Source organism: Manis pentadactyla, chromosome 10 (assembly GCF_030020395.1).
Source record: "Manis pentadactyla isolate mManPen7 chromosome 10, mManPen7.hap1, whole genome shotgun sequence".
Lineage (NCBI taxonomy): Eukaryota > Metazoa > Chordata > Mammalia > Pholidota > Manidae > Manis > Manis pentadactyla.
In genome coordinates this window covers 9,292,575-9,396,616 of record NC_080028.1, presented here as the reverse complement: position 1 = coordinate 9,396,616, position 104,042 = coordinate 9,292,575, and the positions used below count along the sequence as shown (strand labels likewise).

The 104,042-nt window shown below is 50.9% G+C and overlaps 5 protein-coding genes and 1 long non-coding RNA gene across 9 annotated transcripts; 2 read left to right on the top strand and 4 right to left on the bottom strand.

Annotated features, from left to right (window-relative positions):
* The first annotated feature begins 435 nt into the window (after positions 1 to 435).
* On the top strand, positions 436 to 2,194 carry TOMM22 (translocase of outer mitochondrial membrane 22). Its single transcript, XM_036891542.2, has 4 exons — positions 436 to 595; positions 863 to 981; positions 1,379 to 1,496; positions 1,700 to 2,194. The coding sequence occupies exons 1-4, from the start codon at positions 485 to 487 to the stop codon at positions 1,772 to 1,774; spliced, it is 423 nt and encodes a 140-aa protein (XP_036747437.1). The 5' UTR covers positions 436 to 484; the 3' UTR covers positions 1,775 to 2,194.
* A 1,102-nt stretch (positions 2,195 to 3,296) lies between these two features.
* JOSD1 (Josephin domain containing 1) lies at positions 3,297 to 15,508 on the bottom strand. Of its 2 annotated transcripts, none has more exons than XM_036891541.2 (5): positions 15,143 to 15,508; positions 14,017 to 14,837; positions 6,320 to 6,448; positions 6,035 to 6,229; positions 3,297 to 5,394 (listed from the first exon to the last, which is right to left on the bottom strand). In XM_036891541.2, exons 2-5 carry the CDS (start codon positions 14,199 to 14,201, stop codon positions 5,295 to 5,297), a joined length of 609 nt encoding a protein of 202 aa, XP_036747436.1. In that variant the 5' UTR covers positions 14,202 to 14,837; positions 15,143 to 15,508; the 3' UTR covers positions 3,297 to 5,294. The 2 variants fall into 2 exon arrangements, with proteins under 2 accessions (XP_036747436.1, XP_057342343.1); XM_057486360.1 differs by having other exon boundaries at positions 15,224 to 15,508.
* A 2,470-nt stretch (positions 15,509 to 17,978) lies between these two features.
* GTPBP1 (GTP binding protein 1) lies at positions 17,979 to 40,654 on the top strand. 2 transcript variants are annotated; one of them, XR_008991894.1, is made up of 13 exons: positions 17,979 to 18,236; positions 21,186 to 21,297; positions 27,307 to 27,487; positions 28,036 to 28,384; positions 31,196 to 31,319; positions 32,167 to 32,281; positions 33,730 to 33,874; positions 33,995 to 34,177; positions 34,971 to 35,106; positions 35,721 to 35,899; positions 37,153 to 37,353; positions 38,060 to 40,332; positions 40,554 to 40,654. XR_008991894.1 is itself a non-coding variant. In XM_057486359.1 (12 exons), exons 1-12 carry the CDS (start codon positions 18,045 to 18,047, stop codon positions 38,150 to 38,152), a joined length of 2,010 nt encoding a protein of 669 aa, XP_057342342.1. In that variant the 5' UTR covers positions 17,979 to 18,044; the 3' UTR covers positions 38,153 to 40,654. The 2 variants fall into 2 exon arrangements, 1 of the variants encoding a protein (XP_057342342.1); XM_057486359.1 differs by having other exon boundaries at positions 38,060 to 40,654.
* Positions 40,655 to 41,783: 1,129 nt separating this feature from the next.
* On the bottom strand, positions 41,784 to 59,630 carry SUN2 (Sad1 and UNC84 domain containing 2). Of its 2 annotated transcripts, none has more exons than XM_036891434.2 (18): positions 59,273 to 59,630; positions 56,606 to 56,756; positions 55,606 to 55,796; positions 55,087 to 55,224; positions 54,395 to 54,490; positions 53,906 to 53,999; positions 52,891 to 52,961; positions 50,963 to 51,090; positions 49,006 to 49,260; positions 48,463 to 48,540; positions 47,956 to 47,999; positions 47,271 to 47,436; positions 46,681 to 46,902; positions 46,276 to 46,357; positions 45,765 to 45,880; positions 45,453 to 45,620; positions 45,009 to 45,101; positions 41,784 to 43,455 (listed from the first exon to the last, which is right to left on the bottom strand). In XM_036891434.2, the coding sequence occupies exons 2-18, from the start codon at positions 56,719 to 56,721 to the stop codon at positions 43,342 to 43,344; spliced, it is 2,172 nt and encodes a 723-aa protein (XP_036747329.1). In that variant the 5' UTR covers positions 56,722 to 56,756; positions 59,273 to 59,630; the 3' UTR covers positions 41,784 to 43,341. The 2 variants fall into 2 exon arrangements, with proteins under 2 accessions (XP_036747329.1, XP_036747328.1); XM_036891433.2 differs by having other exon boundaries at positions 46,276 to 46,360; positions 59,273 to 59,622.
* Positions 59,631 to 67,271: 7,641 nt separating this feature from the next.
* Positions 67,272 to 68,952, bottom strand: LOC130678936 (uncharacterized). Its single transcript, XR_008991893.1, has 2 exons — positions 68,453 to 68,952; positions 67,272 to 68,089 (listed from the first exon to the last, which is right to left on the bottom strand). It is a non-coding gene; the product is annotated as an uncharacterized LOC130678936 (long non-coding RNA).
* Positions 68,953 to 84,247: 15,295 nt separating this feature from the next.
* DNAL4 (dynein axonemal light chain 4) lies at positions 84,248 to 95,646 on the bottom strand. The gene is made up of 4 exons (XM_036891416.2): positions 95,530 to 95,646; positions 88,198 to 88,407; positions 86,544 to 86,627; positions 84,248 to 85,383 (listed from the first exon to the last, which is right to left on the bottom strand). The coding sequence occupies exons 2-4, from the start codon at positions 88,264 to 88,266 to the stop codon at positions 85,219 to 85,221; spliced, it is 318 nt and encodes a 105-aa protein (XP_036747311.2). The 5' UTR covers positions 88,267 to 88,407; positions 95,530 to 95,646; the 3' UTR covers positions 84,248 to 85,218.
* Positions 95,647 to 104,042: the final 8,396 nt, after the last annotated feature.

The following is a 104,042-nucleotide window of genomic DNA, read 5'->3' as shown; positions in this document are numbered from 1 at the left end:
GCCTCAGTATCCTCATGTCTGAAATGGGGATAATAGTGATTGCCTCGGTGGGTTGCGCCTGGCACTAGAGTACTTGTGTTGTTAACCTTGCCTTTGTTAGTACATTGGGACTGTTTACTCGATGTTTTCCCCAAAGACCAATGAACCTCCAAATTTCTGGCGTCTACCAAATAACACCCCTCACGGCAATGAAACTGGATTAGTGTTTATCTAAGTGTGATCCCTGGGAGCTTGTTAAAATGCAGGTTTCTGGGCCCACCCTAAACCCACCGAAAGGAATTAGGGAAGAACCCCCATTGGGAAGTTTCCCACGCTGTCCGCTAAAGCTGCCGCCGCCGCCGGACTCAGCCGGAGGCCCGTGAAGACCGCCGGCCAGACGGTGGCGCGCTGCCCCAGCCCGCCGGCCTCCAACTCCCAGAAAGGCAGCGCTGTCCGCTGGGGGCGCCGCATCCTCCTCTTCCGCTTCCGGCGTCTCCCTGCAGCCATGGCCGCCCCCGTCGCCGGCCCTGGTGCGCCGCTATCCCCGGACGAATTGCTTCCGAAAGGCGATGCCGAGAAGACGGAGGAGGAGCTGGAAGAGGAAGACGAGGAGGAGGTACTGGGGCCGCGCAGTGCGGGGCGCAGAGCGAGCGTACGGGCGGGGAGCGCCCGCGCGGGGGTGTGGGCTCCGCGTGCTGCGGGATCGGGGCTGAGGCGCGTCGCGGAGCCTGGAGAGGTCGGCGAGGAGACGTCTTCTCCCGGAGGCGGGGCTCGGGGCTCCGCCGGGCCCGGGGTGCCCTCGCTCCCGGGGTCTCGGCGTGTCCCGGCGGCAGGGGCTGGGTTGTCGCCGCTTCGGCCAAGACTCGCGCCTCCTCCACCACAGCTCGATGAGACCCTGTCGGAGAGACTATGGGGTCTGACGGAGATGTTCCCGGAGAAGGTCCGCTCCGCGGCTGGAGCCACGTTTGACCTCTCCCTCTTTGTGGCCCAGAAAATGTACAGGTAAGGAGCGAGGGGAAAGACATCGGGGTGTGCCTTGGACGACTTAGGTGCTGTGAGTGAACACGGGCTTTAGAAGCTGCAGACTTGGTTGGAGGCCAACCTGCCAGAGAGCTCACAGTGACCTTGGACTAGTGTAATCTTTTTCTGGTCTCATTTTCTCTTCTGTAAAGAAGGGCAGGATCTTTATGAGGATCATTTCGGATTAGATGTGTAAGTAGCTTTGTAAGAACTCCAGAGAATGTTAAGACTGCAGTCTCTAGATATACAGCCACCAGAACTGCTGCTGCTCTGGTAGGAGTGTGTTGCAAGGGTTGGATACACACACTTGTCAAAAACATTGGAGTGTATGTGAGAGATCTGTTTTTATCTTGCTGTCATGTTCACACTCCCTCTACAGGTTTTCCAGGGCAGCCTTATGGATTGGGACTACTTCCTTCATGATTCTGGTTCTTCCTGTTGTCTTTGAGACTGAGAAGTTGCAAATGGAGCAACAGCAGCAACTGCAGCAACGGCAGGTAAGCCCAAACCCTGCGCTTTTTGCCAGTGGTGGAGAGCACATGGGTAGACCTGCAGTTAATGTATGGGTAGAGACTGGGATTTGTTTTACGCTTTTATGTACTTGACTGTGCTATCAGCTGTTTTTGTCTGCCCTAACGGGTATGTTGAAAATAAGATACCTAGACTTGTACAATGCCTTATACCTCCTTTTCTTTTCCAGATACTTCTAGGTCCCAACACAGGGCTGTCAGCAGCAATACCAGGGGCTCTACCTTCACTTCCTGGAAAGATATAGTTACCTCTATAGTTGACTCATCTTGGTCGGAGAAGTTTGAAAATTTGATAGTGTTTGAACTGCTGATTATTTGGATTTTTTTTTCTTTTAACTTTGGCACGTTGATCTAAGATCAGTCTTGTCCCTTGGAAACTCCCAAGTTGCACATGTGCCCTCCACACTATCCTGATTTGTTTCTTCTCTCCTCACTAATAACCAGAGTATAGCGATGCGGTTATTCTAGCTCTGGCCATCCCACCCGTTTCACTAAATTACTCTTGACCGCAAGATCTCACTATCCCATTGTGGGGTAGGAACTGATGCCATTGGGAAAGATGTACCCCTGACCATTAATGACTGTTTTGTTTTTAAGAATGGAGATGTTGGGGAGGGACATGCACACAATATGAAATACAAAATGCATCACAGCTGTAGCATAAAGCAGCCACTATGAACTCTGTGTATGTTGGAAAGGTGGGCGGGCAGGCAGCAGCTTCAACCACAGGATGGAGACTGGAGGACAGAGCAGGAGCTCATTTCCTCTGCACATTTTGGCCATTAGATCTGTGTGTATGTCTAAAAAGTCGCTGCTTTTTATATTTAAATATTAACAATGATTCCAACTGAAAGTGTCATCCATATGCTTCTTTTACACACCTTGAAATGAGATTGCCCTCACATTTCCTCCTTCAGCCAATACTGTTGTTTACCACTGATTGACCCTGTAGGCACAAGTTAAATTTCCAAAAGTAAAAAAATTCATTTTTAGTCAAGAATCTCTTAATAGTAACCGTTGCCCTGAATTTAGTCAATTGATTTCAGATCTGCCAACAAAGGACTGGGTCTATGTTATTTATCCTAACTCAGTGACATTAATACAGTTAGAAAAGATTTGTAGGGAATGACTGATTTCTAGTTCTGGGAAGGCTAAGGTTGCAAACAGACCTTTGGTTTGTTCTTTTAAAAATAATTGTTGAGCTACCAATGATGAATCCAGCTGTAGCCCCATCTTTGAACTCTGCCATTTGTCCATTTAACACAATTTTATTAGTATTGTGCTAATAAGCCTTTTATGTGGGTTGTTTACTGGAACAATACTACACAGTTTAGGAGGGAGTACTATTTCTATTTTACAGAGGAAAGTCACAGAAAGCTTTGTAATCTGTACCAAGATGCATAGACTATGGCAGATCTGAATTCAAACCTAGCAGGCCCTCTTCTACACGATCTTCCACTTGTTGATCAGGGGAAAAACACTAGTCACTTGTTAGGGCTAGTAAAGAAAACTTGTGCTTAGATTAGGGGTAGGATTCTTCAAATTGTCAAGCCTAGTTTTTATAAATTACATTGAAAAATACTTAAGGCTGCTTTTGAACCAAATCCCAATCAGCTATCATTGTTTGGATTTTTGAGGTGAGAGGTTTGACCAAAGCAGAGTCTACATCTAAAAAAGATGACTCACGATGGTAGTGAATTCCTTCTAAAGCAGCATTATACTAAACTTTTTTCCTCTTATGTACGTAATTACAAAATTCAGACACAGTTGAGATTTATGTATGGAGTTCTCCATTTTTAATATTTGGTTAAACAAAATACATCTTTTGTAAACAAACCCAGCACAAGGCCAACCGAAAAAAGGAATTAAAAGCAAGAAAAACAAAGCTTAGGGTTGCCCCCTATTGGGCATCAGGGTTAGGCCTGCCCCCTTCTAAAAGAAATGGGGCTTTTTGCCCTTGGACATCAGCATGGGTCCCTGTTCCTAAGCACCAGAATTGGATATGAACAGAGAAACCAGCCCTGAAATGTTTTAAGTGTCTTTGCATATCCCATTGGCTCATGGACTCAAGTGCATGGGACTCCTCTGAAGTGCCATTTGCACAGGCCCAAACAGATTGGCAGAGAAGAGTTTCCTCTTCCCAGGAAATGGCTTACTATCACTGACCGTGCCAATGGACCCAAGGTCCTACTTGTGACAATCAGCAAGGCTGGCTGTAACTTCTGGCTGGTGATGGTTGGAATGTCATTGTGCAGGGGTAAAGAGCTCCCTGTGGTGCCAAGCAGGTCTGGTGTAGAAAAGGATGCAGAAGAGACCGCGGCTAGTTGCTGAGGGGATATAATGCAGTAGCCACTTGGTGGCCTTGGTTACTCAGCATAAAAAACGGCCTTGTTGGATTAAAGATAACATGTGCAGAAAAAGTGCTGGTGTAAACATGCACTCCAGTCACAGTGGGGAGAAAGCCTCAGCTTTGTCCTGCTAAGCTTACTCAGGCTTGACATGTAAGCCCCAGCCTGACTGCTGCTGGGAGAGAAGTCTGGCCAGTGGGGTAGCTCTCTGACCTGCCAAGACCACTGCTCTGTAAGGGTGGACAGGCCATCCCTTCCTGCCCACCTGCCCTGAGGCAACCACAGCCACTTGGGTGACACAGTGTGGTGTACTTCCCCTCTTGTTTTCCCGAGTTCCAGAGGGAAAGGGGCCTACAGCTATGTAGAGGTAGGGGGGTGGGCCAATTCTCAGCCGATCTGTGAAGGAAACTTTGAAAGAGGACAAACTCAGATCCTATAACATAATGCACATAACCACCCAACTTGAGGCTGTTTGTTACTGCAGTGACTCTGAGCCTAGGACTTCTACCGATTCTAGCTGCAATTACTCTCTGAGCAGCTTTTCCTCACAATGCTCCTCACCCAACTTTGTCTCAAACTAATGCAATTTGATGTCAAAGGCCAACTTATTTTTTCCTGATTTTCCCAGAGTGGGTCAACTGGGAAACTGCCCTTTTGCCCATCTTGTGCCCCAAAGCCTCCTAAATCAATGTAGTGAAATGGCAGGGACAACGCTGGAGTGAGGCAGATGGGCCATCCATGCCTGCCCCCATCTGACTTGGGCCACGTCCTTAGATAGTAGTATCTAGCTATTGAGCTCACCATGTCACACTAGAAATTTGCAGGACTCAACCACCCAGCATGGAATATTAGAGAACTTTTTCATTATAAAACTCCCAAGGGTGGCCATCAATCACCCTTAAACGTGAGGGTAATGGTGGCATTAAGGGTTTGAGAGAGCATGTTGCACTGCTGCTGGGGTTTTGGAGACGGTTTCCTGAGAGGCCCCTTATGCTCTGGGTCCTACAAGCCAGTCACACGGACTTTCTGCACTTTCTGTCTTCAGACCCACTGGTCACCAGGAAAGGGCTAGTGGAGGCAGCATGTCCAGCCGAGTACAGCAGCAGTGAACTCCAGCGCCTCTGTCAAGTCCTCACAGGAAGGGAAAATCAGCTGAGACCCACCTTTCTTTCTCCTTTCATATAAAACAAGGGTCTTCGGTTGCTTGCCTTAAGCGCATAGAGCTCCTACCTTCCATTCCCAGGAGCAGGTAACGCTTGCTGGTTCTTACAACCATCCACACATCTGTCCTATTGCACTGTCAAATCTGAGGGGAAAAACCCAATGAGATGTTTGGGGAAGTGGCAAGGACAGACCCACTGTATAGGCCATAGCACATCACGGAGGATTTAGGAAGGGAAGGTTAGGTAGAACTGCATTACACATCAACCCTCCAACTCTGATGGGCCTCCACCTCTTCTGGTACCACCAGCAGGAGTTCACAGTTCTTTCCTCGCAAATGATGTTTTAGAAATTTCCTATGGGAGAAATGAAATGCTGGTAAAATTACAAATTCCAGGCTTGGGGCCACACTTCACCATTATTATTAACTTCACCTCCTTTAAGCTGTTGGCAGTCCTAAGAGCAGGAGGATCTGTTCTTGGAGGGTTCTACATTTGGTTACCCCTCTATCTGTCCAGTTTGATTTCTAATCTGAATTTTTGTTTATCCTCATGTATTAATGCCAGCGGTAGCTAGTTCTGTGAGGAACGTAGCCAGCCCGCGGCACTCCAAAGGACTTTGAACTGTAAAAGTCTCTTCTTTGGTCCCCGGGAAATTAAGCCCTCTCTGGGTTGAGTGTTTTATTCCATTCTCTGAACTGGCAGCTATACTGTCACAACTGCCTAAGTGTAGAGAATGTTGCAATGCCAGTTCCCCCAGATCAGAAGGCCAGCAACCCAGGTGCTGGAATTTCTCTACCAGAGGGACTTAAAAGTCCTCAAGGGCCAACAAAAGCTTCAGGTCTTTCAAGCCTGAGACCCTATGATTCTAAGTGAAGCAAGAAGATCCATGGAGACAGGAATTTCATTTCCTTTGTCAAATAACACAAGACGGGCTCGATTTCCCCTACACACCAGGGGAAGGAGCCCAGCAATGACAGCCAGCTACAACAGGTACCTGAGCTCGCTCTCGCCTCCAATCCACTCGGGCACCTTCAGTTTGGAGTCGAGGTTGTAGTAGGCACCTCCCACCTCTCGAACACAGATCCAGTGCTGCCTTTTGAGAGGCAACTTCAATGGACCCCAGCACAGGCTAGAGGGCAGATTCATGATGAAGCCCATGACATTAGTGAGAGCAATGGCACTGACGTCCCTGTAGAGGAGAAGTGGCGTCAAGGCTCTGAAGCAGCCAACTTCCCAGACCCACCTGTAACACCACACCTGGCCGCCAGGTTCAGTTTACCTGCGCTTGTCCCACCAAACAGCTTCATAGCCTTTGGTTTGAAGTGCTGCCATAATGACGTTCACGTCGTAGTTCCCATTTCCCAGCATGCTCTTCTTGTGGGGGGTCACCATGGTGTTTGGAGACAACCTACAAATGTGAAAGGAGGACAGCTCGGACCCACGGCCTAACCTCTCCTAGCCCCGCACTTCCAGGGATGAAGAGCACTTGACACCACTGCCCCAGGGAGCGTGCCCTGCCCCCACCCCAAGTGGTGTGCACCCAGTTTTTACTGAAGTATTTTGTAGTGGGGATCCTGCTGCCTGAGGGATTACCTCTTTTGTTATGCAAAGCAACACTTCAGAAGTGGTGGGGCCTGTCTGTCCTTTAGAAAATCTAAATAGACACAAGGTTCCACGAAGACGGCTCCTTTATGAAATCCTCAACCTATCCATTTCTGCAATCTTCCTGTCTTAATAAAAGCCTTTTTAAACTTTGGAAAGTAGTATTTAATATGTTCATTTGCATGGGTAGCATTCGTTGTTACTTTTTTACAATTTAAATGCTTTCTATTTAAGGCTTGCGCACTTGGTAATCATTAATCATGAAATACTCAAAAGGCCAACAGAGGCCCAGGTAGGTAACAAATCTGTGAACTAGGGCCAAATATAGGCAAAATCTGATGGGACAACAAAAAGTAGTAACGCTTATATTAAACTGGAATGCATGATCCACCCAGAGCATTCCAAATACATGCATGTGTATTAAATACCTGATTTACAAAGTATTAAACACACATAAATCAACTGAAAAAAATGTGTCAAATAAAATGCAATGGCAGTCTGGTTTGCCCCCAGCTTTAAAGCACTTCTCACCCAGCCTCTTTAGCTACTCCTTCACCTCAAGGTGAGGTCAGTTCTGAAGGCATTTCCAGTCCTATTATTTTGCTTTCAAAGGCTCATCAGCCAGGACCCGAGGACAGGCGATCTTGAAGGAAGTGGCAGCAGCAGGTGAAGGGGCGGGAGGGAAATGTGGTGAGCTCTTCAGGAATTAAAGCGGAGAGCAGGTGTCCAGGAGGTTGCTAAATGCTGCCTCCTGAAGAGAATCAACTTTAGGTCAACTCTAAAAACTTAAGAAATCTCATAGAAAGTTTTTTTTAAAGCTTCTCAATACATAGCAACCATATTGATACTTTTCAAACATAAAACATACTCCTGCCAATGCTTAAAGCCTCCCTTACCTCCCACAGCACTTAAATACAATCTACTTTGGCCTGTAAGGCCCTTGGAATCTGGCTGACCTCATCTGTACCTCTGAGCACCCAGAGGTGTTTCTCTGCTACTTTGTGGGTAAAATTTTAATATTCCAGAATCTCTCGCCTAGCTTTTAGAGTATATCCATATGAATAGGCAGGTATTCCTAAGGGGTGGAAAGTAGGTAATCTCCATATCAATGGATAATTACCTGGGCTATCAAGAGCTTATCTGAACCTGAGAGCCTGGGGGAGGTCCCGCTTGCTTCTGCAGGAGCAGGAGAGAAGGCCCCAGACCGCAGTTTGTAAGCAATACATGGGTTTTAAACTTTTATTTCTCCCTTTGACTGACTTGTTTCAGCCTGGTATTTCGCCCCGGGATTTCCTGTCCCCGGAGTTACATACTTGAACACACACAGCTTTCTCACTTGAGCGCCTTTGTGCTGTTTCTGCTTTGTGGAATTGCTCTTCCCCTAGATTTTCACTTGGTTTGCTCATTATTTGGGTCTCCAAATGTTACTGCTTTAGAGACCTTTTCTGACCACCCAACCTTAGTTTTTCCATCGCCTCCTCTTACATCCACCTGCTTTAATTATAGCTCTTGTTACTACTGGACACATTTGCTCACTTGTCTGTTTTTCCACACTACAATGACAGCAGGGGCCTTCTCTATCCTGTTAATGCTACATTACCAAGATCTGAAGAGTCCCTGGCACATGACAGGTGCTCAAGGAATGTTTGCTGAAATGTTCTCAGCGTTTTTTTGTTACCCTATCTCTTTCCCTGTAATATTAGTAGTGGATCCTGAAAAAGAGCTTGCATTCTTGTCTCCAGGGCTAGCAAAGAAGGGGATCCAAGGACACTAGACTCCACTCTGCAACCAAACTGTATTTTACCTGTAGCAATAACCATTTATTGAAAACTGTGTCACGCCTGATAACAGATGCTTTCTTATGTATCTCATTTAATCCTCACAATAAACCTCAGAGGCTCTGAATCAGTTCCATTTTATAGGCTTAAAAAAAAACAAAGTTTGGTGATTTAAAATGACTTGCCCAGGATCACTTATCTGACAAGTGACAGAACAAGGATTCAAACTTGGGTTCATGCTTGCTCCTTATGGCAAGGACACAAGAATCAGAGCAGGTGGTGGGAGTGTACTGATTAAGAGAAAAGGGTAGCTGAGTCCCTGGGGCCTGGGCCTAAAATGTAGCTTAACAGGACAAAGCTTTTCAGTGGGTTCTAGTACTGAATGAGAAAGCACAGGGAAGAAAGCTTGCTCAACATAAATGGATCTCCTTTCCCTTCAGCAATTTTTCAATAGCTTCTCATTACTTTCAGTAAAGTTTCTAGCCAGTAGATGCATGAGTCTTCCTACCTCTTGCACCACCTCACTCCTTACCAGGCAAAAACCTTAGGGGATCACAGAAGGCATTTAATGCATGGCTGAATGAATCAAGTAAACAGGTTTCTTGCAGAAATTCTTGGAATCCCTAATATGCTGACATTCACCTTGAGTCTGAGGAGACGGTACAATGAGCTTCGATTCCCAAACATACTCAACCACACATTTTTTTCTTGAGATGTACCCTACGGGACTTGTGTTCCAAGGGTCTCTCCTCCCTGTCCCACATCTTCTGATTCAAATCCTCCCCTGCCTATTCCCACTCTCTCCTAACCCCACACCTGGGCTTCTGAGACAGATTCCTAAACTGATCTCCTTGCTTCCGAACTCTCCTTCCACACTCACCAAGGTATCATTTCACTCTCTTGCAAAGAAACTACCAGTGCAGTGCAGCCAACTGCCTGGTTGGCCAACTCTCACCCTCTGAGCCCTGCTTGGCCTGCTGCTTCCTTCTCATTCGGCTTAGTGCACTTCCAGCACCACGACCTATTTCCTGTTCCAGGCCAAATCCTAATGCTTCTTCAAACTCAAGCTCACATCCTACCTTTTCCATGAGCTCCCTCCTGGCTCCTGTGCAGCAGAAAAAGGCAGGCAATCAGGAGGACTGCACGCTGTATGAGTTTACATCCAAGCAACATCAATACTAAATCATGACACTTAATCTCCGTGCCCGTTAGCTTATCAGTAAAAATGGGAATGATTCCTATCTTATAGGACCACTGAAGAATTCAGTTATTTTATACAAACAAACAGTAAATTCCAAAGCAAAGGGAATGGTTCTTCTACTCTGTATTCCTCACAGCTGGGCATTGGGCAACTGAATAAACTGAATAAATGTGTTGGCCAAACTGATCAATATAGGAAATGCTGAAAACAGCTTCCATCTCATCCTTAGAGGAGTGACTATTTGAACAAGTGGGGTCCAACCAGTGTGCCCATATTACTAGTACTTGTTAATACTTTAACAATACTCAAGTGCTTGCTATATTAGCTACTTTTATAAGCTTTATCACTTACACCTTCTAACAATCTTGAGATTAAGCCGATAATGTAAATAAAGCTGAGGTGCAGAGGTTAGTTACAGTGACTTGCACAGTCATATCTAGCTGGTGAGTGGTGGAGCTAGGACTCAGCCTCTACATTAAGGCTGCACTGAACAGTCTCCGGGATATTTCAACACACCAGTCCCAGTGATTTCCAGGAAGTCCTGTTCTGTTCCAATGGATTTTCTTCAGACTCTTTGGCAAACTCCTGTTCAGGACTACCTTAATGATTTTGATAGAAATTCTGGACTATAAAGCAAGCCTTTCGCTTTCAGTTGTCACAATCAGAGATTAGAGCCCTGAGATTTGAAGCGATCTGCAAGTGAGGAGATGAGCTCTAGTCCAGGTTTCATGTAGGTCTGTACCCTCAGCTGAGCCCCTGGTCCTCTCTCGTGGTTACCACGTGTCTGGCTACAGTGACGATTTCAGATTTTAATGACAAGGAGATGTACAGGCATTCGTCAAGATTCCTTTTCTCCCCTAATTATTATTTCCCTTTTTATCAGGTATGAAGAGATGTGACATTAGCAAACATGGCTCAGAACTTATGTGTCTTTATATTATTAAATTCATAAAGCACAGATCACAGGGCCAGGCACATAGACGTATTCTATAGGGGTTGGCTGCGACAAGGACAATCATTTGGTGATGACTGCCTGGCCATTGGACAAGATAATTAAATCTCCAGGAAGTTAACACTCTCAACACCTTTCTCAACTTACAACCCCATACCTTTAAATATGGCTCCTTCTATAGGCTCAGGGACCTTTTAGTGGGGAGGGGGAAGGGCTTCCCCTCAGTCCTAGAGTGGTGATTGTTCACCAGCACCTATAATCTCTTTGCCCTTCCATCTTGCATTAGGTTTTTCCCTGGTACCAAGCTAGTTTTTGTCTTAGATTTTAATAGCCATTTTATTTGGGAGAGTAACTCATACCTAGCTTTAAGAACATTTGATCACTGAAAAACCGAGATGAGCCTAGTGAAAATGTTTGAGGCCTGAGGATGTTCACAACTACATAGCCAAGCTGCTACTATGTATTTTACCTGTAAGTCCTTTTTTAAAGCATACATATATAAAATGTATGAGATCAAATATCCACATCTATATACTTGCACACTGTTGATACCTGCCCAGTTTCTGATCTTTCCTCCAATTCCACATGTTGAAAACATTTTCTTTTCAAGTCAGTGACCTCTTTTTGCTATCACCGTGGATGTTACCACTGTCCTCAAATCTTGGACCAAGCCTTTCACACCAGACTCCTCTTTTCCCATCCAGTGTTGCTACCAAGTCACTTGCTTAGTTGTAAGTTCCTATTCATTTCTATTCCAAACATGAGTCATCTTATATCCACAGCTGTACTGAAACTCCACCCTGCCTTTGTATTTCTTTTTTTTTTTAAAGGCTAAAATTCAACTACTAGGATGAATCTCCTCTCAACAAATGGCATTAAATCAAAATTTTCCCCCCATTTCTACCACTGATTAGCCACATCTTCAGAACAGCAGAAAACTTTGAGAACTTTAAATTATCTCGTTAATTCTGCCAACATTACTGTTCTTTCTATTACAATTCAAAGAGATCATTTTTCTCATTTAGATTGCTCTGAATTCCATGGTTCTAACGTCACTTAAATCTGTTCTCAAGGCCTGGTCAATGTATAGCTCTGAGATACACTTCTCAGTGGCTGAGTCCTGTCCAACCTGTTTTCTTTACAGTGCCTGGCACACTGCAGGCACATAGTAAATGTTTGTTTAAAAAAATTCCATCTCTCCCTTGCCTTTTTTTCTCTCCCTTTGCCTTTTCCCAATTCCTTTCACAGTTCTTTTTTCTATTTATCCACACAGAACCTTTCCATACAAATACTCTATAAAGAATTCAACCTCTGGAGTGGGGACAAGTATATTTTATATACTGGTTTGCTATTACTTCAAAGTGTGTCTTTACATTGTGCTGATAGGGAACTGAGGAGTGCAGTACAACTTGCTGAAGCTTTAAAATAGAACTCTGGTTTCATGTGAGTGTTTAGCAAATATTTAGCATTCTTTCATTCAGAGAAAACACAGCTGAATGAATCCTGCTATTATCCACAAACAGCTTATAATCATAGTCCACATCTTCAGACCCAAGTCGAAGTTACTAGCAGGGTGAATGGCTACTGATGATATAATTGCTCTGATGTGCCTTTCTACAGGAAGCAGCAGAGCAGTTTAGGGGGGCAGGTCCTGGAGTCACAGAGCTAGTGTCCAAATCCTGCCATTAATACATTAATAGCTTGGTGGACTCTATACCATTATTTCCTCATCTGGAAAAATGGGATGTAACAGAATCTACCTTATTAAGATTGGTGTGAGAAGTGAGTTAATACAAGGAAAGCACTAAGAACAGTGCTTTGCACAGAGTGAGTGTTTATGTGTCAGTGACTGTCATCAGGTCAGAGCAGAGGCCAAATTTACAGAAGTGAAAAAAAACTGAGTAGACACACAGAATCTTCACTCTTCCATTTACTAGTGAGTGGAATTGGGCAAACTACTTAAATGGAATCCTTGTTTCTTAAGACTACTACTGCTAAGATTGTCACAAGATCGTTACATATTACAAAGTACTAAGCACATTGATGTACTCACTGTGAATCCATTCTTTTCCCTATTCTTAGATTAGGAATTACTGCTCAAATATCCAATTAGGCATAGAAGAAATTACAAATGGCTGGCCAAAAGGAAACAGTCTAATGGACTGGTCTCCTTCCTACTCCTTTCAGTTACAGGACTTGGTGATCTGAGACAAATTACCTCATCTCCCAAAGTCCCATTTCCTGAAGAGAATTACTTCTACTTGCCAGAAAATGACCATGATGCATATGACACATTTGCCCTGGTAAGACATTACTATGGTTATTACCAGCATTGGAAAATAATTGCCCTCATTATAATTTTGTCAGCACACTAGGATTAACATTCTTTTAAGAGAGGGTCTATGGTTCTTTCAGGGTAAACAGTCCATTCCTATGTTTCACATATCACCCCAAACAGGTAATTTCCAGCTGTAATTTAGGGGCATTAACTTCACCTCCCAGTAAAGGGAGTCAGAAAATGGTCTTTTTCCAACTAACAATATGCACTGTTTGAAGAGCTGGTGAATTTTTCTCTGCACTGAGAACCAAGCAGGACTAACCCTTTCTAGCTGGGAAAATGAGACAGATCCTTGCCAAAGTTCCTATGGACTGCATACTGCTGTGTCCATCCAGACACTACAGAACTAAATCTCAAACCCTCTGAAAAACAATTTTGGAAGATCAAAGCAGAAAGATAAATGCTGAACTTTTATCAACCTGCAGCATCTGACAAAGTGGTTAAGAAAGGCCATCTGGAATGAAGTAGAGTCAGCTTCAAAATGTAGCTTTGCTACTTAGAAGCTATTTGGACAAATTACCTGACCTTTCTGCCTATTTTCTCTATCAGTAATATGGAGACAGTAGAACTGACTGTTGTGAAGGTTACACAAAACAATGTAGAAGTACCAAGGCCAGCACAGGGCCTCATAGAAAAGCTGCAATACCTTTCTTGGGGAACATAATAGGTGCCATTATATGAGTGTGTACTTGTCCCCCTTCAATACTAAACTTCTTGTGGGCAGGTCCTGACAGGCACAGCACAGTGGTCAACAAACAGCACAGACACAAACCTGAATTCATGGCTCCATCTTTTATGTTACTCAACTTCTCTGAACCCTATCTTTATCCATAAAATGGAAATGACATATGTATTTACGGCACTGTTGTAGGGACCACTTGAGATGATACAATTAAGGCTCTTCTTAGCACTGTGCCTGGCCCATAAAGTGATCGATAAATGGTAGTGGTTATCTTTCCCAATCTTGTGTCCTTTGTGCCTGCTAACAGCATCCAGCCAAGAGTACCTGTTGGTTTGAAGGTTTATGTAGCTGAGACAATGCCCCGCCCACAGAAATTCAGAAATAGCAAAAGTAGAAAGATGCCAAGGAGAGAGGGTATCCTACCTCTGGAAAATCTCTTGCAATGTTTCTCGAGTGAAGGCATTGCTGTCTTGGAAGACGTTATTGAGGGCATGAAGAGCACAAAGCTCCCTGCGCTGTTTCTCATGGTAGATTTGTGCGGGTGCTGCCTGGGGCAGCTCCAATGATTCAGATTTGGCCTTGTCTCCTTTCCATGGCACGCAACTCATGTTTTTCGTTTTAGGTTCCAGAGAGGGCTAAAAACACCCCACCCTTCCTCCTGAGGAAGAATGTGAGCTTCTCAGTCTTTTCAGGATTCCTGAGATCCACCTTATTTTTTCGTGTCCATGAATTTATGCTTTGTCACAGGGAGAAAAGGTTGGAATCAAAAGGAAAAAAGAATCCACCTCTTCTTTCTTCTCAAAAGAAAGATAACTTTTGGATTAGTGTACTTCGCCTCCAGTATCAAAGTGCAGAATTTTTAAAAATTATATATAATCTAAGACCTTGTTGCCTTCTCCCACGCCTTCCTCCAAAAATCCCACGATTGTCTTCCTCTATTTTCCTCTCTGCAAATGCCCACCAGGCCTCAAGGCAGGGTGACCGAACGGAATCGGTCACATCGCTCCTTTTCTTCCATTTCCTTTGAACCACAACGCCACTGATTCAAGAGACAAGGCCTAGGCGGTGGATAAAACGCAGAATTCGAGCAGCTAGCGAGGGCCGGCCAGCGTGGGGTCGCGGGCCGCGCTGGGGCCTGGGGGGCGGCTCTCCATCCCCTCCAATGAGGTGGGGCTCCGCAGGGCGCGGGCCGAGGCGGCGTGGCTCCCTTGGAAAGCGCGAACTCTCACCCTGTGGCCGCGCCCCTGCGGAGAAGACAACTCCGGTCAGGTCCGGCGGTCGGGCGGGCCGCCGCGGAGGGCCACACTGGCCGGGGAGGGGCGCAGCGGCTCCGGCAGGAACCCGGGAAGGGTCCTGGGCCGCGACGGGAAGGCCTGCCCGGAGTGGGGTCGGATAACTGTCTCGCCCTCGGGGTCCGCGGCCCACCCGGCTCACCGCCCCCACCCCAACCTCCCCGCCCGTCACGTGAGGGCAAGCCGAAGCGCCCTCCCGCCGCTCCTCCAGCCCCGGCCCCGCCCGGCCCTGACGCCGAGCGCCGGCAGCCCCTCACCGCAGCAGGCCCCCAACTGCAGCTGCGGGCCGACACCTGGGCCTCGCGCGGGCGGGCGGGCTCGCAGGTAAGCGCGCGCACCTGAGCCCAACGTCAGCGGCCCTCGCCGGCGCGTGCTCCGGAAACGCCCTCCAGCGGCCCCGCTCCCGCCCTGCGCCGGCGTCACGTCTGACGTCAGCGGCTCTGGCTTTGACGACGCTGGCCCTGCCGCGCGTCGGTTGGAGCGGTTGGTGCAGTGTTGAGCGGCTTAGGGCGTGCGAGGTCCAACGGGCCGCCTGGTGTAGGGTGGCGGAGCCCGGCGGCAGCGGCTGCTGCGGCTGGCAGAGCTGGTGCCCGCCTCTTCTGCTTTGCTCCTCCCCTGGCGGAGTCGGGCGGGGCGACCGGCGGGAGTCCCGCCTCGACGACCTCCTTTTCCCGGGTGTCGGCCGGTTCTGGGGCGGCGACCCGCCTGCGGCTGCACTTCGCGAATTTCCCTACCCCTCCCTTCTCTCTGCGCTGGGCTTCTCCAGCTGAGTGCTTTCGAGAACCTGAATTAAATATACTCCTGTGTTGACCGTTTTATGTTTGTCTAGCGCACTGTTCACCGGGTGATTTCAAAGCACCTTACTGATGCGGTTGGGCGCAAATTCTCTTGGTTAGTAGGCCCGACCGCCCCTCACTTTCCTGAGCACGCTGAGGATAGGCGCCTCTCCTGGGGTACTTTGGAGAGACCTATTTTAGTTTCTGGGTGTCGGATTTCGGTCCGCTACACACAAACAAACCGCTGTCCTCTCTCCCTCGGACTCCACCCTGGTCTCACGGTGCCTGCCACAGAACTTTGCTCTCTGGGTTTTCTGTAAGCTCTTTGTGTTTGTCAGGAAAGTAAACTCAGTCCTGCGTGGGTTTTTTTCCCTTATTTACCCGTAGGGCATGTGGAAGGCACCAGCAAATACTCATTATCCACCTTAGCTGCCTTTGGGTTTTTGTTAATTGGAAAAACAATAGAAGAGATCACCTAATCCAGTCATTTCTTTTAACTCTGCTTCAAGCCTCAACACCATTACACTCAACGTAGTTACCATTAAACACATGCTTGAGTGCCTACCACATGGTTGTGAGTCCTTGCCCTAATCCAGACAGCTTTTGAAATATCTTAAATTTTTGTAATTTATTAGCCACCTAAGGATTACAATTACGTTTGCAAAAGACTAGTTAGTGGAGGCCTGCAAGCACTGTTCAAAGTGCTTTAGGTATATTAACTAATTTGCTAACTATCCTGTGAGGTAGGTACTGAAGCTCAACTAACTTGTTCGAGGTCACATAACTAGTAAGACCCAGGATTTGAACCTAGGATCTAACCTGTCTTCAGAAAGAGTGTAAAGATGAGTAGGGAATTCTCTCTCTAAAACAGGATTTTAGACTTCTCTATTAAATTCAGGAAGTCCCTACTCTTAAGGATATTTTCTCTGAGCAAAGCCCTATGGTGAGAAGAGCATGTTTTCCACTCTACCGTCAGGGGCATACTCTGAACTTGAACTCTTTCTTGGAAGAGCCAGTTGCTAAGATGCTAAATATAAATTATTCTAGAATACAATGTCTTGATACTTGGCTTTTCAGCCAACGAAGATCTGAAAATTTTAACCACCTCATAGGATAGTGGTGAACAATTTAGCTAGGATAAAAGAACAAAATGCATTTGAAGAACTATTATAAAGACTTTTGGAGTTGGATGAGCTCTTGTCCCAGTGTTCCACGTGTGTTTATACACAAAAGACTTGATGGTAGTTTACAGGAACAGGACGTTGCCTCTTTCAGATAGATCTCTGAAAGTAAAGGCCAGTCCGAACCCTGCCTCTTGTTCACTAAATCCTGGGCTCCAAACCCTACATCTTGGGTGTGTTACCTTCTCAAATGGCTGCTCGATCTTGCTTGCTGCTTGGGACGAATGGCCAAGACCAGCAATATTACTACTCTCAGTTTCATCAAACTTTTCAGACTTTTGAAACAGGAAAAGACACTAAAATTTGTGCTGATGTTGTTTTGGATTGGAGTTTTCCAAAGCTGATGACACTGTGGAAGACTCTCCATAGGAAACTACCTTAACAGACTCTAGATCTTGGCTTCACAGCTCACAAGCACTGTGGTGCTTTTGGCTTCTGTTTAGATGGTTGACCTTTTTGGGTCCTGTATTTGCTCTCTCTTCAGAGCCAGTGAATGGAGAATTCACCTTAAGGTCAGCGTTTAATTAATTACTTCACTGACTGCTATAATATTCCAGGCATCGATCCTACTATTAAAATTGCCTGGAGGTTGCCAGGTCTGACCACGATCCTCAGGGACCGCTCGGAGTTAAAGAGGGAGCCGGCTTGTGCAGTTTACTATCTGGGTGGGCGGTGCCAGGAGGCGCGGGACCTATCCGGTGACTAGATTGGGCCTTGCCCCTGTCCATCATCAGAAGGCTACGCGCCTACTGTTTTGCTGTGTGATTTGCAAACTGAGTACAGCCCCTGGAAACCGAGGGAGTGAGAGGCGGTGAGGGAATGTGCGTGTATTTCCCTGCTATTGGACAGCTGCTGTGTCAGTCATAGTGTGCGCTGCTCCCGTTGGCAGAAAGGCTCCAGGCAGCTAGCGTAGACATAGTGCTTCCCCCTCCCGAGCTGTGATCAAGACTCGTGACGTCTGAGACATTTATTGTTGGGGTTTGGGTCTTATTATTCATTAGGTACTTGAAAGGGCTGCAGCCTCTGGTGGCTGAGAGGCTGGCCGATTGTTTCTTAGCTAGAGAGACATTTCACCCTCTACGCGGCTGGAGGAGATTCGCATAAATTCACTGATAAGGGGCGGGGCGGTGCCCGGCATAGATTAGGCAAATGAACCAAGGAGGGTGGGGAGGTCGGCTACGAATTAGCTTAAGTTATTAAAGATGGCGGCGGAGCGGAGTCGCTCCCCGATGGACCCCCCGGTCCCGGCCTCTATGTTCGCCCCCGAGCCCAGCTCTCCGGGGGCGGCCAGGGCTGCGGCGGCTGCCGCCCGGCTCCACGGCGGCTTCGACTCGGACTGCAGCGAGGACGGCGAGGCGCTCAACGGCGAGCCAGAGCTGGACCTGACCAGCAAGGTAGGCCCTGGCGCCAGCACTGGCGGGACCCCGCACTGAGGGGGACCGGGCGGCGGGCCGAGTCGTCTCCGGGGCGACAGCGACGGCTGGGGCGGGAAGGGCCCACCCGCCTGCCGATGCGAGACGCGCGGGGGGTTCCTGGACAAGGGGCAGCCCCGCGGCCCCCCGCACCGCCGTCCTTCCCCGTCGCGCGGACCCGGCCTGCCGCCGTCGGGCTCCCACCGAGATCGCAACCCCCCGCCTCCGCCACGTGGAACGGGAGCGCCCGACGCCAGCAGCGCCCCGCGCGGTGCCACCTCCCCGAGACCGAGGGTGGTCCTCTCCCTGGCCTGTCCACTGCCGCCGAGGGTCATAGGTGGTTTGGGCAGCCGGAATGGAGGTGCAGGAGGATCAGGTGGTTCCAGGGGGAGCGGGAAGGCGCTGCGTCTCTTTCTGGTGTCGGGAAAGGAAACAAAGTAGTCGCTCAGTTGAGAAAAGGATGTGTGAGGAATGTCTACTTTATGAATCCAACCAAAACAAAATTGAAAGATGGGCATGACCCATAATCACGCCATGCTGTTTGTAGAACCTCATCTTGTATGAATGGAATAATAAAGGACGTTTTAAATCGTGTCTTCTGAGCTTTTGAGAAGGTAAGCAGGAATTAAGGGCTCACCTGCTTGGCATTCATTGTGAGTGATAAAAAGATGGGACTGGTGTTTTGAAGATACTTAACATTGCAAAAGGCAAGAATGCCAACCTAGCAGTCAGACAGGCCTGGTTTCCTTTCCCGCCCTGCCACTTAAAAAGGCTCTGTGACCTTGGGAAAGTTTCTTAACCTCTCAGTTCTCCAGCTACTTACGTTTAAGTACAGATGCGTTGTGAAAATGAAAAACGTATATGACATGTTTAAAAAAAAAAAAGAACGAAATAACAGGTCCAAGGTGGAATCAACTACTTGCCCCCAGGATAGCAAACCAAGACTTCCGGCAGTTTCAGCCATTCCAGAGTGAAATTTTAAACCACTCTAGAATATCCTGGTCAGCCCTAGTGAGGTAATCTAAGACCCTCAGCCTTTCTGTAAGGAAAATAAAGGTATCCTTGTCTAAATAATTCTTTCTTTTGCTAATAACCTCCTTGTTTCGCCCCATTTCTGCCTATAAAGTCCTTCATTTATACAGCTCCTCCGAGCTCTTTTCCACTTGCCAGATGGGATACTACTCAATTCATAAATTGTAGAATAAAGCCAATTAGATCCTTAAATTTACTTGGTGAATTTTTTTAACAGACACCTAGTATAAAGCCTGATACGTGCGACTCAATAAATCAAGTGAACTGAATAAATGATAATTCCCTGTCCAGATGAAATAACAGCAGATGGGAGATAGAACACCAGTACTACTCCAACCTGTTGTTGGGTAGTTACGACAGGGATGTTTATGACTTTTGTGACTTTTCAAAGACTTTGGTGGCAAAATTGCCTGAAACTTGACCTAACCTGGAGAGAACTTTCCCCTGCAACCTGAGCAACCAGTTTCCAGCTGTGCTCTCTCCCTTTGGTCTCATCTGTGTGCTTAGCACTCTAGCTTATTACAGTGGTCCTCTCTCGTGCCTTTAATGCCATAAATGAGAATGGCCAAGCTTGGAAGGAGAAATGTTTGAGGCAGTGTGACATGATGCAAAAGACCCAGGCTGTAGTACCCAGGTTACAAGTACAAGGTCTGATGAGTCAACTTGGGAAGTTGTAAAAAAAAAAAATGCCCTCCTCTCAAAGGCATATAAGCTGGGTATTAGTACATGGTCAAGGTGCTGAGGAAATCTGAAAACACAATGGGAAATTGCAAGGCAGAGTTGCAGAGGGAGTAGTACCTTCATTTCCTGACCAACTTATAATGTTCCGGAATAGAGAAGTGTTAATCACATAGCTGGAGAAGTCCTCCTATTTTAAAGTGGACAAGCTATATATCTGTAAATATTGGTGATATTGAAAAACTGACATTGCAGGAGAAGAAGGGATGGGTTGAATAGATTGATTCTTGAAGAAAAGATTATAAGTTATATATGAGTTTATACACTTGCTACAATTAAATGTGGGGACCTGCGGCTCTGAGAGCTTCCAAAAGGAGAAACAATTAGTGAACCGTAGTGGCTAGTTTCATGCAAGAAGGTTTTTCTGGGAATGACTGGGTGAAGAAAACTGTAATTTCCATTTACTGAGCAATGAACTAGATGTTTTACATTTCATCGCATTTGGTCCTTATGGTGGCCTTAAGATGCAGGTAGTAATATTTCCATTTTGTAGATTAAAAAACTAAGACTCAGGTTAAGCTCTTTGTCCAAGGTCACACATGAGTGGTGAGAGAATGGGATTTGGCATGCCTGTTGGTATATGGCCTCCCCAAATAAGTGGTTGGTATTTTAATGTTTTGGCAGAAATTTGCAATGTGATGGTATCAATACCCATTCTAGTGGTGATGGTGTTTGTTTGCAGCAGTTTTTACTGCGGATTCCTAAATGATCAAGAATTCTCTTGTTATTATGGAAAAAATTGGCCTTGGTGAAGGGCATGACAGGGTATGAGATCTCTGTGAGTTGCAAGCTGCAGGTAGAAAACTTTGACATGTAGGTGTGAAGCACTGCTCATCAGTTTCTGTCCACAAAGCCAGCTTCTCAGTCATTGTGGGGCCTGCCCCTCCTGTTAAGGGAGGGAAGCAGGCTGCTCACACCCTCTTTTCTGTGGGATGTGGTCCCCACATACTTGTTTTAGTACATCATGTAATTCAACTCATGTAAGACTTTAGGCTCAAAGGCTATTTAAGGAGAGGCAGAGAGCGCATGAGAGGGCTGTGTAACTATTTTACATTAGGGTGCTGTGGGATTCAGTCAGGGTCTTCGGTCAGGCTGTTGATCTGCTTGGGCAGTGGTGCTCTTCTAGTAAGTGTGGTCCTAAGGTGTTGGTTTCTCTTCTAGCTGGTTCTAGTGAGCCCTACATCAGAGCAGTATGACAGCCTACTTCGGCAGATGTGGGAGAGGATGGACGAGGGATGCGGAGAGACCATATATGTCATTGGGCAGGGATCAGGTGAGCATAGTTTTCCTTTCACTTTATTTTTTAAAAATCATTAGAGCACATTTTCCCTCTTCTGTTGAATTTTCCTATTCATGTGTCCCAGGTGCAGTGATTCTTTAGTGTCTGCAGAACGGTTTCAGAGGACATGAAAGTATAAAGCAATGATGTTAATTCCCACCTTGACTTTTAAGGATTCACTTTCCAAGTGATTTTACAGATGTATCTTTTCTCCCTCCAGTATCTCCACATGCATAAAGGGAAATGAAGCACAAAGCAAGAGGCTGCTTGGGTGAAGTAATAAAGCAAATCACAGTTAGGTCCACAATTAAGCTTTCCCTGGGCAGTCTAGGTTCTCCCCTTCAAGCCCGGTTTATAGATGCCATCAGGACTTACTGCCTGCTTAGCGGAGAACCTCTGTGATTCTTCTTGATGTCAGCAAGAAAAAGACATCCAGATTTCCTCTCTTCAGCAGGGCTGCCTTGCCCCAGACACTGACCGTTCAGTGTGCGTAGCTGTGTTAGCAGAGGTCTTCTCTTCTCCCTGTGAGATCTTGTCAGAGATGTAGGCTTGTTACCATCTGGCAGGGATTTGTTGTCCTCTAGCCTGCTAACTCCACTGGAATGGGGCCCACTGTTTTAGAGGAACACAGCCCCCATGATAGAATCTCAGATTATTTCTTGGGCTCTTTCCCCCTGGTTGTTCCCAGTTTATGCTCTCAATACAAGGCCTGCATTCCTTCATCTTCTTTATGACATTATCTTTGCCAAAATGGCAGCTGGGATTGTTAATGATTATGGATTTAGCCCACATCAGAACTTCTCTCTGTCATCCTAGCAGGAAGTCCTAAATGCCTTGATGCATCATTAAAGGAACAGTTTTCTTTGCTGAATGTAGTCTTTGTTAAGGCAGGTAATAATTCTTTTGTAGTCTGAGTTTAAAGTGGAGGATATCTCAAAATCATTTTTTATTTGATAGATGTCTACTAAGTATCCTCTAAGGGCTTGATACTGTTGCAAAGTACTTGTGGATACTTAAAGCCTAGTCTCTGTCCCAAGGAAGATGGCATAGACACAAATAACCTCAACAGAAAACTATATTGGAAATGCTGCAAGAGTGACACAAGGAAGAGGGATTTGATCTCCAAACACTTCTGTGCCTTTCCTCGAAACTTCTCACACATCTATCCTTTCCTTTTCATCTTTGCTGCCTCACCCCCACCCCCTCCGGCTTTGGGTCTTATCGCCTTGAAGAGAGCATGGTCTGAGAGATAGGCAAGCCAAGAGGTTGCCTGTCAGGAAAGGGAGGAAATTGGTTGGCATTGTCAGGTTATACAGAGACAGCAAGGAGGGTTAGGTTCAGAAAAAGCCATTTCATTTGGTGACTAGGGGGTCGTTGGTAGCTGTCTGAAAGCTTGTGTGTCAGGCTGGTCTGCTGTGGTGGGATGAACCATTCAAAGAGCACTTCATGCTTGTAGAATTAAAGAAACCACATCTAGATCAATTGTGACAAATTTGGGGACTGTTCTTTGAAGAACCAGCTTCTTAAGACTCCCCTGCCCCCTTTATTCTTTAATGTGGACTCTTAGTGAATTTCACTACACCTTGGCAACTGGCAACTAACAAACCCTCCTATGGCAAAGCATGAGATGATGTCAAACATTCATTAACACATCTACACACCCAAGCATTATTTTTGCATCGGATGCTATTAGGTTCTTAGTGACTCCTTCCTGCTGGAATTCTTGAGGAGTAGAACAAGGTCATTGCTAGGTAAACAAGTAGAACATCAAACAGGGTACTAAACCAGATGCGAGGCCCCCAGGGGTCAGCTTCATCACTGACTTCCTGTGTCTGCCTGGTGCTCCATCTCTGTTTACCACTATCTTCTTCTGTAAAATAAGGAAGATGCTATCTTTCTCCACCCTACCTCAGAGAAATTATGTATGGATAAATTAGACATTAAAAAATTCTAAGCAGAGCAGAGGAATGTGCTCTTTAAGTGTACATTCTTAATTTAAGCTTGATCTTGAAGGGAGACAGTTTGGCCTGGAACTTGGCAGGTCTGAGTTTGCCTACTGGCTCTTCTCCTTGTCTTAAAATGGGAATAATGATAGACTCTATCCCAAGGTGTCATGGTGAAGATACACGCTTGACATACAGTAAGCATCATATGCATGTTAACTAGTAATAGTAGTTGCAGTAGTAATTCTTTAAGGGTTCCAGGTTATAGATGTTTTTCCATGAAATTTCTTTCAAAATGAGCCTTATTCGTTCCACAAATATTAAGTCATTACTTTGTAAGAGCCAGGTACTATTTTAAAAGTTCAGGTAACATAAGAGGAGTGTTAAGGGAGGTCAGGAAAGTCTTCTAAAGAGGAGGGATGCCCCTCGACTTGAATCTAAAGGATAAATAGGAGTTTTCCAGGTAAATGAACGCAGTGGTGAGTGAACGGAGAAAACCATATGCCAAAGGCACAGAGATATTGGCAGTTGTAGAGTACAGTTGACCCTTGAACACCGTGGGGGTTAGGGGTGCCAATGCTGTGCAGTTGAAAATATGTGTGTAACTTTTGACTCCCCAAAAACATAACTACTAATCTCCTACTATTGACTGGAAGCTTTAATGATAGCATAAATAGTCAATTAATACATATTTTGTATGTTACATGTATTGTATACTATTTTCTTACAATAAACTGGAGAAAAGAATATGCTTTTTTAAAAAAATTTTCAAAATTTGCCAATATATTTATTGGAAACAAATCCATGGATAAGCAGACTCACACAGTTCAAACCCGTGTTGTTCAAGAGTCAAGTGTATTTGGTGGACCAAAAGTGATTCGGTAAAATGGGAGTGTGGAATTATGAGGTTGGGAGTGTCAGGAGGTTAGGTGGGACAGGTAGGCAGGAACCAGATCTTGGGGGTCTTTGAAGGCCATACCAAAGCATTTATACTTTTATTCTAAATGTTGGGGAGCCTTTGCAGTGCGTTGAGCAGGAGAGTGCATATAAAATAGGTAAGTTGGGGCAGGATGGAAATCTGATGGGCTCAGGCATGGCTGAATATGTGGCCTTTAGTAGTTGGACCTCTGTGGCTTTTTTTCTTGGCCTTTGTCTCTTCAGAATAAGAAATGCAGTGCATGCTGAAGGAGGATAATGTGATTTCTGGGTTCCCTGGGTGAACAAAGTGACATTGGTGATTGCCCCCTGGTGTGGAAAAGAACTGAAAGCATTGCTTTTCATTGTATCAGAAGCAGGGAAGGTTGGATAGGATTTTGGGTTCTAGCAAGCGTGGCAGGCCTTCTCTTAGGAGCACTTCCAGCAAGCCCTCCTCTAACCCAATTTTCTGAGCCCAGTTGGCCGTGCCTTTAGAAATTCCTCACCCCAACTGCTCCCTCTTTTTTTCACTGGTTTTGCATTTTACAAACATCTGGGGACTTGATACAGGAAAGCCACCCCTCCTGGGGCATTCATGGAATGTTTGAGGTCCCTGCCCTAAAGATGGTGATACATATAGTGGGGGGAAGACATGCATCCAAACCAAACACTATTCCATGTGGTACTGTGCCTGGTAAATGCTGGAAGGGAGCAAAATGGCCATGATTTTGACAAGTAGAGATGCACTGATGGGCTTTCTAGGATAGGAAGTGCATAAGCAAAGGTGTTGGAGCTGGAAAAGTGCAGGGAACATGGCAGGGATGGTGATGAGGCCACTTGCGCTGGGACAGAAGTGGGGGAGGCCTTTAAAAGTTGGAACTGAGTGCTGCGGGGCCCGGGGAGCCACTCCAAGGCTTTGACTCGGAAGTAACAACATCAGACTGTACTTCGATGAGGCATGTGTGTACAGGATTCATGTGCTAAGACCAGTTAGGGGTCTGTTACAGTGATTGAGTTAGACTAAGGGCCTGAATCTGCCTGGTGGCGTTGGATTGTCAAAAAGAGAGTAAGGGGACAAGGAAGGAGGGTAAGGTGTATACAGCTGGAATCAGCAGGACTGTGATGACTGTTAAGCATTGGTGACAGAAATAGGGAAATCAAGAGGAGGAGCTAGTCCAGCATTAAGAAGAATGCTTGCTAGAGGAAAAACTCCAGGTTTGGAATCAGAAGGCCCACGCTCACATGGCCCCTCTGCTCCCTACTTGCTCTGAGACTTATCTGGGTTTTGTTTACCCCACTGTTCAATGGACTGGTAACGCTCACCGCCTAGGATTGCAGTGAGGACTGAAATGCTTATTGTGTTGGTTTTTGTGCTGTTGTTTAAGTGGGTGGGTGGTTGAGATCAGACATTGGGCTTCTAGGAGTTGTCATCCAGGCAATTAGAAATTAATTCTGGAGCTCTAGGAAGAGCACAGCACTGGAAATGAATGTTTTTGATATTCAAGTTGACAGTTGAGGCCATAGCATGGGACGGCCAAGGGGACTGTTCAGAGGATAGAGAAGAGGGCCACTGCCTGACTTTGGGAAAAGATTAGCGGTTAGGGAACAGCAGCAGGAAGAGGCTGCAGAGGAGAGGAGGAACTAGAGGGCGGTCGGCAGGTGGGGAGAGGACAGGCAGTAGGCAAGCGGCCTGGGAGGGGAGTGCCGCAGGAAGCAAAGGGAGCAGCCCGTCACGTGTGGGGGCCATGGGAAGGGTGCTGGGTGAGTGGTCAGACAGCTGTCGATGACCTGAGAGCTAGTCTCTTCTGGAGCCATCAGATTCGGAGAGCAGGTGGTGAGGCAGTACAGCCAACAAGTCCATTGCTCTTTTGAAATGGTTTGGTGGTAAGAGGAGGAACAGAGGTGGTGGTGGTAGGAAAGGGGGGGTGGATTTCCTTTTCGCAGTTTAGGAATGACTTGAACTTGTTTGTAAGGGAAGTGGGTGGGAGAAGAGAAGGTGCCCTTTGGGAGGCCTAAGAGAGAAGGCGTTGGGCACGTACTCTGCTGAGGATTAGCCAAGGGAAAGGAGCAGGTGCTCCCAGACCAAGAGGCTGTAGGGAAAAAGAAAGGAGCTACTGTGGGAATTAAGTAGACACCTGTGGAAAGCCCCTGAGGGACTGTGCACAGTAGGGTCTCAGTAAGTAATTGGTTAACTGGTCTGTCCTTCTATTTGACTCCCTTGCTCATCCTGAGCTCAGATTCGTTTTTCTAGGTACTTGCTGGATATTTCACCTGAGCCACCTTGGTTAAAAATCTATCGCTAAAATCATTCTTCAGTTCCCTCCCCATTTTCCTTTGCCTCCTGCCTCATTATATCTTGCCTGGATTATTAGAATTATTTCCTCACTGGGCTCTCTTTCTGGTCTCTGGCTTGCCAGTGCACACTTTCTACTGCTGCCCAAGAGGTCTTTCTAACCCATAGCGATCTGACCATGTTGCTCCCCTGCCTAAACCCCTAAGGCTTCCCACTGCCTGGTATATAATGTTGTCTTGCTGCTGTCTGTCATCTGTCTGCTTAACTGCTTCCACCTCACGTGGTCTCCCACTACTTGACAGCCTGTTCCCTGCACCAAGCTGCTTCCTGGTCCCTGAAAGTGCCGTGATCTGCCATCTCCATGCTTTGCTGCTCTGCCTAGGGTGTCTTTCCTCCTTTCTCTGCAGGCCCACTTTTCACACTTGAAGACCCAGCTTGGAGTCAGCACCCTGCAACACTAACCTTAGGGTCCTCAGGCAGTGCTAGTTGTTCACCCTTTACATTCTCTTTGTACAGCTCTCTAGTAAAGCACTCAAGCTGTATTGCAATTAATTAATTTCCTGTCTCTCCCGCTGGGCTGTGAGCTCACTGAGGGCACCTGTATTCCCAGTACCCAGCATGAGGCTTGGCATAAAACCTGGGCGAGTCTCAGTGATTACTGTTCAGTGAATTAACGTACGTCCTGCTTAATAGGAAATGTGGCACTATTATTTATTAGCTCTGTGTGTGTCCCAAGTTTTCAAGTATCAGGTAGAGAGAGCCTTGCTCTACAATGCCTGGAGTGGAGACTTTGTTAGAGGTGGTTGACTGGCTGGCCTGTTGGTAGGCTGATGTCTGGGCTCTTGTCACCAGATGGGACTGAGTACGGGCTCAGTGAAGCTGACATGGAGGCCTCCTACGCCACAGTGAAGAGCATGGCAGAACAAATAGAGGCCGATGTCATCCTCCTGCGGGAACGTCAAGAAGCTGGGGGCCGAGTGCGTGATTACCTGGTCCGGAAACGAGTGGGAGACAATGACTTCCTGGAGGTCAGGTGAGGAGGCCTCAGAATAGTGCAGGGGTCCCCTGTGGCATGCTCTTGGGGTCTAGGGCTTCACAGAGAATGATGATTGAGCCTTTGACACGTGGCGTATCAGCTTCACCCCTTCTCTTTCCGAGGCATGGAGTGACCAGAGACATGAGAGCTCCATTCTCTATTTATGCATTCCCCCATCCGTAAGTTTGGACGACTGGCCTTTGCGTGGGCTGTTTTCTTTCCTATTTGCCTGTGAGGCTAGAAACCAGGGTAATGGAGGAGAGCATTTTGTGCCTCTCTTGGCTTTGGGGCTCCTGTCTGGCAGCTCTGAGGAAGCCAGTAGAAGTTAAGGGAGAAAGCCATTATGGTGGGACTCCACTGGCTTTTGAATAACTCTTTCTGCTCCACAAATACCCTCTAGGAACGTTCCCAAGGTGCTCTCCATGATAGGAGGAGCTGTGAGCAGGAGACACTCAGGGGGGAGCCTGCCTTACAGATCCAGTTATTGAGGTTCACTTCGCTCACTCCCTAACTCTCACCTGGATGTATGGTTCATGTACACACAGGGTAGCAGTAGTGGGAAACGTGGATGCTGGCAAAAGCACGCTTCTGGGGGTCCTGACACACGGGGAGCTGGACAATGGCCGAGGCTTTGCCCGCCAGAAACTCTTCCGCCACAAACATGAGATTGAATCTGGTCGCACCAGCAGTGTGGGCAACGACATTCTGGGCTTTGACAGTGAAGGCAATGTGGTGAACAAACCAGACAGCCACGGTGGCAGCCTGGAGTGGACAAAGATTTGTGAGAAATCCACTAAGGTGATTACCTTCATCGACTTGGCTGGCCATGAAAAATACCTGAAAACCACTGTCTTTGGCATGACAGGCCATTTGCCTGACTTCTGCATGCTCATGGTAAGTGTGAGGGGCTCCTGAGGAGGGGGAGCTTCAGCGGTGTTGTTTGGGGGTGGGGCTATGTGCAAGTGTTGGCACACAGTTGTTCTGAAACACAGGCCTCTTGGTTTGGGGCTTTGACATTGATAAGGATGGCAGGTTTTGCAGGAGTGCCCAGTCCTCTGAGCTCTTGGTCCCTCTCCTAAGTCAGGCCAGGAAGGGATCCCCTAAGGAAACACCAGGGTGCTACTTCAGACCTCTCTTGTTTTTTGGGGAGGCATACAGGAGGGTTTCTCCTGGGGCTTACTTAGTACCTTCAGAAATGTTTTCTTCGGGGTGGCTACTTTGAGGAGGTGACACCAGGCAGGTAACTCCCCTCAGAGAAGGGGAGGCCTGGGGAAGAAATAGAAGAGAGGACAGACAGCAATCAAGAGGGACCTTCCAAAGCCTGGGAGGACCAGCCAGTCCACAGGTGTTTGTTGAGAGGCTTCTGCATGCCTGAAGCTACAGCAGTGAACAGGGCCGTCCGAGAGCTTAGAGTTTAAAGGGTGAACTTGTAAGCAGCTCATTGTGTAGATGAACTGAAAAGGCAAGGGAGCAGAGGCTTGTGGTAGGATCCTGTTGCTAAGCTTACATTTGGGTCCCGTTGATCTTCCTCCTAGGACAGAGTGGGAGTTCGTGAGCCCCATAGCCTTGCAGATGATGTGACAGCTTTCTCGGAGAGCGCGCAAGCAAGCTAGTTTTCCTTTGGCAGATCCTTCTCCAAGCCCTTCCCCATTCTCCAATTCCTCAGCTGTCTGTATTAATAAGTATAGTAAACACAGGCATCTGTTCAGAGCAAACTTGATCAAGTTGCCCCACAAACACAAGTTCTCAGACAAATTCTCCCCAAACTGGAGAGCAGAGAGAGGCAGCATATGTACGAACACTCTTGTCGGCTCTCTGCCTGAGGTCCTCAGGATCCCCATTTCTTTGAGCATTTCAGGCAGCAGTACCGACCACGACCAGGCTAAGGAAGGCTGCTCTACAAGAAGAGGTCCCAGTGGAAGAGCCTTCGGGCATACTGGGGGACTGTGGTTGCCATTAAGAAAGACATTGTATTGTATACTTGAAACTAATATAAGATTGTATATCAGCTATATGTCAATAAGAAAAGAAAGGTATAGAGACCAGTTTAAAATGAGTGTTTTTCTGCACTGCAGTGAGCAAGGCCTGTTAATGGGAATACCTTCACCCCTGGTGAAATGTATATATTATCTAACTCTTATGCCATGCTTCAAATATAAAAAAACTTCTCTAGAAAACAAATATTTCATTATTTTCATGGGGGTGGGGGGAAATCTTTAAAGTTATATATAGACAACAGAGCAATAGAGCATTTTCTTATTCCAATTGGGAAGAACAAAAACAAAGCACATCTGGGTTGGATAGGAAAGGTGGCTGCAGGGAGTGGGGGGATCGGGCAGATGGCAGTGGAGTTGTCTTGGTGTAGACAGATGGGAACATGCGTGCGACATCTGTGCCCGTTGGGTTGGGGGCTCACCTGTGAACGGTGGTGTGCCAATGAGAGCATCGCTTGAAAACACTCTGGAATGTATGAAGCACTATATAAATACGTCATGGCAATTTTTATTTTAATTTTGTTTTAGTAAGTAATGCTTTCATATGGTGCAAAAAAATAAAATAAAATGGGCTTATAGTAAAGTCTGCCTTCCTCCTCGGTCCAGTTTCCTCCCAGAAGCAACAGTATGTCCAGTTTCTTATGTAAGTTCCAGAGATATTTTGTAATCATAACCAGTGTATATATTCTCTTCCTCCAATATCAGGCATGCACAAAAGTTGAAAGAATAATATGAATAAAAAAAAATTACACGCAGATTCAGTCATCATTAACATTTTGCCATTTGTATCTGTATATGCGATGCACACATAATGTGTATAGTTTTTTGGGGTTTTTGGCTGAATCATTTGCAGGTAGCTCTTGGACATTGTGACTCTTCATCCGCAAATGCTTTAGCACACAACTCCTAAAAGAACTGTCTCCTGCTGTTGTTGCAATCGAAGTGAGCAAGAGTTCCCTAGTATCACCCAGTATCTGGCCTATAAGTATTTATATGATCTCATATGTTCCCCAAATGTCTTAAAGCTGCTGTCAAACAATGATCCAATCAGTACTCTTTCTGTGGTACTCTTTTGTCCCCTTAAAAACATACAGAGATGATCCCACAGTAGTAGATAAGAGTTTTCTCTTTTGTATAGTCATTTGTTACATTTTCTTGGCATACTTGTGCCCTAATTCATTTAACCAGCTTTATGGTGATGTTCAAAACATTTATGTTAGGAGAAGGAATATTAATAGTCACAACAGCTGCCATCGCTTGAACACCTAATTCATGCTAGTTGTGTGCTGAGCCTTTGACACGTTGTGACATTTAAACCTCAAGTGATCCTCTAAAGTAGATACAATTTCCACCACCACCACCCATCCCCACCCATTTTATAGGTGGCGAAACTGGGAGCCTGGGGTGTTAAACTGAATCCACTTTGATGACTGGACAGTTTTCCCAGACTTACCTGGTTTTGTCTTTTTTTACTGTTTCCAAGTCTCCTCAGATTTAGATAGCCCACATTGTAGAATCAGAGGTTAAAGTGATCTGTACCCAGGCCTACCTTTTATCTATAGCCATTTTTGTTCTCAAACCAAGCCTTCTTCCCCTGTATTCTGTTCTGATGGAAGCCTCAGAGATGGGAGCTCTCTCTTACCCCAGCCTTCTCTGAGCCCCTGTGCCCCCTAACTCTCTTGCCTTGACAGTTTTTTCTGTGTTGGGGCAGGTGGGCAGCAATGCTGGCATCGTGGGGATGACCAAGGAGCACCTGGGATTGGCATTGGCGCTCAATGTGCCTGTCTTTGTGGTGGTCACCAAGATTGACATGTGTCCTGCCAACATCCTGCAAGGTGAGTGAAGCCTGCGGTTGATGTCAGTCTGTGGGGCTGACCCACCCAGTGGCTTCTTGGTCTGTGGCCAGGGCTTCAGCCCAGAGTCTTGGGCTTCCTTGTCTTATGCACAGAACTTGGCCTGAATTTCCATCAACCTATAATCTTCTGCTTCCTCCCCTATTTAGCTCTTAGTCTGAGCACAGCCTAGAATTATCCCCTGCTCTTTGTTCCTTCTGGTTCCAAATGCAGGATCCTTAATCTGGCACCTCTTGCTCATGGGCCCAGGCAGAAGAGGTTGGGTTTTACCATCTAAACTATATATAGAGAACATTTGGGTGTTCAGGTTCTGATTATCTTTCACCACTGAAGGCTTCAAAACAGGTTTGCGGGACTAGGCCTTCATTCATTTCTCCCTCATTGCTCCAGATAGTAGAAAAGAAGTGGAGAGGAGGCGTCCTTTTGGAAGGCTTCATAATGACTTCTACAGTGGTCTGAATGTCCTAGAGATACTTCTGTCATAAATTTTTATCCAGGAAGCAGAGCATTTGGGGAAGAACATCATCCTTCTCATGGATCCCAAAGTTATTTGCTTATAGGATGTAGGTCTTCTGGAGAAATCTGATGGGTCTCTGACTTGTAACCTTAGCAGACAGGCCCCATCTGTGTGCTCTTTCTACTCTAGCAAGCACGTGCTCACCCAAAATTTGAATTCTCCGTTTGCTTCTCTAGGCATTGTGGCATTTAACACTAGTCCATCTGTCTCCTGCTTGCATCGGTAATGCAAGAGGGACACAGAGTGACCCTGTCTCGCCCTGGCCATAGAGAAAGCTGCACCCTCTCATTCTGTTCTGTTTCATCCTTTAAGAAACCCTGAAGCTGTTACAGCGCCTGTTGAAGTCACCAGGCTGCCGGAAGATCCCTGTGTTGGTGCAGAGCAAGGATGATGTGATTGTTACAGCCTCTAACTTCAGTTCTGAGAGGTAATGGGGAAGGGGGTGCTCACTGCTGTGCAGGCACAGATGTTGGATGAAATAGAAGCATCTGGTCTCAGCACAAAGTCTCCCAGGCTGGCACAGGGGCTGTATCAGGTGACTGAGATTCTGAAGTGCTGGCGTCGCTCAGGTTGGAACCCCGAGCTGAGACTTCGGTGTCTTTATCTGTGAGATGGGAATATTATCCTCCCTGTGGGGCTCTCTTAAGCGTTGGAAATGATGTATATGGAACACTTAAGCACTGTGCTTTGCTGCTGTGTGATACACAGCCATTTTTATAACTTATTAATTTGTTTATACTGTTGTTTCTCAAAAGCTCTCTAATCACACATCAGTGTTGGCATTTACTTATTCATGTACCCTTCGATTCCGTAAATATTGGATGTTCTGTGCCGGGCTCTTCCTTTAGGCATTGAGGATTTGGAGTTGACTCAGGCACAGCGCTTGTCCTCAAGGTGGCCAGTTTCTTGATCAGAGATACTCTCTTGATAATAGTGAATTTCGTTAGCTTTACTACTTCTCCCAGAGTCTTGGGGCTATTGTGGGGCCTTCTGCCCCCTGGCTTGGTCTGTAGTACAGACCCAGAGCAGCCTGGCACTGTGGCCTATGGCTGATGCCGTCTTCAGTACCATCAGTCGGCCAGCAGAGGGGGTATGTTTCACCCAGCCCCATTTCAGTTGACTTTGTTGAGCGCCTGTTCGGTGAAGGTGCTGTTCTAGGAGCTATGGAGAATATATAATTCCTGATCTTAAGGACTTTGATTAGCCCTGAATAGGAGATGTGGAAGCCGTTGACATATCTCTGATGGAAAATCACACGTGTAACAGAGACACCAGAAGTTCTCTGTGAATTCAGAGGAGTGAGTGCCCATCGGGAAGGGTTTCCTAGAAGAAGCAGCATTCTAGGAAAGTTAAGAGGGAAGGTTAACCATCATTCTAGTTGGTTAAGAGGGAATTAATTCAGGTAGGAGGATCAGAGTGAACAAATATGTGGGAGCAAAAAGTACTAAGCTTTTAGCAGAAGGGAAAGTTCACTGGTCTGGCTGGAATACAGGAATTTGAGAGAAATAAACCTGCAGAGATGTTGGGAGAAAGGATTCTGGCTGTCTTCTCTGTGGTGGAAGGGTGATTAGGGATTTTAAGCAAGCAGACGTGTGCTCTAGGAAGAGGAAGCAGTCATGAGAGCCTGCTGGAGGTAGGGCGGTCAAGGGACAGAGGACGGGACAGATTTCAGAGACAAAACTAAGAAAGAGAAGGCCTTGGAGCAGGTCTAGCCATGAGTTGGTAGGCTGGGTGGGGGCTAGAGCCCTGGGAGTGGGTGACGGGGCAGTGGGGCCCTTAGCAGCCGGTGTTGCAGGACTCCTGCTGTCCCCACCCTGTCAGGGGGGAGCTGGCCACCTGAGCTCTTCTCTGGCTTTCTCTTCACCCTCCACTTAGGATGTGCCCGATATTCCAGATCTCCAACGTTACAGGTGAGAACCTAGACCTGCTGAAGATGTTCCTCAACCTCCTCTCCCCCCGCACCAGCTACCGGGAGGAAGAGCCTGCTGAGTTTCAGATCGACGACACCTACTCAGTCCCTGTGAGTGGTTTCTGGGGAAGCGAGGAGGGTGGGAGGCTGGGTGGGCACTTTGCACAGGGTTGCTGTGGTGGGGAAGGCCTGAGTGGAGATGGACTTACTGGGCCAGAGTCTTCTCTGCAGGGTGTGGGGACAGTGGTGTCCGGGACAACACTGAGGGGCCTAATCAAGCTGAATGACATGCTGCTGCTGGGCCCAGATCCCTTGGGTAACTTCCTGTCCATTGCTGTCAAATCAATTCATCGGAAGCGCATGCCTGTCAAGGAGGTGCGGGGGGGCCAGACGGCCTCCTTTGCTCTGAAGAAAGTAAGTGTCAGTAATCCCCACACCTTCCCTCAGGCTCTGTTAGGCTCGGCTCTGCGCCATCTCCAGTCTTCCTCGCTGCTCTGCAGGGCAGGGATTGCTGGTCTCACTTTTACAGATGAGGAATTGAGGCTTAGAACCTGAGTGACCCACCTAGGAGCCCACAGCTAGTAAGTGCTAGAGCCAGGACTTGAACCCAGGCCTGCCTGCCTCCTGCGCTCTGCTTCTCCCTCCAGTGCCTAAGCAGGGTGCCCCAAGCTCATTGGTGAGGTCAGAAAGGCACCTTTCTGCTGTACAGAGGGTCCTCCTAGATAGGATTTTTGGGACCAGGCCAAATCCTTTTCCCAGTCAGCCTTCCATCCCCTCGGGATTGGGATGAATGCTAGCTCTGGGGTCACCTACTTTCCCCGCCAGCCAAATGAACCAGCAAAGCGAGACTTACTTTATTCCCTCCAGTAGTCATGTTGTGCTTACCCTGCTCTGTCCACCTGAGCGCTTGTGTATCCTTTGCACACTCACCACCACTTCTTACCTGCCCTCCAAGGCCCAGCTGAAATGCCATGTCCTGCATGAAGCCTTCCCTGACCCCCCACTAGCAGTGCTTAGGCATCCACATAGCACTAAAGTTGGCCTTGTATTGTCCACTCTAAAAGGCCTGTGGTCTAGTGCAGTGAGAGGACAATGCCGAGTTGGGATGGTCCCCATTCCCAGAAGGACTCCTGGCCCTCCAGGACCAGGGGTTGGAACCAAAAGGCATTATTGCCCACTGAGGTCTTGAATTCCCTCTTTCTTTCAGATCAAGCGCTCGTCCATCCGGAAGGGCATGGTGATGGTTTCCCCACGCTTGAATCCCCAAGCATCCTGGGAGTTTGAGGCTGAGATCCTCGTCCTCCACCACCCCACCACGATTAGCCCACGCTACCAGGCCATGGGTAGGTGCTGGCAGCCCAGGAGACACCCTCCCCCCCAACTCTAACTGCCTTACCAAAGTGCTCCAGCTACCCAAACCCTGACGTTTCAGTTGCAGCCAGGAGTCAGGTTTCTGTCTTGTTCAGTGATGCCATCCCTCCATTCCACCCATGAGTTGCAGTGTTTTCAGTCCTGCAAACATTAGCCCAGTGCTGGCTCTGTGCTGGGTTCTGGAAACACAGACCTGCCTCCAAGGCCCTCATTCATTCCTTCAGCAAATGTCTGCTGTATGTTGCTGTGTGTCAGGGGTGTCACCAAGGCTTTGAGGACAAAGGCAAGATGGGCAAGGGCCCTGCCATCAAGAAGCCATTAGTCCAAAGGAGGCTCACATGCAAATAGGACGCCCTGCACTGGGGACCTAGGGCAGTGGGTCCAGGGACAGGTCAGGTCTAACTGAAGGAAAAGGTGGGAGAGCGCGAGCCAGGGTCAGATCCGAGAGCGGGCCTCCCTCCCTCTGCGGCCCTGAGGTCTAGCCTGCCGCAGTGCAGGCCTGCTCCGTGCTTCCCCTCACTGACTTCCTCTCTCTGAGGCCACCGGGCAGCTCCAGCCTGTCCTGACCTCTCGGCTCCCATGGCAGTTCACTGTGGGAGCATCAGGCAGACGGCCACCATTCTGAGCATGGACAAGGACTGTCTGCGCACTGGGGACAAGGCCACTGTGCACTTCCGCTTCATCAAGACCCCCGAGTACCTGCACATAGACCAGCGGCTGGTGTTCCGGGAAGGCCGCACCAAGGCTGTGGGCACCATCACCAAGGTATGGCCAGGTGGACCTCCTCGCCTGGCCCCAAAAGCACCAGGGGCCGTACCCATTCTAAACAACGAGCACACAGGAGAAGTCCTGCAGACTCTCCCTAACTGCCATAGGCCTTGGCAGAGTTGGGACAGTGCTGAGGTGCGGCCTCACTGCCATTTTCTCAGCTCCCCCCGAGAAGTGTCCTTGGCCCCCCAGCTCCCCGGGCTTTGGTGGTGACTGCAAGAGAGACAGTGGGTTTGAGGCGTGGCCGTCCTTAGGAAACTGGGGAGGGTGGAGTCCGGGCCTAGCCAGGGGGCCTCCAGTGCTGGGCACAGGCTCCAGTGGCCTGACTGGAGCAGCATCTCGCAGCAGTGGGCCCAACTGGAGCGACCATTCAACAAATGGGGGGCGTGTCTCGAGCTATTTGTCCTGGAGCTCATCTTGTGCCCTCTGCAAACTCTGCCCATGGCCTTGATAGAGTGGTCTGGCCCGTTCCATCATTCTGTCTGAGATCTTGGAGTCAGCCACCAGCTCGCCTTTCCTCTGGAGCAGCCTTCCGCAAGGCCATCCGTGCAGCCCCTAGGACTGCAGTGCAGGCGGGTGGGGGTCATCTCCTCAAAGATACCGTCACCTCTGGGACCGGCTGGGAGTTTGGAGGAGGCTGCCAGTGCGCTGCAGTGCCCCGGAGATGCAGCCCAGCCTCCAGAATGAACTTAGGCCCCAAGGGGAGGCTCCACGTCTGACCTTCCTGGGTTAGAGAGCCATACTCCAAACGTTGCCAGTTGCTGAGACATCAACTTGGTCTCTTTGGGAGGCCTGAAGTTAAAAATTGCCCCAGACTCTTTGTTACAGGGCAGCAGGAGATACAGTTGATGCCCTGAGGAGTTTCAGCCAGCTTAGCAGAGAAGAGAGCCTCAAGTTCAGTTCACCAGGCTCCAAGCAGGCTGGACCCTGGCCTGGGAGCTGGGCTGAGTGAGACAGGGCCGAAGTTCGCAGTTTGTCTGAGGAAGACCAGGGCAGGGAATAGGACGGAGCCCAGCTGGGCTGGGCTGAGGCAGGTGAGACGTCAGACCAGGCCATGGCAGCCTTGGGCCACTGAGTGGGGATCAGGACACCTCTTCACCCCACTGCCCCTGTCATGGCCCTACCGCCATCTGCCTCTGCCAGGACCAGCCAGGCCAGGAAGAGGAAAGTTCTTGGTGGGGGTGCCGGTGGCTGAGCAGATGCCACTGCCCACAGCTCTAGCCTCACCTTTACTCCCTTGGCTCCTGCAGCTCCTCCAGACCACCAACAACTCCCCAATGAACTCCAAGCCCCAGCAGATTAAAATGCAGTCAACGAAAAAGGGCCCCCTGACGAAGCGAGAAGAGGGGGGCTCCTCTGGCGGGCCGGCAGTAGGAGCACCCCCCCCGGGAGATGAAGCTTGCTCTCTAGGGGCTGCGCAGCCGGCGGCATCGAGCAGTCTCCAGGCGCAGGTGAGTGTGCTGCTGGGCTGGTCCTGGGCGTCTGGCCGCCTCCAGGGAGCGGGGCTGGATGGGATTACTCCGGGCGGTGGAGGCGACGGGAGAGCCTTAGTCAGCCAGTACTGGCTGCCAGGTCATAGAAGGTGTTTCCCACAACTCTTGGCGCTTACGTATGACGTAAATGTGAGCTGTTTGTTTCATAGGGCAGTGTTCTCAGACTTCTGAGGTCTGGCGGACACAATATAATCAGTCCTGATCACCATTTGAGGGATAGGTGGCCTTGGGTCTGGTGTCAGCGCGGCTCCTGCTCAGCGTGTTCTGCTGGCTCCGTGTCCCTGTGCTCTTGGTGACCCCTCACATGGCTCCTTCCAGGCTCCATCCAGAGAAGGATGCTTCCTCCTGGACTTGTCCTGCTCTCTTTCCCGAGTTGAGCCTTTGCTCTGGCCCTGCCCCTGCCTTTCTCCTTCCACCATTAGTGGTGGCAGATGCTGGTTCCTGCTCCCCATGCTGCTCTGAACTGCTCCCTCCAGCGTGAGCCACCCCCCTGTGACGGAGGCTCTGTCTGACAGAGGGAGGTGTCACGCTCAGGTCACACAGACTATTGCTCGGCTAGGCTAGGACCACACAGCCTGCCCGCCCATCTCCCGCTGCCTCCCTCTCTGCTGTCCTCTGCTCCTGATGGGCCACTGCTTCTCAAGAGCCTCCTTTCTCCTTTCAGCCCAAGCCCAGCAGCGGGGGCCGGCGGAGGGGGGGCCAGCGTCACAAGGTGAAGTCCCAGGGGGCCTGCGTGACTCCTGCCAGCGGCTGCTGAATCTCTCGGCCCACCCCCACCACCCTGCCACAGCTCCACAAGATGGGCCAGACAGCTCTGACCACCAGCCGCCCTTCCCAGGCCGCCTCCGGAGCCTCATCACTTCCCCACCCCCATTTTCCAGGGGGGTTGTAATTTATAAGCTGAGAAGGTGGCCAGACTTCTGGAGGACTGACCATCTCCCACCCTCCTCCTCCCTGCCTTCTTCCTCACTCAACATTTTTTGTACATCGGGGCCCTTAGTTTTTATTCTTTTTATTACATGTCTCTCTCTCTCGTGTGTGTGGGTGTGGTGGTGCATGGGGGCGGCCGGTCAGGGCCCTGGCTGTCTCTCTTCTCCTCTGTGACTGGCCACCCGCCCCCAGGAGCAGGCTGCTGGGCCACCCGCCCGTGCGTCTCTGGGGGCCATCAGGAGCTGGAGAGCACCCTCCTTGCCTGTGCACGGAGCCGGACTGGGGCTGAGGGCTTCTTGGTGTAGGTGTCTGCTGCTGCCCGAGCAGTGAGCCCTCCTTTTGGGGGTTGGGGGTTTAGCAGGGTGGAAAGTGGTAGCTTCCCCTTTTTTCTCTCCCATTTTTTCCCACAGACCCCAAAATAGGCAATGCCGAAGGCTCCTAAATCATGACCTGTATGTACATGTGTGGAGGGGAGAGGCATTTGGATTGTAGAATTTCCCCCCAACCCTAACTCTGACCCTTGCCACTGACCCAGAGACAACTGGTGGGTTTTCTCCCCCCTTTGAGACAATCCTGTGTTTGCCTGGCTGGCCGGGGACGACCCCCACTCTGCTGGTTCTGAGCTGGAGGCTGTCTGGCTGCCTCTTGCTTGGACTTTGGCTCTGAATCTTGTTGGGCCTCGGGGCACTGACGACCTAGACTGGGGTCGGCCTGCTCAGGGTCATGCTCACTAGCACCTCCTGTTGGTGAGGATAGGGGGTGTTCCTCTGAGCCATGCCAGGACTGGACCCCCTCTTTCCCCACTGCATTTTGCCACGTCACCTCACCATGGCTGCTACAGGAGCATAAGCATGAAGGATCTGATCCCCAGGTTTGGAAGTCCTGACGGTGTGGGTGGGGGTCAGGGGCAATGAAAACACTCTTCCAGGCACAGCACAGCATCCAGTCCCCTGGAGAATCTGCCCGGGGTAAGGGTGGGTTGTCCAGGCCAGAGATGGCAGTGTTGGCCCCAACCCAGCCTGGTCTGAGCTGTGGGCTGAAGCCCTCAGTTTAGGGCAGAGATGCATTCTTTCCCTAGCTGGGCAGACACCCAGCTGGCTGGGTCCTTCCTCAGCCTTGCCTCCTTCCCCACCCTTAATCCTTCTCCCTTTCTCCTGCTCTGAACTGTTGATCCTCTCCCTCTCTCCCAACTTTTTCTAGTTACCAGTGACCTGTGGCCATGGACCGACCAGACCAGGACACAAAATAAAACTTGTTCTAAGTTGACAGTGTCATGTTCCCTGCCCAGCCCGTGCAGGTGGAGGGGCTGCCTTGGGGGCCCCTTGCTCTGCCCACCCTAGAGCCCCTGGCTGTGGAGCAGGGCAGGCCCAGGAGGTGCCCAGCTTCTCTCAGGCCAGCATGGCTTCAAAACACAGGTTCCTCCACCAGCTGGGACACAGGACAAGTTGCCAGCCTCCTGTGAACCTCAGTTTCCTCTTCTACAGCAAGAGGCAGATAAATGCCTGCAGCCAGGGTTGTAATGCTTCAGTGAAAAGATATGTGAGGCCCTAGTGCGCCCAGCACATGGGAGGTGCCCTGTAAATGGGTACCGTGCTGCCTCCCACCCACACAGGCTTCCAAGTCCATAGCAGAGGCCAAGAGCTGGGGACAGGCTTAGAGGCAGAATGTGGCATTGCCGCGTCTCTGCTGTGTGGCTGGGGCTCTGCCAGCTGTCTCCCTGGCTGTACTTTGTTGCAGCTACTATCTTGGAGGGAGGTGGTGTTGGTTCTTCCTTTTCTGGTAAGGAAACTGACGGTCAGAAGAGCAGTGCCCCACCGCCCCCATCAGGTGTGTGTGTGTCCTTGCCCCAGGCCTCACCCCCAGGCACTGCTCCACGTGACCTTTGCTGGCTGTTTCCTGCTTGCTTTGTGACTGGTTCTGCTTACAGGGGCTGCTGCCACTGGTGCCTTCGTAATAGGAGGGCTCCGACGCTGAGCGCCCACACCCCCTGCTCTGTCCCCATGGCAGGTACTGTGGAATGTGTGTGCCCACAGGACTCGGACAAGGCAGGACCTTTCTGTGCGAACTCTTGCCCCTATGAGCATAACCACTTTATTTACATTTGGAATTTGTGGCCACCACCATGGCCTCTGCCCTCAGACACTCAAGTCATTGTGGCTCTCTGGTCACTAGGCTAGCACCTCCTAGCATAGGGCTGACTGAATACAGCGTTTTACACTTGTTAACAGGAACTGCAAAGATCCCCTTTAGGTCTCAGCCCTACCAACCATTCATTTGGAACAAAACACCAGCCCTTTTGTAGATGATAAAGAATAAAGTTGTTAACCCGGTCATCTTGAATGGCAAATCCTGACCCTTCTATGCGTTCTGCTAGCACGAGTGGTGTGTTTCATTCAGTCGGGATCGCTGTTGTGGCTTATTGGCTTCTCTGGCACAGAATAAGGCAACGACTATGCCGGGGAAGTATACGTTTGATTGGGGCTATGGGACTTACCCTGGAGATGGTGTGGGTAGTGCCGGGAGGGGCTGGTAGGACTTGAAGTAGTGCACGTGGGCAGAGGGTACGTGCCCCTGGCCCAGAGGTCGGGAGCAGCGCCGAGCCCAGATTGTGTGTGGCAAGTTGCAGGGACTGTGTACTGGAGCCACCTGGGGATGTCTCCCTTGTTGAGAAGTGCTGGATGCAGAGCAGGTGTTGAATGAAATACGGGCCAGTAGAGCAGCAGTCCTGGGCGGTGAGCTGTGAGGTCCAGCTCTTTCCCAGTACATAGAGTAGGGAGAGTTGAGTTACGGGCCCAAAGCCTCAGGGCTCAATTTTGCTCCACCCAGCACCCTCCTGTGGTGGTTTGCCCCAGACCCATCCCCACTGACCTGTTCCTGCCTCTGTTTTCTCAGCTGTGATAGGGATCAGCCATCCATCAGGACAAGAGACTGTGCTTGAAAGTCTGGTGGAGGAACTATCCCTGGCCCTTTGAGCAACTCATTGGAGGCACTGAATCTGGAGACATACTTGCAGGGAAGGGCCAGGGCCTGCTCCACTGAGCTGGCAGATCCTGGCTCTTTTGGGACTCACCTTGTCCTGTCCCAGTACAGGTAGAAGGGGCAAATGTCTAATGCCCACAGAGAAGGACTGTCACACAGAATGGGGACGTGGTCAGTAGGGAAGTGGGTAACCTTTTCTACCTTCTCAAATGACAGAGATGCAGGAAGAACCTGCTTCGTATTGGGGTACCAATGACAGCTAATCAACCCACCTCACTTCTTTCTCCTGCCAGCCAAACCTTGGCCCAGAATCACTAGAACAGGGTCTGCCTCAGGCCCCATCTCTCGTGATCGCTGGGTTTTAGCTGAAAGGCCTGAGGTTTCTAATTAGAAGTAAGTGTTTGGAGCATTGTTTTGGACAAGAATTCATTAGGAAGATTCCTCGTGCAGTGGCCAGATAAAAGCCATAACTCCATTAATCCTGGGCATAATTTATTTTTTGCATAGGCATAAATTAGAATTGAGATTAAAAAATTAAGAACCAATAGTGCAGCATTTGTGACAGGAGAACTGAAAACAAAACCTGGTGGCCTGGAAGCAGGGGCTGTGCAGCGGCCAGTGCTAGAGGACCAGGCAGCCCGGGGCCTCACCTTCACTCCAGCTCCTGCCCCTGGGGGCCCATCTGGGGCCCAGCCCTGTTCCTAAAGGCACCTGCCCGTACTGCAACCCCTCCCAACCCATCCCTGTAGGTCAGAACTGACCATAAGGCTAGAACCAGTGACAGCCAGGTTACAAGGAACCAAAATCACACAGTGCCCCACAGAACGGGGCTAGGAATCAAGCCCGTAGCTTTTCAGTTAAAAAACAGACCTTGAGAAATATATACATAATACAACAGCACCTGCTGGATCTAAAAGCCCCTGCCTCAGATCCCTTCCCTACCCAGCATACACCCGACTGCTCCTCCCGCCACAGAGAATGAGCCAGAAAGGAAATAGAATCTGAGCAAGAGCTGAAGAGTCCAAAGGGGTGGCTGAGGATTAGGGCCCCTTACATTGGGATGGGGGGTAGGGCGGGGCCCACAGTGCAGACAAAGCTCCTCCCACCATAACACCCTGAATGGCACCGTTGTCAACCAGAGCACCTCAAGGGCCTAGGGGTCCCCTGCTCCCCATATTTTTAAGCTGACCAAAGATGGCTTATGGCCTCCAAGGATGGGTCTGGGCTCCCTGCTCCATGGGGGAATGTGGCCCAGGCAGGCCCTAGCAGGAATGGGGAGCAGAGTGGACCTCCCAGCATCAGGAGAGAGAAAATACTATCCCCAGCAGAGGGGACTCAGGGCTGGCCGCTAGGCACCTCAGAGCAACACAGACGGGGGCCAGACCCTCAAGGGCGTAAGCCTCATGGCCCGCTTCAACCCAGGACAAATACAGTGCATGAAGGCCAGATTCCCCTAGATTGGTGGCACTAGCCTTCTGGGAAAACCCAGCTGCCCTCTACCAGGAGCTTCCTGCCTAGCCCCAGTCCCAACCTGCATCCAGAACACCCTCTTCCCAGAGGACTGCACTTCCTTGTCTGAGGAGGGGGCAACTCACCTGCCCCAGGCCCTAGTTTGTCCCACCCGCAGCTTTGGCCCAGCTCCTTGGGTGCCAGCCCCTCCACCATGGTCAGGGGCCATCAGGTCTCAACCACCTTTGCTGGAAGATGTTCACTTGTCACCTCCCTCCCTGCTTCTCAATCCCCCATGATATGCTACATATATACACCCTCCCAGGAGGGGGCAGTAGACGCCCAGTGCCTGGCACAAGAAGACAAAAATGAAAGGAGATGCTGGTGCCAGCTGCCCAGTCAAGCCGTCCACAAAAAAACCCTGCATGTTCTTTCTCATCTCCATTGGCCAGGGTTCTTGCTCCTGGAAGCCAGTGTGTTGATCAAGCATGTGGGGGAAGTGGCAGAGGTGCTGTGCTCCAACTCCCAGAGAAGGGGGCATGTGCTGAAAGGAGTTGGCCTCCTGGCTGGCAGCAGTGCAGAGAAGGCCTAGTGGGCAGACTCCCCATGCACCCGGAAGCGGTAGATGCAGGTGTACTCGGGGTGGCCCCAGTTAGTCAGGATCCTTAGCTCCACCACCTGGTATGTAGCCATTTTAAGGTCCTGGGTAGAGAAGGAAAAGGGGTGAAGAGTGCCAGAGCTCTCAGATCTCAGGGGAGGAATGTGTCCACGGGCCAGGTGCCCCCCTCCCCTAGGCCTCTGCAGAGAACTGGGCTTCAAAGCTCCTGTCTTCAGACCCTGAAGCAGAGTTTATAGCTGATGGGCCAAGGAGCCCTGGGACTTCAGAGGGTCCTACAGGGGCCACTGACCCACTATCACATAAATAAGGCCTCAGAGCCAAGCACCAGCACGATTCTTCCCAACCTGACGTCATAAGAGCTCTTTTATCATTATAGCCAATGGTCAGAACTACCTTCATGGAGGGTTTGATAAATGCTGTGGACGAGAATTCCTTTACTATGAATTAAGAATTTCTTCTGTTATTTCTCAAGTTCCCATCAGGCCTCTTTTCCATGCTCACAAAGCCACAATTGTTGAGCCAGCTTTTGGAGCAAAGCTCCCTGGTTCGATGCCACCAACACAACGCTCCCCAGCTCTCCCTCTGCCCTTCTCCACAGCCTCACCCTGTGCCCTACCCTCTCCTAAGGGCTCAGTCTGCACACATCCCCGAGGAGTCCCAACCACTGCCTGGCTCATTACTGCCCCAGAGCTGACAGTTCCACCTGTCTCCTCACAGGCACCCACAGCTCCACTGGACTGTCCCACAGGTGCCTCAGACTCGGTGACCAAATGCACGCCCACCTCTGTACTAGCCCTCCTGGGCACCTGGGAGTCGTCCTCACCTCCACCTTACCTGCTCGTGTCCACCCCGATGCTCAGGGGCACCCCCAGCTGGGTAGCCCTCGGCCTCTCCATCCTCACTCCCAGGCTGCTCTCTGGCCTGCTTCCCTGCAAGCACTTCCCGCCTAGCCCTGCCTCCAGGCTTGACCGCTTAGATTCACAGCTTACATGCAGTCCCAGATTTGACTGCAACCCACGTTATATTGTCACTTGCCAGCCTGAAACACCGCAATGGCCACCCCTCCCACGCCAGTCCTGAGGGCTGAAACTTCTTTGGCTTGGTAGGCAGGCCTGCCTCTCTCCGGCCTTTCTTCCCGCCACCGTCCTCCACCTCACACCCCCCCATCTCTCAGTTTCTCACAGCGGTTGTATTCTGATCCCTCACCCCTGGTGTGGCTCAGGAGTTCATCTGGGCTGTTTGTTAGAACACAGGCTCCTGGGTCCGGTCAACCCTAAGGAATCAGTCACCCGGAGTGGAGGCTGAGATTACATTTCTAAGAGGCGGAAGGCCTCCCTCTGGCCCAGCCAGGCTGTACTGCCTGAGGCCCACCTGGGCCACACTCAGACACCTGACTTTTCCAGGCAGCCTTCCCAAGCCTTCATACCCAGGGGGCCTCACTCTGATGTCTGCTTGGTGCCTCTCCCACACCACCTAGACAGCTGTCTGCCCCATACCTTGAGCTGTAGGAAGGCAGGGGCTGCAGTTTCTAGCTTTGAACCCCCAGTGCCGGGTACAGGGTAAGTGCTCAGAAAATGTCAGCTGAATGGATGGGAAGGGAGTATGTCACCTCTGCTAGCGTAAGTGAATCCTGTACCTGAAAATAAAAGGTCTGAATAGGCTCCCCATCCTGGTCATAGGTGAACTGGCCGAGAAGCATCCCCTCCTGCTGCAGGTCTTCATCGAGCCCCTGCAAAGAGGAGGAGGGTGGAAGGAAGACCTGCTCCAGGGTTCATGCCTGGCCCGGGGGGAACTAGCCTTCCTCCCCATTCCCACACTGGCCCCTTCCACCTGGCGGCCGGGCCCCAGCCTGCGGCACTGCAGGGGACCTGCGCACGGGACACGGGTGCTGTGGCGTTTGGGATGAGTCACCTTCCTCCACAGCCTAGGATAACGGACTGAAGTGCCGTTTCCCACTTGCACACCATCTCTCCCAAATCTTCCCCCCTGCCCCCAGCCAAAAAATGATCTCCACTTCATCCTCAGTAGTGATTCACGGAGTTCTACAGCCCCTCCAAACCCACCCAGGTATGATACTCACAAAGACAGCAAAGTCCTTGGGGGCACTGGAGATGGTGCTGTTGGGCGACAAGGACTTGGGCACATGCTCTAAGGTGACAGCTGTGGGGCGGATGCGGGCAGAAAGGCGGACAACAGCAAAGCCCTGGGGCCCCTGGAAGGCCCAGCAGTTGCCTGGGTGAACGTCTGGCTGGAGAAGAAAAGTCAGCGCAGGGTTGATTAAGACAGCTCACCCTGAGTGCAGCTCTCCCCAGCTGACACTGGACAGTCACCCGGCCAGTAGGTGACTCCGCAGGCTCAGGGCCCATGCTCAGGGCCTTTATTGGGTGCCTACCTGGAGAATGACTCGGGGTGACTGGGAGTGGTACCAAAGGGGGATGCCAAAGAGGCTGAGGAGGGCCGTCTTGGTCTCATAGGTCTCGGAACATCGAGTACTGATAACACTGGCCCCTGGGATGGGAAAGAAAAACAGTGTGGGCACCAGAGGCCGCCAGCAGGAGACGGAGACCCAGACAACCAGCACACCTGCCAGCCAAGGGAGCCCAAGCAGGGACAGCTACGGCCCATGTCCTGAGGCTGGAGGGCAGGCGCCCCAGGCCCAATCTGGACAGCTAGGCCAGCACGGAGCTGCTGTAAACACCAGCCTCTCCCCGCAGGGCTGGTGCTCTCATCATCCTGACCTCTGGCTGCTGCTGCTTCCCTGGCCTTCGTTGTGAGTTCTAGGCTGGGAGACTGCTGCTGCTTTCAAGCCCTGCTTGCCTAGCCCCACCGCTTCCCTGGCACATGCCGGGGGGGCCACCGGGGTGGGAGACGAGTAGGCAGCCCAGGGAGGACGGCACACACACCTCCGGACTCCAGAGCATAGTCCACCATCCCGACGCGGTCCTCACTGTAGCGCTTCAGGGCCTGCTTTACAATGCGGTGCACCTGCTAAAGGGCAGGCACCCAGAGCAGCTGTGACAGGAAGCAGGGCGGTCCACCCCCATCCCCAATGCCAGGGCCCAGGGACCCGGGACCCATGAACTGATCTGTCTTTTGTGTGCACCATGCTGGTGTCCAGACAGAGACACATCCCACTTCCCAGGTGTACCCCACCCTCCCACACAAGCCCCAAAGCAAACAGCACCTCCCCCACGTCATTTAGGTCCTGGAACATTGAGTATTACAGGGAGCTGGCAGTGTGGGACTGTGCAGGTCTGTGGCTCCCCAGGAGGAGAGCAGTTGGGGGGTGTCGGAAGCACAGTCCTTACCTCCTCTGTCACCCCAATCACGCCTTCCTTCTGCAGTGTCAGCTCCAGGCTGGCTGCAGCCTCCCTCGCTGACTTGCCCTGCATCTCTGCCACGTGGGCGAGGATCTTGCCCTCCAGCTCCTGCAGCTGAGCTTGCATCTCCTCTCTCTGAAGGAGTCCGCTGCGGGTTCCCCCACCTCGGAGAAGGAACTGACTGGCCCAGGTGGGGAACTGAGACTCCACCTAGGGAAAGAAAAAAGGCCTCACGCAGGGCTCACAGGGTCTGCCAGAGCTGTGATGGCGGGGCCCGGCCAGGGTGGGGTGGCGCCTGGCTTCGGTAGAGGGGATAGGGAAGGAAGGCAGGCCTGCAAGCGGAGGGCCAGCACGTGCCTGCTCAGGCTGCCCAGAGGGAAGGGCTATGAACAACCTTCCACGTCATTTTAATAAAACACAGGTAGAACCCCCCTCAAAGAAAGCTAACATCTGTGCCAAGTCCAGAGCAGGGACCTGTGGGATTAACAGGCCGCAGGGGCAACAGGCTCTTTGCCATGCAGACTCCTAGAACAGATGGTGTCAGTATTCAGCAGGGGACCTGGACGGTTCCAACTCACGTCGTCCCTCACGGCCTGAAGCCGCTGCGGCAGCAGGCCCACTTGGTCTGCCACGGAGCTCTGCTTCAGGCTCAGGGCTGCCAGCTCCTGCCGCAGGCCTGCCAGCTGCCCCTCCAGCCGCCCCAGCTCCTTCATGGAGTTCTCCCGGAAGGACTCCTGGGTCATCCTACGCCCAGAGAGAGAAGAGTAAGCCTTGGAGCTCTGCTGAGGGGTAAGGCCATGCTGAGGAAAACAAGACGATCCCCTGCTGGCTCCTGATATAGGCATGTGCCCATTACCCATAGGGGAACGCAGGGCCTGTGAATTGGCTCGCCTGTCCCGAGGAGCCAGTGCTTATCCTGTTCCCTTGCTAAGCCTACATTCATATTCGCTCGCCTCAGCCTTTCTTATCCACCACAGGCGCCTGGGGCGAGGGGAGGCAGCCTGCAGGAGGCTGTAGAGAAAAGATGGTGTGTCTGTAAATAAACCCACAAATCCCAGTTCTCTGGCAGTGCCCGCCCCCCACCTCCAGCTTCCACTGTATTTCAAGGACAGACTCTAAGCAGGTGGTCCTGGGCTAGGTTTCAGCCCAACTCTACTCAGAACACAGTCAGAACTCTGCTCCTAGACTCTGCTTCCTAGTCGTGCCTGGGGCTGGGGAGATCAGCGGAGGAACAGGCCTAGTCCAAACGGCAGCGCCCCTTACCTTTGCCACTCGGACTTCAGCTGGTGGAGTTGAGCCTCAGACTCCTGTAAGCAGGGGGAAGAGACAAACACGAGAAATGTCCGGCTCAGAGCAGTCAGTCTCCCGGGCAGGATCTGTTCCTCTCGGCTTGTTGGGTTACATCAGGGTCTCCCAATTACTCCAGCAAACATCAAATTGGCCTCCTGGTTACGGTCCTTCGAGAGTCCCACCCTGTACCTGGCACACTTAGGCATTCATACATTCACTCATTCATTCAGCCTGTTCCACCCAGCACGACAGGCCCCTTCAAACTAGCACACCCTGTCCTCGGGGACGCTCCCAGTGGAGCCCTGCAAAGCACTCCTGCCCAGGTGGGTGCAGTCCCAGCAGAAGTCCATGGACCGTACCCCAGCCCTATTCTGTGCCTAAGCAGGCCCGTCAGCAGGGAAGGTGGCTCTCGGCCCAAGAACAGATGATGAACTGGATGAGGACCCACTGCAGTCCCCAAGTGCCCCCGAGCCCACGGACCTGGGAAGCCCGGACAATCTTCTTGAACAGGTCTTCTGCGTCTTGTTGATGTTCTGCCCTCAGGGTGGCCAGTTCTTCCTGTCCAGCAGAGGAGAGAGATGAGGATTTTACTGCTCAGAGGGCCCCTTACAATCAGTAAGTCAGATATAATTGGAATTCGAACCAGGCTTGTTTGATGGCCAAGTTCAGCTCCCTGCTTTTCTGCTACAGTGCTCCTCAGAAACAGGCAAGACTCCCCTTGATCTTTACTGCACACCCACGTGGTGTCAGGCATTGTGCCAGGCCCTTTACAATCTCATGTTCTCGCTGCCAGGACTGGGGCACGAGGGTAAACAGGAGAATTTCCATTTTAAAGAGGAGGAAACTAAGGCCCAGAGAAGGTGAGTGACTGCCAAGCGGCAGAGCTGTGTGACGCCAAGTGACACACTGCCGTCCCCCTCATGTCAGGGTGGTCAGGGCCTCGGCCCCTCTACCCCACATGCCTGCTGTGTCGCCCACACAACACTCAGCTCCCACCCGGAGACCCCAGCTCTGCTCCCCCACCTGGATCCGAGCAGCGGTGTCCCTGCGGAAGTCCTCCCTCAGAGCGGCCTCGCGCCGGCTCACCAGTCCCTCCAGGAGTGCCAGGGTGTCCTCGTGGCTCAGGCTGCCGCCACCTCTCTCACCAGCAGCCCCTTGCCGTAGCTCCAAGCGTTCCAGCCGCATGGCCTCCTTCTGCCAGTTGGAGGAAAATTCAGCAGCAAGAGCCTCCAGGCGCCGCTCCACAGCGTGGACTCGGGACAGAATGCGCTGCTCAGCCTGGCAGGGCGGGGAGGGGAAAGCCACAGAGATGAGGGACCCGTGACCACAGTGCTTTGTGAAAAGAAAAGGGCAGACACGCCCAGTGTGATACACTGGCTCTGAGGCTCTCAGCACCGTCTCCGCAGAGCAGGCAGGTAGGACAGCAGCATGGAGCAGGATGCGGTGGCTGTGGTGACCGTGAAGCCCGGGGTGCCAGGATAAAGGGGATGATGGGCGGGGCTGTCCCGGAGGACATGTGCCAGTGGATGGTGTGAGCGGGGCAGAGCACCCCCACAAAGAGGGTCCGAATGGAGGGACAGTCAGAGAAGAGCCTGGAAGGAGCCACAGGACACTGCACAGGGCCAGGTGACTGCTGGGCCGAGTGTGTCCCTCCTTCCCTCTCCTGCAGGCGCCTGCGGGGGGGGGGGGGGGCTCAGCTGCTAACTCAACAGCTCCCGCTTCCTCCAGAGATAACCTCGGCTAAAAGGCTAGTAATTTGAAAAGGCTTTCTTTTTCTTCTTTCATTGGATGCCCCACAGAGAAGACAGAACAAAGTCATTTGGGCTGGAGGGTGGCACGGGGGTTGCATGCCATGAATTTTGAGAACGCTGTTGGCTTAACAACCAAAATCTTTGCCAAGAGAAATTATGAAACAGTCTGTCAACTGTCAAAGGGCAGGGCCTACTGAGTGCAGAGGTTGCTCCTGATTTTTAAAAATTCCATTTTAAAAATAGGCAGTATACTTGCTTGACTCAAAAAGCAAAAAGTCATGCTCCTAACCTGTGCCCCCCATTCACCCAGTGCCCTCACCCCCGCCCCAAAACCAGGCAACTATTTTATTAGTGTCTTTATGGAAAAATAAAGATACATTCATTCTTTACTTCCCCCTTTACAGAAAAGATGGTCCTAGAAACTGTATTTAGCATCTTCAGTGATTAAAAAAGGGCAAAAGTAGTAATATCAGAATATGTCATTATTTTAGAAAACAATAAGGTCATGGTCAGTAAAGTAATATCCCCCAAAATAATTGGTTAAAAATGATACCAAATTAAGTTCAACAAGATGCAAAGTTCAAATAACCTAGTTAGGGGATAAAGAGCTCTAAGTTCGCATCGCTGACCCCAGCACTTGCAGTACACACATTCCGGTTATTTGTGCAAGCCCAGGCTAGCCTGCTGATCGATGCAAGCAGACCTAGACCAGCCAACTACAGACTGGCAAGGGGCCCACATGGTGAGGGGGCCCCACTGAGATCAGCATGTCCTTGCTTAAACCAGAAAAACCACCCCGGGGACCCACACTCATGAGCTAATCAAATGCTTACAGTTTTAAAGCACCGATTTTAGGGGTGGTTTATTTGTGTTAAGAGGTAACTGACCAGGGTGTTACTGTACATGTAGGAGGTGGTTAGTAAGTATTTGTGAAATTATATTGAAAAGGAACAAAGTAGACAAGATGATTTATCCAATTCCTTTTCCTTCTGTTTTCTATGCTTAAGGTGGCGATTATCTTTGGGACACTTTTGAGTCATATTGAAGCACAAGTAACCTGGCTCCCAACAATACCTGCACCCCAAACAGTAGAGAAAGGGGTGTCCCAGGAGACAAGGCAGAGTACCAGCAAGAACAGCACCTCTTCTCAGCTTCATATGTAAAGTGCAAGGACAGGGCAATCCACCCCAACACAGGCTGAGAGAGGGCCTGGAGCCCAGGGTACTCACCTGGAAATGTGGGGATGAGTCTCTGGATTCCCATACTTCATGCTGTCTGCTGCCCCCTGTCGCTGCCCACCAGGAAACCATAGCAGGGTGGAAGGTCTGCAGCCCATAAGGGTAGAAAAACCAAGCGCCTGTACAGAGGGGAGAGGGTGGTTACCTGGGCCAGTAGCCCTGAGCAAGAACACAGTGGTGAAGATGGCACCCTAACCAACACCAGTTACCAGCCGGGCTCAGTTGCTGCCAAAGGCTATACGATGGATGGAAGGTCCCGTGATTCTGAGGCAGCAACCTCCACCTGACAGTATGTATACTCCCACTTCCCCAAGGAATCTTCATCTTTCTGTAGAAGTTGGAGAAAATGGCTCTAATAAGCTAGGGATGACCCAGGGGTAGAACCCAGAGGCCCTGATGGTGATTCACAGCCCAGACCGTAAATCAGAATCACAAAGGGAGCTTTTAAAACACCCAGCGTCTGGCCCTGCTCTCCAGAGAGTGAATTCACTGGGCTGGGAAAGCTCTACATAAGTGAATTTTAAAAGCCCCCCAGGTGACTATAATGGGCTGCCATGACTGAGAGTCCTGAAACGGAATATACCCACTGAGAGAAGCTGCTTGCAGCCCCAGGGCACAGCACAAGGCTGCAGCCACGCAGACATGCTTGCGCCTTGCTTTAGGGGCCATCTGCTTGCGACATGTTTACTCCTGAGCGGTGTGCGTCGGAGTGAGGGCGTCTGGAAAAGCCGTGCTGGCTGAGGGGTCTCCATCCGGGTAAGACACTGACTTGCCACTTAGCTGTCAGCAGTGGGAAGCACGTGACCTCTGGGCTTTAGGTCAGACCCTCTGGGCACACTGTCACTTCCTACACCTGCAGCAGGTCACTCCACTCCTCGGCCCTTCAGACTCTCCACAGGCATCTCTTACTAGGCCTTCCTCACAGCTCCACCCAGCCAAGGTGACGGTGAAACTCAAACTGAGCATGTGGAACTTTTTTCCTCAACAAAATGCTAGGATTATAAGGATCATTATTATTTTAAGGGCAACGCCCAGTTTCCACTGGATATGAACAAGCTGTTCTTATAACAGGAAATAAGAAGGAAATCAACTCTTGGGAAAATGTTTTACATTAGTAGTAACAAAATATGAGTAAATGATAAACCTATAAAACAAAACCCTCCCAAAAAATAAAGGATGGTCTTTAATTATAAATTAGCACAATCATTAAAATTGAACCTGGGGACCATGGAGGCAACTCACATGGAACTGTCAAAAGTTGAACACAACAACTATATCAACAATGATTGCTGTTGTGTGAAAGGTGTGAAAGTCCAATGATGGAGATCGGAACCATGGTAAAGGACCTTTTTTTACTTACTTCTCTTTACGACTTTATCTTTTTTGTTTTGATCTTGAAGATAGCTGAAGATTGAACCTGACGTAACAGTAATTCACTCACCCAGACTACATCCTGACTTGGAAATGGAAGGCAAATGACTGCTAGGAGCCGCTGTGTCAGCATCCCACTCCACCCCAGTACTCCTGCAGCGGAGCACGTTCTGGCCCAGGTGGCTCCAAGGATGCTCTAGACAAACCAGGAGGTCCAGAGCAGCTACCCAACAAGGACACGCCAGTGGATGGGGCATCTCCCCTCCCACCCACTGGACACCCCAAGAACATCACAGCACCAGTCAGTAGAGGACCCAGGAGAGCCAGAGAGCAGTGGCCTAGGGCTCAGGGCTCGCGAGTAGCCCAGGCTCCGCGGGCCCCACCCGTTCTGGGTCCCTCCCTTTCTCACAGGCCACCACCATCCCTGTTTTTCACGCTTCTGCTCAGCGCAGCTTCCGCCCACACTCGGCCCCGCCCTCTGGCTCACCAGCCCCCTAGTGGCGAGGCACGCTCACCCCACGCCCCCCCCTGCAAGCGAGCGAGCTCACCGTAGGTCAGGCCCGTCAGGAGCAGCAGCAGCAGGAGGAACCACAGGAACGTCCTCAGGGACGAGAAGCGCCTGGCCCAGGGGAGGGAGATGGAGAGGTGGTGTCAAGAGGGGCTAGGGTCCCCCCACCCCCCCAGGGGCTTTCCTGAGTGCTGAACCCGGGTTGAGGGGGGGATGCCCTTAAGTGTCTCATCTTGCCAGGGCCAGACTGGACACTCAAAGCTCTTTACCTGCAAATTTTGGAATAATGGGGAGAATTCTAACTCTGTGAATTTTGTTTATATTATTAAAAAGAAAGAGTGGGGTCCTTGAAAAACCTAAAATTTTCACATATAGAGGTCCTCCAAACAAGCAAATACAGAAAAAATACAGAACTCCTAAAATAAACAGTATTTTGAAAAGGAACCTTTCCTTGGTGACACAAATCTGTCCTTTGCCTTCTTCTCAGCACAGCTGGCCACCCACCCCAGCCAGGATTACAGTCAGGGGGTCCCTTACTTCCTGGCTCAGTCTCCTCTCCTCTGCCACACGGCCAGTTCCCAACTCTGCTGGGCCAGAGAATTGGGGGACAAACCCACAGCAGCCTCAGGCTGCGCCCCTTCCTAGCTTCTGAACGTGCAGCAGAAATCACCAGGAGTCTAGATCACCACAGGGCTGAGAGGGACGCTGAACTTTCTGGAAATGCCACTTGTTGGCTAGAGCCAAAGGCCCGGCCAGCAGAAGTAAGCAGGCCTGTCTGAGACTCAGAAGTGGCTGGATGGGCTGGCATTGGGCAGGAAGTGTCCAAGAGACAAGAACCTATGTTGCAGAATACTCCTCGATTCAGGGAGTAACACCTGACTCGGTCCCACCCTGTCAGCAGAGAGGGGCTGGGGGAGCCCACTCCATGCTCACTAGTAAAAGCTGCAGGTAAACTGGGAAAAACCTTCAGAGAAATGACCAGGCTGGAGGCTTTATGGGTCCCTTCTGTCCCTGGGTTTTCTGAGGCACTCTCACCGGGTGGGAGTCTCACTCACCTGGTTAAAACGAAGACATCAAGGAGGGAGGCGGCTGTTGTCAGGCGGTACCAGGTGGTGCCAACCCACCAGTACAGGAGTCCAAAGAGCCGGCCTAGGAGAGGGACCATTAGGCCTAAGTGTCACCTGGCACTGGTGACCTGTGGGTCATGGTTTCACAGCACCACTCCCCCTGCGGTCCTCTGCACACGCCCCCCCCCCCCCACTGACTTGCCAGGGCACCTCTGTCCTGGCCTCCAGCTACTCATTCCTCTAATCCCACCTGCCCACCCTACCACAGCCCTCTGTTCTGCCCTATACCTGCTCCTGCCCTTCCAAGCAAGGGTGTTGTTCCCATGGCTCTTGGCTCCTAGTGATTATTCTAGAACAAGCTTTCCTTGCTGGTCATGCAGTGTCTCTGTATGGGCTGGATGCTTAACTGCATAGAGGGCTGAGAAGTGACTCCCATGGCAAATGAGAATAACCATGCACAGAATAGCCAGTACCCACCTGGAGAAGTGACCACCATCCACAAGAAAGAGCCTGCCCGAGAAAAAGCGTTGCTTAACCGTGAACCTGAACTCCTCTGGTCCGTCTCTGAGTATCCTGCATGGACGGGCAAGAAACCAGCTCAGTCTATCCGCACTTCTAAGAGCCCTGGGGTATGGAGACTGTCTGTGACCTATTATCTTCTCAGCCCTTCAGATTGTGAGCTGAGACCGTGCACCACTCCCTCACACTCCCAGAGCATCACACGGGCATAGCACCTAGGAGGCCAGGAAATGTCTGCTGAAGGAAGAACACGGTAGATTCTGTCATTTTATTTCCCTTAAGCTTCTCGTCTGCCTCCCGCTCCTCCCCAACAACCTCTCAAACCACCATCCAGAACTAGACTAAGAGATCGAGCACCTCCCATGTGTGTAGCCCCACGTTAAAATGTTTGCTGGAAATGAGTCGAACAAGGTGGAGTTGACCACAGGCTACCTACAGACTGGTGGCAGTGGGGTCACAGCCAGTGTGTTGAGGGCCACCACAGGTCTGGATTCAGGATATCATGGTGGCATGAGGGGACACTCAGCCACTGTGCAGAGGCACCCACTGGACACTGCACTCCGTCAAGCTGTTGGGGCAACTTCCCCTCACCTCCCCAGCAGCCCAAACCTGGGCAGCTCCCGAGACTGGCAAGGGAGGGCATTGCCTACCCACATAGTCATCCTCGGAAGAGTAGCCGGAGGAAGACCCGAGGAAGTCCTCAGAGATCTTGCTCTCCGGGAGCCCGTTGATCTTGCCACTCTCTCTGCCACCTGTGCCTCTCGACCTCCTCACCCGAAAGTCCTCACCTGGGGAGGGAAGAGGCAGGGTCTCCTGGGGCAGAGATGCTCCCAGGAGGGGATTCCCAAGGGTCTCCTGGGGACACCCTGAGGAGCATCTTCGTGCACAGGGGGTATCTGCCCTTTCTCGCCAAGCTCTCTAGGTCCACGGGAGGGTGAGCGGGTCGGCCACTCTGTCTCCTGGGCTTGGAGCTGCTGTGTGGCTACTGTAGCGTCTAAAGGGGCCTGGGAGTTCAGACACTCGGCTGCTCTTCCAAGGGTTTCAGAGCCCCTCCTCTGGCCCAGCAGTAGTTAGGACCCCAGGGGCATGGATAGAGGGTGCGGGGCAGATTTTCAACCTTAAGTTTCCTAAGGAAGCAAAGCCCCAGGAGAAAGGTTTGGGACACTCACTCCAGTAGGGGTCACTTTGCAGCTGGTCGTCGAGGATGGAGCTCCTGGCGAGGGAGGCGGCCCGGGGGCTGCCAAAGTAGGACTCCCTGACCACTGACTCGCTGTAGTAGGAGGTGTGCGTGTCGGCGGAGGGGCCCAGCTGAGGCACTGGGGAGAGGCGCTTCGTGTTGCTGGATTTCCTCTTCAAGGTCCTGTGGAGGGTTGGCCAGGAGGGGAGAAGCCGGCACAGGCAGGTGAGCCTGGCCAGGAAGCCGAAAGCCAGCTGCTCTGCCACCTAGCTGAGGAGGGCAGCCCTGTTGCCAGGCAACTAACAGTTCCCACCTACAGGCTGCGGGCGCAGGCTCACTCTGCGCGCATTAGCTCTAAACCTCACAGGCAGCTAGGGGAGAAGAGCAGGCTAGTGATGGAGCCGGGATTCAAATCCAGCCAACTTTGAAGCCAAATATTTTTCTCATGCTTCTTAACCAATTAGTAATTTTCACAACCCACTGGAAACGCAGACAAACCCGAACTGGCCTCCTAGAGCGAGCCAAGGCCTCGGGGGCTGTTATCTGGGCCTGGTGTGTGCAAGGGAGGGGGCAGGATGAGGGGGGCCCCCCCCCCGCTTGAGCTTGTTCCTCTTCTCAGCTTCTTCGCTGGCCCTGCGGAGGCCCTACAGAGGGTGCAACGCCCTAGGTATGGGTCTGCGGAGGATGGCTGGTCGGGCATGCCCGTCCATAGCAAAAGGGGCTCCTGTGAGCCCAGCTGGCAGTTTCGGGGCATCTGGCCTGGCTTATTCTTGAAATTGCCTCTCCCCACTTCCTGTTCTCAGAACATGAAGGCAGCAGCCTGGCTTATGACAGGGGAAGAAGAAACAGGAAACAGGGTAGGGTCCCGGATCCTCATAGGTGTGAATGTCCCCCTGACCGGATATGGGCATCTGATCTCTGCCCACAGATATGGCAACAGGAAGGGGCTGCACCATGAAGTGTTCGAGCCCTCTGCTCTGAGATTCCCCTACCTGAGAGGGCTGTCTTTGAACAGGGTGCCCTGGCTGCCCGTCACTGAGCTCCCACCACTGCTGCTGTCGTCATCAGCCTGGGAGTAGCGGGTGAGGCGCTGGCTTCGGCGAGACATGATGAGGCGGGATGGGGGCCCTTCCCTTCAAGAGCCTTGGGAGAGAAGCGCCACGTGAGGCGTGGGGTGCTCTCAGCCCCCGCCTGAGGGAAGGAGCAGCTCCACTGCCCAGCGACCTGATACCCCGTGGGCAAGGCTGGGCACTCAGAGGCACCTCCCACCCACCCTGAATCCATGCCCTGCTCAGCCTTGCTTAGTACCTCTTGCATGGTGCCTCCGACAGGTTTTGCTGATTTTCAGTTTACCTCACACTGAGCTCCACCAGAACCAGAACGAGGCCTTCTGCAGCCTTTGACTGGGAGCTGAGCACGTGGCTCACGATAGGCAACAGACACTGAACGGATGCCTTTGATCTCTGCTGCCCTGCACCCTGCAGTGCAGCCATCCCTAGAGCTGTGTCTGCTCTCATTCTAGCTCTTTCCCTTAGATGGAACCTGCTGTCCTTTCCCCATAGCTCTACTCATTGATTCAGGGCTCCAATCTCTGACTCCAGAAAACCTTCCCCTGGTGAACCCCACCTACATCCTGATGGTGTTTGTATGCTGTGTCCCCTCAATTATTGGGCTACAACATCAGCGCATCCTGATATGATTTCAATGGTGACGATAAAATGCTTCATTCAGTGCCTCCTAAGTACCTGGTTCCTTAACATACTCACTTCTGATACTTAAGAACATCATTACTCCCATCATACAAGGGAGGAACCTGGAACACTGAGATGATCAGTGACTTGCTCATGGCCACACAGCCTGTAAGTGACAGAGGCACGGTTTGACCTCAGAACTGACAGGTGGCAGGGCCTGGGTCTTTCCACTCTACCATAAAGTTCTCAAGTAGTTTCAGGAATGAGTTGTGTGTCCCCAGCTAAAGTCTTTTATAGCCTCAGATATGCTCAGAACAGTCTGTAGACAGTTGTTACCGACTAGTATCTGTTAACAAACGAACAGAACAGGGAGGTGGGACAGCAGTACTGGATTAGTCAGTCCCTGCTGGACCCAAGTGAGGCCGGAAATCAAGGCTCTGGAATCGATAAAAAGGACTCAAAGGGGGCCAATGTAGAAAGACCTAGAAAAAGATGGTGTAGACTCTAACACACCCCAACTCAGACTGTGAAAACCAGTAGGTCTGGTTAGTCCAGCTGGATAATTCTAGAAAGTCCTCTTCTGAAAAGCAGCCTCATGTCTTGGTCTTATTGGCACCCTCCCAGGTAGGATGCCCACCTGGCATGCCTCCCTGGTTTGAGCTAGTGATGGTAAAGACACCAACTGGTAGTAGCCAAGCAGGAAGCTGGCCTGGGTCCTTGTCTGTATTCCAGTCCTTATAAGGTAATGCCACCCCCACGACTGTCCTCCCACCTGAAAGCACCAGAGGCCCGCACAGGCGCCTCTTGGGAACCCCGGGCCCTGCTGAAGTGGATGAAGCCGTGCCCTGGGGCAGAAAGCAGCACTGTATTCATACAGTACTCAAGCAGCTGCTGGCAAGAATATAAATACTCAGACGGAGGTGGAGGTGTGTGTGTGGTGTGTGGAGTGGGGGGCCTGAAAACTGTCAACAGTCAGCGCTGGCTTCTGTCCTCTCAGAGGTGCCACACAGTCTTTTCTGGAGCATTCACCGCATGAAAAAGGTCAAGGCCCCATCCTCCAAAGCAAGACGTAAGCCGCCAGGAGCTCAAATCTTTTACACATCAGCATACCTCCCGCCCACACACATACACTATCAGTTAAGAAACCCCCAAATAAAACCTCCCTCCCTACTTTTGAGCTGAACTCAGTCCTTTCCCAACTCTACTTTTCCCAGCCCCTTCATCACAAATTTACAGGGCAGTTCCACCCGGCCTTACACCCAACCGCAGGCTACATTCCCTCGTGGGACCTGTAAACGCTCCAGGTGCGAACTCCCTTCCGCCTTAACTTTACCTACAGGCTGAACCTGCAGGTTTGTTTTTGTTTTTTTTTTACCAACCACGCACACTCCCTGCCTCTCTGCTCAGTCACACTCCACCCCCTATTTGTTTCGTTTCGTTTCGTTTCTTTTTCTTTTTTAGAACTGAACAAAATGGGTCTTCCTCCTGTTCCCAGAGTTCTGACAGGCGGTGGCAGAGGCAGAGAACTGCCTGTCCCTGGAAACTGCCTGGCTGGCACGAACACACAGGCACTGCCCTGGGCCGCTTTGGGGTAGCCCGGGATCGCTCCCCCCTCCGGGGGAGGTTCTGCCGGGGAAGTCCCGCCCGGAGACCTTCGCCCTCCGGGCTGACCAGTGAGGTGGCCACCCGAGCGCGGGGGCCTGGCGGCGGCGATGAGTCAGGGCGGCCGGCCTGGCACCGCGCTGGCCCTTCCCGACCGGCCCAGGGGCGTGCGCCGGGCGGGGCTGGAGCCTGGCCCGGCTTGGCCCGGAGAGGAAGCACCAGGCCTGGGCAGCTCAGCCCTGGTCCGAGCGGCCCATGACCCCAGGAGCAGGCCGGGCCAGGAGCCCGCGGGGAGGGGCACGAGGCAGGCGCGCTACCTTCGCGCCCCGCGCGTCCACCCGCCGGAGGCCCACGTTTGTCTGTTACCTGCTGCCGCAGCTGTTCGGGGCGGCGCTGGGAGCTTCGGAGGACCGCCGCGCCCCCCTCCCGCGTCTGACTCCCGCGAGCGACACTCTGCGCGAGGCCAGGGAGCGGCGGCGCAGGACAAGAGCCGGCGCAGCGGACAATGAGGCCCGAGCAGAACGCTGCTGCGCGAGTGGGGCCGGGCGGCGCGCGCGTGGCCGAGTGTGTTGTGTGCGCCTGCCAGTCAACGCTGACAGGCCGCAGCCCATTGGCCAGACCCCGCTCGCGTCACCGCCCACTGCCACCACCTATTGGGCGGTTTGAACACAAAGGCCCCGGCTCTCCCCGCCCGCTGCGTGGGCCCGGGGACCGGCGCACCCAGCCAGGAGTCCGCTCGTGGGAGGCGCGGACGCAGGGCGACGCCTGGCAGCGGGGACGCAGTTGAAGCGGGCAAACGGGGACTTGGCCGGCATGGCTACACACTTGACTTCCGGTCCGGTGGCTCCAAACATCTGAGCCTGCTCTGAGCACTGCTTCGGGGCGTCACTCCACCCACGGCCTCCGAGAAGGTCCTAGAAGGTGGGGAGCAGAAGAAGTATTAGACCCCCGCCTAAAGCCCAGCTGGACGGGTAGCACCGTAGTTCTAGCCCTTAGTGGAGTTTCCACGAGCCATTGTTGAAGGCTTGCTAAATGCCCAGCACATGCCTAATTGTCCTCTTAGCCAGGCATTTCAACACCCATTGTACAAAAGAAAACAGGTTCGTAGGGGTTTTAAGTGATTTGCTTAAAGTTACACAGCTAGAAAGAGGTAAAATTGAGTTTAGAAGAGTCTCTCCACATCCAAGCTCATGATCGTTCCGTTTTAGAGTTGATGTTGGGATGCCAGCTTGTGGCAGGGAGGCTCTGCTGCTCCTCAATCTGCCCCTGTAACCCCCGAGTTTCACGGCAGAAGCTTTTCCTAGTTTTACGGAGGGAGCTAGCCAGAGTTGATGCTGAGAAGGCAGGGCTGGCTATCTATTCCTCTGCCTTAACACTGAGCATGGAATGAGCGCTTGACAGGGAATGAATAAAATGCCACCTGACTGCAGGGGTCCTGTGCCCTGGCTTACCACTGGCCAGCTTACAGATGCCACAAGTGCACAGCCTGGGAGGAGTCACTTCCTGTGCAAGCGTTTCCAAGAGAAGATGAAACTATGTGGTTATTTCATTTTTAAAGGGCTAATAGGAAGAGACAGGAAATGACAAAATCACAGACAGCACAGGAAGGTGCTGGAGGGAGGGGACTGAGCCTGTGCACAGCCCTTGTGTTAAATTGACTCCTGCCAAAAATGAACCTCCCCCCTGGGCCTGCACTGCCCCACCTGGAAAAGAGGGACCTCACCTGCGCTCTTGAAGACAAGGGTGCTGGCCAGCATTGCTTCTGGGGTTAGACTGTGAGCAATCCAAGGACAAGGGCTGGCTCTCCAGGACCCAGCACAGGGCGTGGCCAATGTCTGACTGCTGAATGTGGAACAAGTAAAATAAGAACTCAAATGAGACTTAGGGTTAGTGTCCAGGTAAGGGAGGGTCCCCCTCTCGATACCTTCTCACCAGGTGCTTAACTCCCCTGGCCAATTCCAGTGGCCTCTCCATACCCTATCACCTCTGTTGCAGAGCCTGCCAGGTCCCTGAGGAGGTGCTGGTTTGTGCAGGCCGAGATGGTGTGCCTTCCACTGGTCTGCAGGCTGGCTGGAGGCAGGCCCCTCTTAAACTGAATTGCCTCTGTAGGCTGGTAGTAGGCAGTTAATGGGCCCCAAAGATATTAGGTCCTCTGAAAATTACCGCAGGAGGGAAGTCTTGGCAGATGCGATTAAATGAAGGATTTTGAGATGGGGAAATCATCCTGGATTATCTTGGTGGGCCCTAAATGTAATCACAAGTGTGCTTTTAAGAGAGGCAGAGGAGAAGAGGAGAGGGCAATGTGACCATGCAGGCAGAGACTGGAGTGATGTGGCATGAGACACAGAAGGCTGGCAGCCACTGGAAGCTGGAAGATGCAAGGAACGATTTCTCCCTGGGAGCCTCCAGAGGGTGCTCTGCTCTGCAGACACCTTGCTTTCAGTTCAGTGATTTTGATTTTGGACTTCTGGCCTTTTGAACTGTGAGAGAATAAATTTCTGCTGCTTTAAGTCACCAAATGTGTGGTACTTTGTTACAGCAGACACAGGAAAGTAATAAGGGCCCCTAGGAAATTCTTGTCCTTATTCAAGGCTTGTGATTGTGCCAAGCCCCTCCCTCCATCCTACTGTCCTCACTGACACCATCCGTGAGACTGGTGAGTTCACACATGGATCTGTCTCCCCGTCTCTCTTGCTGCTCGCCACGTTGCCATCTGGTCACCCAGCCACTCTCTGTCCTTCTAGACTTCTCTTTCCATACAGCCACCATTCATTCAGCTAGTCTTCCCCCAGCTCCTCTCTTCTCTCTTTCTTTCTCTCCTGCATCGGCAGTGGTAGGGTAGGAGGTGGACGGCTTTGCCCCAATGGGAACAGCGTCTCGGTGGTGGCCGTGCAGCCGCTGGAGTGGGGCTGCCTGGAAGCTTGCTTTGCTGCCAGGCACTTTTGCCTTGGTGACCCTCTCCTTCAAAAAATTTTTAAAATTATATTTTATATCCACACTGGTAGAAAGAGGACCATAATCTAGGCTTGATTCTTTAGTAAATGTTCATTATTGTTATACTTAATTTTTATCTCGATTTTAAAAGAAACTAAAATGAAAACTTTTCTGTGGGCCCCGGGTGCCACGCCTGCTCTGCTCAGTGGAGAAGTTGGCCCTGTGCTGGAGATGCAGCTCCGCGAGGGAAACCAAAATCAGGACCACAGCCAGCCTTCCGCTGGCATCTGGAGCGGCCGTAGGAAGTCCCGAGCCTGGGCAGGCCGTGGTCAGTCTGCAGCCCTGGTTCTCGGCCAGCTGCACCTCTTGCTTGTTCTGTGATCCTAGACAAGCTACTTCACCTCTCTGAGCCACTTCCCTCATTTGTAAAATGTGAATAATCACTGTCCTGTCTATCACACTTTGTGACCTTGGACAAACAAATGAGGCTCTCTGCCCTGTTTCTTGGTGTATGGAGGTCAAACTGCTCCAATACTGAGGGTTTCTGCAGCCTGTGGTCTTTGGGAGGAGAGGGGAGATGGTTGGGCTGCTTGTCTATCCTAGACTCATAGTCGAGTCAGGTAGCTTCTCTGTGCTTCCAGACCAAAGCTCCCCCATCACACCCTGCATGGTGGCGGAATGAGCTATATACCCGTCTGCCTCCCCCATGACTCTGGCACTCGTGCCAGGGACGGCTCTGCAGTATGTGCTCAGCTGAACGCATGAATGAGGGCAAAGCCTCCAGCTGCCTCCCTTCAGCCAAGGCGGCCTCCACCTCCTCCTCTTTGCAGTCAGCATCGGTAGGCATCGGTCAGCAGCCAGGGTGTCTGGCGTCAGTCATTTAACCATCGCAGGAGGTTGTGGGTGGGGAGCTATGACTTTACTGTTGGGCTTCCTGGCTGCAGGAACACGTTTGGCAGCTTTCAGGGGTGATAACCTCAGAGGATCTTTGTGTCTCCCCACCCCCAGGGGTTGTTTCTTTGCCTCCTTGTGGATCTGTGGCTCCCTATTCCACCCCACCCAGTCTGGCAGCAGGGTTCTGTACTTACAGGATCTTTTATCCAGAGTGCTCAGAGCCCCATCACCAGGGACAAGCGCTGTTAAGCCTGTTTTACGGAAGGGGAACTCTAGTCTAAGATGGGGAAGGCTGCTAAGATCCAGGTTACTAAACGGGCCAGCGGGAACCAGGGACGGAAAATGGGTCCCTGGCTGAGGTGGACATTCCCAGCCAGGCTCTTATAAGCCTTAGTCATCTCTGTCCCCTCATGCCTATTACAGTGTCTGGCTCCTAATAAATGCTCAATAAATATACATCAACTAACTGCCTGATTGAGGCTCCCAGTCTTCAAACACCTTGCTCCCTAGCATGACCTCAGAAGCCAGCCACTCCAAAGGCTCTGTGGGCCCTACTTACCCTGCCCAGAGCTCAGCCCTCCTCACCCTCGCCCCAGGACCCCTTCCACCCCTGCACCTTTGCTCAGGCTGGGCCCTGGCCTGGGATGTCTTTTCCCTGTTTTTCCACCTGATGAAATTCTACTAATTTTTCAAGGATAACACTCAAACATCACTTCTCCCACAAAGGTTTGCTTCCACAGCTCCCGCACCACGTCCCCATGCTCTGTGCATCTGCCTGTCTGTGCACTTCTCACACTGTGTTCCGGAACAGGAGTAGCAGTCACCCACAGTATGCAGGGCTATCATGAGGATTAGACGGGCTTTTCCCTGTCCCGCCCGCGCAGCATCTGGCTGCATGGAGGAATGGCCTGCCTGGGCTGTCTGGTCAGCAGGAAGGTCAGGGACAGTGCTGGGGCTCTGGGGCCACTCCAGTCAGAACCCATGGGCTGGCAGGGAGGGACTTGCTCAATATGCATGGGAGGTTGTCCCTGCTGGAAATGCAGCCTCTTCACACACCCACCAGCTGCACCCCTCTCATGGGGACATGGCTGGGCCAGTGGTCCGAAGTGCAGGCCTGACTCAGACACTCCTGGTGGACAATTTGGGTAAGGCATTTAGCCCTTCTCAGCCTTGGTTTTGGGGGTAAAACCCTATTTCAGTATTCACTTTAATTCCCCACAGACAGCTAGAAACTCTTCCTTAATAAAAAAATCCCAGACACTTTGAAGTCCTAGAGTAAACCAGCAACAGATGGAAATGAGCCTCCTGAGGGGGCGCTGCAGAGCCAGCATCCTTGGGAAAGCTGCACGCCCGGCAGGGTCAGGAGGAGCCTGCCTAAAAATAAATGACAAAAAACGGGTTATTAGTGTGTCTACTTCCCAGGGGCTTAGTGCAGTGCCTGGCACAGGGTTAAGTGCTCAGTGTTACCTACTTCTTATTTACAAGCATTTCTTTCTTTCCCAATACCTACTGCATGCCTGCTCTGACGGTAAGACATGCCCTGCTGGAAAAGGCCTTTTGAGTGAGCAGATGACCACACAGTGGGGTCCCAGGAGGGACACAGGGTCCCCCAGGACCAGGGCCTCAGTATGACTCTCATGGGTTCTTTCCTCCATAAAATTATTAATTCTATTTTACAACTGTTACTATGAAGACAAACATCATCCAGGCTGGATTATATCCACTTTTTTCCCTTCTGATTGAAAAAATTATTTAAAAACGTCTGTGGGTCCTAACAGTGTTGTGGGCCCTGGCTGTGCCTGTTGAGTGTACAGGTCTGGCTGCAACTCTCCTCACTAAGATTTGGGGAGTCAGGAAAGCTGCTGGAGACAGTGACCTGAAGGACACGAAGAATAGCCAAGAGACAAAGGGGACGGGAAAGTGCTGAGCAGAGAGGACAGTAAGGGCGCCCTCAGATGGCGGGACATTGCCAGAACCACCAGGCACACTGCGTGGGGACAGCCTATCAGCTCGGTCCCACCAGCTGGCACCTCGAAGGGCTCCCAGTCCGTGCATCTGGGCATCATATCCAGTGTGGCCTGCAGACACCAGCCCAGGGCCTCCAGTGCTCAGATACCCACGTGCCATGGCTTGAGCTGTAGGGCATGGTGGTCAGGAGTAGGGGGGTCAAAAACATTGACTTCTTGATGCTGAAGTCGTCATGAAGGCAGGACCATCGAGGGATGGCCTGGGGCTGCCGCTTCACCACACTGGTCCAAGAGAGGACGCACCTCAAGCAGCTGGGGCATGTGCGTGCATGTGTGTACGACAGACAGCGGACTTGGGCTACCGCTTGCAGGGCTGCGACCTCGGGCGAGCCTCAGCATGCTCATCTGCCACAGCGTGGGTTGAACGAACCACCTCTAGGGCCTCGCCTCAGCCCTGCCCTCTGGCAATGGCTAGAACCTGTCCAGCTCCCAGGATGTGTCGGGAGGGTCACCTGACCTCACACCCAGTCCAGTGCCGGCACACAGGGCAGCTCGGTCAGGTGTGTGGGCTGAGCTGATGGATGTCTGTTCTCACCATCCCTCCTTCCTTCCCCAGGCTGGCTGCTCGGGCAGAGGGTCCTGCAGGTCATCTCTTTCTCCTTTTTGTCTGCCATGCTCCAGACGCTCCTGTTTCCTCCCTCACCTCCCGTCCTCCCCCTACTTGTCTTCGGTCCCTCCATCCCCCTCTGTACTTGCTGTAAGCTTTGCCCTTGGGGCCGAGGTGGCTGTGCTTATTTGTAATTCAGGCAATTCTCAGTCTTCCTCTTTCCAGCCTCTCCCTGGGTGCCCACCCCACCCCCACCCCACCCCTCCCTCCCTCCCTAGACACAAACAATTCCCCTTGGGACCCCTCAGTGCGGTGCCACACCCTCCTCCCTGCCACAGTCCCTCTACTCCCTTGAAGCCTCTCATGCTGCCCCCCAACGAGCCCAGTTCCAGAACTGGATTCTGGATTTTTGTAGCTTCCTAGCTGCCCCCTCCTGTCCTCTTCCTACAAGCCTCCACAGAACTCCCAAAGAATCTTTGTCAAGCACAGGGTACACATTGTCACCTGCCTCCAGCTCACGTCCTATGCGTGGCTCCATGGTCACTCCTGTGATCACCCCTAGAAGTGCTCCCATGACATGCCCTCTACCTGACCCCCTGCCTCATGGCCTCCCCTCCCCACCTTACATGCCCCTTGTAGAAAAGAACATAGCAGGCCTGAGACAAGGCCTGCTTGCAAGGTTGGACCTTGACTGGAAACTTTGATTTGGGTAAGGTTCCCACCATTTCCTAGTAAGAGTGGCTCCCTGGGCCTGAACCGGTTGTTTGGACAATGCAGTTCATGCTGAACACCTGCTTTCCCCCTGGGAGTCCGGATTTCAGTGCACATTAATCAGAGGGTGCTTAGGTGACCAGCCCCAGGAAAAACCTTGGGCCCTGAGTCTCAGAACGGCATCCCTGGTAGACGACACCTCTGGCGTGGTGTTACAACTTGTTGCTGAAGACTTTAAGCACACCCTGTGCCTCCCCGGGAGGGGCTTCCTGGGAGATCACACCTGGTTTCCTCCAGACTTCGCCCAGGGCGCCTCTCCCCTTTGCTGGCTGTGCTCTGTAAGCTTCTGCCATAACGAACACAGCCATGAGTATAACTCTATGCCAGGCTGAGTCTTCCTAGTGAATCACAGACCTTGGGAGTGATCTGGGGGACCCCCAGCACTAACACTTCCTCACATATTCCATGGACGTTCTTGCCTGTGCTGCTGCTCCTGCTGCGGGAACTGCCTCCCCTCTGCTTGGTGGCACAGTCTTCACCTGCAAGCAGGACACAGGCCACCTCCTCTGTGTCTCCCTCCTGAGGTCCATTTGTGACCCTCGCATTGTGGGCAGTGCTTGACAGGACCGACTCCACAAGCCTGTGCTTCCCAAGGGCAAGGGGGCCCTCCTGTTTGTGAAGCACGGTGAGACTGAGGGTCAGGCTGACGACAGCTGGCAGGGCATATATTTAGTTCATGTCCTAGTAACAACATTTGGCTGGGCAGGGACTGGAGCCGCCCCTCCTATCATGCTCTGGAGCAGATGACAAAGACTCAGAGCTAGGCCACAGCAGGCAAGAACTCAAGAGGGCTTTGCCTGTTAGAAATGACTCACACTTCAGTCCTTGGGACTCTGGGGCCCACCCCAGGACAGTCACTGCTGTCCCAACCATCAGAAGGGAGGCCGGGTCACCAAGGGCCATGAGCTCTGGATAGGGCCACCCTGGCCTCAGCCCCGATAGCCCCTGCGCAGGAGGGAACTAGAAGGGGACTGTTGCTTTCAGCCCACCCAGCCATGGCCTCAAACGGGGTCAGAGTGCGGGTTGGGATGTCCCCGATGTAACTCAGTAACCCAGGAAGGAATGGTGAGTGCTTGTGTGGTTAGGCACCAGCGAGTTCCGGAGCCCTAGAAGCTGCCACTTACTGGCCATCGGAACTTGTCAAGCCACTTCCTTTCTCTAGGACAAAAATTATTTATAGGATTACCATGAGGTTAAATGAAACAAGCTTTATTACAAATGAAGTTTTCAAATAATCATGTGAGATATTATAACTGAGTTAGTGACTCTGTGCTACACATTGTAGGATAAAGAAGGGGTGGGACCAAGTATCCCCTGGGTGTTCCCCAGGTCTAAAACATAGTGTCTGGGTCTGTTCACTTGCTCTAGTGTATTTTTGATTTCAGTGTATTCTGCGCCCCTAACTGGTTCATTTTTATAATTTCTATTCCTTTTCTGACATCCTCATCAAGTTTATCCACTTCTCTCTTCAAGCTGATGAGTAACTTTATGACTATTACTTTGAACTCTGTATCGGTTAGATTGCTTATCTTCGTTTTGTTTAGCTCTCTTTTTGGCTTGTCGCCCCGTCCCTTTGCTTGGAGCACATTCCTCTGTCCCATTTTGTGTGACACTGTGTTTGTTTCTATGTATTAGGTACCTGAACTACCTCGCCAGTGACCTAATTATGCAGTAGGCGTCAGGTAGTGGTGCTCAGTACTGCGGCACCCCAGAGCCAGGACTCCCAGGGGATCCCGCGGGGCCCCCGTGTGGGCTCCTAGTGCGGCCGCGCCGGCCTGCTGCGAGGGCGCAGGCAGGGTGGGGGCGGCTGAGGGCTGCTTGCGGGCCGGGCTCTGTCAACTGCAGCGGCCTGGATGCGGAGCTCGGTCCCCCAAGGCCAGGGGTCGCTCTGGCGGACTGCCGGTCCTGGCTGGGGTTGGTCGCCGGGTGTGGCGGCGGGACTCGCTCTGAAGGAGTCCCTGCGGGGCAGCGGGCAGGGGACCACTGGGCGCAGGAGCGCAGGCGCGGTAGCTGGAGAGTGAAAGCCAGCTGGGCCGAGGGAAGGAAGGAAAACGGCTCCCCATCCCCCTGCGCCCCAGCTGCTGCGGACCCAGCCCCCGCGTCCCTCCGGCACACAACCCAAAGTGATCAATCAATCTCCTTCCTGCGAGTCTCTGGCGCTTTTCAAGCTGCTGCTTCTGCGCGGTCTCCCGGCCCGGGCACAGCACGCCAGGGCGCTCCCACGGCCGGGACTCGGCCTCCCGCCCCGCTGATGTCCAAGCCAGCGTTACGGGGGCTGGTTTGCGGGGCAGTGCCCCAGGGCCGGGCGCGGGGCTTTTCCCCTCTCCCATCCACGCGCTGGGGCGCCTACTGCCCGCAGCTCTGCCCCATTACCCTCTCCAGGAGGCTCTCTCGGCGTCCTTGGCTGTGGTCCTCTTCAGAACGACTGGTATTCCAGGTAGTTCCCGCCTGGGACCGCAAGGGGAGCAGGTCCTCGGGGCAGCAGGACCCCACTTCGCCATCTTCCCAGAATCCCCAGCTGGGCTGGGTCTGCAGCTCCTGGACCCTCGCTGTGGTGGTTCCCGGATGTCCGCGGAGCACGGAGCGCCGCAGCGGACAAAACAGGACAAAAACAGCCCGGGTGGCTCTGTTTAGGGACAGAGGTGACTTTCTGTTGTAGAAAAGAACATCCTAAAGTAAAACTCCAGAGAAGAGTTATTAGAATGGAGGAGGAAGAAGGAGAAAAACAGTACCTTTAGATTGTGTTTGAAATAATCAGCAATTCAAGATAGACTATTATACAGTAAAAAAGCTGTCTTTGAACCTTCGGTAACCACAAAACTAAAGCCTTCAATAAATACACACACACACACACATATATCAGACAAAACTGATTTCATCCCAAAACAAAGAAAGTAACAAGAGACAAACACATTACATAGTGATAAAAGGGTCAGTCCAACAAGAGGATATAACCTTTATAAATATCTATGCACCCAACATAGAAGCACCTAAATATGTAAAACAAATACTAGCAGAATTAAAGGAGGAAACAGATTGTAAAATATTAATGTTAGATTTGAACACACTACTCACATCAATAGATCGACCAGCAGAAAATAAATAAAGAAAAAGAGGCACTGAACAATACTTTAGATCAAATGGACTTAACAGATAGCTACAGAACACTCCATCTAAAAGCAGCAGGATACACATTTTTCTCACGTACATGGAACATTCTCCAGAATAGATCACATCCTAGGCGACAAGAAAAGCCTCAATAAATTCAAAAAGATTGTAATTGTATCAAGCAGCTTCTCAGACCACAATGGCATGGAACTAGAAATAAATTATACAAAGAAAACAAAAAGACTTATAAACACATGGAGGGTAAACAACATGCTTTTAAATAATCAACGGATCAATGAACAAATTAAAACAGAAATCAGGCAATATGAGACAAATGAAAACAAAAAACAACAGCCCAAAATCTGCAGGACATGGCAAAGGCAGTTACAAGAGGAAAGTACATAGCAATACAGGCTACCTCAAGAAACAAGAACAATCCCAAATACACTGTCTAAAATCACAAAATTAAAGAAACTAGAAAAAGAAGAACGAATGAAACCCGAAGTTAGTAGAAGGAGGGATGTAATAAGGATCAGAGCAGAAATAAATAAAGTACAGAAGAATAAAACATAGAAAAAAATCAATGAAACCAGGAGCTGGTTCTTTAGGGAAATAAACAAAATAGATAAATCCCTAGGCAGACTTATCAAGAAAAAAAAATAGAGTGCACACACATAAACAGAATCAGAAACAAAGAAGGAATAATCACAATGGATACTGCAGAAATACAAAGAATTATTAGAGAATATTATGAAAAATATATGCTAATAAATTAGATAACTTAGAAGAAATGGACAATTTCCTAGAAAAATACAACCTTCCATGACTGAACCAGGAAGAAACAGAAAATCTGAAAAACAGACCAATTATGAGCAATGAAATCAAATTTGTAATAAAAAAACTCCCCAAAAACAAAATTCCTGGTTCAGATAGCTTGACAGACAAATTCTACCAAACATTTAAAGAAGAGCTAATTCCCATCCTTCTTAAAGCATTCCAAAAAACAGAAGAAGAGGGAGTACTTCCAAACTCATCCTATGAGGCCAGCATCACTCTAATACCAAAACCAAAGACATCAAAAAAAAAAAAGAAAAGAAAATTAAAGACCAACATCCCTGATGAACATAGATGTGAAAATTCTCAACAAAATATTAGCAAACCAAATCCAAAAAAAAAGCAAAAAGATTATCCATCATGGCTAAGTGAGATTTATCCCAAGGATGCAAGGATGGTACATTCGTAAATCCATCAATATCATACACACAATAACAAAAAGAAGGATAAAAACCACACGATCATCTCAATAGATGCTAAAAAGCATTTGACAAAATTCAACCTCCATTCATGATAAAACTCTCAACAAATGGGTATAGAGGGTACACACCTCGACATAATAAAGGCCATGTACGACAAACCCACAGCCAACATCATACTCAATGGTGAAAAGCTGAAAGCTTTTCCTCTAAGATCAGGAACAAGACAAGGAGGCTCACCCTCACAACTTTTATTCAACATAGTACTGGAAGTCTGAGCCACAGCAATCAGAAACACAAAGAGATAAAAGGCATCCAAATTGGTAAGGAAGAAGTTAAACTCTCACTATTTGCAGAGGACATGATATTATACATAGAAAACCCTGAAGAATCCACCAAAAAACTATTAGAACTAATAGCTGAATTGATCAAAGTTACAGGATGCAAAATTACTATACAGAAATCTGTTGCATTCTTATATACTAACAACAAACTAGCAGAAAGAGAAATCAGGAAAACAATTCCATTTACAATTCCATCAAAAAGAATAAAAAACTAGGAATAAATCTAACCATGGAGGTGAAAGACCTATACTCTGAAAACTACAAGACACTCATGAGAGAAATTAAAGAAGATACCAATAAATGGAAATCTATCCTGTGCTCATGGATAGGAAGAATTAATATTGTCAAAATGGCCATCCTGCCCAAAGCAATTTACAGATTCAATGCAATCCCTATCAAAATACCAACAGCATCCTTCAATTAACTAGAACAAATAGTTCTAAAATTCATATGGAACTACAAAAGACCCCAAATAGCAAAAGCAATCCTGAGAAAGAAGAACAAAGCTGGGGGGATTACACTCCCTGACTTCAAGCTCTACTACAAAGCTACAGTAATCAATTTGGTACTGGCACAAGAACAGACCCATAGATCAATGGAACAGAATAGAAAGCCTAGATATAAGCCCACACATCTGTGAGCAATTAATATATGATAAAGGAGCCATGAATATACAATGGGGAAAAGACAGCCTCTTCAACAACTGGTGTTGGCAAAACTGGACAGCTACGTGCAAGAGAATGAAACTGGATTATTGTCTAACTCCACACACAAATGCAAACTCTAAATAGATCAAAGACCTGAATATAAGTCATGAAACCATAAAACTCATAGAAGAAAACATAGGCAAAAATCTCTTGAATATAAACATGAGCAACTTTTTCCTGAACACATCTCCTTGGGCAAGGGAAACAAAAACTGAACAAGTGGGACTATATCAAACTAAAAAAAGTTTCTGTACAGCAAAGGACACCATCAGTAGAACAAAAAGGTATCCTACAGTATGGGAGAATATATTTGTAAATGACTCATCTGATAAGGGGTTAAAATCCAAAATATATAAAGAACTCCTTTGCCTCAACACCCAAAAAACAAATAACCCAGTCAAAAAATGAGCAGAGGATCTGAACAGATACTTCTCAAGAGAAGAAATACAGATGGCCAACAGGCACACAAAAAGATGCTCCACATTGTTAATCATCGGGGAAATGCAAATTAAAACCACAATGAGATATCACCTCGCACCAGTTAGAATGGCTACTATCCAAAAGACAAGAAATAAATGCTGGTGACGTGTGGAGAAACAGGAACACTCCTTCACTGCTGGGGGAACTGCAAATTGGTGCAACCAATGTGGAAAGCATTATGGAGGTTCCTCAAAAAAGTAAAATAGCAATACCATTTGACCCAGTAATTCCACTCATAGGAATTTACCTGAAGAAAACAAGATCCCTGATTCAAAAAGACATATGCACCCCTATGTTTATTGCCATACTGTTTGCAATAGTCAGGATATGGAAGCAATCTAAGTGACCATCAATAGATGAATGGATAAAGATGTGGTACATATACACAATGGAATATTATTCAGCCATAAAAAGAAAAGAAATTCTGCCATTTGCAACAACATGGATGTATCTAGAGAGTATTATGCTCAGTGAAATTAGCCAGGTAGAGAAAGACAAAGGCCATAGATTTCACTTATTTGTGAAGTATAAATACAAAGCAAAACAGAAGGAACAAAACAGCAGTAGACTCATAGACACTGAGAAGTGACTAGTGGTTACCAAGGGGGAGGGGAGTGGGCAGGGGTGGAGGAAGAGGGGAAGGGGGACTGTTGAACTACTGTGATGCACATTTGATAAAATAAAAAGTTATTTAAAAAAAAAAAAGAATCAAGAACTTTCAAAATAAAATAAATGAAAGAGTTATTAGAGTTTTATTTGAGCCCAGGTTTTGGACAGTGCGGGGGAAACAGTCCTTCTGTAGAAAAGCGCTGTACCAGGAGAACCTTACCACAAGGTGATAGATGCTTTCTAACCAAGGATATAGGTCATGATGTTCATAGTTACACTTTACAGATTGTACATACATAATAGAAATGGATGGTACAGGGTATTTTTTTGATAATTACCTAGGCACAAGGTAAATTGCATGAAAATGTTCAGATATAAAACGGATGTACAGTGCTTGCCCTACAGACCGTAGTCAGGTCTGCGTTGCAGATGACCCAAGCGTGAAGGCCAGGCAGTTCGCAGAAGCGCATATTCTCAGCCTTTCTTCTTGACACTGTTCACCTCCAGACACACTCACTGAGAAACACACAGACGCCCCAACACAGACACGCACAAGAGACACACACACCTTAGAGACCCAGACACACTCAGATGCACAGAGACACATCAAGACACACACACACAAAACACACACATGTGCTCCCCCGAGGGCCCTGCTGGCCTGGCCTCACTCCTGGCTGTGGTCTGGGTATAGCAGGGTGGTGTCATTGCCAAGCTTTTGGAACCTCTCCTAATGGGGCTGGTCCAAGTTCCAGGGGTGGGAGACAAGGCGGGGGAGGAGGGGAAGGCACCAGTGAGGCCTCTGCCCTGGGGAAGTTCAGGTGGCCCGAGGGGAGAAGGGACTCCCTAGGACATGGAGGCAAGAGAGAGGGACGCTCGCAGCCAGTCATCCTGGAAATGCTCAGGCCTTGGAAGGCCCTGTGATGGGGAGGCTGAGCCCACAGGCCCACCCGCTGAGCAGCGGAGGATGGCTTGTTGGCAGCAGGCCTTGTTGCCAGCTAGGCTGACAGCTGCTTGGAGCTCGGAGCTCTTTGAGCCCCACTGGCCTGGATTGGATGAGGAGGTTTGCCTGGACAAGCAGTTTGCTAAATGTTCCTTGAGATCTGCGGAGGGACTCAGGCCCTGCTTCCCCAGTCGTCCCTTTAACTAGAGCTGTTCCATACTAACTGTTCCACACACTGGGGTTCCCTGGGCAAAGTTGTTTGAACAAAGGATTCTGCTTCCGCTCCTCCCCCCACCCCACCCCACCCCAGAAAAGGACAGCTGGCTCGGCCAGCTACCCAGCGTGCACATCTCACCCTCGAGGAAGTCCAGGGCAGTCACAGTAATGAAGTTGAGCAGGCAGGAATCCTTTGGACCCGGGCGCAGCCGTCCACATTCGCTTCCCCGAGAGGACAGCCAGGAGAGGGGGCACAGCTTGGCTCAGCAGTGCCAGGCAGCCCACGCCCACCCGAGTGATGTGGAAATGGCCATCCGGGGAGGGACAGCAGTGGCTGACAGGCTCAGGGTGAAAAGGGGCGGGGGACTGTTGGCAGACCTGGCCCCGGTCCCGCCTGTGCCCCGACTTGAGGCTTGGGGAAGGAGCTTGGTGCCCTCACGATTCCTTTCTGGGCCTCTACATTCTCCCAGTAAAGGACGTGGACATTGGTTAATTCGGCTAAACAGGCTCTGGGCTTCCCAGGGAGCAGGACCCACGTGGCCTGTCTGTAAGGGGCTCATCTTCTGATGCGGGGAGAGGCCGTGCCTGGCCGGCCCTGCCTTGCTTGCCGCCTGCGTGACCTTCCGTCCAACCTGAACCTCTGCTCCTGCTGCTGCCTCTGCCTGGAGCTCTCCCCTGAGATGGCAGTGGGGCGGCTTCTCCCTTCTTCCCAGTGTGGCCTTCGGCTCTTCTCACTCCGCCCTCCCTCCAATCCCCTCCCCTGCTTGTTTCCGCCATAGGTCACCCACACCCCACGTTTCACTTACCTGTGGTTGTTTACTGTTGGTCCGTCTCCCCCTGAAAGTAAGCTCTCTGACCGTGGGCATTTTAACCTGTTTCGGTCATGTCATACCCCAGTGCCTAGCATAGAGCCAGGACCTAGTGGGTGCCCGATAAATCCTGGTTGAATGAATGAGTAACAATCATCCTTGGTAGACGTTGTCTCCATTTTACAAATGGGAAAACTGAGGCTCAGAGATGTGATTTGTCCCAATTTCTAACAAAACCAGGGCTTTCTGATGCCAAAGCACATCTCTCTTTCCCTTTGACCAGTGACTGTCCTAGAGGTCTGAGGAGAGGCCCAGGGACCATGGCGGGCAATGAAGGGGATGCCCAGTGGACACCCCTTTCCTGTGGCCTTTACCAGAGCTGTTCTGGATGAGAGGCTTGCTCTAACTCACCTGGCCTTCTTGCCTTGCTGCTGGACCATCTCCAGGGGCTGTGTAGGGCCAGTGCATGAGGCTGCATCTCATAGACTGAGTGGATAGAATCCAGAGGGCCACAACTGGGGTCCACTCTGGACACAGGATGCCCAGGGAAGAGGACTGGAAGGCAGTGGCTGTGGGGGGACAATGTGGGGGCAGGGAAGGCCTTGGAGGTGGTTCAGGCTGAGGAAGGCTCTCAATTCACCTGCCTCCCCAGGCTGGGAGCCCCGGTGAGGTGGACCCACTCACCTATGGACGTGAAAAAGGTTTGGCAGTTTTCTATAAGTAGTGACACCCCAAGTCTCCTTGACATCATCACCCTTCAGCCTGTGGCTGGGGGCCCCCTCCACAAATTGAAGATTCTGCTCCAGAAGAGAGTGAAGGGAAAGAAACCCGTATTTATTTAGTGCCTGCTAGCCAGGCTCTAGGCACTTTGTTAACACCTATTAGCTTAACTTAAATCCCTGAAACGTGAGATGTCGGCTGATCATCACCTAATAGGAAGCTAGGCTTGGAGAAACTAAGTGGCTTGTCCGAGGTGAGCATCTAGTGAATGGTAAGGCCAGAGGGTCTGACTCAAAGCCATGCCCTTTCTGCCCCCAGTGGCCCCAGGCACTGAGCCAAGCTCCCGGGGGAGAATTTGTCCCTGGCAAGTTGGGGTGGGGAAACAGAAATCCAGGGTCAGGCTGAGCTTGAGGAAACCTGCCCACCCATAGGGCCCCGGGCATAAAAAAGGACCCTTATTGTTTTATTTTTATTAAGGTATCATTGATATATGATCTTATGCTCAGGTTTCACATGAATAACACTGTGGTCACTACATTCCCCACTATTATCAAGTCCCCCCCCACATACCCCATTACAGTCACTGTCCATCAGCGTAGTAAGATGTTATAGAGTCACTACTTGTCTTCTCTGTGCTATACTGTCTTCCCCGTGCCCCCCGACATTATGTGTGCTAATCATAATACCCCTTAGTCCCCTTATCCCTCCCTTCCCACCCACCCTCCCCAACTCCTTTCCCTTAGGTAACCTCTAGTCCATTCTAGGGTTGAGTCTGCTATTGTTTTGTTCCTTCAGTTTTTGCTTTATTGTTATACTCCGCAGATGAATGAAATCATTTGGAAAGGGCCCTTATTTTATAAAAAGCTTCCCAATCAGATTCCATGAATTCAAACCCTTCCCTGGAGGGTAAAGTGAGAGCACTGAAATGACCTCCCAGAGGAGGCGCCCCAGCTTGGAGGGAGGTGCTGAGGTGCTGGGGCTTGGGGGGCCATGTGGGGCCCCTTGCAATAACCCCTGGAAGAAGTGGCAGCAGAGTGTGGGGGGGGTGGAGGGCCACGATCTGCCAGGTCCAGCTGTTCCCCCAGGCCGGGTCCTGAGCCCTGGCACCTCCGCCCTTACGGCAGCCCTCAAGGTAGAGACTGCTGAGCAGCAGGCCTACAAGAGGGAACGTGGGGCTACAGGAGAGCAGGAAGTGGGGGCTCTTGGGCCTGGCTGGGCCGTAATTCAGTGAGGGTGCGAACCTGCCCTCCCTGTTAGCTTGTTGCCTCACTACCCACAGAAGCAGGGCACACAGGAGGTACTCAGTAAATGTTTGTGAATGAAGAGCAGCAAGAAGTTAGGACCGTCTGACTCAGAGTCGCTGCACCTTTCTCACTTGGGCCTAATGAACCTGAAGAGGTGGCCTGTGGCCCACTGGGTGTCAAAGGTCAGAGCCCAGCCCGCCCTCCCAGCGCCCTAGTGTGGACCCTGGCCGGCCATCACTGGTCAGCCTTGTTATGCCCACATGTGGCCACAAGAGGTCGCCCCGAACCGCCAGCCACAGTGGAACCAGCCTCCCAGAGAGCTCCTTGCCTAAGAGAAGGAGCTCACCTTGGAGACGGGACATAGGATGGGGAGCGAGCCGGGTTGGAGGACTACCATCTGGAGAGTTGGCTGAAAGGTGCACCATGAAAGGGTCCCTTGGGTAAAGAGGAGGTGGGCCCAGAGATGGGAGGACCGGCCTGGGGACACACAGCTGGCTGGTGGCAGAGCTGAGAGGGCCCCACCCAGGTCCCCACCTCTTGGGTTTGAAGAAGGCCGGCTGTTGTTAGGGTGCATTATGGTTAGCTAAGGCTGGGTTCCCCCAGACATCTGGGCTGCCAGGTGGAGATGGGATCCAGGAGGGGAGGGTTGGATGGGAGTATGGGACGGGGCATGCCAGCCACACCCAAGGCCATGATGGAGGAGGTCCCAGGGGGTCATGCTGGGATCCTCATCCTGGTAGATGTGGAAGTGCTGCCAGGTGGGGTAGGTGCCCCAGAGGTCTGGCTTGGCAGCTCTGCCCACTTGGCTTGGTCTCGCTGGCCCTGGATGCCCAGGTAGGTGGGCCCTGCTGGGAGGCAGGTGAGGCTGGGGGGGGCGGGCGGGAACCAGCTGGGGGGCAGCATCGCCCCTCTGGTACTGCTGGGTGAGGGGGTTGGGAGCGGGGAGCTGGGGCAGGAGGCCCTGTTCTCCTGTGCCTGCAGGGCAGCTCACAGCCCAGCTCCATCCTTGACTAGCAGAGCAGGTTACCGGCCCTGGGCTGTCTCCTCTTAGCCCTCTGGGCTGAGAAAAGGCCTTGGTTCCTGGCTCTATGGCATGGCCATCCTGCCAGCAGCCCCCCATGGCGCCCTGCTGCTGGTCGGATGACTTGTGTGAGCCCCACCCAGCCCCGGCTCCAGCTCTGCCCCTTCCCACCTACTGCTCTTCTGGCTGCTGAGGCTCTGACCCCTCCTCCCCTCCCTGGGCCTCTGGAAATCCCTTCCAGTCCCGGTTCAAGGGTCACTGCCTCTAAGGAGCCCTCCTGAGCAGTCTGGGCGTCAAGGCCTCTCCCTGGCACCCCAGCCCCAGATCAGCATTCACACTCACTGGGCTGGAGCCGAGAGCATGATAGGTAGGGAACACTGCTTCATGGCAGGGACTGGCCGCTCCAGTCCGGGGCCCATGGGCACATGCAGCATTCCATGAGGGGGACAGAAGAGGGAGGTGAGGAGGGAGTCTGGGAGAGAGAGGAGCCAGCCGCATCCTGGAGTTCCTGAGCCCCTGAGCTGTGCAGGCCCGACCAGGAGGCGGAGGAGGCTCGGTCTCCAGCCAGGGCGCACCGCATCATGCAGGAGTCCAGGCTGCTGGACTCTTACCGTCAGGCACTGGTTGGCAAGAAGTTGTCTTTGGGGTGACACACGAAAGCTTGTCGCTTTCCCCGGGTGTTATATGGGGGTGGGCAGAGAGCTGGCCCGTTTGGCCTTGCCCACCTGGAGTGCTGCAGCCCCGGCCTTAGGAGGGGAGCCCCCTCCACAGACTCCTTGCCACTGTTGAAGTCCTGCAGCTCCTGAAGCCCCCAGGCTTCTGGCCAGGTGCCTCGAGGGGCTCCTGAGCTGCAGGTCACGCATGGGCTGCCCTGTGACACGTCTGTGTAAGGAGGCCCACGAAGAGGGAGAAACCAAGGGCCGCCTCTCCAGAGCCATCTCCCCTTGTCTCCGACCCTGCACTCTGCACACACCTGCCGTGCGGACGGCCTTGCGCGCTCTCCAAGCTCTGCTTCAGTCACTTCCCCTCGTGTTGAAGTCCAGGTCTAGTCCAGTTCACTTAGAGGTCCAGTTCAATGTCCTTCCTCCAGTCTCTGTGTCCTGCCGGGCACTCCCCCGCCCTGACGGCACTTTGCACAGAGAGCTGTCCCCACTGGCTCCCGTGTGTACCTAACTGCAAGCTTGTCAAGGGTGGCAAACATGTCACCCTGTTCTGCGTCCCCAGTCCCAGCAGAACCCACACAGAATGTGCCAAATGATTTGACAAATGAACCAATGGATGACAAGGACATTTACTCAATAAACATTTATTGAGCACTAAGTATGTACGCAGCCCTGTGCTAAGTCCCATGGGTGGATACATAATGCAAGGCCCCTCAGCTCCTGTCAGTGTTCCAGACTCTAAGTGTTCAAGGGGGAGGCTCTGCCCAGCAGGGCGATCAGGGGAGGCTTCAGAGGCGGCTTTGCAGGGGCTTCCTGCTCAGAACACGCATCCCCTGAGCATCCACTGGCTGACTGGTGGCTCTGCGTGCACAGTGGTCTACAGGAAGCCCATTCAGACTGGGTCCCTGAGGGTAGGGACCACAGTGGGACATCTCACCAGAGTTCATTTAATAGTTGCTGAGTGATGTCCTGGAAAGGTCACCAAGACAGCAGGTTAGGCTGAAAGCAGCCTTCACAGGTGCAGGGCCTGAGTTGATGTCACTTGCCAACTCAGTGACTGTCCTCTGGCAGAGGCTTTAACAACAGTAGCTCACCCATGACCCCTTCCAACTGCTGCTCCATACTCAATCCTCCCAATGACCTCTGGGTAAGGGAGCAACGACTTTGTCCCATTTTATATGTGAGGAGAATGGGGCTCAGGAGATAAGGGACTCACTCAAGGTCAGACGGCCGACAAGTGGCGGAGTCGGGGTCAGAACTCAGGTCTGGCTGCAAAGCCGACATGCCCCTCCTGCTTTGCTGCTCTTTAGCAGCGCTCTCCCACCCTCAGGAGTGCCTCCAGCTGCTCCTGGGTTTTCACCTGAGGAGCCAGGTCAAAGGGGAATAACAAACAGACCGGAGGGGCCTGGAAATTTAGCAGAGGGCATCACAAGTCAAGGGACAAGGCTCAGCTCCGGACCCACTTGTTGCTGATGTGCCTCCCTTATGGGCCCTGTTGCTCTAAGCTTCCTGGAGGCTTTTCCACTCATCCTTCACCCACTCCCCATCCATCCAGTCATCCATCACCTATCCATCACCCATCCATCCATCCATCATCCATCCATCCATCCATCATCCATCCATCCATCGCCCATCCATCCAGTCATCCCCCATCCGTCATCCATCCATCCATCCATCACCCATCCACCCATCCATCACCCATCTGTCATCCATCTATCACCCATCCAATTATCACCCATCCATCCATCCATCCACCCATCCATCCATCCATCCATCCACCCATCTGTCATTCACTCATTCACTTGTCATGACGAATCTTCAATACATAATCAGGCCCTGAACTACAGGGATAAGACACAGTGCCTGCCATTAAGTCAGTAAGATGTAGCAGGTGTAGATACCATGACAGAAGATATGGCACGATGGGGACACCAAGCAACTGTCTAGAAGGGGCCCAGGGGGTGCACTGGGAAGGCATCCAGGGGGAGCTGCTGTCACTCTCTTCACATCTCTGAAGCTATTGGTGTGCAGGGGAGAAACCTAGCCCAAGGCCAGCCCTCATTGCTGGCACATCACAAGTTCTCTATGAAGCCATTTCGCCGCCGTTGGGGTGTAGGATCCCCATAGAACCTGCCTGGCCTACTTCACTGGGCCATTTTGAGGCTGCAAGTACAGACACAGCTTGGAGAGTTGCCTGGACTCCACAAAGTCCTCACGAGCACTTGCACTGAGATTCTTTCCTGGCTCCAGATGGAAGGATGGGTCTAGTCCCAGCAGTTTGGGGCCCTTGTGAACTGAATGTGTGAGTGCATGTGTGTGGGTGCACGGACCTGTGTGGGTGTGGTCACGCTGCCATTCATGCTCTGGCCCTGCAGGGCCGATGCCCATAGAAGCCTGGAGGCCGGAGGATGAGGGACGGCTCTCCAGACTGGCCCTGACCCACACCCTTGATGAGCCCTTCCAAATCTAAAGAACTTTCATGTTCACGGCCACCATCTCCCTAGTGCCCTATAGAAACCTGGGGAAGGAGGCAGGGCAGAAGCTGTGAACCTTATTTTTTAGCCAAGAGACGGATCTGAGGAGCAAACTGGCTTGTCCCAGCTGGCAGGCAGACCACTGGAGAGGGTTAAGAGCCAGAACTCTGGTGTCACAGGCCTGTGGTGGATCCTGGTCCTGCCACTTAATTGCTGTGTGACCTAGCTTAACCTCTCTGTGCCTCATGCCTCATCTGAGAAAAGGGGGCTACTGATAGCCTCTCCTCACGGCGTGGCTGTGATAATTATATGAGGTAGAGATCAGAACATGTCCAGTGCGGTGCCTGGCACACTGGGGACACCACGGTTTGGGACTATTAATACCAATTCAGATCTTGCGCCTCTCAGGCTTGCCCTCATTCCAGCCCCTCCCCCTGCCTTTCAGGGATTGAAGACGGCAACGGGCAGAGGGAGGTGGTTGCTTTAAATATGAGAGCAGGAGAACAAAAGGAAAATAGAACAGGGTGGTGGCTTGGGGCTAAACTTTTAACAGCCGCCTCCCCAGCGTGGGGGCGGGCTCTGCAGGCCAGAACCGGATGCTGCCCGCCCCCTCGTCGGAAGGAGCGAGAAGCCCCCCTCTCAGCTGAGGCCCTCTGGCGGGGGAGGAACCCACAGCCCAAGGGGGCGGCGCTCCCGTTCTCCGGAGGGCCGGGAAGCAGGTGAGGCGGGACGGGCGCTTCTCGGCAGCGCTTCCCGGACAGCACTAAATACTCACCGAAGACTTCTCCGCAGGCCCCCCGAGGGCTTCAGAGGCAGCCCGCCGGCAGCGTGCCCACCGCCCCCGCGCCGCGGCCCGCCGAGTCCTCGCGCTTTGCCTTCTCCCGCCGGCCGCCCCCGTGCCCGAGGACGTCCTGCCTCTCCCGTCGGGCCCACACTCGCTGCTCTCCCCGGCAGAGGGCCCGGGACGGGGCGGAGCACCCAGGAGCTGCGCCCTGAGGCGCCGAGGGCCCTGCGGACCCCAGCTCTGGGCGGGGTGGAAGGCAGCAGCAGACCTGTGAGCACAGCCCGTGCCCCGATGAGCAAGGACCGCGAGGGCCGGCGGGTCCGGGGTCAGTGGGCCAGAGAGGCTTCCCAGCTGGGCCCCGGGCAAGAGCTCTCCTCCTCCCAGCCTCAGTTTCTTCATTCGTAAATGGGGACAATGACTACCACGCAGCAGGTCTGCTGAGGACACGGGACATCGGTGTCATAAGGGAGGGAGCCCAGTATCTGCCCCAGAAGGGACACCAACGGACGGAAACTGCTTCCTTCTCAGCCCCAGCTAAGCCTGCACCTTCAGCCACTCTTCTTCCGTGAACCCCATGCCCAAGTACCCCACTTCCCTGAACTCACCAGCTTCCTGGTACCACCGTTTTCTGCACATACTGCTGCTCCCTCAGCCATGTAGTCTTCTGCCTGCAACCACCCCAGCTCACCGCTCCCCTGGAAAACGCCAAGGCCTAGTTCAAGGCCGCCTCCCTGTGAGACCTCCAGGGCAGGGAGAGGTGCTCCCTTCTCTGAACCCCATCTTCCCCTGAACCCCACCCTCCCTCTCCTAGCAGACTTCTGCAAGGTGCCTGCTTTTCCATCCCTGGGTCTCTCTGCCTCTGCAGACTGCCAAGGATGATGAGTCCCTCACCACCACGTCCCTCTCCTTTGCAGCCCGTGTCAGCAAATGCTTGGTGAGTCACTGGGCATGAGCAGCGAGGGCCCTGAGGAGGGTCAGGGGGACAATGGCTGGCACCAGCCTCCGGGAGTGGAGGGAAATAAAGCCACTGAGGACAAGAGGAGAAGTCCCTGGGAAACACAGCTGCTAAGGTCCCCGGTCACGTCACCTGGCCCAACAGGGACCACACCACCCTCTGGGAGCAGGAGCGGGGAGGCGGGTGGCGAGGGAGTCTGCTGCGCTGGGCAGAAGCGGCCCAACTGTACTGCCTGCCCCCCAGGGCCGTACCTTACAAGCCCAGTCTCTCCATTTCCACCCTGTCCTGAGCGAACTGGGTGTCAGCATCCCATCTGCAGGGGGGAAGAGGAGGAGCATGCCCGAGGGGCACAGTAAGGACGGTTTATTTAACACAGCCGGCCCGAGACTCAACAACCTCAGAAGGCTGGTGCTTTTTATCCCCATTCTAGACAAAGCTTCTGAGGCACAGCGAAATTAGAAGGGCAGGGCTGGGTCTGGGCCAGACTGGTGGACCTCAGAGCCCGCACTCTCAGCTCCCTCCCACACTGCCTCGGTTGTGGGCTGCACAGCCTCGCGTTTTGGCACCTGTGTGCAGCACAGCACAGGAGGGAGCAGACACAACACGGGCAGTTCATGAGCCGTCGCTATTCCAGGTCTCAATGCCCCCTCCTTTCACTCCCATCTGGGAGCTCACCGCTCTCTCCTGCAGCCCCAGGGTGGCACAGGGCTTGGGCCAGTACAGGCTCCAGATCCGGGAGCTGCCCTTCTCCACCTGTCCCCACACATCCCAGAAGGCCAGGACCACTGCCCCGTTAGAGCCAGATGGACAGCCTTGCGGAACCTTGACTTTCCCACCTGCCCTGCTGCACTCAGCTCGGGCCCCGGCACTTCCGCCACTCAGCAAGCGCCTGCCTAGCCACGGGTGAACTGGCCGCACGCGGCTCTCTGCCCAGCGGCGCTGCTCTTCAGGCCGCAGTTGCCTGATGCAATTCTGTCCAGCAGATCTGTTGACAGATGTCATTACAAGAGGACGCTCAGCCTCAGAAGGTGTGACTGGGCTGGGGGCCAGGCGCCCAAGGCCCCCACGGGGGTGGGGAAGGCAGGCCGGGGGAAAGCACAGGCTGCCCAGCTCTGTTCTGGCCCAGCACTTTCAGGTTGGAGACTCAGAGCCAGGGATGAGGCCCCTGAGCTGAAAGGGCTTCACGGTGCCACAATTCGGTCCCCTTGCCCTCAAGCCGCCTCTGCCCCTGTGCATTTAGTCCCACCGTCCCTTGGCCTGGAGGATCACCCCGCACTGCCCCAACCCCAGGTGAAACCCCATTCTCCCTTGAAGAGTTGGCTTTCAGGCCTCACCCACCAGAGGCCCCCCCTACTCCCTACGCTGGGCGTGAGGTCCCTCCTCCCAGAATGCCCTGTTGCATCTTTTATCACGTCACTTTTCACATCCGGTTGAAAGAATTGGGTTCAAGTATTCCTCTGCAATAGACTATGAGCTCACTGAAGGGAGGGTCTGTGTCTTTTCCATCTTCGTATCCCCATTCCTGGGACCTGGCACTCAAGAGATGTTGAATAAATATCTTTGAACTGAACTACATTATTTGAGACTGAAAACATCTTTATAGTAGCTCAGTCTTGCCACTAAGGCTGCCTCCACCAGTGTCCATGTGGCCCAGCCCGCCTGCACTCAGCCCTACCCAGGACAGAATGGCGAGGGGCAGGGCCAGGCCAGGAGGGCTTGGGCCTGGGCACAGGGTTCCCGGCGGCCTCGATGGTTCACCTCTCTAGGCTCCTGGGCCCCACCAGGGCCTGAGGATACTGAGCACATCTTCCCCTAACCTCAAGAAGCTGTAGATCAAGGTCAATTTTGGGTCATTTTAATTGTAAAAACCAAGACATTTATATAAATAAGACCGCTGTGTAAAATAGGATTCACCCTTCTACTAAAACTCTTCTCCCCACACTCAAAAAGAATATAGAAAACCCAGCAGAGATAAGAAGTACAAATTAGCATGCGGTCCCTGATGATAAGTAACTGGCAGGCCAGGTTTCCCTGCTGAAACAGGCCTTATGGTGAGTGCACTCCTGGCCCAGGCGTCTCACCAGAGGCTCAGTGACGCTTCAACAAACTGCTCAGCAGTAGCAGTTCCCACACCCTCCCACTGGGTGCCAACTGCAGGGGTGGAGGCAGTGTGAAAGGTTCAGGGGGCCTAGCGGCTAGGGAGAGAGGATGGGGCGAGGGGAGGGAGGCTGCTTGGTTCTCATGCCAAAGCAGGGGCTGCGGAGCTGTGGGTCCAGCAAGGCGCAGTGGTTTTTTGGGCTGGGGAAGGGGGCTTCTGGAGGGGGTTCACCACTTCTCCAGAAGGCAGGGGGAGAAGCTGCGAGTGTCCCTTGAGAGGTGAGGCTCCTTCTTGGGACCATCCTCAATGGCTGGCAAAGATGAGGACAGTGGACACCTGTCAGCAGTGCTGGGGGTGGGAGGGCCAGGGCTCCGGGAATGCAAGGGGACAGCAGCCCGGGAGGGGTGGGGCTGGGGGTTCTCCATCTCCCACCCTACTCCCACCCTGTCACGTCTCCCCACCCCTCTCCCGCATGAGACTGCTGCCTGCTGCCCCCTGAGAACTCTGGGACTCAGAGGGCACTGGCTGGGAGCTGGGAGAGAGATGTCAACAGATGCACACGCTTGGCATGGCTCAGGAAGGGTTCACAAGGACTCAAGAAAAGACCCCGGGCTCTCCTTTCACAAACCAGGACCTGCCAGGGCTGCTCCCATCCCAGATGAATGGCAGGAAGAGGCCCTGCAGGGCACAGGAGCACAGGCCGGGGACGGTGTCAGGAGCACTTCCAGACACACACAGCCAGGGTGCCCCCGAAGTACAGGTAGAGGAGGTTCTTCACCTCATGAGTGATCTCAAACCCAAAGCCTTCGCCGATCACCACATGCCAGGAGGAGCCGAACTTCTTGTCCATCATCTCTTTGATCATCTTGGCGGCACTCTGGAACAAAGAGATGCTCATCAGAGGGGAAGTCTGTGGGGAGGGGGCGCACGAGGCAACTCCCTCTCTGGGAAGCAGGGTCTTGGCAAGAGAAAAGCCTGTTGTCCTATTACTGTTTTCTCCGGCTCATGGAACCTTCAGAAAGGGTTTCTACACAGGCCACCTCCTGCCAGGGGCTATTACAAGGGACAGAAAGGCAGACATTACCTCACCAGTTAGGACACTGGGGAAGGCAGACGAGCAGGCACTGGGTCTGGACACAGCCCCGGGTTGCGTTCCGGCTCTGCCTCTTAGCGTTTGTGTCTGGGGGCCGCTCTCAGGACCAAACGAGGTAATTTATCTGAGAGCGCTCTGCAGGCTGTACAGGGTTACGCAGTCACTATGCGGCATCAGGTTTATCTTCAGGGAACAGAAAAGCTTCTCCCTAACGGGTTTGGGGGTTTCTTGAAGAGAAGCTGGACTGCTTCCCTCAGCTGTGGCAACAGCCCCCACTCTTTCCTATACTCGCTCTTTCAAGACGGAGTCTAGGGAAGGGCCGAGGACCCAGCCTTTGAGGGGTTAGCCCACCACGCTCAGGAACCTGCTGTGCCCCACCACACACTGGGCTCTCGCCCGCCTCAGCTCAGCCATACACCCTCACAATGCCCAGTGGAGGAGGGAGCACCCTCACCCCTTAAGACTAGGAAGCTGGGCCTCAGAGATGAGACATGGCTTGTCCAAGGTTAAAGAGCTAGACGCGCTGGAGATAGGGTCTGAACTTGGGCCAGACTGGTAAATGACATCCCTGCATCAGTGCCTGCTGGCCATATTCCCTGCATCTAGAACAGTGCCTGGCACAGAGATGGAGTTTCACATCTTTCGGAATGGATGAATGGACACATGAATGAATGCCTGGGTGGGCCTGTTCTCCACTGGGATGGAGCCAAGGGGAAAGGTACTCCATTCAGCAGCCCACCTGGGCAGGGGCGTCCCAGAGACCCCTTGGGCTTTTCTTCCTCTAGGGCTGGGGTGACCATCAGGTCCGTGCCCAGAGACAGCACCGGCCCTCTTCCCTCGCTGGCCTTCCCCAGCCTGTGACTAGTTCCAAGGAAAGGCCTCCCTGGAGCTGGCTGTGGGAACCAGGCCCTCAGCTCCCCCACAGGGGTCACCAGAGGCAGTACCTCGTTGTTGTTGGAGAACTTCTCACAGGCCGTGACACACAGCTCCATGGTTTCCACCCGCATCTCCTCAGGCATGTCCGAGTGCTAGAGACAGGGCGGGGGGCAAACAGAGAGAGGCTCAGCCCGCAACCTGGCCTTCGGAGCTCGCCTCTCTGCCCCGAGCTTAAGGCACAGACTCCGGGGGCTGTCCCAGCCCAGCCCTAGGTGGTCCTCAGAATGGTGACTTAGAATGTGCCGTTGGGGCAAAGGGGCTGGATCCGAGCCACGTGGGCACTAACACCCAGGTGCCTCCGCAAGTGCAGGGAGCTTCATCAGTGCCCCATTCCAGCTGATGGGCATTGGGAAGAGGGCAGCCCAGGCAGGAGGGAACGCTGGCAAAGGAAGTGGTTTACGAGGAGCCACAAAGCACAGCTGGGTCTCACTCCAGGAGCCTGAAGAGTGGCTCTTGGTATTTTTTCCGGCCTCTCTGGCTGCTCTTTCTCAAGTCACTTTGCGGGACTCCCCCGCTCCTTCCAGTCGCTGGAGGTCCTGGGCTTTGTCTCTACCCCCTCCTCCTCTCCACCTGTCTACTTGCTAGGGGATCCCCTACTGTTCTGTGGATTTAAACATCTACTATATGAGGCCAGTGCCACACTGTCACCCCAGCTAGAACCTCTTTTTTGGGCTCCAGACACCTGCCTCCAATTGTCTGCTGAACAGCCTCACTCAGATGTCTGGAAGATAAGTAACTCTTGATTTCCCCACAAGCTTATTCTTCCTTCATCTTCCCTCTCTTGGTAACTGACACCATTTTCGCTCCCATATTTAGGATCACCTTTGACTCTCTTTCCCTCACACCCAGCAGCCAATGCACCAGTGACTTCTAGGGCCTCGACCTTCAAGATGGGTCCCGACCCTGACCATGTCTACATCCACTCTGTGTCCCGGACTCAGCCACCCCCCTCTCGGGACCTCTGCAACAGCATCCTCACTGGCCTCCTCACTTTCCTGCTGGGAAATCCATTCTCCTCACAATACCTGCTTGGTGATCTTTGAAAACCCTAAAACAGATCACCTTACTCCTCTGCTTAAAACCTTCCACTGTCATCTGACTCAGGATAGAACCTGATTCCCCACCATGGCTGGCCGGGCCCAGGAGGTCTGGCCCTGCCCTCCCTGCGGCCTTCAGGCCTTGACAGCCCTCTCAGCCCTCTGTTCCAACTTCTTTCTTTTCCTCCAACATGCTGGTCTTATTCCCGCCTTAGGCTTTCAGGGCTTGCCACTTCCCCTGCTCGGAATGTTCTTCCCCAGACCTTTGCAAGGCTTGCTCCCTAACTTTGCTCGGGTCTCTGACCAGAGGAACCTTTCCAGGAGCTAACCTCTACACTCTAGCCCCTTACACCGCACTTAGGACCTAAACCTGTCTTTCATGTGGGCCAGGCCTTCATTCGTCTTGTTCACTAGTGTATCCACAGTGCCCAGAACAGTGCCGGATACACAGTAGGTGGCCTACATAGATACTTGTTGAATGAGTGAATGAATGAATGAATGACTGCAGACTCCCAGATCTCTAAATCTGAGCCAGCAGAGTCCTTCTTAACTTCTTCCCACTGTTGTCCTGCAGGGAGCAGCCGCCCCACCTCTCCCCACAGCTGTGTGGGCCCTGCCAGCTTACCCTGACCAGAGGGAAGGTCTGCAGTCGTTTATAATCAGCCTCATCCTTCTTCCCTTCTGTTTCTCCCATGATCCTTCCACTGTGGCCACTGCAGGAGAGAGTGGGGCTTCCTGGAGCTGCTGGGACCAGCAATTAAGACACACCCAGGAGACTTAGGAAGCAGGCCCTGCCAACTTGGTGGGAACAGAAGATGTCTTTCCCCAAGGGGTGCTGTGGAAAACAGGAAAATCAGGAGAAAAGAGTTGGCTTTAAAATCATATATCACAAATTAGAAATGTCTCACTAACAATTTGACACCTCCCCGTCTTCACTCCTCCGCATCCTTTTCCAAATGGCCAGCAAGTCTGCAGATGGGAGGATGAGTCACCACGAGATGCTGGGACCCGGCGGTTAAGAACATGCTGGTAGGATGCCGCATGCCCACACTGTCATTATCAAGACAAATACTGACTGCGGGCCAGGCCGAAGATGGGCCTTGTGCTGGCAATGGACGAATACATGCAGCTTCTCTGCGTGCCTGCTATGTAAACGGTCTGTACTTAGAGAAGATGTGGTTAGGAAGTTAAATGCCAGGTCACGTTCAGTAATGCCAGGCTTATGGGCAAGCAAGTGCTTTCTTCTGAAGCCCCCAATCTGTGGAAGGAATGGGAACAGTAGTGCCATGCCCTCCTGGGCACGCAGACGCCCCAGGTCTTCCTGCCCACTCCCTTTCGGCCACACTGCCCGGGCTCACTGGCTCAGGCATCATGAGGCCTGGCGTTAGGGCTGGTTCTATTGCTCACCACCTCTGTGGCTGTGGGCCTCAGATTCCTCCTCTCAGTACCATAAGGGGTAATCACATCTCTCACTGGGCTGTTAGAAGAACCAAATGAGACCAGGTATGTAAAGCAGCTGACACAGCGCCAGGCACACGGCACTCAGTACTGTCATTCCTGTCCTGAGGCTCCAGGGACATCAGATGAGAGATACGTACAGGTATCACCAGAGAGTTAGAAAGCCTCACACATATGTATGGATTGTTTTTCTTTCCAAATCTAGTTATCTAATAACAGATGGGACTTTCCCTGAAGAGATGATCCTGAAGCCTAAATGACTAGGCACATTGCTGGAAATCCTGGTGTTTCTCTTTATCCTACAATTCAATTTATCCTATAAATCACAGGACTTTTAATCTCAGAAGTACTAATACAAATTAATGCAAACTAGCATGTTGTTAAACCCTTTTTAATAATCCATACTGGACAAATACAGCCAAATAATGTTATTCCAGCATCTGTCACATTTCTAAATAAATTTACACTCATGGCGCAGTCACCAAACTCTGAAGATGCCTGCATAGTAACTAACAGGTAAGTAATGCCAGGTGCTGTTTATCAGGTATCTTGGGTGTGAGCCACTGTTCTAGTGCTCCATGTACACTTAGTTCATTGCTGCAACAGCCCCATGAGTTGGGTCTTGCTCAAACGGAGGCCTGGGGTCACTCAGCTCACGGGCAGCAGAGCTGGAGTTTGAATCCAGACTCAGTCTCTGGCATGAACACTCCTAACACCTCCTCCGAAGGTCTCCTTGCCACGCAGACACACAGTAGGCACCTATGAAGCTCAGCTCCGGTGTCTGACACTAGCCCAACTCGGAGATCCCTACTTGAATGAACGCTTGATCCTCCCTTTTGGTGACTACTGTTCTACTGCTAACCTGACCCTTGTTTAGCCAAGCATTGAGCTTTCTGTATACTTTTTCGGGTCTGTACTCTCGATGTATCCCACTCTTTGATGCTTCTGAAACCCTCAGCACCACTCCATGTGGTGGGCTCCCTTGAACAAGGCTGAAAGCCTGGCACCAACTCCACCATCCCACGACACTGGTATTTTCTGACTTCCTAGTGGACAGACGGCTCCTCTTACCTCATCAATTCTGAGCCTTTATAACACTCAGATATCAGCAGCTTTTGTTTGTCTCCACATATGGGCTGGCAGGTTCCCAGGCACAATCTCATTGTACTTTCTGCTCATGTTTCTTATTTCACAAAATCCAGTGAATCATTCTGTCTTTGCTCATTGATATGAGGCCCTTCTCCAATTCCGTCGTGCCCTCCTACCTTCAGTAAAGCCACATGATTGTCTCCTCCTCCACACTATCAAGGTGCGCAGCGGTGGTGGCTGCACCGATGATCAATGGATAAGGGCTTTCAGGTTTGTTTACCTCCCAATATTTTCAAGTGGAAACAACTTAAAATGCCAAAGCAGCTGCTTAGGCATCTTGCACCTAAGTATTTCAATTCTATTTGATTCATCCTCAAGGCTAAATAGTGCCAGCAAGGAGTGGCCTGGAAGGGAATTCAGAGGCAACTGTGCACATGCCTGTCCTGGGGGAGGTCAGGGTCTGGGACAGCTGCCGGGACTCCGCTTCAGCCTATGGAATCCTGATGAAACAAGGCTTCAGAAGTATGACCAGAGGCCATTCTTCAGCAAAAAGTGGGAAAGGCCACTGGGGCAGTTTTGTGTGTGTGTCGGGGGGTGCATCACCTTGTAGAGTAGAGAAGGTGCAGGACCGTGTGGAGGGGTACTGGGCTTGACCACCAGATCTATAACTGAAGTGAATCCTGCTCTCTTCCTTGGAGCCTTGGGCAAATAATTTAACCTGGGCCTTGGTTTCCTCGTCTGTGAAATGGGATAACCCCTCTTATGTTCAGACAGCTGTTGCAAGCACCAGTTACTTGTATGTGAGATTCTGGAATTGTAAAGCTCTGTGCACTGTGGTCACCACACTGCTCTTACTACCACACTGTTATTAGCCAGAACTTGGTCAACATGATTCAACCACGTTTACTAAGGACCACATATATAAACAGCTTTTCCTCACCATTACATGTGCTTCTGGGGACCCAAGAGGGGTGATGAGACAGAATAAACAGGAATAGTTAGAGATGATGTGTTTCCAAATACAGAAAGGTAGGAGAATTTTTTATGATGCTGTATCATTATAGTACAGCCACAGTCATTCAGCCATGATTAAAAAACCCTGCCGACAGAATGTTACCAAAAATAGAACTAGAAGTTTTAATAACCTTATCAATCTTCCATGCAAGAGAGCGTGTGCCTGACAGCTCCAGGCCAGAAAGAAGTCTCATCAGGCCTAAAAGAGAGCTCTTTAATAATGTAAGTGTGTTCACGGCCAGGGTACCTGAATCTGCTGGGTATCAAAGCTCCAACTGTTCCGAGCGCGTCCTGACGTACAAAGCCAGGCGCAGCCTTGCTCTCTCCTCTGCCCCGACCCTCCTCACCCAAGTGCCCCTCTGCAGGCTCTGCACAGCTGGGCCCACGTCTGATGCACAGCCTCTCTGAGGCAACAGGAGGCACAGATGAAGCTCTTTCCCTTACCACCTTGTCAAAGCCAGGGCCCCCTGTCTCCCTGTCTCTGCTCTTTTGTGACGCTGACCTCAGTCACCATTTATTATTTTCCTTCTGAAGCATTTAGGAAGAATCCTTAGGAGGGTTAGTGGATGTGGGAGAGATGGAGAACAATGAATGGATTCTGGGAAATAGGCCAAAAGTGTCCGCCAGCCCCTGGGGGCTCCTCCAGCCACTCAGCGACGGAACACGCTCGGCTGTGGACCATGCTTGCCACCTTTGACTGCTGCCAAGCACCCAAGAGATGGGAAGACACACTCAGACCTGGGTGGTGGTTGTGAGGGCAGGCTCCACAGGCGGGTCTGAACTCACATCTTTGACAAGTGTTTACCTCTCAATCCTCAGTTTTCTCATCTGGAAATTGGGGCAAAAAATAGATGCGACCTCACAGCGAATGGTGGCTCTTGTTCCTGGTGCAGGAGGAATGGGAACAGCAACATTCTTCCTCATATACATCCAAACGTTCAGCCAAACAGCACAATATTGACTGAGTTCCCACTCTGTGTAAAGCACCATGTTAGTACCGGAAGACGGAAAAGTCAAAGGAAAACATAGTTGGGGTCAGGCCAGGACAGGGGAGGGTGTGGTTATTCTGGGTTTTCACTGGCTCGTTTCACCCCATAACCACCTGTGGAGGCAGCATCCACTCCCAGATCTGATAAGACACCTGGGGCTCAGAGAGGTTTTGGGTTGGCCCACAGGTGCACAGCGAGCAACGACAAAGCTAGCATCCAAACGCACCTCTATTCTTCTAATTCTACCTTCTGTGCTCTCTCCCCTTCAGAAGCAAGTAGGAGACAAGACGGAAACACAAATAACTTCCATTGTCAGCATCCACCAGTTCAGCCGCCCGTCCAGACATACCTCCCACTTCCAGCCACATCAGGGATACACACTTGAGCAGCTTGGTCATCCTCCTGTCTTTCCCTGATATGTTTATGCTCTGCCTTCCCAGAAACAAACAGCACAGCTGGCAAGGTGAGGAGCAAGGAGCCTATGGGTTTGCGGGCACTCGCCCCAGGCACCAGTGGTGAGGTCAGGAAACAACATGGAAGATCCAGATTTCACAGAGCGGTTTGAAAAGGGGACAGTAAACACAGGGTTGCTGTTTTTACATTTTGCTAAGAGCATTAGAAAGCATATCATATGCTATCAGAGAAAGTTTTAATAGTAAGGGGGAGACGATTGCAGAAAAAAGGACAGTCCTCAAGAAAAGATAGTCACCTGTCATACATGGACGCAAAGCACACAAAGGAGTTTTGTTTTGTTTTTTAATATCGTCCTTATTATTGCTCATTTTACTGAGATCCAGTGAAAACTTTTGATGTGTCTTAAGCCAGGGGTAGGCCGGGAAAGAAAGAGGGAGGGAGAGAAAGAAATCAAGAGTAAGAATGAGATCAAGACATTTTCTTTATGTATAACACGATATAATAAATAACACTGACTCACATGGATACACCCTCACTGACATATCCAAATCTGGATGAAATCCCAAACATTTTGTCAAGATACAAAGTAAAACAAAAAGTCATAACCATCGCAGCTATTAGCTCTACACGAGAACAGATGCTTACTACGCACAGTGGGTTACGCGGCCTCCCTCCCACCCCACCACCGTTCCCGCTCGAGAGAACAGATCTGAACGTGAGGGACTAAAAATGCCATTATTACAGAAATAAGGTAGACGTAGGACCGAGTTCTTTGTTTTTTAAAATCATCCACCACTGCTCATTACTGGTGCTGTGTCACAACCAGTCACGACCTAGCAGCGCGTGGTGAGCTCAGACAAGCACGTGGGGTGGAAGAATCTCCTCTAGTATTACCCTGTGCCTCAGAGCACCAAGTCCAGTGTCAGCACGTGGCTGGAGCCCGACAAATATCTAAATTGTGATTAAATCATCTTTCAGTTGCCCTCTGGCAAGGGAGAGGGCATATCAAATCCACTCAATAACATTTATTGAGCACTGACCTTGAACAAGTCAACAGGATGGGTGTGCTACATCCAGGATCTCACCGACGCCTCCCCTCGCCCCAGTACCTCTATCACACAGGCACTATTATCTCTGCTTTCCTGACGACCATGCAGGCTGAGAAAAGTGACTTTCTACCCAGCTAATAAGTGGCGCTAAGATTCAATATGGTATATATGACTTCAAGATTATGTTTTTTCAACTACTCAACTCTAAGCAAGAGACAGTCTCTGCTTTCAAGGAGCTTACATTATGATGTGGGCAACCAATACACATATGCAAGAAACTAACTATGGTTCATGGCACAAGGCAGTCAGTATGTACCACAAGACATGCCTAAGGAGAGGAGGCTTCTAGAGGGCAGGGGAGAGGACAGCAAGAATAGCTTGGTGGCAGAGGCAGCATTTGAGTCAGGCCTTAAAAGGTGAGTGGGAATCCCGACAAGGGGACAAAGTGAGGAAGACCTTTGTGGCCAAGGGATGAACAAACACAGCAACATCAAAGCAGAAAGCTCAAGGTGTTTTCTGGGAAAGTCCCAGGAAAAAAGGCTAGGTGGGGTTGGGCTGTGGAAGTGTAGAATGGCCCTAAAACCCAGGCTTAAAAGGGTGGATGCTTTAAGTGGGGAATGAGAAGCCTTTGGAGGTCCCTTGGGGATGGGTGACATGTTTGTGTCTTTAGGCACAACCTGTTTTGGTGGCTGGGTTAACAGGAGAGCCTGTTAGGAAGCTACAGCAATGGCCCAGGTGATGGGCATTGAAGACCTGAACCAGGATGGTGGCTTCAGGAATGGAGAGGATGTGAGATCTGGCAGAGCCAGAATCAAAGCACACGGACATGTGCCTGAGTGGGCGTGGCAGAGTGATGGATGGTGCTCGAGGAGGATGGTGATGCCATTGAGAGAGAGGAAGTCAGGTAGAATGGATGGACAGATTGAGTTTAAGTTGCTGGTGAGACATGCATGTGGACGTGTCTCATCAGTAGGTAACACTGAATTACTGATTATCAGGGGCAGAAGGGAAACCATAACATCAATATATCAAACTCTACCCCCATCCCCACTCCCACTCCAAAGTATCCCTAAACATAGAAGCCCAGGAGGAAGAGCAGAGCTGGAGAGCTGGATTTGAGGATCAAATGGAGAAATGACAGGTGACACTAAGAGTGCTGGTGACACCAACTCTCAGAGATGGAAAACGTGGGCAAGTAAGAGTCAAAGTAAGTAAAGTAACAAATACGGAATCTATGCTAGACTGGACTCTATGCTTCAACTCACAATATCCTCAGAATTTCCCAAGAGACGCCCTGTAGTATCCTGACTTTATATATACTCAGACTGGAGATCGGGATGGTTAGGTAACTTGTTGGGTTCCTATATTGGGAGTCCAAATTAGGTTTGCCAAGTTGTTTTCACTACATCCGACACCTCCCATGGGGAGCACCTCCTCGGGGAAGCCTACAGTTCTATCAGAGAATCATATCCTAGAACGTCAGAGTCGAAGATGCCTTAGAGATCATTCAACCCAACTTCTCGTTGATGGAGAACAGGTCCCAAGAGGGAAATGAGCAGTCTGGAGTACCAGCGTGTCACCCACTGTCCAAGGCAGGCGGTCTGGGTCGAGTCGACTGCGACCATCGGCCCAGCCGCCAGAGGGGAATTACTTCTCAAAAGCTGGGGGGAGTCGGGTCAGGAAGAATGAGGGAGCGCGAAGAGGGACTAGGCCTCGGGTAAGTGGAAGGAGCAGCTTGCGGAGTCGCGACGGCGAATCCGTTACGACCGAGTCCGCAGGTCTCAGAAGATGTGGATGGGGGTTGGGAGGACCTGGGAACAGCAGGCGGGAGACTGAGGTGGGGCCTCCGCGGTGGGCGAGGCCCTGCCCGCCCCGCGTTGCCTCCCGGCCCCGCTTCGGGCCGGCCCTCCCCGCCCGGCTGCCCGCCGCGCCCTGGGGCCTCACCTGCTCCCGCGGGGGCCGGAGCCAGGGCCGCAGCTAGCGCACCCAAGCCAGGGTTGTCAAGGAGGGAAAACAAGAGTGTCCTAGCAACAGCAAGGAAGTCCTGCCCCCTCACCGGACGTTGACGAGATTTCACTGATTGGTGAATAAAAGTGTCAATCAATGTTGAAGGGCCCTACAAAGGGGGTTTGAGGATGAAGGGGCGTGGCCTAGAGGCTTTGGAGGCGGAGCTTAGCCTATAGCCGTCTTAAGTGGGCCTGAGGAGCCGGGGACAGTCACAATCTCTCAATTTAGAGAAACAAACTTTGAAGAACAGTATTGCCTTGGGAGTTTCTTTCAGTCATTTAAAATAACAAATGCAATTTTTTGGTGTCGTGACACTGAGATGCTACTTTATTAGGATCTCAAAAGCCTAATGATAACTGTCATCTATGTAGGGCTTTCCAGTGAGTATGTAACCTGATTCTCACCACAATTCTTTTAATACTAATCATAACCCCATCTGAACAAAGGTTCAAAGAGCTTAAGTAACTTCTTAAAAGAAAGGTAAAACTCCCGGAGAAGGAACTCAGGTGTTCCTTTACCTGCAGCACAGGCTCGCTGAGACGCCCAGTCCTAGTCCACTGCAGACATGGTATCACCTACCTTAAAGACACAGTTGCCTCTTCTTCTCTACAGGATGCAAATTAATCTGCACCTGTGAGTACAGCTAGCGAGAAGGGAAGGGAGACCTGCAGATGCAATTATTTGATGGATGGATTATAAGGTCAGAGAGGTACTCCATAATTTAAACACCTACTTTATCATGATGGAGGCTTCCGGTGAAACCCCACTTCACATCCACTGGCATCTACTGGGAACTCAGCCCTCACCACATGCTGGTGATTCAGAGAGGTTCCAGGTTCTTTGGTTCCAGAGGAGGCACAGTCCAGGGGGGAAAGCCATATCAACAAATAGGTAAATAATAATTCATTCTACATGTGCTCTGGTAGAGGTGTGGGCAAGGTGCTGGTTCCCTCCAAGCTGGGTGTTCCCTGGTGTTCTCTTGGATGAGAATGGGGGGAAGTAGCTGTTGGAGGGTGTCGAGTAGGGCAGAAACACGGTCAGATTTGGGTTATGGAACAATTACTTGGATGGTGACTGTGGGGGACTGGGCTTGGAGTGGGTACGAGGAGGCAGATCAGTGGGTTTCGTTTTGAGACTTGGCAGCTTGAGGTGTGCTAGGCTCTGGCCGATTCCCAGCTTACTTCCCTGGTACATTCTGAGGGTCCATGGAATGTCTGACTCAGCCTCCAGATTTCCCCAGTCCTCTTTGCCAAGTTTCTTCGGGAGGGAAGGTGGCCTTTGAGAGGGATGAAGCTCTCGCCTCCGCCTCGAATCTAGACTTCTCCCAAAAGGGGTCCACCTTTGCTGTCTTCTCTTTCTCACCTCCCATTCACTCTTCAGCCCACTACAATCTGGCTTCCACTCCCACGACACCACTGAAATTCCCTCTTCCATGGTTACCAGTGACCCCCTGAAGAGTGGAATCCAACAGACCTAAGGTCCATCCCTTCCGCTGGTGTTAAGCTGTCAAGCAGCACCCATCCTCGTATAATTCTCTACCCAGAGGTAGTGCCTGCAGAACTCTTTACAATGGAGATTCCAGGGCCCCATGGCATCAGAACGGTGAGGGGCAAGAATCTTTTTCACAAGCACTCCTGGTCCACACTCATATACTTTAGAATTACTGCTTTATCCTAGCACTGGAGCACCTCATTCCCTGGGGTCTCCTCAAACTTCTCCCTTTCTGGTTCCTTCTTCCTTTGCTCTATATACCCACCTTGACCTTCTTTTCTTCTCACCAATGGTCTAAAATTTCTTCCTATCTAGGTCACTTTCTCATCAGCAAGAGTTTCCCTTGGTTACACTTCCTAGGAATTGAAGGAATTAAAGGTTGGGTATGTACTTTGGAAAAGCCCCTCTGGTGATTCCAAACACTGTCCCAGGGGTTATGCCACGCCACACATACTCTGCTGCGAAGTGCTGTCTTAGGCACTGTCCTTTGGGGATCTCATCCATTCCCGTGGTTCCATTGTCAGTGTTCTAGATTCTGGTGGATTCCTTTTTATCTCTCCAGATTAGGCCTCTCACTGGAGCTCCACCCCGAAATATTCCACTGTCCCCTCCCCATCTCCACTAAAATGTCCCACTAACCCTTCAAACTCAATGTGTCCCAAACTGAATTGACCATCTCTCTTCAAAACCTGCTCTCTCTGCATTCCCCATCTCAGCAAATGGCACCGACCCCCTCCCAGTCGCCTCCATCAGAAAATAGGACGTCTTGTCTTTCATACTCCCCTACCATCGCCTACCTCAAGTCAGTCACAAGCCTGCCAATTCTGACTCCTAACTTACGTCCTGATCACAGCCCCTCCGGGCCATCTTCATGGCCCTCTCCATGTGCCCAGACCGCGATCCCGTCTGTATTACTGCAACAACTTCCTGACAGGACTTCCTGACTGCAGCCTGCTCTTCTCTGATCCATTCTCTGTACCACAGTCGGCGTGATGTTCCTAAAACCCAGATGTCACCACTGCATTCCTCCTCTCTTCAACAACATCCCTCTTCACAGTTTCCTGTCACCTACCAGGAGACATCCAGAGGCCATGACCTGGCATTTGAGCCCCCAACATGGTGTGGCCCATGGGCTCCTCCATCTCTTCCTTGCTGCCCCTTGCCTTGCCCTTCCTGTCCCAGCCACACCAACTCTTGTGGTTTCTCCACACACTCCACGCTATTTCTCACCTCCGTGTCTTTGTCCATGTATCCTCACTGCCCACATTCTACTTCTGCCCTTCCTTCCCTTGGCTACATGAGCCCATACACTTTTGGTCTAAGCTTGTACACACTGGGATTCCATCACTTGCAACCCAAGAGTTCTTTGTGCTCCCGTCTCATCTGGTGCATGTTCCTGGCACTGCTCTTCTCCACTGTTTTGTACTTGAGTTTAATTTTTCAACTTCCCCTGTGAGCTCCTCGAGCACAAGGACATATTCCTATTCATTTCTACATCCCTATGTTCCACACTAGGTCTAGCAGAGAGTAAGTTTTTAGTAAATGTTTCATGAGTGAATGTATGAGTGAGTGAATGAATGAGGTGGATAGGATCCTACCCTACTTCTTTAGACTCAGCTCTTGACAGTCTACAAGATTCAGCCTGCATTCCAGCTACACCCTTTCATGTACTCTTTCTGCTGTTTAAAATGGCTAATGGTCAGTTAGCAATTGGTTCAGCTGCATGTTGCAGAGATTGGGAAAACAGTGATTTAAAACAAGATAAATTTATTATTTTACAGTTCTGGAGTCTGACTGTAGTCACTGGGCTAAAATCAAGGTGTCCCCAGGGTTGTGGTCCTTCCTGAGGCTCTAGACTGTTTCCTTCCCTTTTCCAGTGTCTAGGGATCCAGAGACTTTCTGTCCCTCTGACACTGACTCTTCAGCCTCCCTCTTTTACATCTAAGAAACCTTGCGATTCTATCGGGTCCATCCAGATAAACCAGGTTAATCTCCTTGTCTCATGATCATCTGATTAGCAACCTTAATTCCATCGGCAACCTTATTTCCCTTTGCCATGTGATGCAACATTTCCAGGTTCTGGGGACCAGGATGTAGACATCTTTGGGGGGCCATTATTCTACTCACTATTGTCAGTTTGGGGACTTTTTCATGCAAAATTGAGAAGAATGTCTGTTCTGTGGCTGCTCTCTTAGGACAACTTCATTTTTTTCAAATTTTATATATTCATACTGAAGTTTTTGTCTGCTAGGCCTCTAAGTTATTGAGAGAGGTGTGTTAAAATGTCCCACTGCAATTGAGGATGTTAGTTTATCCTTTTGGTTCAATTTTTACTTTATATTTTATGAAGCTGGGTTCACACATGCATTTAAATTTGTGATATTTGTATCTTCCTGAGATACTAACTCTATCATCATGAAATGTCCCTTTCATCTCTAGCAGTGCTTCTCATCTTAAAGTCTACTTTTAACTAAGTATTGCTACGCCAACTTTCTTTGATTTAGTGTTTGCATGATACATACTTTCCTATCCTTTTAATTTCATCCTTTCTGTATAATTATTTTAAAATCTGCTTGACAATACTAATATTTTATTGGAATCTTTACCTTTTAATATATTTAATATAATTCCTGACTCACATCAAATTTAGTTTTAAATCAATTGACTTACTATCCATTTTTTAATATCTCACTCTTACTGCATTTCTTTTTCTTTACTTTCTTGGCCTTCTTTTGAATTGTTTTTATTACTCTATTTGTTGTCCTGTAGTAACTTGTTAGTTACATGCTTTACAATCCTTTTAGTGACTACCCTAGAAAAATATAATATTGATCCTAGGCTTATTGAAGTCTAGTGTAAAATTAATAAATTTACTACTTCCAGGACAATGCAAGGACATTAGAACATTTTAGTTGCATTTACCTCTTCCTACCATTTATTCTGTTGCTGTCAGGAATTTTAAACCTCACGAAACATAATTGTTATTATTTTTTAAGTCAACAGTAACTTTGATCCACATATTTACTCTTTCTGATGTTCTTCACTGGAATTTCCACGCTTCCTTTCAAGGCTGTTTTTCCTCCCCCTGAAGAATTTCCTTTAGCCTATCTTTTAGAGAAGTTCTGTTGGTAACAAAAACCGTTGGTGATGAATACTGTGTTCTCTTTGTATGAAATCATCTTTATTTCATGTTCATTTTTGAACAGTTCTCAATGAAGATAGAATACTAGGATGACAGTTATTTCCTTTCAGCACTTTGAAGATGTCATTTTTTAAGCTTCCTTTTTCCATTCCTTCTATTGATAAGTCAGCTGTCATTCTGATCATTGCTCCTTGGAAGGTAATGGATCTTTCCCCCCCCGGGACTTTTTACCATTTTTTCTCTTTGTTTTTGATTCTGCAGCTATTTCACTACCAAAATCCTAGTTGTGGTTTTCTCTGCATTTGGCATACTTGGACTTCCCTGAAATTCCTGAATCTGTGGCTGAATGTTTTTCAACAGTTTTTGGAAAATGCTGACATTATCTTTGCAAATATTATTTCTGCCCTATTTACTCTCTCCACTTCTGGGACTTCTTACAGGTTAGGCCTTTTCACTGTGTCCCATATTAATCTTACGCTTTTTTCCCCTTGTGCTTTCTGTTCTTTTCCCTCAATATTTATTCTGGAGAATTTTTTTGAGATCTCTAATGAGTTCACAGTTCCTTCTTCAGCTGTATCTGACCTGCTGGCTAGATTTGTTTATTGAGTTCGTAAGTTCAGCTAATGTATTTTTGAGTTCTGGAATTTTCATTTGATTATTTTTTATAGTTTGTAGTTCTCTGTGGATTCTGTTTCTCATCTAAATTCTTAAATACATTAACCATAGTTATTTTCAAGTCTATTTCTTATAACCCCACAACATGGATCTCCTATACAGATCTTTTTAAAGTTAGACTTTTAATTCTTAGATAATTATAGATTCACATTCAGTTCTAATAAATAATACAGAGAGATCCTATATGTCCTTTGTCTAGTTACCTCTGGTGGTAGCATCCTAACAACCTGCACAACTTTAGTACAATATCACAACCAGATATTAACTTTGACACAATTTATTCGGGTTTCCCCAGTTTTACTTGTGTGTGTGTATGTGCTTAGTTCCATGCAATTCTATCGTATGTGTATATCTATTGGCTTAAATAAATTTCCCTCTTGATTTTCAGTCATTCGGTTTTGTCTGCAGATATGTCTGATAATTTCTTATGGATGCCAAACCTGGTGTAACAAAAGTATCATGTAAGTTTGGATGATGTTGTTATCATGTTCCTCCAGAGACCATCACTTTTGCTTTTGACAAAATGTTGGTGAAGGAGCAGATATCTTAATTCAATCAATTAATGAGAGGATTGGAAGCTGGAATTCAGTCTTTGGAGAGCTAGAACATGTCCAATTTACCATACTCCAGGAGTATTCTGTTGGAGTACTTCCTGGTACTGATCCCTTGGGATTCCACCGAAAGTCTGGGTCATTTACCTCGAGCCCCTTATCCTGAACTCCAGATTTTAGCTGGAATCTCTATTTCTATTTTTTCATGCATTTTATTGAACATATCAACCAGCTGCTTAGCTATTGCTGTCTGCTCAACTTAGACGTTTGTCATAGGTAGACAGGGACCTCAAGAGAAAACTGTAGCCCCAGAGTCAGGCTCACCTTTCTGAACTTCTCTAGGGGGTCTTTGTTGCCTAACTGTCCCCTGTCTTGATGCCTCTCTGATGCCTGCCGTGGACGTTTTAAATGTGGTGTCTGTTTTTTATGGGTTTTCTTGGTGGGAGAGTTGGTCTTTAGCAGAAATCTCCTACATCAGCCTCAGCCTTTGTTTCTTTTTTAAATTTATTTCTTTGTTTTTTAATTGAAGTATAGTTGACATACAATCTTATATTAGTTTCTCAGCATTTGTTTCTCAAACCAGCATTTTGGCATCCCCGAGGGGGCTAAGGAAAATCTGACTACATAGCGCAGCATTTATTTGCTTGTTTTGGAGTCAAGCTGGATTAAGATCCCAGTGGTGCCACTTCCCAGCCATGTGACTTTGGACAAGTGACTTCAGTCACTTCTTTCCAGGATTAAATAAGCTAATATATGTCAAGTGATCCATGCAATGAATGTCTGGCACACAGTATGCACTCACTATATATCAGTTATTAGTATTCAGCAAATATATATTATGCCCTGCTCTGTGCCAGGTTCTGGATATTATACAGTGTTGAAAAAGACAAATATGGTCCCTTCTGTCATGGATCTGACACTCTGGGTGAGCCACAGTTAAAAGTAAGTAAACGAGCTCATTATCAAAGAGAGGTACATGCTAGGAAAGGAGTGAGGATGGTAGAGCAGGTGCCCCTGACAGGCTTGGGTCCAGGACAGTTCTGGGGTATGGAGAGGACAAGGTGAGTAGGCAGCTCCTCAAGGCTGGAGGGTCAGCAAAACCTCTGAGGGCATAGGCATGGGGGTGCAAAGCTGTAACTGGTTTGAGGAGAGAGGATCTGATTTTTAGCTATTTTGGTGAGCAAACACTCACACAAGGGAAGTATTGTAAGACCACGGCGTGGGGAGAAACACCCCTTGGAGATCTCCGGCCATGAATTTAAAGTGAGAATCAACACACATCAGAGTCCTGCGCTTTTCTGTGTCAGCATTCAGCTGTACAGGTGCTGGCATGAAGCAGGTGGCTGGGGAGATTTAACCAGGTTTGGACATTGCCAGCTGAGTAGGACAGAGGGAAAGGTGTTTGTAAGTAAATCAGTGCAAAAGAGGATAAACAATCTTGCATCTACCTACCACTTCAGCATTTTATTAAAAATAAAAATAATAATAATAATAAGGGAGAAATGTGGGATTCACATATAAATCAAGTATAAAAATCAAATGAGTATTCATATTTGAACTGACTGTTTATAGTTCATGATGCGTGATCAAAACCGAAAGTTTCTGTGATGGCTGCCCTTGCACTGTTCACCATGTAAGAACTTGTTCACTATGTAAGAACTTGTTCACCATGTAAGAACTTGTTCGTTATGCTTCAGAAGATTGGAGACTGTTGAGAATTAGGCTTGGGGTGGATTAATGATTGTGCATTGAGTCCCCTATACAGAATTTTATTGTTGTTAACAACCATCTGATCAATAAATATGAAAGATGTCCTCTCAAAAAAAAAAAGAGGATAAACAAAGCATATCTGCCTGCAGCTTAATTTAGCTCAGCGGTAAGTAATTAAAAATAGTATTTTAAAACAAATGTGGATTATTCACTCTGGAGTAGAATGAAGACAGCACGCGGATTTTTCGGGTAACTCAGTACACTTTAAGTATGGTCTTCCTGTCTGAAGTGCTGCTTCCAGCTATACTCCCTGGTCTCACAGGGTGAATTCACTTTTGTTGGAAGTTTGGGAAGCTCTGGAAATGTCTGGGAAGGCTTGTCCTGATGGTGTGACCCCCAAGCCCCTGACTGGTCCCCTGATATTTCATAGGGGCTCTCTGAAGAGAAGGTCCAACTAAGAGCAGTGACAAAAATGATGGAGCAGAAGGGTGGAGGCTCTGCCCTCAGGTGGTATGGACAGAAAGGGCTGGGGTCTAGATCAAGGAGGGGAGGAGACTGGTGGGGCTGGAATGGGGATAGCAGACCCTGATGCTGAGAGTCCAGCCTAGAGGCCAAATAAGTCAGACGAATCCAGGTAGACCCTGGAGAGGGAAGGGTTGGAATACGGTAGGGCCCCTCCCTTTCCCCCACACCCCCACCTCCCCACAACCCTAAATGAGGCAACACTTTGGGGGTCCAGGCAAGTGAGTCAGGCAGATTGGGTCTCAGGGAACAGGTCAGGGACCTGGTTCCCAGAACTGGGGCACGAGGTGGGGATGCGGAGTTAGGAACGAGGCCAAAGCTCAGTTACTGGAACTGGGACACTTTCCAAGTGGGACTTG

Excerpts from the sequence above, each read along its gene's own strand:
- TOMM22 (XM_036891542.2), top strand. The coding sequence starts at position 485 with ATGGCCGCCCCCGTCGCCGGCCCTGGTGCGCCGCTATCCCCGGACGAA. Across the intron at positions 982-1,378 it reads GTGGCCCAGAAAATGTACAG|GTTTTCCAGGGCAGCCTTAT; the intron begins GTAAGGAGCGAG and ends CTCCCTCTACAG. Across the intron at positions 1,497-1,699 it reads AGCAACTGCAGCAACGGCAG|ATACTTCTAGGTCCCAACAC; the intron begins GTAAGCCCAAAC and ends TTTCTTTTCCAG.
- JOSD1 (XM_036891541.2), bottom strand. The coding sequence starts at position 14,201 with ATGAGTTGCGTGCCATGGAAAGGAGACAAGGCCAAATCTGAATCATTG. Across the intron at positions 6,230-6,319 it reads GTTTGGTGGGACAAGCGCAG|GGACGTCAGTGCCATTGCTC; the intron begins GTAAACTGAACC and ends TCTCCTCTACAG. Across the intron at positions 5,395-6,034 it reads GGAGGCGAGAGCGAGCTCAG|GAAATTTCTAAAACATCATT; the intron begins GTACCTGTTGTA and ends TTTCTCCCATAG.
- GTPBP1 (XM_057486359.1), top strand. The coding sequence starts at position 18,045 with ATGGCGGCGGAGCGGAGTCGCTCCCCGATGGACCCCCCGGTCCCGGCC. Across the intron at positions 21,298-27,306 it reads TGTCATTGGGCAGGGATCAG|ATGGGACTGAGTACGGGCTC; the intron begins GTGAGCATAGTT and ends TCTTGTCACCAG. Across the intron at positions 35,107-35,720 it reads CCCACGCTACCAGGCCATGG|TTCACTGTGGGAGCATCAGG; the intron begins GTAGGTGCTGGC and ends CTCCCATGGCAG.
- SUN2 (XM_036891433.2), bottom strand. The coding sequence starts at position 56,721 with ATGTCTCGCCGAAGCCAGCGCCTCACCCGCTACTCCCAGGCTGATGAC. Across the intron at positions 46,361-46,680 it reads TGATTGGGGTGACAGAGGAG|CAGGTGCACCGCATTGTAAA; the intron begins GTAAGGACTGTG and ends CCTGCCCTTTAG. Across the intron at positions 45,881-46,275 it reads CTATGCTCTGGAGTCCGGAG|GGGCCAGTGTTATCAGTACT; the intron begins GTGTGTGTGCCG and ends TTCCCATCCCAG.
- DNAL4 (XM_036891416.2), bottom strand. The coding sequence starts at position 88,266 with ATGGGAGAAACAGAAGGGAAGAAGGATGAGGCTGATTATAAACGACTG. Across the intron at positions 86,628-88,197 it reads AGACCTTCCCTCTGGTCAGG|CACTCGGACATGCCTGAGGA; the intron begins GTAAGCTGGCAG and ends CCCTGTCTCTAG. Across the intron at positions 85,384-86,543 it reads AGTTCTCCAACAACAACGAG|AGTGCCGCCAAGATGATCAA; the intron begins GTACTGCCTCTG and ends TCTTTGTTCCAG.